At 44.8% G+C, this 144,179-nt stretch overlaps 2 protein-coding genes across 6 annotated transcripts; one reads left to right on the forward strand and one right to left on the reverse strand.

Moving 5' to 3' along the window:
- Positions 1-30,305: 30,305 nt before the first annotated feature.
- LOC141100135 (gastrula zinc finger protein XlCGF66.1-like) lies at positions 30,306-92,923 on the reverse strand. Its single transcript, XM_073588398.1, has 5 exons — positions 92,777-92,923; positions 57,720-57,818; positions 53,355-53,534; positions 42,279-42,405; positions 30,306-32,273 (listed from the first exon to the last, which is right to left on the reverse strand). The coding sequence occupies exons 2-5, from the start codon at positions 57,789-57,791 to the stop codon at positions 31,264-31,266; spliced, it is 1,389 nt and encodes a 462-aa protein (XP_073444499.1). The 5' UTR covers positions 57,792-57,818; positions 92,777-92,923; the 3' UTR covers positions 30,306-31,263.
- Positions 92,924-92,998: 75 nt separating this feature from the next.
- Positions 92,999-98,862, forward strand: LOC141100129 (uncharacterized). Of its 5 annotated transcripts, XM_073588390.1 has the most exons (5): positions 92,999-93,133; positions 96,094-96,193; positions 96,289-96,363; positions 96,557-96,637; positions 97,415-98,862. In XM_073588390.1, the coding sequence occupies exons 3-5, from the start codon at positions 96,330-96,332 to the stop codon at positions 98,587-98,589; spliced, it is 1,290 nt and encodes a 429-aa protein (XP_073444491.1). In that variant the 5' UTR covers positions 92,999-93,133; positions 96,094-96,193; positions 96,289-96,329; the 3' UTR covers positions 98,590-98,862. The 5 variants fall into 5 exon arrangements, with proteins under 5 accessions (XP_073444491.1, XP_073444489.1, XP_073444487.1 ...); XM_073588388.1 differs by having other exon boundaries at positions 93,001-93,133; positions 96,264-96,363; positions 96,557-98,862; XM_073588386.1 differs by having other exon boundaries at positions 93,001-93,133; positions 96,557-98,862.
- The last annotated feature ends 45,317 nt before the right edge of the window (positions 98,863-144,179 follow it).

Raw genomic sequence — 144,179 nt, forward strand, 5'->3', positions numbered from 1 at the left:
TACATTTTTGGATCTGGTGGTCTGGCGATGTGGGTGGATAGTATTGAACATGGAAGTAGAGGGGTTTCAGACCATAGCCCAATCATTCTTAGGCTCAGGTTTGGCCCACCGGGTAGTAGGATAACATGGAAATTAAACCCTTTCTGGCTGAAATTGATCAAGTCACCCGATAGAACAATTGACCAATTACATGTTTTCGTGTCCTCCCACACCGAACCCCGGAATGTTAATTTATTTTGGGACACCCTTAAGGTGTACTTGAGGGGCTGCCTATCTTCTACAATCTCCAACATCAAACGGGTAAAGTCGGGGGAGGATGACGAAATAGAGCAACGATTGAAGGATTCAGTGGCTGCTTACGTATCTAACCAAACTAGTGGTAATAGAGTGGAGTGGTTAACTGCCCAAAGATTATATACTCAGCATATAGACTCCAAGTCCAAACGTAAATTATTTTTTACTTGCCAGTCCTACTTTGAACTAGGGAACCAGTCTAGTAAATTTCTGGCCTATTTGGTGCGGCAGCACAATACAACTAACACAATATTACAGATCTGCAGCTCAGATGGTACAGTGGTGTCCTCAACGGAAGAAATAGTGGGATTTTTCCATGATTATTATAGCTCACTGTACAGTTCAAAAAATGACATTGGTAACCAGGGGTGTCTAGACTATCTATCAGATATAACGTTTCCCACACTAAGTGCCTCTCAGCGGGCCTTTGTGGACGCTGAGTTCACTCTGGAAGAGATAGAAGATGCCATGAGGGATATGGCCTCTGGGAAAGCCCCTGGGCCAGATGGGTTCCCTATTGAGCTGTACAGGAAATACCGGGAGATTTTAGCGCCACTTTTGTTGTCGGTGTTCCAGGGGATTGCGGGGGGGTCATGCCGGAGTCCTTCTATGAAGCTAATATAATAGTGCTTAAGAAAGAAGGGAAGGACCCTCTGGACTGTGGATCTTATCGCCCCATATCTTTAATAAATGTGGATTACAAAATTTTTACGAAGATCTTGGCAACTAGGCTAAATTCAATTATTTTGGAACTTGTACATCCTGACCAGACTGGCTTTATGCCTGGGAAGAGCACCTCCATTAATATTAGACGGGCTCAATCGGTGGTTCAATATAGCTCCCTGATGCCAGACAATAGATGGGCATTGGCGTCGTTGGATGCGGCCAAGGCCTTTGACTCCCTTGAGTGGCCTTTCCTCCACGCATGCTTGCAGAAATACGGTTTTGGAAATAGATTTTTAAAATGGGTTAATACATTATATATGAAATCTAAAGCCCGCGTCATTGTAAATGGTTCTGCTTCCAAGTCCTTTTCTTTGCACAGGGGGACTCGTCAGGGGTGTCCCCTTTCCCCGGCCCTCTTTGCTCTTGCAATAGAGGCTTTGGCAATCCGCATGAGAACTTCTCCTAATATTATGGGTATAGAGATAGCAGATCGGGTAGACACCATAGGCCTGTATGCTGATGATATGATAATATTTATGGATAGAGCGGAAGAGACGTTGACGGGAGTAATTGCCACTATAAATGAATTCAGTAGATATTCCGGCCTGTATATAAATTGGGAGAAGTCTGCTCTGATGCCGCGACTTGGGACTCTCTCCTTGTTGCCTATTGTACCACATTTTAAATATTTGGGTGTTCATATTTCTCAATCTAGCACACTTGATCTACAACTTAATATATGTCCATTATTAGAGATGGTTAAAGTCAAATTTGTGATTTGGAGTAAACTCCCGCTTTCTGTAGCTGGACGCATTAATCTAATTAAAATGATACTACTCCCTAAGATCAGCTATTTTCTCCAACATAGTGCTGTGGTGGTGCCTTAAGGGCATGTCACACTAAGAGATATCGCTAGCAATATCGCTATAACTAGTGACGTTATAGCGATATTGCTAGCGATATCGCTGTGTGATACTTACCTACAACCCGCTCCCCCGCTGGTTATCGCTGATCGCGCGAGAACAGGCTGGACTGTTTTTCGACGTCAGCTTCCTGCGGCGCTTCCTGCTGTGATGACGAGCGACGAGTGTGGAGCCGGGCGGGAGGACGCAGAATCGCCTGGTGTGACAGGTAAGTAGCGACCCCCGTCCCCTGCGATGTCGCTGGTGAGATCTGCCTGTGTGGCAGCTCACTAGCGACCACTTAGCGATGTACCAGCAATCCTGACCGCGTCATATCGCTGGTCGGGATCGCTGGTACATCGCTAAGTGTGACAGTACCCTAAGTCTTTTTTCACCAACTTAAATTCCCAAATTACGTCTTTCATATGGGGGAAAACTAGGCCAAAACTTAAGCTATCCACCCTACAAAGGCCAAAAAAAGGGGGGGTGGCGCTACCGGATTTTTATTTCTATATTATCTGGCGGGACAGGCAAGGGCTATAAATAAGTGGATGCCTAGTAATCATCTTCCTACTTCTGAGAGCCATTTGCTTCATACTGCACATGCTGATTGCCCGCTAGGGTTCTTGGAGATGGAAAAAGTAAAAGTCCCACGTCTGCTACCCATGCTTCGTCTGGCAAGACTAGTTTGGAGACAGATTAAGAGGGTGGTTGGATTTAGTGATATCATAGCTGAAATGCCCTTATGGAATAACAGTTATTTTCCGACACTGCTTGCCCACCCATCTGCTGAATTCTGGCCTCAGAGCAATGTCTCTACGATAGGGGATATATAAGAATGCGGTACACTATTATCTTTTGAACAATTACAGACTAAGTGCAATGTCCCGAGGTCACAATTCTTCCGATATTTGCAATTAAGATCAGCCTTTCAGTCGCACGAGACATGTCGGTATGAATAATGCTATTTCGTCTCTACCCTTGATAGGCATTCTTAAATCACAGGGTCCCCAGGGTCTCATCTCCTCTCTGTACACACACGCTATCGGTGGGGACGGAATCTGCCGTATGCTTGGTTAGGGGGAAATGGGAAAGGCTCATCCCTGATACACAGGGAGAGGAGAGGGAGGAAATTCTGGAGTCACCAATTAAGGTGTCTCCGTCAATTAACAATAGAATGATACAACTTTATATCATAAACCAATCATATTTGACTCCGACTCGACTTTTTAAGATGGGCCGTTTCCAATCTTCGGAGTGTCTGAGATGCCATACATCCAATGCAGATTTTATCCACATGATTTGGCAATGTCCGATTATAGTACACTACTGGAAAGAAGTAACATCATTATTAACCTCCCTGGCACAGATTCCTGTTCCCCTTGAGCCATTGGTTTGTCTGTTTGGGGTGTGGGATGATGAGACATGGGGACATTATACGGGGATTTTCTTACGGGAGACATTGTTCATGGCACGGAAGGTGTTGGCACTGCGGTGGATGGGTGTTCGGATCCCTCCCTTAGGGCCTGGATAGAATTGTGAACTCGATTATCCCATATGAGCGTACGCTTTACCAAAACAGAGGGTGCCCGGGTAAATTTGAGAAGATATGGGAGAGGTGGAACTCCTCTCACCTCACGTTGTAGGACGGAGCTATCGCATGATAAAGAGCTAAATATATAGACATAGGCTGCAAATAGTTGTTTTGTAGTAGTAGTAGTAGTAGTAGTAGTAGTAATGTTTTAGAAGTAGGCAGGCTTTATTATTTGAATAATAATACACAGACTAATGTAAGGCAATTGACAGTATGTTTTATTCAATGCACAGTTGGTATACACACGCTGTTTGACATTGATGCTGTGATATGTATGTGTGTTACATGATATTTTAATTGCTGTCAGTTTGCGTACTATATACCCTGCCTTTGATTCAATAAATAAATTAAAAAAAAAACAAACTTTGACACATGATAAGGTTATTAATACTAGACAGTGTAGGACCGCCCCGACCACAGAGTCACCTTGTCGATGGTGGGATGGCATTTATGCTATGTTTGATCAAATACAGTATTACTAAGAACTCTGTATGATTTAAATGCACTTTTGCTTTTTACTTAATTATAGCAGGGTTTTTTTCATTTTGTCTTTTGTAGGTTTTGTATGCTTTTTGGCCAAGTGAACATGCATTTATATGCTGCATGTGTACTAACTCAAACCAAGCTCAATTTTTGTGTTTTTTCCTCTCCAAATTTAGTTTTGGCTTGTTGTTAATCAAATGACTCAAATTTCTATTTTCATAACCAAGCTATCAAATTTTGAGCAATGAATAAATATTATCTGACTTTTAAGCTTTACTGTGGAAGCAGACAGGGGCATCACCCATTTTTATTTGCATTGGGCATCAAGACCCCTGAATAGCTGGCTCTGAACTATCCCCTATACAGTGGCTTGCGAAAGTATTCACCCCTTGCCTTTTTACCTATTACTACATTACAATTTGTGTTTAAATATCTGATTTGTATGTGATGCATCAGCACTAAATAGTCTAAGTTGGTGAAGTAAGAAAATATAGACACATTAAATTTATAGGTTAAAAAAGTAAAAATGGTCACGCACATATGTATTCACCTCTTTTGTGATTAAGCTCCTAAAATTTCTGATGCAAGCAATTACCTTCATAAGTCACATGATATGTCAATATATACACACCTTTTCTAAAAGGCCACAGAGGCTGCAACACCATTAAGCAAGAGGCACCACTAACCAAACAATACCATGAAGACCAAGGAGATCTCTAAACAAGTCAGGGTCAAAGTTGTTGAGAAGTACAAGTCAGGGTTGGGTTATAAAAAAATATCCCAATCTATCCCCCGGAGCTCAATCAAATCCATTATCATCAAGTGGAAAGAACATGGAAACACAACAAACCTGCAAAGAGAGGGTTGTCCACCAAAACTCTCAGCCCACGCAAAGAGGGCATTAATCAGAGAGGCAGCACAGGAACCAAAGGTAACTCTGAAGGAGATGCAGAGTTCCCAGAGACTGGAGTATCTGTCCATATGACCACAATAAGTTGTACATTCAATAAAGGTGGAAGAGTGAGTAGAAAAAAAGCCTTTACTTACACACAAAAAATGTAAGTCTTGTTTTGAGTTTGCCAAAAGACACGTTGGAGACTCCCCAAATGTATGGAGTAGGTGCTGTGGTTAGATAAAACCAAAATTGGACTTTTTGGCCCCCAAGATAAACGCCGTTTCTCACGTCAAACCAACACAGCTAACCCCAAGAACACCATCCCCACAGTAAAACATGGTGGGGGCAGCATCATGCTGTGGGGATGTTTTTCGGCAGCAGAGAAAGGGAAGATGGTCCAAATTGAGGTGAAGATTGATGGGGCAAAATGCAGGGATATTCTTGAGCAAAACCTGTTTCAGTCTGTCAGTGATTTGAGACTGGAATGGAGGTTCCCCATTCAACAAGACAATGATCCAAAGCATACTGCTAAAGCAACACTCAAGTGGTTTATTGGGAAACATGTAAATGTTTTGGAGTGGCCTAGTCAATGCCCAGATCTAAATCCAATTGAGAGTCTGTGGTAAGACTTAAAGATTGCTGTTCAATAGAGGAAACCATCTAACTTGAAGGAGATGGAGCAGTCTTGCCTTGAGGAATGGGCAATAAACCTAGTGGCAAGATGTTGTCTAACTTCTTGCATGATTAAAAAGCGCTGGGAGAGCACAGATGACTAACATGTTTCACATAAGGGCCTTGTCCGGGAAGGGGCAGCATATCTGAGTTTACCTGTGTCGAATTACAAACCCATCTATTAGCTCTTCTTTTTTCATAAAACCTCTACTGTACTAGAAGAAATGCTAGCACAGGCTTCCAGTATCCGTTGTTTCAGATGCTGCACATCTCGTATCTTCACAGCATAGACAATTGCCTTCAGATGACCCCAAAGATAAAAGTCTAAGGGGGTCAGATTGGGAGTCCTTGGTGGCCATTCAACTGGCCCACGACGATCAATCCACTTTCCAAGAAACTGTTCATGTAGAAATGCTCAGACATGACACCCATAATTGATGGTATGGTGTGGTATATGGGGGTACAAAGATAGTGGGGCCATTCTTCATCAATGGAAACCTCAATGCCACTGGGGATCTAAAATTGCTACATGATGATGTGTTTTCCTCTTTATGCACTGAGATTGACACGTTCCCTGAGTTTTTCCATCAAGATGGTGCAACACCACATTATGGGTGTCAGGTCCAAGCATTCCTACAAGGAATCTGACCCACTTAGACTAGCGTTTCTTCTGTAACTTTGCCCAAACCCCTCCTAGGCTACGTTCCCACAATGAGCTTTTGATGTTTAAGAATTTCTAGACCTATTACTTAAATTAGGTTACATGCATTTTTTCATTGCATTTTTGCGTATTTTTTTGTCTCTTTTTGGTGTGTCGTAAAAAAAGCTGCTTTGTTTTTGATACCTCGTTTGTTTGTGTTGACAAAACTTTATTGACATACTTTAGGTGCAGATTGTGTTTTTGAAGAGTTTCCACTGCGAAAAGGCACCAAAAACACATGTACTTTTTTTACCTGCGGATTTTGTGCACCTAATGCAAGTCTATGGGGAAATTTCGTACAAAAAACTCAGCGTACCGCAAGAGAAATTGACATACTGCGAATTTGACAAAACACACCACAGGCCAGTTTACCCAGCATTAAGAAACAGCAGAGTGGACATGAGATTTCTATAAATTTCATCCACATTTTTAGAACTGTAAGATGCTGCATTTTTGACACAGCAAAAACAAAGAGCACCAAACGCACAAAAAGCTCATCGTGGGAACGTGGCCTTACAGGGAATTAAAGTAATACATTAAGCACCAGCTCTGGCAATAACGATTATCTCTATTTCCCCTCACTGAGTAATGGATAAGGAGAGATATACAGTGGGTACGGAAAGTATTCCGACTCCTTTAAATTTTTCACTCTTTGTTTCATTGCAGCCATTTGGTAAAATCAAAAAAGTTCATTTTTCTCTCATTAACCCCTTTCTGCCATTAGACGTACTATCCCGTCCATGTGCCCTGGGACTTAATTCTCAAGGACAGGATAGCACGTCTAATGCGATCAGCGGCGCCCACGTGGTGAGCGCCGCTGATCGCGGCCGGGTGTCAGCTGATTATCACAGCTGACACCCGACACAATGTGTCAGGGGCGGTCACGGACCGCCCCCGACACGTTAACCCCTTGTACACCGCGATCAAACATGATTGCGGTGTACCGGGAGTTAAAGGGAAGCATCGGCAGGGAGGGGGCTCCCTCCGTGCTTCCCTGAGCCCCCCACGGCAGCGCAATGGGCAGCGCTGCTGCGGGGGGCTCTTTCCCTACAGGCCCCCGGATCCAAGATTGCGACGGGGGCCTTCGGGGGCCTGTAGGGAGCTGACTTCCTCACTGCCTGCAAAGCGCAGGCATGAGGAAGTCTGCAGAACTGCCTGTGACAGATTGCTGATCTGTCACAGTGATCTGTGATGTGACAGATCAGCGATCTGTCACAGGACAGTGATGTCCCACCTGGGACTAGGTAATAAAGTAAAAAAAAAAAAAAAAAAGTGTAAAAATAATTTTAACCCCTTCACCCCCAAGGGTGGTTTGCACGTTCATGACCGGGCCAATTTTTACAATTCTGACCACTGTACCTTTATGAGGTCATAACTCTGGAACGCTTCTATGGATCCCGGTGATTCTGACACTGTTTTCTCGTGACATATTGTACTTCATGTTAGTGGTAAAATTTCATTCAAATAACTTGCGTTTATTTGTGAAAAAAACGGAAATTTGGAAAAAATTTTGAAAATTTTGCAATTTTCCAACTTTGAATTTTTATGCCTTTAAATCACAGAGATTCGGCACACAAAAAACTTGATAACTAACATTTCCCACATGTTTACTTTACATCAGCACAATTTTGGAACCAAAATTTTTTTTTGTTAGGAAGTTATAAGTGTTAAAATTTGACCAGCGATTTCTCATTTTTACAACACCATTTTATTTTTAGGACCACATCACATTTGAAGCCACTTTGAGGGGTCTATATGATAGAAAATACCCAAAAGTGACACCATTCTAAAAACTGCACCCCTTAAGGTGCTCAAAACCACATTCAAGAAGTTTATTAACCCTTTAGGTGCGTCACAGGAATTTTTTTGAATATTTAAAAAAAAAATGAACATCTAACTTTTTTTCACAAAAAAAAATACTTCAGGTTCAATTTTTTTTATTTTACCAAGGGTAACAGGAGAAATTGGACTGCAAAAGTTATTGTGCAATTTGTCCTGAGTACGCTGATACCTGATTTGTGGGGGGGGAACGACTGTTTCGGCGCATGGCAGAGCTCAGAATGGAAGGAGCGCCGTTTGATTTTTTTCAATGCAAAATTGGCTGGAATTCAGATCGGACGCCATGTCACGTTTGGAGAGTCCCTGATGTACCTAAACAGTGGAAACCCCCTACAAGTGACCCCATTTTGGAAACTAGACCCCCAAAGGAACTTATCTAGATATGTGGTGAGAACTTTGAACCCACAAGGGCTTTACAGAAGTTTATAACGTACAGCGGTACAATTAAAAAATCATATTTTTTCCACAAAAATGATCTTTTTACCCCAATTTTTATTTTCCCAAGGGTAATAGGACCCTAAAAGTTATTGTGCAATTTGTCCTGAGTATGCTGATACCCCACATGTGGGGGTAAACCACTATTTGGGTGCATGGCAGAGCTCGGAAGGGAAGCAGCGCCATTTGACGTTTTTGGCTGGAATTGAGAAAGAAATTCATGAAACGCTGGTTTTTGTTCATTCTGCGTCCCAAAAATCGGAATAAAAAGCGATCAAAAAATGTCACGTGCCCAAAAATGGTACCGATAAAAACGTCAACTTGTCCCGCAAAGAATAAGACCTCACATGACCCGGTGGGTCAAAATATGGAAAAATTATAGCTCTCAATATGTGGTGATGCAAAAACTATTTTTACAATAAAAAGCGTCTTTAAGCGTGCGACAGCCACCAAACATAAAAACCGCCATAAATAGTAAATCAAACCCCCCGTTATCACCCCCTTAGTTAGGGAAAAATAATAAAATTTAAAAAAGTATTTATTTCCATTTTCCCATTAGGGTTAGGGCTAGGGTTAGGGCTCAGATTAGGGTTAGGGGTGTGTTGGGGTTAGGGTTGGAGTTATAATTGGGGGGTTTCCACTGTTTGGGCACATCAGGTGCTCTCCAAATGCAACATGGTGTCTGATCTCAATTCCAGCCAATTCTGCATTGAAAAAGTCAAATGGTGCTCCTTCCCTTCCAAGCTCTGCCATGCGCCCAAACAGTGTTTTACCCCCACATATAGGGTATCAGCATACTCAGGACAAATTGCAAAACAACTTTTGGGGTTCAATTTCTCCTGTTACCCTTAGTAAAATAAAAAATTGGGGGCAAAAATATCAATTTTGTGGAAAAAAATGATTTTTTTATTTTCACGCCCAGGCGTTATAAACTTCTGTGAAGCACTTGGGGGTTCAAAGTGCTCACCACACATCTAGATAAGTTCCGTGGGGGGTCTAGTTTCCAAAATGGGGTCACTTGTGGGGAGTTTCAATAGTTTAGGTACATCAGGGGCTCTCCAAACGCACATGACACCCGCAGACCAATCCATCAAAGTCTGCATTCCAAAACATCACTACTTCCCTTCCGAGCCCCGACGTGTGCCCATACAGTAGTTTTCTCTCACATATGAGGTATCAGTGTACTCAGGACAAATTGGACAACAACTTTTGGGGTCCAATTTCTCCTGTTACCCTTGGAAAAATAAAAAAATTGGTGACTAAAAGATCATGTTTGCGGAAAAAATATGATTTTTTTATTTTCATGCCTGGGCATTATATACTTCTGTCAAGCCCTTGGGGGTTCAAAGTGCTCACCACACATCTAGATAAGTTCCTTAGGGGGTCTAGTTTCCAAAATGGGGTCATTTGTGGGGGGTTTCCACTGTTTAGGTACATTAGGGGCTCTCCAAAGGCAACATGACACCCGCAGACCATTCCATCAAAGTCTGCATTCCAAAACGTCAATACTTCCCTTCTGACCCCCGACGTGTGCCCATACAGTAGTTTTCTCCCACATATGGGGTGTCAGCGTACTCAGGACAAATTGGACAACAACTTTTGGGGTCCAATTTATCCTGTTACCCTTGGGAAAATAAAAAGTCTTAGTTACTCACCGGTTAACGGTATTTTTCGGAGTCCATGACAGCACCACCTGAGAGAGGGGATCCGCCCTTTAGGAACAGGAAACCTACAGATACAAAAAGGGTGGCACCTCTCCCACGCATCAGTTGGATTACAGAGCACAAGAGGACTTCCAAGGTTAATGCATGATTTATGTACAGTATTCTTTACAATTATAACTTTTATCACCAGTGAGCGTATACAAGAAAAAAGACGTGCACACCCCAATTAAACTAAAGGGAGGGAATATACGGGTGCTGTCATGGACTCCGAAAAATACCGTTAACCGGTGAGTAACTAAGACTTTATTCGGTCGTCCATGACAGCACCACCTGAGAGATTTACAGAGAGTAATATCAGCTTTAGGGAGGGACTACAGCCTGCAGCACCCTTATACCAAAAGAGAGGTCTGTGGAAGCACCCAGGTCTAGCCTATAATGACTATAAAAGGTGCTCGGAGAGGACCAAGTAGCCGCCTTACATATCTGGTCGATGGAGACTTCTGATCTTTCGGCCCAAGAGGTTGCCATTGCCCTAGTGGAATGCGCCCTCAGCTTTCCGGGTGGCGACCTGCCCTTTGATGTGTATGCTATTGCAATCGCCTCTCTAATCCATCTGGCTAGTGTATTTTTCGATGCTCTACAACCTTTTCTGGGGCCTTGATGAGAGATAAATAGGGCATTATCTTTCTTCCAGGGATCGGTGACTGACAGGTATTCTATGAGGCCTCTCCTGACATCCAGGGTGTGTAGTCTCCTTTCCTTCTCGTTAGTTGGATTAGGGAGGAAGGATGGCAGAACTATCTCCTGTGTCCTATGGAAACTAGAAACTACCTTTGGCAAGTACGCTGGATCAGGTCTAAGTATTACCCTATCCTCTTTAAACTGTAAATAAGGAGGACACCTAGATAAAGCCTGAATATCACTTATTCTGCGAGCTGATGTTAGAGCTACCAGGAAGGCTACCTTGAGGGACAGGTTTTTTAGGGAAGCCGACGAGATAGGTTCGAATGGAGTCTCTGTCATAGCAGTGAGGACTAGGTTCAAGTCCCACGGCATAAACCTATCCTTCATTATTGGCCTGGATCTACCTGCTGCCCTAATGAATCTGCTTATCCAATAGTTACCAGCAATGTTACAGCTAAACAGGGCCCCCAAGGCTGACACTTGTACTTTAAGGGTACTGGTAGAGAGTCCCATGTCTAGACCTTTTTGTAGGAACTCTAATATCTGCATTATAGGTGCTGAATCCCCAGCGATCACTTCTGAGTTTTGAAGGAATTTTTTCCAAATCCTAACGTAAATTTTCGTGGTAATGATTTTTCTACTTTTAAGTAGGGTGTTAGTTAGGTCTGCGGAGAAACCTTTCCCTTCTAATAATGACCGTTCAAACTCCACGCCGTCAGATGAAGGCCAGCCACCTGAGGATGGAAGACTGGGCCCTGGGACAGGAGATCCGGGATGTCCGGCAGAACCCAAGGATCGGACACCGACATGGTCCTGAGGCATGAGAACCATGCTCTCCTGGGCCAAAACGGAGCGATAACTATCACCCTTGCTCTGTCTTTCCTGATTTTTCTCATCACTAGGGGTAGAAGAGATAGGGGAGGGAAGGCATAGGCTAGTTTGAAGTCCCAGTTTATCAGGAAGGCATCTACCGCCAGAGGATTTTCTCTGGGATTCAGGGAGCAGAATTGTTTCAATTGCGTGTTGTCTCTGGTGGCGAATAGGTCTACCTCTGGATATCCCCACTTTTGAACAATCAGATTGAATATGGAGGTGTTTAAAGACCATTCCCCTTGCTTTAGTCGATTGCGGCTTAAAAAGTCTGCCGTGATGTTGTCTTTTCCTTTTATATGCAATGCTGTTAAAGATAGGAAGTATTGTTCTGCTAGATGGAACAACCGCTCTGCTACCAACATCAGGGGTCTGGAACGAGTCCCGCCTTGGTGATTGATGTATGCCACGGTGACCTGATTGTCGGAGAACACTCGCACGTGATGGCCCTGTAGGTACACAAGGAGCTTTTTAGCCGCCTGTTCTACTGCCGTCAATTCTTTTAGGTTAGATGACATTCCTAATTGATGATGTTGCCATTGGTCCTGGACTAAAATTTCACCCATATGAGCTCCCCAACCGTAAGGACTAGCATCCGTGGTGACTATGCGGGTTACGTTATACTCCCAGGGCACCCCTTTTGATAAGTTATCCTTGTCTAACCACCACTCTAGGGACTCCCTTGTGTTACGGGATAAGGTTAGCTGACCCTCCAAGTAACCTCCAAGGACTTTTTGATGTAATAAGACCTCGCTCTGTAGTTTCCTTGCATGAAACTGGGCCCACTGGACTGCCGGGATACAGGCCGAAAGAGAGCCTAGAAGGGACATGGCTTTTCTGAGGGACATGGTGGGGTTATTGGAGGCGTTCAGGATCTGATAATGGAGGCGAACAAGCTTGTCCGGAGGCAGACGGCATTCCTGTTTTTCAGAATCCAGGGTTAGGCCCAAAAATTGTTGGACTTTCATTGGTTGCAACCGGGACTTTTTGACGTTCAGCAACCATCCTAACCGTTCTAGGGCAGACATTGCCTTTTGTAGCTGTTGTAAACAATGGTTCGCCGTTTTACCTACAATAAGAAAATCGTCCAGGTAGGGGATCACCAGAATGTTCGATTCACGTAGATGGGCCATGACCTCCGCTATCACCTTAGTAAACACTCGGGGAGCGACTGCCACTCCAAAAGGGAGGGCCGCATATTGGAAATGTCGAATTGACCCATCCAACTGAACCGCCACTCTGAGGAACCGCTGATGGCCTGCATGGATGGGTATATGGTAGTATGCGTCTTTTAAATCTAACACCACCATGAAGCAGTTTTGGAACAGCAATTTTATTGCAGATTTAACCGTTTCCATCTTAAAGGGACGTATGACCAAAAACTTGTTGAGGGCCTTAAGGTTAATTATTGTCCTAAAGGAGCTGTCCGGTTTGCGGACCAGGAACAGAGGGGAGTAGAATCCCTTCCCCCATTCTTCCTCTGGAACCTCTATCAGGACTTTCTTAGCGCACAGGTTATGAACCTCGGCTTCCAGGGCAGCTTGTTCTGCCGCAGACGACCTGAGTGGGGTGATTTTAAATTGATCAAGGGGAACCCTAGAAAACTCTAGTCGTAGTCCCACGGCTATTATCCCCAATATCCAGCTGCTATTGGAGATTAGAGACCAGGATGGGTAGAAGGCAGCTAGTCTCCCTCCTACTGGGGCAACTAGTCATTGGGGCGGCTTTTTCGTATCCCGAGCTGGACCTTCCTGGCGCCCTCCCCCAAACATGAATCCTGTACCTTTCCTTTTTTTATCATCCCATCTGCCCTGATCTCTGGACGGCCTTCTCCGGAAAAACCCTTTCCTGGCAAAGGGACGTCTGTAAGAGGGGTTCGGGAGACTGGGAAATTTCTTTTTGTCATCTCCAGCTTTCTCCAACAATTCGTCCAAGACGGGGCCGAATAGGTACTCCCCCTCGCAGGGAATGGAACAGAGACGGGACCGGGCTTGAATATCTCCTGGCCAGCATTTTAACCAGAGCGCTCTTCGCGCTGCATTAGACAGACCTGCGGCTTTAGCCGCCATTCTTGCAGAGTCTGCAGAAGCATCGGCTAAAAACGCCGCGGCATTCTGAATGATGGGCAAATTTTTCCGAATAGATGATCTTGAAGCTCCATCTCTTAGCTCAGAATCTAACTGATCTAACCAGACCATCATAGATCTGGCTGTACAGGTGGCAGCTACCGCTGGTCTTAACGCGCCTGCTGACATCTCCCATGTCCCTTTAAGGAAAGAATCCGCTTTTTTATCTAACGGATCTTTCAGGGAGGCCATATCGTCAAATGGTATGGCGGATTTTTTAGATGCTTTGGCTACTGCTGCATCTAGTTTCGGGGCTTTATCCCATCTGTTTACTACCGGGTTATCGAAGGGGTATCTCCGCTTAAAGGCTGGTGGCATGGAGCCCCTTTTCTCCGGTCTCTTCCATTCTCTATCAACTAGGCTCTGAACCTTTTCGTTCAATGGAAAAGCTTTACGTTTTTTGGGGTCCAACCCCCCGAACATTATGTCCTGTGCTGAGAGTTCCCGTTTTTTGTCCGCTACCCCCATGGTGGACCGTATAGCTTTCACTAATTTGTCCATCTGGTCTAAGGGGAAGCAGAACCGGCTAGAGTCTTCATCCGAGGAAGACGACGAGGAGGCCGAGGAGTCCGAGGAATTGTCACCCTTCCCAGGGGCGACTGAGGCCTCCGAGCCTGAACCACTAGCCTCTCTTCTCCTAGAAGGTTCTCTTTGAGGTAAAGCTTTCATTTCTGCCCTGATCATGTCTCTCAGGTTTGAAGTGAAGTCAGGTGTCTCTTCTGCTACCTGCATAAACGGGGGAGAGTATAAGGGCCTGACAATCTACCCCTGGACTCCCTGTCCTTAATAACTCCTACCGTCTGCCGTATGTATGGCTGGCATAACTTTTTAGGGTGGCCATCTGGTAGGGGGGAACTACAGAGGGCACATTCCCTGTGTTTCTGTTTTCCCGTAACCTTCTTCCCCTGAAAAAAAACATAAGGGAACACTGCATCAGGGTACATTCACGGAGATCTCTTACCCATGCAGATGAGGCAGGTACCGGATCACGGAGGGAGGCAGGGGGGGTCCTTTCTGGAGGAACTTTCGCGGCTCTGGTCGCTAGTTCGTCTCTGTTTCTTCTGCTGGCCACTCGCCTGTTTCTGCGGGTGCTCCTGCGCCTCGTCCTGCTGGACTAAGGGGGCTTCCGACGTATCCATTGCTGGGGCCTTCAGAAGCACCCCAGCGGCGTCCCCATCTGCCTTATATGGCCTCCTGTCCGGGTCAGCAGGCATCCTCTCTAGCACCACCCACCCGGCTTTTGCGTTCCCTCCCCCAAGCTCCGGCCCCCCTTGCCTTCGCCGGGTCGCCGCGCGACCCCCGGACCGGCATGCACCCGCAGCGCGCGCCGGAGGCCGCCGGCACCCGACTTCCGGTATCGGCGCTATCGCTCCGCCCCTTCCGCCGCGTCACTTCTGCCGCTCACAGAGCCCTGCGGGAGCGCGCGTGAAGGAGCCGCGCAGCCCTGCCCGGAGTGCCAGCACCCCCCGCGCCCGCCGCTATGAGCCCGGCCAGGGGACAGCACCGACCTGGAGGACCGGGCCTGGGAAAGTGCACCGGGGCATACATACCAGGTGCTGACTTTGGAGACGGCATCCACCGGACCCCTGCTCCACCTGCTTCGTCCACTGCCGTGGTGACCTACCCGGCCCCACCGTGGCGCTTCCAGGGACCCCGCACTGACCGAGGTAGGAGACCCCCTCGCTACCTGGGTTGGTCAGCCGGCCTGGGTATTCAATGATGATTCCATGACGGACGATCTGTAGAGAGTCCTGTCCTCTAGGAACAGGAAACCAACTGATGCGTGGGAGAGGTGCCACCCTTTTTGTATCTGTAGGTTTCCTGTTCCTAAAGGGAGGACCCCCTCTCTCAGGTGGTGCTGTCATGGACGACCGAATAAAAAATGGGTACTAAAAGATGATGTTTGCTGAAAAAATACGATATTTTTATTTTCACGCACAGTCGTTATAAGCTTCTGTGAAGCACTGGGGGTTCAAAGTGCTCACCACACATCTAGATAAGTTCCTTGGGGGGTCTAGTTTCCAAAATGGTGTCATTTATGGGGGGTTTCTACTGTTTTGGTACATCAGGGGCTCTCCAAACGCGACATGGTGTCCGATTTCAATTCCAGCCAAAAACGTCAAATGGCACTGCTTCCCTTCCGAGCTCTGCCATGCGCCCAAATAGTGGTTTACACCCACATATGGGGTATCAGTGTACTCAGGACAAATTGCACAATAACTTTTAGGGACCTATTACCCTTGGAAAAATAAAAATTGGGGGTGAAAAGATCATTTTTGTGGAAAAAATATGATTTTTTAATTGTACCGCGGTACATTATAAACTTCTTTGAAGCCCTTGGGGGTTCAAAGTTCTCACCACATATCTAGATAAGTTCCTTGGGGGGGGTCTAGTTTCCAAAATGGGGTCACTTGGGGGGGTTTCCACTGTTTAGGTACATCAGGGGCTCTCCAAACGTGACATGGTGTCCGATCTGAATTCCAGCCAATTTTGCATTGAAAAAGTCAAATGGCGCTCTTTCCCTGCTGAGGTCTGCCATGCGCCGAAACAGTGGTTCCCCCCCCACATATCAGGTATCGGCGTACTCAGGACAAATTGCACAATAACTTTTGCAGTCCAATTTCTCCTGTTACCCTTGGTAAATTAAAAAAAATTGAACCTGAAGTATTTTTTTAGTGAAAAAAAGTTAAATGTTCATTTTTTTTTTAAATATTCAAAAAATTCCTGTGACGCACCTAAAGGGTTAATAAACTTCTTGAATGTGGTTTTGAGCACCTTAAGGGGTGCAGTTTTTAGAATGGTGTCACTTTTGGGTATTTTCTATCATATAGACCCCTCAAAGTGGCTTCAAATGTGATGTGGTCCGTAAAAATAAAATGGTGTTGCAAAAATGAGAAATCGCTGGTCAACTTTTAACCCTTATAACTTCCTAACAAAAAAAAATTTTGGTTTCAAAATTGTGCTGATGTAAAGTAAACATGTGGGAAATGTTACTTATTCAGTTTTTTGTGTGCTATATCTCTGTGATTTAAGGGCATAAAAATTCAAAGTTGGAAAATTGCAAAATTTTCAAAATTTTCGCCAAATTTCCGTTTTTTTCACAAATAAACGCAAGTTATTTGAATGAAATTTTACCACTAATATGAAGTACAATATGTCATGAGAAAACAATGTCAGAATCACCGGTATCCATGGAAGCGTTTTAGAGTTATTACCTCATAAAGGGACAGTGGTCAGAATTGTAAAAATTGGCCTGGTCATTAACGTGCAAACCACCCTTGGGGCTTAAGGGGTTAATGTACACTCTGCACTGCATCTTGACTGAATATAATCAGAAATGTAATAATTTTTGCACATTTATTAAAAAAGAAAAACTGAAATATCACATGGTCATAAGTATTCAGACCCTTTGCTCAGTATAGAGTAGGAGCACCCTTTTAAGCTAGTAGAGCCACGAGTCTTCTTAGGAATGATGCAACAAATTTTTCACACCTGGATTTGGGGATCCTCTGCTGTTCTTCCTTGCAGATCTTCTCCAGTTCCGTCAGGTTGGATGGTGAATGTTGGTGGACAGCCATTTTCAGGTCTCTCTAGAGATGCTCAATTGTTTTTAGGTCAGGGTTTTGGCTGGGCCAGTCAAGAATGGTCACAGTTGTTCTGAAGCCACTCCTTTGTTATTTTAGCTGTGTGCTTAGGGTCATTGTCTTGTTGGAAGGTGAACCTTTGGCCAAGTCGGAGGTCCAGAGCACTCTGGAAGAGGTTTTTATCCAGGATATCCTGTCCCTGCAGCTGAAAAACACACCCCTCAACACATGGTGCTGCCACCACGTTTCACTGTTGGGACTGTATTGGGCAGGTGATGAGCAGTGCTTGGTTTTCTCTACACATACCGCTTAGAATTATAACCAAAAAGTTCTCTGTCTCATCAGACCAGAGAATTTTATTTCTCATAGTCTGGGAGTTCTTCATGTGTTTTTTTAGCAAACTCTATGTGGGCTTTCATGTCTTGCACTGAGGAGAGGCTTCCGTCGGGCCACTCTGCCATAAAGGCCCGACTGGTGGAGGGCTGCAGTGATAGTTGACTTTGTGGAACTTTCTCCCATCTCCCTACTGCTTCTCTGGAGCTCAGCCACAGTGATCTTGGGGTTCTTCTTTACCTCTCTTACCAAGGCTCTTCTCCCATGATTGCTCAGTTTGGCTGAACGGCCAAGTCTAGGAAGACTTTTGGTGGTCCAAAACTTCTTCCATTCAAGGATTATGGAGGTCACTGTACTCCTAGTGAACCTTGAGTACTGCAGAAATTGTAACCTTTGTCAGTTCGGTGTCGTACTACAATTCTGTCTCTGAGCTCCTTGACCAGTTCCTTTGACCTCATGATTCTCATTTGGTCTGACATGCACTGTGAGGTCTTATATAGACAGGTGTGTGCCTGTACAAATCAAGCCCTATCAGTTTAATTAAACACAACTGGACTCCAGTGAAGGAGTGGAACCATCTCAAGGAGGATCACAAGGAAATGGACAGCATGTGACTTAAATATGTGTGTCTGAGCAAAGGGTCTGAATACTTACGACCATGTGATATTTCAGTTTTTCCTTTTTAAAAAATTTCTACATTTCTGTTTTTTTTTCCAGTGAAGATAGGGTGCAGAGTGTACATTAATGAGAAAAAATAGGGATTTTTGTATTCTCACTGTAAAATCCTTTTCTCCGAGCCAATCATTAGGGGACACAGACAGTGGGTGTTATAATGCTTGCCACTAGGAGGACACTAAGTAAACCAGAAAAAAGTTAACTCCTCCCCTGCAGTACACACCCTCTTGCTGAATGAGATTTCTCCAGTTCGGTGAAAAAAGCAGTAGGAGCATAAACAGTCAACAATACCCATAACTATGTCAAAACCTAAGAATGCTACAGTGAGCCAATAAGCTAAACAGGGTGGGTGCTGTGTCCCCCAATGATTGGCTCGGAGAAGAGGATTTTAAGGTGAGTACACAAAAATCCCTATTTCTCCTATGCCTCATTGGGGGACACAAACAGTGGGACGTCCTAAAACAGTCCCTGGGTGGGGAGCATACATCTGCTAATACCCCGTATACCACTGACTTAACACTGTGGTACTGCCGATTGCAGGATGCGTCTGCCGAGAGCTGCATCTGCAGAGGCCTGAGAATGAATTTGGTAATGTTTTGTAAAAGTATGCAGACTGAACCAAGTCGCAGCCTTGCAGACCTGTTCTGCCAAGGCCTGGTGCCGAATGGCCCAAGAGGCACCCACTGAGTGGATAGAGTGCGCCTTAGTCCCTACTGGGACGGCACGTTCCTGACACGGTAGGATTCCTGAATCGCCAAGCGAATCCACCTGGCTAGCGTTGCTTTTGAAGCAGCTAGACCCTTCCTATGCCCCTTTGAAAGTATAAACAGGGCATCTGGCATGCGGAAGGGAGCCGTCCGTGAGATGTACAGTCTCAAAACCCTAACCACATCCAGGGTGTGGAGGGCCTTCTCAATGCGATGGACTGGTGCCGGACAAAAGGAAGGCAAAACAATTTCCTCATTGAGCTGGTAAAAAAGATATGACTTTGGGCAGGAAGGACGTCCTGAGAGCTGCCATGTCCTGATGAAAGTTCAGAAACGGAGGGTGGCAGGACAGGATCGCCAATTCCGAAACTCGTCTGATTGACGTAATTGCCACTAGAAAGACCACCTTCCAAGAGAGGACGGTCAGTGGCACGTCCTGCAGCGGTTTGAAAGTAGCCCCATGTAAGGCCCCGATAACCAGGTTAAGGTCCCATGACTCCAATGTTCTTCTATAAGGAGGCGTCACATGGGAGACTCCCTGAATGAACGTCTTGACCTGAAGTTTGGTGGCAATTTTGCGTTGGAATAGCACTGACAAGGCCGAAATCTGGCCCTTGAGCGAGCTAAGCGCGAGGCCTGACTTTAATCCAGATTGAAGGAATTCCAATATGGCCGGAATGGAAAACACCAGAGGGGATCGACCATGATCATTGCACCATGAAAAGGTTTTCCAGGTGTGGTGATAGATGTGCATGGACACAGGCTTCCTAGCACTAATCACGGTGGAAATCACGTTGCGAGAGAACCCAGCCTGTGCTAAAATCCAAGATTCAACGGCCACGACGTCAAAGACAGGTCCCCGGAGTTCTGGTGGTAAATCGGTCCCTGAGAGAGTAGATCCATGCGATCTGGAAGTCACCAGGGGACGTCGGCGACCAGTTGTATCAATTCTGCATACCATGCCCGGCGCGGCCAATCTGGCGCGACTAGGATCACTGGTACTCCCTCTGTTCTGATCTTCTTGATGACCCTTAGAAGCAAGGGAAGAGGGGGGAAGATGTACGGAAGCCAGAACCGGTGCCACGACAGAACTAGGGCATCCGCTCCGATGGTGCATGGATCGGGCAATGAATCGAGGAACCTTGTTGTTTAATCTTGAGGCCATGAGATCCACATCCGGAGTCTCCCAACGATGACAAATCTGCTGAAAGACTTCCGGATGAAGAGATCACTCTCCCGAGGCAAGGCCCTGGCGACTGAGAAATATCTGCCGCCCAATTCTCTACGCCTGGGATGTGGATTGCTGAGATGGGCGAATGGTTGGTCTCGGCCCAATGGAGGATCTGACTCACTTCGTGCATGGCCATCCTGCTCAGAGTACCTCCCCGGCGGTTGATATACGCTACAGCCGTAGCGTTGTCGGATTGGATCTTGATGGGTTGACCTGTGAGATGGTGGAAACTCTGTAGAGCTAGTCTGATCGCACATATCTCCAAAATATTGATGGGGAAACGTGACTCTCGAGTTCACCAACGACCCTGTGCCATGTGGTGACAAAAGACCGCACCCCAGCCCAGAAGACTTGCATCGGTGGTTCCTACCAGCCATCTTACTGGGAGAAAAGACCTCCCTTGACTCAGGGAGGACTTCAGTGTCCACCAGTTGAGGGCTTGTCTGACCCGAAGGGACAGAAGAAACTGACGGTCCAGGGAGAACGGGTTCTTGTCCCAAGCTAACAGCAACGCGTGTTGTAAGGGACGGAGATGGAACTGTGCGAATGGAACTGCTTCCATCGCTGCCACCATCTTTCCGAGAACTCTCATGCTGAAACAAATGGAGTGAGAAACAGGTCAGGAAAGAGTCCGCGCTGCCTGTTGTAAGGCTTGGGTCCTTTCTGGAGGGAGAATGACCAACCCGCGGGAAGTGTCCAAGATCATTCCTAAAAAGGAAATCTGCTGGGCCGGTTTTGGGAAAGACTTTTCAAAGTTTATCTTCCATTCCAGCCCAGGCGAGAAAGTGTATTTATTGTTATATCCACGGATTCTTCGCAGGCTGGAAGGGACGGACCCTTGATGAGCAGGTCGTTCAGATACAGTAACACCACCACTCCCTGAGAGTGGAGAATGGCCATGACAGCCGTCATGACCTTGGTAAAAGACCCTGGGGGTGGTGGCGAGTGACTTCTGTCCAAGCGGCCATTGCCTTAGTGACCCAAGTCGCTGCGAAAGATGGAAAAAGAGCCGCTCCTGAAGCTTCAGAAACTGAACGGGCAAGGTAGTCAATTTGACGATCGGAGGGGTTTCTGACTGAGGAGCCCTCAGAGACGTATAGGAGCATTTTAGAAGCAAGACATGATACAGGAGGGTCCACCGAAGGGGACTGTAACCAATCCTTCATTAGGTCTGGAGCAAAAGGGTATTTAGTCTCAGTAGACTTTAGCCCTGTGAACCGCTTATGTGGCCGATCGCTGTTTCTGGACAATGTCCTTAATCTCAGGATGGCTGGCAAATAACATGTGTACATGTTTGGTCCTCTTAAATGAGATGGCGTGCGCTGGAGCGGGAATATTTTCCTCATCCAACTCCAGAATTCTATAAGAGAATCAAGCGACTCTTGGTCAGTTGGAGGATTCTGAGGGGCTGACGTGTCAGATACGAATTCAGAGTCGTGCTCGCTGTGAACAATAGGAGGGAGAGCGAGAGACAGACCTCGCCGGTGCTGAAGTGCAAGCGTGACTAGGGGACCCGTCATGGGTCCGCTTTCTAGCCTGACCATCCCTTGAGCGAGTACGGCCCCTTGTTGGTGGACGGTTCCCCGCCATCGCCAGAGCCCTGCTCGGGCGGTAAAGACGCTTTCTGACTTAAAGAGGCTTCCTGGAGGGAGTCGATGGCCTGGGTCAGTGACTCCACCGACCGCGACAGGGACGCAGCCCACTCAGGGGGACTAAATGTAGGAAGCCCCGCAGCAGTGGCGGCGAGGGGCGTTGGAGCGCAAGCCGGGGTGCAGTCCGTGCATAACGGATTAGTCTGGGCACTGGGCAAGGCAGTCTTGCAAGTGGTACACACGGTAAAAAACGCAGTGTGCTTAGCAGCCCGTTTAGGCTCCTTAGATTGAGACATAGCGCTCCTGAAAGGGTTAAAGGCAGAGTCTGGACTGCAGCTGCAGGGAATGTGCCGGGAAGGGGTTAAGCTTTGTTCTGAGGGCAGATGCAGCTTACCCCGGTCCTGTGCTGTGTCCCCGGGAGGATTAGTGGTGGCCCTGTGATGTCACCTGGTATCCGGCAGAGTGCAAGCCTCACAGCCTATTTCCAGAGCAGGCTGAGGTATATTTCATGGCCCCCCGAGACTAGGATTGCGTCTCTTGAAAGAGACGGGGCGCCAAGGAGGGGGGGGCGGCGGTGCTAGCGTGGGCGGCACTATTCAAATTGCGGCCTAGTAGACCGGAAGAGTCGGGGACTAAATTTTTGGCCTACCCGCGGTAAGCGCCGTGGGGGGGGGCCGCGATGGAGCGCTGGAGCACCGCTGCTGAGACAAAGCACCGCTGCCTCTCCCGGGGACTAGGACCTGACCCCATACCTCTATTCCAGTGCTCAGGCCTGCCGTCGCTGTTCGTGCCATCCATGCCGGTCTTCTCATCCTCCTGGGCTGATGTAGCAGAACTGGAGTTCTTAAAGGGGTATGCTCAATCGATCCACCCTATAGGTAGGGGGATGGAGAGCTATGGGGCTTATTCAGGGCATTCGGGAGCACTGTAGGTAAGGTCCTCCGCCGGTCTCCATGCACTCCATGCTGCGCTTGCCCTCATATTCGTCCACCGTAAGAAATCATCGTCAGAGGAATCAGCCCCATTCGTCGCAGGAAAGTGTACAGGGAGGTATACTCCGCGTGCTTGCCTGTTGTTGGTTCGGGGGAGAGCGGGCCGTAGAAAAGAACCATCGCCCCTTCACTCCGTTAGTTAAAAACTAAAAATTTACAGAAAATTCAAAAAGAAAATAAAAACGGTGGGGTCTGAACAAAGACCCAAGTGCCTCCTACAGACACTTAGCAAGAACTGGAGAAATCTCTTCCAGTGAGAGGGTGTATACTGCAGGGGAGGAGTTAACTTTTTTCTGGTTTACTTAGTGTCCTCCTAGTGGCAAGCAGCATAACGCCCACTGTCTGTGTCCCCCAATGAGGCATAGGAGGAAAGAACTTTGTTTCATTGCAGCCATTTGGTAAATTTAAAAGAGTTAAAAATGTAAAGGGGTCTGAATACTTTACATACTCACTGCATCAATGTATTCATAACAGAGTGTATATAGCAGCGTTCATATGAATTAAACAGGGTGCAGAGCAAAATTATATACATACTTGGGTCCCAAACCTTTATGACAACTGTGAGAAATTACAAGCCCTGACCCACCAAAGTATTCTATAAAATGACACAGTCTGATATATACTCTACCATAAAGCCTCATATCCCTTAATATTGACCCATAATATAATAACATAGTTGTGCCATATCATAATTTATTGTAGATCTTTAAAGTCCCCATGACTCAGCTCTGATAATATAAATTGTTCCATAATAACACTGCAATATGTGTGGTATCATATAGACCCATTGAGATCTCTGTATATTCATGACCATGCGACATCCATATGAAATCATATAATTATCCAATTACGGCATCATATATCAAGCAATGCCATCCCTTGTCAAATATAAGAAATACACAGAAGGAAGAACTTTATTAAACTGCCGTAGTGAATATTCTTATTAACAGATATATAGTAAGTCAAAAGTTTGGACACACCTTTTCATGCAATGGTTTTCCTTTCCACATTGTAGTTTCAGGCTGAAGGCAAGAAAACCTCAAAGAAACACATATGGAAAAAAAAAGTTAAGAAATATATGTGAAATAAAAATATGGGGTCGATTCATCAAGCTGCACAAAAAGTTCAACTCAGCGTCGTCGAAATGGCCACACCAGCCCAGCAAATGAGCCGGCGTTGTGTGCCTAACACGAGTAGCGTGGCAGAGAGGACAGACGCATGCCACTCAAAAGAGGAGCCGAATTCAGTAAGCTGCATGCGCCTTCTACTCCAGCAAGACTGGCATACAGCGAGCATGTGCTACATCAGTCTTGATAAATCAGCTCCTATGTGTACTTCGCAATCTCGGAGTACCCCCTTTTACTTTGATAACAGCATTAAACCCCCTTGGCATTCTCTCAAGCAGCTTCCTCAGGTGGTCACCTGGACTGGCCTCCAGTGAACCTATATACCTTTTCAGTTCATTTATGAAATCAACGGCCTTAAGAATGTGTCTGTGACAATCAGTTGTATTTTGCAGTCAGAGTTGATACAATGCAATACTATGGTCTATTCCACAACATGGCAAGAACCACTCAATAAAGAGAAATGACAATCCATCATCTCTTTAAGACATGAAGGTCAGTCAGTCAAGAAATTTGCTAGAACCTTGATTGCATCCTCAAGTTCAGTCATGAAAATTAGCATCAATTGCCATGATGAAAATGGCTCTATTGAGGACTCAAAAATAAGAGAAATTCAGCTCAATGAACTTGTGAACAAAAACTTATTTCTTTGTTCACCAAAAGTGCTCAGAAGAGGGTAAAACAGCATCAACACTGTTACATGATATGCGACATTGGCGGGTTTCAATTGGCTACACACACTTGATCATGATTAAGGGTGCATAGCCACCTGAAACGTGTCGATGTCGCATATCATGCAACTGTCAATGCTGATGCTGCTTTACTCTCTGCTGAGCACTTTTGGTGAATAAAAAAAGAAGTTTGTGCACAAGTTCTTTGAGCTGGATTTCTCATTTTTGATTGCTCCACGTCTTGACATAGTGTTTTCTGTGCTCAGAACACCTAAAGATGTCTATTACGGTGAGCTGGATTTTTTTCTATTTCTTTTGAGGACTAACTAAGAAAGACATCTGCTGCAGCAGGTAAGTTCAAAGTTACCTGCCTCAAAAACCTGAAACTCATAGCAGCTCAGATAACAGCCTTCATATAAGGTGCACAGATACCAAGTAGCTGAGAAATCTCAACATCAACTACCCAGAGTAGACTGCGAGAAGCAGGCCTTTATGATCAAATTGTTGCAAGAAACCCACTAATGAGGATCACAAACAAAAAGAGACTTGTTTGGGCTGGACAATACAAAGACTAGACATTAGATCACTGGGAATCGGTAATGTGATCTGAGGAGGCAAAATTTGAAATTTTTGGTACCAAATGACATAGAATGGTAGAGTTGGAAGGGACCTCCTGGGTCATCTGGTCCAACCCCCTGCTCAAAGCAGGATTCACTAAATCATCCCAGACAGATGTCTGTCCAGCCTCTGTTTTAAAGACTTCCATGGAAGGAGAACTTACCACCTCTCGTGGCAGCCTGTTCAACTCATTGATCACCATAACTGTCAAAAAGTTTTTTCTAATATCTAATCTGTCTCCTCCCATTCAGTTTCATCCCATTGCTTCTAGTTTTTCCTTGTGCAAATGAGAATAAAGATGACCCTTCTACAATGTGACAGCCCTTGAGATATTTGTAGACAGCTATTAAGTCTCCTCTCAGTCTTCTTTTTTGCAAGGTAAACATTCCCAAATCCTGTAACTGTTCCTCATAGGACATTGTTTGCAGACCGGTCACCATTCTGGTCGCTCTTCTCTGAACTTGCTCCAGTTTGTTGAAGTCTTTTTTTAAAATGTGGTGCCCAAAACTGGACACAGTATTCTAGATGCGGTCTGAGCAAAGAGGAGGGCAATGATGACTTCACGTGATCTAGACTGTATGCTTCTGTAAATACATCCCAAAATTGCATTTGCCTTTTTTGCTGCTGCATCACACTGTTGACTCATGTTCAGTTTATGATCTATAAGCATACCCAAGTCTTTTTCACATGTACTTTTGCTTAGCCCTATTCGTCCCATTATGTATATGTTTGTTTCGTTTTTAATGCCTAGATGCAGTACTTGGCATTTTTCCCTGTTAAAAACCATTCTGTTAGTTGCTGCCCACTGCTCCAATTTATATCTTTTTGAATCCTTTCTCTTCTCTAGTATTAGCTATCCCTCCTAGCTTTGTCATCAGCAAATTTAATCAGTGTAGCCTCAATTCCTTCATCTAAGTCATTGATAAAGATGTTGAACAATACAGGGCCCAGGAAAGAGTGCTGTTGTACCCCACTTGAGACATTCTTCCAACTGGATGTACAGCCATTTACAACCACTCTTTAGGTCTGATCACCAAGCCAGTTATGAATCCACCTAACAGTTGCCTTGTCCATTCCATACTTAGTCATTTTTTCAATAAGCATGGTGTGAGATACTTTGTCAAATGCTTTGCTGAAATCAAGAAATACTATATCTACAGCATTTCCCTGATCCACCCAGTCAGCGATTCTGTAATAGAAGGAAATTAAGTTAGTCTGTCATGACTTATTAGTTACAAAACCATGCTGGCTCTGGTTAATCACTTCATTCTTTTCCAGGTACTTACATACATGTTGTTTAATAATTTGTTCAAAGATCTTTCCTGGTATAGAAGTCAGACTCACCGGCCTATAGTTCCCCGGGTCCACCTTCTTCCTTTTTGAAAATTAGGAACAACATTTGCTCTTCTCCAGTCTGTTGAGACTTTTGTTCTCCAAGAATTGTCAAAGATTATGAAGAGTGGTTCAAAAATTTCTTCTACTATCTCCTTCAGTACTCTGGGGTGTAATTCATCTGGACCTGGAGACTTGAATTAATTTAGGTTAGCTAAGTGTTTCCGCACTATCTTTCTGTTGATAGATATCCTGGATTCTTCTATTCCTTTACTAGGACAGTGAAGATCAGTTGATGTTACATTTCCTTTCTGAGAAAACGGATGCAAAATAGGAATTTAAAAGTTCGGCCTTCTCAACATCCCTTTCTTACCAATTTATCATTTTCATCCTGTAAAAATCCTGACTTTTCCTTTACTTTTGACATATCCCCAAAATCCTTTTTTATTGCTTTTGATGTCTCTAGCAAGCCTTAAAATATATTGTCAGCTTTACTAATCTGATGTGTGCCCTGCAGGTTCTGCAGACAGCACTTAAATGCTTCGTATTCTTCCCTCTTTTTGGAATGGTTAATGATTGTGCTTTGAGAATCTCATTTTTCAGGATTTCCCATCCTTCCTGGACATTTTTTTCCTTAAGGATATCCAGCCATTGGACCCCTCCGATTCTTTTTCTGAGTTCCTTAAAATCTGCCTTTCTGAAATCTAACCCTGAAGTTGAGTCTTCACAGGTCTTGCTCCTCTGGTTATCCAAAATTCTAAAATAGCATGGTCGCTACCTCCTAGAGTCCCAGCCACTCTTACCTCCTCAACCATTTCCTCCCTGTTTATAAGTATTAGAACCAAGGTAGAAGATCCCCTTGTTTTATCCCCTACCCTTTGAAAGATAAATTTGTCAGCAAGAGAGGATAAGAATTTGCTTGACCTGTCAGTTTTGCCTGAGAGAGATTCCCAACAAATGTCTGGATAGTTGAAATCTCCCATGACCACTATGTCATGTTTTTGAGAAAATAGAAAAGGTGAGCAGATGGTTTCTTGATATGTGGTACTGTGATACATAGAGGAGGAGGTGTGAATTTTTCTTCTGCAGCACTTTACATTTTAGAGGGGATTAGTACAGACAAAAACATTACAGAATAACACATCTGGTGATGAGCGAGCATGCTCGAGTGTGTTCGAGTAATATGTTTGAGTCTCCCAGCTGCACGTTTTGGGGCGATTTGACACCCGCAACACATACAAAGATTGCCTAACAGCCTCAACATATACGGGGATTGCCTAGCAGCTGCAAATCATGCAGCCACAGGGACTCAAACATATTATTCGAGCACGCCGAGATACTCAGATAACACCCGAGCACGCTCGCTCATCACTACACAACTTAACAGATACTAAAAGGAGCTAGGGCCCTGCTCGCAAGCTAATAATCTGTGAGTATGGTGTGATGGTGCTTTGCTGGTGACACCATTGGTGATTTATTCCAAATTCATGGCCCACTTACCCAGCATGGCTGCCATAGCATTCTGCAATGATTAGCCATCAAGTCTTGCTTACATACACTACCGAGAGAAATTGCCAAGAAACTGAAGATTTCATACAACTGTCTGTACTACTCCCTTCTGAGGAGAGCACAAACAGGCTCTAACCAGAGTAGAATAGAAGTGGGAGGCCCCGCTGCACAACAAGACGAGTACACTAGAGTCTGTAGTTTGAGAAATTGACGCCTCACAGGTCCTCAACTGGCAGCTTCATTAAATAGTACACGCAAAACGCCAGTGTCAACGTCTACAGTGAAGAGGCGACTCCGGGATGCTGGCCTTTAGGGCAGAGTGGCAAAGAAAAAACCACATCTGAGATTGGCTAATAAAGGAAAAGATTAATATGGGCAAAGGAACACAGACATTGGACAGAGGAAGATTGGAAAAAAGTGTTATGGACAGACGAATCCAAGTTTGAGGTGTTTGGATCACACAGAAGAACATTTGTGATATGCAGAACTGAAAAGATGCAGGAAGAGTGCCTGATGCCATCTGTCAAGCATGGTGGAGGTAATGTGATGGTCTGGGGTTGCTTTGGTGCTGGTAAAATGCGAGATTTGTACAAGGTAAAAGGGATTTTGAATAAGGAAGGCTATCACTCCCTTTTGCAACGCCATGCCATATCCTGTGGACAGCGCTTGATTGGAGCCAATTTCATCCTACAACAGGATAATGACCCAAAGCACACCTCCAAATTATGCAAGAACTATTTAGGGAAGAAGCATGCAGCTGGTATTCTATCTGTAATGGAGTGGCCAGCGCAGTCACCAGAGCTCAAGCCCATTGAGCTGTTGTGGGAGCAGCTTGACCGTATGGTACGCAAAAAGTGCCCATCAAGTCAAACCAACTTGTGGGAGGGGCTTCTGGAAGCATTGGGTGAAATTTCTTCAGATTACCGCAGCAAATTAACTGCTAGAATGCCAAAGGTCTGCAATGCTGTAATTGCTGCAAAGGGAGCATTCTTTGATGAAAGCAAAGTTTGAAGGAGAAAATTATTATTTCAAATATAAATCTTTTTTTCGAACCTTGTCAATGTCTGGACTAGATTTTAAATTCATTTGGCAACTCATTTGATTAATAAAAGTATAAGTTTTCATGGAAAACACAAAATTGTCTGGGTGACCCCAAAATTTAGAATGGCAGAGTATAGTGGGACCATCATTTGTATTGCAACAGGATAATAACGCAAATGTCCTTAATGGTAGTTCCCTTTGCACCACTCCACAGGATCAGTGCTTCCTTGGGGCAATTTACCGCCAAGTTACAAGCAAATTCAGAGATAAATTGTTTCCAAGGCACCAAAGGATTCTATTCCTTTATTCATCCAAAATGCATCATAACAGCAACATTTCGGCCAGCTAGCCACCTTTTTCAAGCATAAACAAAATGGCTAACATCATTGCCATTTTGAAACAAAAAATAAAAAATATAGGTGGCACTCACCAATCCATAAAAATCCAGCATTTATTTCAAATGTTATAACATCTTCAACGGGAGAATGGGAAGTGGAATGTGAGAGAGGCGACGGCTGTTTCGCGCGATTGCGCTTCTACTAGTCAATCACGTGAAACGGCCGTCGTCTCTCTCACTCCACTTCCCATTCTTCCGTTGAAGATGTTTTAACATTTGAAATAAACACTGGATTTTTATTGACTGGTGAGTGTCACCTATTTTTTTTCTTCTTGTTTGAACTTAAAAAGTGTTGTTGAATTCCTGGTGGGCACCCAAAGAGCCTGGGTATATATGCCTGCAGTTCATGTTGCACAGAAAAAGGATGCCTTGGTTGACCAGTGGTGCGGATCGCTAGATTGTTTGCGTGGTCATCTGCCATTTTGTTTGTTTGAAAAAGGCCACTTGCAGTCCAAAATGTTGCTTTTATGATGCATTTTCGATGAATAAAGGAATAGAATCCTCTCTCTGGTGTCTTGGAAACAATTTGTCTCAAGATAATGACCTAAAACAACATTGATTCTGCAAAACACAACTGGTTGTCGGCCAGTGATTTCACAAGTGAACTCTTGACAAGGCATAGCTCTTCATCGGAAGCCAGTCCATTTGATGGCTTGAGGAACCTTTAGAAAATGGTAAAGGTGTGTAAAACTATCATCAGAGTAAAAGGGGGGAACTTTGACAAATCTAAGGTTTAACACATTCTTGTTTGTTTTACACTTGCTACTCCTGTTTCCATATTTGTACTTCTGTAGGCTGCCGCCTTCAGGCTGAATCGACAAGGTGAACATTTCAGAGAAAACCATTACATGAGCAGGTGTGTCCCAATTGTTGACAGGTGCTGTGCTTATGTTCTAAGCATATGCAACATTAAAATTAAACTTTAAAAAGGTTGGGACAATATTGTGCAGCTTTCCATCACATGCTGGTATCCCAGCAATTCTTGCAAGTCTGTGTGATAAGTGCAATCTTCATCAACAGAAAAAAAGTCTTTTTGGCAATAGTGTTCTTCTAATGTCTAAGAGAATATAGGCAGGAAAAGAGTACACATTGGATGTACTGTAACAGACTGGCAGTATTATTTTGGCAAAACGAGGGCCCTTCTGACTGTCAATATACTTACTCTGTCTGTTGCAGGATCTCTTACCATTTGCGGCCTACTTTAAAATGTCATCATCACTATGAATCTTCTTGCTCAGCATAATTTAATAAGTGTCCTGCTGCTTTGGGTGCAGAATGGTAGACTGGACACCTGCAGGCAACACTTTTGTCTTTTACATGAAGTAAGGTTTTTATTTACCAAGACCATGTAAAGTCTTCCTTCTGTAGCTTTGGAGACTGGGGTCTGTCCCTCAGACCTAGTGAATATGATGGACTAAAGAAACAAAACTATATTGGCGAACAAAACCAGACAGTCGGAAAAAGTACATTTTCCTAACAGCAAGACAAGGTGGCAGTCAGATTTCTAGAGCAAAGATAATCGGTTATCTTTGTTGAAACAGAGAGTCAACAGGAAGAAGGGAAGACATTATAGTCCCTTGTCACACAATGTTGTCTGATGATATTCCCACCTTCTGTACGGGTTGGTAAAACATTATTCAGCTTTGACGGCAAATCGCTTCAACCCATAGTGAGTTCTTTGATGTTTTGCAACATTGGACTGATTAGAGAAGCACTTGCCACATTCAGGACAGGGGTACGGCTTCTCACCAGTGTGGACAACCTGATGCTTGATGAGATTAGACTTGATGGCAAAGCCCTTACCACATTCGGCGCACAGAAAAGGTCTTTCACCCGTGTGAATTCGTTGGTGTTTAACAAGGTTGGATTTGCTGGTAAAACCTTTTCCGCAGTCATGACAACAAAAAGGTTTCTCTCCGGTGTGGATTATCTGATGCTTTACAAGATCTGAACTGCTAGTAAAACACTTTCCACATTCTGTGCAAGAATACGGCCTCTCCCCTGTGTGGATCCTTTGGTGCGCTACCAAGTTTGTATTGGTGGAAAAGCATTTCCCACAGGAAGGGCAAGGAAATGGTTTCTCTCCTGTGTGTGTCCTCTGGTGGGCCACAAGCTCAGAGTTACAGGTGAAGTCCTTGCCACAGTCTGGACAGGAGACTACTCTTCCAGAGTGCATTCTGTGGTGCTTAACAATGCCTGACTTGCTGGTAAAAGTTTTGCCACACAAAGCACAGTCATAAAGTTTCTTAGTAGTTTCTGGAGACAAAGCTTGGTTGGCCATAAAGACGGAATCAAAGTCAATGCGAACAAAGTCCGAGTTTGAATTTTTCCCCCTCTCCTTGGGTTCATCTTTATCATGAGTTAGAGTGAAATCTGTTTGAGTGTGTTCTGAGCGCATGTATATTTTAGTATCGTTCTCCTTTTTGATAATTATGGACACTTGTTCATCTTGTGCTGGTTCTGGGCTGGCGTCAGAGTTTATGAAGGTGTCGTCTTCACAGGAAGCAGAGTTATTTGCTACATATCGAACTGGCTGCCCTTTCCTCTTCCGGGGCTTGTACATGCTTGGATAGTGTCTCATTTGATTGATGTTCACCATGCTTTTAGTTTCAGAAACCATCTTGTCAATGGACTCACTCACATCTGTGGAAGAGAAATAATTGATCAGATCTGGCAATAGATACAAAGTTTAACTGTAATCCAACATTAAAATATACCAAAAAAGGCTTATTGAGCACCATGAACTGGAGGACGAACATGTCGAATCGGCGTCTGACCGCCGTATGCATGTCGCATACTTACGGTCATGTGAATGCCTACTGGTGATTCCTAACAGCATACACACCACTTGCCACCAGGATTCAGAAGTCTGCAGCCACATAGAGTACAGGACAACCCCTTTAATGTCTGCAGCATCTGGAGATGAATACAGACCAACCAAGGCCCAAAATTATAAAGGACACCCACTCGATCCACAACCATATTTGGTCATGAGGGGCCCCACAGAGGACACTCCAAACTAACACTTGAAAACCATTGAATCACAGGGAGTATAAAGTCCAATATCATAAAATAAATAGTTTATTAACATATATGCCAAATATAGATAGCACATACAATGTTACAACAGGATCAGGTAATGAAAGCTAGGTCACTGATTACATATCTATATAAAGTGCTCAAGTGCCATACATAAACAGCATACCGCCATAGGGATAAAGTATATAAATATTTGCCCGAGAAATAGCAATTCCCCAAAGTTGGAACGGGTCAAGACAAGATTAAATATCAAACATAGTATATGCCAAGTGCTTACCCATTAAAGGTATGTCAGGACCAAAGCCGCCCACCCCCGACGCGCGTTTCGCTGCTCTTTTTCAAGGTTGTGCAACCTTGAAAAAGAGCAGCGAAACGCGCGTCGGGGGCGGGCGGCTTTGGTCCTGACATATATACTGTTAATGGGTAAGCACTTGGCATATACTAGGTTTGATATTTAATCTTGTCTTGACCCATTCCAACTTTGGGGAATTGCTATTTAACAGGCAAATATTTATATACTTTATCCCTATGGTGGTATGCTGTTTATGTATGGCACTTGAGCACTTTATATAGATATGTAATCACCAGTAACCTAGCTTTCATTACCTTATCCTGTAGTAACATTGTATGTACTATCTATATTTGGCATATATGTTAATAAACTATTTATTTTAAGATATTGGACTTTATACTCCCTGTGATTCAATGGTTTTCAAGCATCTGTAGATGGGTTTCTTTCTTTCTAAAAACTGCTCCTTTAAACCTATCCACCCACCCCCCTACCTCATCCTCCCTTCTTTCGAAGTTCACTCTGTCCGTATCTACTCTCCCTCTAATCTCCAAATGGTTGTCATGTACTGACCACCGGGCTCAGACACTGCCTTCATCGACCAATTTGCCACCTGGCTCCTCCACTTTCTCTCTGCTAACATCCCCACCATCATCATGGGGTTCTTCAACATCCCCATTGACACCCACCACCCAGCAGCCTCCAAACTCCTGTCACTTACCTCATCCTTTGGACTTACTCAGTGGTCCTCCACAGCCACCCACACAGATGGACATACATTAGACCTCATCTTCTCCCGCCTTTGTTCCCTACCTAATCTCACAACCTCTCCCTTCCCCCTATATGACCACCATCTACTCACCTTCTCATCCTTGTCCTTCTCACCTGCCCCCCCCATGTCCAGCCACTAGCACATCCTTGCAGAAACCTTGCACACCTACACACTCACAGACTATTCTACCTCTGTCCTCCATATCTTCACTCCACGATACGGACACCGATACCGCTTTCTACAACGCCACCCTCATATCAGTCATAGACTCAGTCGTCCCTCTCACACATGGCAAAGTATGATGAATCAATAGGCAACCCTGGCACAACAACCTCACCAAAAAACTTCGACAAGCATCCAGGGTCGCGGAGCACCGCACCTCAGATCAACTCCAGGCCTTTTATCTGCTTAACTGAGAATGACATAACAAAGGGATTGCCCACACCTGTCCATGAAATAGCCTTGGAGTCAATTGTCCAATTACTTTTGGTCCCTTTAAAAACAGGGTGGCACATGTTAAGGAGCTGAAACTCCTAAATTCTTCATTCAATTTTAATGTGGATACCCTCAAATGAAAGCTGAAAGTCTGAACTTCAACTGCATCTGAATTGTTTTGTTTAAAATTCATTGTGGTAATGTCTAGAACCAAAATTAGAAAAATGTTGTCTCTGTCCAAATATATATGGATCTAACTGTATGCTCACCACAGATAGGCACAACACATACAATCAGCTGAGGCCACATACAAAACAAACCTCTGAGTCCATCACTAGTCTTTTTGGCTCCTTTGATGACCAGATAGATAAGGTCATGAGCATTTTGAGGAAACACCAAGGCATTTTGAGAGCCAAAAATCTGAAGTTTTATTCCCCCACGCAGTTACCCATAGGCGGGGAAAATCCATACGTGACCATTAGGTACACAGTTTTTTTTGCTCTCTCCCTCCCCCAAACCATCAGTGACATGGCTTGACCATGACTTGACAGACGTGGCTTATAGCTTTGTAGCATTGTTTATCCATCCAAAAAATTCAGTAATTATAGAAGGATATACTTCAAAGGAGACATTAGGGTTGTATTACATCACAGGAGACATTGGACCAGGCAGGAACACATTTCAGGAGACATTTGAGCCAGAGGCTGGAACACTTCACTGGAGACATTTGGGCCGGAGGCTGGAGCAATTCCCCTGGAGACATTAGGGCTGTAATACATCACAGAAGACATTGGGGCCGAAGACTGGAGCACTTCATAGGAGTCATTAGGGCTGTATTACATCACAGCAGACATTAGGGCCGGAGGCTGGAGCACGTCGCAGGAGACATTGGGGCCGGAGGTTGGAACACACCGCAGGAGACATTGGGGCTGCTTCTGTCTTCATCTGCTGAAAGGAAGCACATTAAGTGCCAACGCTGCCCACAAAGTAGATTCTGACACTGGCACGTGTCAGTACCTAATGCATAAATGGAAGCACAAGCAGCGTTCAGTAGTGAACACTGCACGTGCAACCTCAAGGTGCAGGAGGGATTTAAAGCGCCGATAGCTGGCAAAGCGAGACTGCTCGGCCATTAACTGTGGTCTCAGGAATCTGCCCGGGGGCCACGAAAAAGGTAATCAGGAGGTTCCCCACCACTGCCCTAAGGAATATTTATATGCGGAGTTTATGACATTAGGTGGATAAATCAGCACCTAGGTGTGCTGTGGGAGGCATTATGCGCTCCATGGTCAGCTTCCCCATTGGAGCATACTGTGCATTCCAACATTCATTGTCTTCCAGTAGATACACAAGTTAGTGACCTCAATCGCTCACTGGAATGCATCTTGCGTTTCAACACGCAATGATGTGGTAATTGGGAATTTCCCGTACTCTCTTATCAGTAAAAGAATCGAGCGCACCCATGGTGAAAAGCATGCTAAGTTCCACACCATCATTGCAGCTTGGAGCGTATGAGTGCTCATTGATAGCAACGCACTTTTTCCCTGTTTATTGAAAACATTTTCCCGTTGAACCCATGAATGCAGATGAGGGGGGAAACACGACTGGATGTGGGATAATGGACATTTATGGAAATCATCAAGCTAAGTTCTCCCCTAGTGGGATTTGGTTTGATGTTTGCCATTATGAGCAATGTATTCATGTTTACACAATAACTGTTGTCATCAGACACTGTGATCTTCCTGTGGAAAGAGCTGAAAACTGCTGCTCACAAACGATCTCCATCAAACCTCACTGAGCCGAGCTGTTTGCCAAGGAAGAATGGGCAAGAATTTCAGTCTCTCGATGTACAAAACTGATAGAGACATACCCCAAGTGACTTGCAGCTGTAATCGCAGCAAAAGGTGGCGCATCAAAGTATTAAGTTAACCCCTTAAGCCCCAAGGGTGGTTTGAGCGTTCATGACCGGGCCAATTTTTACAATTCTGACCACTGTCCCTTTATGAGGTTATAACTCTGAAACGCTTCCATGGATCCTGGTGATTCTGACATTGTTTTCTCGTGACATATTGTACTTCATGTTAGTGGTAAAATTTAATTCATATAACTTGCGTTTATTTGTGAAAAAAATGGAAACTTGGCGAAAATTTTGAAAATTTCACAAATTTTCCAAATTTGAATTTTTATGCCCTTAAATCACAGAGATACGGCACACAAAAAACTTAATAAGTAACATTTCCCACATGTTTACTTTACATCAGCACAATTTTGGAACCAAAATTTTTTTTGTTAGGAAGTTATAAGGGTTAAAAATTTACCAGCGATTTCTCATTTTTGCAGCACCATTTTATTTTTACGGACCACATCACATTTGAAGCCACTTTGAGGGGTCTATATGATAGAAAATACCCAAAAGTGACACCATTCTAAAAACTGCACCCCTTAAGGTGCTCAAAACCACATTCAAGAAGTTTATTAACCCTTTAGGTGCGTCACAGGGATTTTTTGAATATTTAAAAAAAAATAAACATTTAACTTTTTTTCACAAAAAAAAAAAACCTTCAGATTCAATTTTTTTTATTTTATCAAGGGTAACAGGAGAAATTGGACTGCAAAAGTTATTGTGCAATTTGTCCTGAGTATGCTGATACCTGATATGTGGGGGGAACCACTGTTTCGGCGCATGGCAGACCTCAGAAGGGAAGGAGCGCCGTTTGACTTTTTCAATGCAAAATTGGCTGGAATTCAGATCGGACGCCATGTCGCGTTTGGAGAGCCCCTGATGTACCTAAACAGTGGAAACCCCCCACAAGTGATCCCATTTTGGAAACTAGACCCCCCAAGGAACTTATTTAGATATGTGGTGAGAACTTTGAACCCACAAGGGTTTCACAGAAGTTTATAACGTACAGCGGTACAATTAAAAAATCATATTTTTTCCACAAAAATGATCTTTTCACCCCCAATTTTTATTTTTCCAAGGGTAACAGGACCCTAAAAGTTATTGTGCAATTTGTCCTGAGTACGCTGATACCCCATATGTGGGTGTAAATGACTATTTGGGCGCATGGCAAAGCTCGGAAGGGAAGCAGCGCCATTTGACGTTTTTGGCTGGAATTGAGATCGGACACCATGTCGCGTTTGGAAAGCCCCTGATGTACCAAAACAGTAGAAACCCCCCACAAATGACACCATTTTGGAAACTAGACCCCCCAAGGAACTTATCTAGATTTGTGGTGAGCACTTTGAACCCCCCAGTGCTTCACAGAAGTTTATAACGACCGGGCGTGAAAATAAAAATATCGTTTTTTTTTCAACAATCATCATCTTTTAGTCGCCATTTTTTTTATTTTCCCAAGGGTAACAGCAGAAATTGGACCCCAAAAGTTGTTGACCAATTTTTCCTGAGTACGCTGACACCCCATATGTGGGAGAAAACTACTGTATGGGCACACGTCGGAGCTCGGAAGGGAAGTAGTGATGTTCTGGAATGCAGACTTTGATGGAATGGTCTGCAGGTGTCATGTTGCCTTTGGAGAGCCCCTAATGTACCTAAACAGTGGAAACCCCCCACAAATGACCCCATTTTGGAAACTAGACCCCCTAAGGAACTTATCTAGATGTATGGTGAGCACTTTGAACCCCCAGGGGCTTCACAGAAGTTTATAATGCCTGGGCGTGAAAATAAAAAAATCATTTTTTTCCACAAAAATGATATTTTTGCCCCCCAATTTTTTATTTTCCTAAGGGTAACAGGAGAAATTGGACCCTAAAAGTTGTTTTGCAATTTGTCCTGAGTACGCTGATACCCTATATGTGGGGGTAAAACACTGTTTGGGCGCATGGCAGAGCTTGGAAGGGAAGGAACACCATTTGACTTTTTCAACGCAGAATTGGCTGGAATTGAGATCAGACGCCATGTTGCATTTGGAGAGCACCTGATGTGCCCAAACAGTGGAAACCCCCAATTCTAACTCCAACCCTAACCCCAACACACCCCTAACCCTAATCTCAGCCCTAACCCTAGCCCTAACCTTAATGGGAAAATGGAAATAAATACATTTTCTTTTAATTTTATTATTTTTCCCTAAGGGGGTGATAACGGGGGGGGGGGGGGGGGGGGGTTTGATTTACTATTTATGGCTGTTTTTAGGTTTGGCAGCTGTCATACGCTAAAATACGCTTTTTATTGTAAAAATAGTTTTTGCATCACCACATATTGAGAGCTATAATTTTTCCGTATTTTGACCCACCAAGTCATGTGAGGTCTTATTCTTTGCGGGACGAGTTGACGTTTTTATTGTTACCATTTTCGGGCACGTGACATTTTTTGATCACTTTTTATTAATTTACTAATTTATTGGGGAATATTTTTTTTTTACTAATTTATTTAGCGATTTTATTTATTTTTACACTATTTATTTATTTTTTTAACTTTATTACATTGTCCCAGGGGGGACATCACTGTCATGTGACAGATCGCTGATCTGTCACATCACAGATCACTGTGACAGATCAGCGATCTGTCACAGGCACTGCTGCAGACTTCCTCATGCCTGCGCTTTGCAGGCAGTGAGGAAGTCAGCTCCCTACAGGTCCCCGAAGGTCACCGTCGCCATCTTGGATCCGGAGGCCTGTAGGGAAAGAGCCCCCGCAGCAGCGCTGCACATTGCGCTGCTGTAGGGGGCTCAGGGAAGCACGGAGGGAGCCCCCTCCCTGCCGATGCTTCCCTTTAACCCCCGGTACACCGCGATCGTGTTTGATTGCGGTGTACAAGGGGTTAACGTGTCGGGGGCGGTCCGTGACCGCCTCTGACACATTGTGCTGGGTGTCAGCTGTGATAATCAGTCCCAGGGCACATGGACGGGATAGTACGTCTCATGGCAGAACGGAGTTAAAGGGGCCGAATAATACTGCACGCCCCACTTTTCAGTTTTTGAATTTCCACAAAAATTTAAAATGACCAATAAATTTCGTTCAACTTCACAATTGTGTCCCACTTGTTGTTGATTCTTCACCAAAAATTTACATTTGGTATCTTTATGTTTGAAGCATGATATGTGGGAAAAGGTTGAAAAGTTCTAGGGGACCGAATACTTTCGCAAGGCACTGTAACTTCATAGCAAAAAAAGATTTTGGTTGCAAAATTGTACTGATGTAAAGTAGACATGTGTGAAATGTTACTTATTACATTTTTTGTGTGCCATATCTCTCGGATTTAAGGGCATGAAAATTCAAAGTTGAAAAACTGCGAAATGTTTAAAATTTTCCCCAAATTTCCTTTTAATCACAAATAAACGCAAGTTATATCAAAGAAAGTTTACCACTAACATGAAGTACAATATGTCACGAGAAAACAATGTCAGAATCAGCGGGATGCGTTAAAGCGTTTCAGAGTTATTGCCTCATAAAGGGATAGTGGTCAGAATTGTAAAAATTGGCCGGGTCATTAAATATGGAAACCACCCTTGGGGGTAAAGGGATTAAGGGTGTGTGCACACGTAAGCGTTTTTTCCGCGGAGAAAAACACATCACGTAAAAAACGCAGCATGCTCAATAATTTTGCGGAAAAATCCGCATTTCTAGCTTTTTTCTATGAGACTGGGGACGTGGGGAAAAAACGTGCGTTTTATGGGAAGGAGTCCGGTTTTCTATCAGGAATTTTCTGCATACGTGGGCACATAGCCTAAAGGTGGAAAATGTTCTGAATTGATTATTCTTGGTATGATTTTTTTTTTGACGTGACAAAAACTTAGCATTTTATCAGTGGTGTGTAGACTTTTTTTGTCCACTGTATTTTTCATTTTTATTTCATGATTGCATGTAAGTTGACAGGTCATCTTTTCTGTATTTGGATATGCAATTAAAATATTCTAATGATACACAATTGGCACACAGACACTTTCTTAGTTTTCTTTCCCTACATTATTTCCAATGATGAACAAAAATGTTGACGGAAAGTGTACATGGCTGGTAACACATGAAGCCATGTGCCAATTGTAAGTAGACAGTCGTTATATTCTGTGATACACTTTCTAAAATCTAAACATACTGATCCCTACAGTTATCAGCTTCATCAGGATCAAGAAGTGTATGTGACGAAAGAAGTTATTTAGAAAAAATATTGCTTTATTATAACCAACGTTAAAAAACAAATATATATAAAATTAGGGTACCTCAAACGCGATATAACACCAGAAGGTCAGCTACAGCAATTCAAAGATATACAGGTATATATATATATATATATATATATATATGTCATCAATTTATTATTTACAATTTCTATATACACCTAACATACTATACAGTGCAATTGATTTGGTATTAAAGTGACATAGTGCATTCAATTTGGCGCTATATATATGCCCATGTTAGCAGCAAACAATCAGCATGGTGGCTATATAGCCTAATAGCCAAGCATATAAATGACCAACGCCTTAAATGCCCACAGACATAACCTTGCAAATAGCCGTCCACCCCTAATTGTCAAAAAGCACCAAAATCCCTTGCCCCATACATATGACCACCCTGGTGGGAGGAAATGGGCTTGGGTAGTGTGCTTACACTTTCTAAAATGTAGATTTTCTTGCTATTTGAGCTAATAGTACAAAACGCCTGTCCCTACATCATGCTGCCATTGAATAATGTACATATTCTCGTGAAAATCAGGTTTAGGGTATGTGAACACGTTGCGTTTTAAAAGGCACACTGAAAACCGGACTCCTTCCCAGAAATCGTGCGTTTTTTTCCGCGCGATTTTACCCCGATTCTGTTCGCGATTTTGCCGCGATTTTCTCAAGCACTTTACAAGCGATTTGAAGCATCGCTTGGAAAGTGATTGACAGGTTGGTCACACTCGTCAAACATAGTGTTTGACAAGTGTGACCAGGTTTTTACTATTGAGGCCGCCTATGCGGCCTCAATAGTAAAAGATAGAATGTGAAAAATTATAAAAAAAATAAAAAAAAAATCGGGGTATATTTACCTTCCGACGTCTCGCGCTGCCATCCCGGGCCTCAGCGTTCCCAGTAATGCCTTGCGAGACCTGTGATGACGTTGGTCTCGCGTTACTATAGTGATCTCGCGAGACCGCTAGAGTCACGCGAGACTACGTCATCACAGGACCTTGCCGCAAGGCATTACTGGGAACGCTGTGGCCCGGGAATGCAGCGCGGGACGCCGGAAGGTAAATATACCCCGATTTTTTATTTTTTATTCTTTTTTTTACAGGGGTATGGTACCCAGGGCCTGGAGGACAGTCTCCTCTCCTCCACACCGTGGGTACCAACCGCACATGAGACGCTTAACTTCCCGCATGGTGGGCATAGCCACATGCGGGAAGTAAGCGATTCTCATGCATTCCTATGGGTGCGGAATCGCGGCAATTCTTTGCGATTCCGCACAAAAGAATGAGCATGCTGCGATTTTTTCCGCGATGCGATTCCGCCGCGGAAAAAAGCGCAGCATTAGCACAGCATGTGCGGAATACCATAGGAATGCATGGGGGGCGTTCTGTACACGATTTTTAAACGTTTTCGCAGCGTTTTCGCGCCGAAAATCGCGGCAAAAACGCTTAAAAATCGCATCGTGGGCACACAGCCTTAAAGAGAATCTGTCACTAGGTTTTTGCTACCTCATCTTACAGCAGCAGGATGAAGGGGCAGACACCTTGATTCCTGCAATGCAGGCCGTTTGCTGCAGTTTTGATAACATCACTGTTTCCTCTGCAACAGATCTAGCAGTTTTCTGAAGCGGATATCTGTATAACTGCCCCCACCACTGATTGGCAAGCTTTATGTCAGCTCATGGTGTACACAGAAAGCTGACAATCAGTGGTGGGGGCAGGGTCAAACAGAGCTCATGAATATGGAGGACTACATGGCAGCAAATTTACTAGTCCTCTAGTTATAATCTCCTACGGATAAGGCGTTTATTTTATCAGTAGGACCAAGTAGCCCAGCAAGTGACATTGTTGGAATAAAGGTCTCTGCCCCTACATTATGCTGTCCCAGAATAGGAAGCAAAAACCTGGTGACAGATTCTCTTCAAGCATAACTTCATCAACTACATATTACTACACACATGTATTGAGTCTAACAGATTATCTTACCCACTGAATTTAGTGCTTGATGGTTCTCCATAATCATCATGTCCATGTTACTAACTGAGTCACGCCCAAATCGTTCCCACTCCTCCACTGTGAAGTTTAGTGTGACATCTTCATCTTCTCTTGTAACCTGACACAACAAAAAAAGAAATGGTCATCACTAGTTATGCAGAAACCTTACTAATAATGCTGCAGTTGCAATCAGGATTATTAGGCTATGTGCACACGTCGAGAATTTGATTGCAGAAATTTCTGCAACATTTCTGCATCTCTAGGAATTTGTTGGCAGCAAAAACGCAATGGAAAATACATGTGTTTTTGATGCATTTTTGCATGCGTCTTTGTACAGCAATGAATGCTTCTTGGAGCTAAATAAAGATATTCTCTGGCACTGGAGGGCAAGATGGATTCAATCAAGCGTCAGAAAATTCCTGGAGAATACATCATGACTTCTGTGAAAAAGCTGTAGCTTGAGAGCTTGGACAAGGACTCCAAGAATGAAAGTCCACCAAAGCTTGGTTTCAGAAAAAGTCCTAGAAGATTGTAGAAAGGCTGTAGCAGTTGCCTGACTACAGTCCCTTAGAAGATCTTTAGTGTAATGAGATTTGAGGAAGGTATTTGTGGCACACAAACCAAAGAATATTAGCGACCTACATGGCATTGGCCATTAGGGATGGGCTAAGATTCTACAGCCTAAAGCTGGTGTCAAGCTATAAATCACATTTGAGCAGGTCATAACAACTAAAGGGGCTCCACTAGGTACTAAAGACACTTCTCATGAAGAGGGTGGATAACGGTGAGACTGCAGTAGACATTAAAGGGAACCTGTCAGGTGATTCATGCTGCCCAAACCACGGACATCATGAATTGCAGTCAGGTATATTACACTGTGAATTGCTCTGGTGTTTCAGAAAAAATGTACTTTGGCGATACCCTGGTCGGTTCTTCCCAGCACTGCACCAGGTGATTAACAGGTCTCTCGCTATGTACACGGGGAAAACGGACTGGTCAATCGCCCGGCGCTGGAAAGATCTGGCCAGGACAGGTACCAGATTAGTCTGGTCTCACCCATAGTCCCCAGCCAGATCTTCAAACTATATTCTCTCTGAACCACTAGAGCATTTCAGATAATATATATATTGTGCAGCCAGGCTCTGATTCATGCTGCCGGCGGATTGGGCAGCATGAAACAGCTGACAAGTTGCCTTTAAAAATAGCATTTTGTGTTAAATTTTGGGAAAAACTGGGGATTAGACCTACTGGTAATATATGGTTTCCAGGAGCCCATCCTGACAGCACCATGGAGTTTGTCCTTCCATCCTTATAGGGACAGGAAATACACGAGAGGTTAAAAAGACCCTCCCACCCACACACCCCAGTAATTTTCCAAGTACCACACAGGGATGGATGCAATCTTATTTAAATTCTGTACAAGTTTATCATCACAAATACAAAATTTAAGGGAGGGAATTACTAGTGCTGTTAGGATGGTCTCCTGGAAACAATATTACCAGTAGGTCTAATCCCCGTTTTCCAGGACATCCCTCCTGACATCACCATGATGGAGAATACCAAAGTAAGATCTCTCTCGGGTGGGACTGCTGCATGCCAATGTATCCAGCTTGTAGTGTTTACAGAAACTGTTTAAAGTAGACCATGTAGCTGCTCTACAAATTTGCTCTACTGAAGCCCCGTCCTTTAGGCCCACGATGACGCTATCGCTCTTTTTCGGCCTTGTATGCTAGGGAGAGGATGGTCGTTATCCATCCAGCCAAAGAATGATTGACTACCAGTCTAACATCCAACGAGTGGAAAAATTTTTCTTTTGCGTTTTTTGGACACTGGCAAAATGAGGGATGGCAGAAAAACGGGGTTAAGCTTTAGGACTATATGGTCATCAAAGATTTGAATATAGGGGTTCTGCACTGAAAGAGCCTGAATTTCTCCCAGTCTTATCTGAGGTGATGGCCACTAATAATAATAATAATCTTTATTTTATATAGCGCTAACATATTCCGCAGCGCTTTATAGATGACACACATCATCATCACTGTCCCCGATGGGGCTCACAATCTAAATTCCCTATCAGTATGTCTTTGGAATGTGGGAGGAAACCGGAGTACCTGGAGGAACCCACGCAAACACGGGGAGAACATACAAACTCCTTGTACCCTCCACAAGCGATGCTTGTACCCTCCACAGATTCATATAGGGCCCTGTACAAAGCATTGAAGACCAAATTTATATCCCAAGGAGTAGCCAATTTTCTTATTGTGGGTCTTAATCTCTGGCTGGCTTAAGAAAATAGTGCTACCCACGGATGAGATGCCAAGGGGAAATCAAAGAAAATACTTAGGGCCGCTATCTGTATTTTAGCGTGCTTGGTCTCAACCCTTTTTTAAAACCTGCGTGGAGGAAATCGAGGATTCTAGGGATGTCAGGCTGGGATGAGGATATAGAAAAGCTACCACATTCCAAACAAAACCTCTTGTAGATCTTATTGTAGATCGCACAAATAACAGGTTTACGGCTGGCCTGGATCGTGGAGATCACCTGGTCGGAGAGACCTTTAGCTCCTAAGATCTTCCTATCAGGATTCATGCTGATAGCTGTAGACTTTTTGGATCCGGATGCAGAACTGGCCCCTGAGAGAGCAGATCTTCCATCTCTTTTACCTGGAGTGGACCTTCCCAGGCCATCTTCCTTAGCAAAGGAAACCAACTACATCTTGGCCAAAATGGAACCACCAGCATAACCAATGCACCTTCCTCCTGAATCTTTCTGAGGACTCTTGGAATCATGGCAATGGGAGGGAAGGCGTATAGAAGACATCATTCCCATACTTGGTTCAGGGCATCGATTCCTTCCGGGTGGTTTGCTGGATTGAGGGACTAGACTCTTCGCACCTTGTTGTTCTTCCTGGTTGCGAAGAAGTCCAGCTCAAGGGTCAGATATTCCATTGATGATGCTTATATTGTATGGCATCCAAGCAACTTACAAATTTCCATAACTTTCCTTTAGGTGACATGAGTGAGCAATAGGGATTGATGGTTTCAGATTTCTATTGTGAAGCAACACTGCTTCCAAACTTTTCTGGGATGAGTCAATAAACAATCGCCAATCAGCAACAAAATACTCTTGATTCAGTTCTTCAAAGAGGCCATTCACATTGTTACAGTGCACCATTGGTCCGGTCCATCAACTGTGAAAAATTGTGGTAAAGTGTTACTTCTGTTTCGGTAATAACACACTTTGACATCATCATGAAGACGATTCTTCTGTTTCAATCTAGATGCAAGAAGGTCAGCTTTATCTTTTGACAATGAAAGGTCTCTAATGAGATCATTTAATTCATGTTGAGTAAAGTGTTCTGGCTGCTCAGCTGCTCCATAAAGTGCATACTCATCTTGACATGAGGTCTCCATGTCTTCGCCAGTAGCTTTTGCTCCATAGTCTTCATATTCTACTTCATTTTCTTCCAATCCAGACAGCGGTGGTACAGGAACTGGCTAGGTACCATCATGTGGAACTGGCCTAATCGCAGATTCAAGTTGAGGATAATTAATTTTATGTTTGTTCTTTGTAGAAAAGCCCTTTAGTTTGACAAAACAAAAGTAGCAGTCATCACTATGATTTTTGGGTTCTCTCCAAATCATGGGAACAGCAAATGGCATAGCCACTTTCCTCATATTCAACCAGTCATGAAGACCATTTGAACAACTTCAGCATTTGTCTTGATCACCAAGTTGACACTTAAAGTACATCTGGTACATCTTTTTAATATCATGAACGATTGAACATACTTGGCCTTTTGGTGTAAAAGAACCACACACATATCAGAATCTGTTTGGATAATTGATACACTGTTGGGGCATTTTTCTCCTTTAAATCAGATCAAACAGTAGAGTAAGTTACGTTCAATAGTGGTGACAAACAAAAAAAAAAAAAAAAAAAAGAGATGAGCCAACCAACTTTTTTCTAGATATTTCTCCAGAGATGACAGAGGCAGCTTGTATTTAGAACTGATTTTACTGGAGGTAATTTGATCGATAAGTATATACAGTTGTGAGGTATATGGGTCAGCCTTTTCCTTACAGATGAACATTTGCAGACAGGCAGTTTCTCGTTGTGATATCGGCTGTTTTCAGGTTCTCTCTCTGTGGAGACCCTCACTCAGTTACACCTCAGTGGCAGAGCTGCTTTCTTCCCTGAGGCGACTTGCCCTCCCAGAAATGCAGTGAAAATCCTCTCACAATGGCGGCTGTTCGCTGTCTTCCCTTCTATCTCCCTGTGGTAGGGCTCAGATCCCTGTAGACACCTTTCTGCTGTCAGAGTCTCACATACCAGTCCTTGGTGCCATCACCATCCTTTTCTGATTGACTCAAATCTTACCGCCTCATAACAGTTAGCTCCTCCCCATAACATATGACTTTCCGAAAAGCAGTCATTGGTTGACTGCACTGTCAATACTCCTCCTTCCCACAAAACTCACTAAAACCTTTACTGACGTTGTTACTGTTAGGCTAGTTTCACACTAGTGTTAGGAGGCGCAGCGCAGGGCCGCCGCTAAGCTCCGCCCCTCCTCCGGTCAGCTCCTCCTCTGGGCGCATGACGCTGTATGCGACCAGCATACCCTATATTTAGCGTTGGGTACGCTGGTATGTTTTTGCCAGCGCATGCGCCATTTTTGCGCTGCGCCGACGTGCGCCAAAAGCACTGTGTTGCATTTTTGTGCGCTCGGCGCAGCGCAAAAAGGGCGCATACGCCGGCAAAAACATACCAGCTCACGGCCAGCGTACCCAACGCTAAATATAGGATACGCTGGTCGCATGCAGAGCCATGCGCCAGAGGAGGAGCTGACCGGAGGAGTCGCGGCAGGGGGCGGAGCTTAGCGGCGGCCCTGCGCCTAACCTTTGTGTGAAACTAGCCTAAGAAAAATAACAATTAAGTAAAACAAGCAAAGAAATGGGAATAACATAGGAAAAGCCATATGCATTGAAAATGTAGAAATAACGTAATAAAAATACTTCTCTCTCAGAAACTTTATGTGATAGATCAAAACTAATCAGCACATCAAACTCCATAAAATAGACATATTACTTTGCTGATGATTTTTTTGTGTTGACCAGTGATATTATCTAGAACCAGTCCAAATACTCTTAACCCTGAAAAAGGTATGGCACACAGCTTATTTTTTCATTGGTAATTGCCCGATCAGGTCTTCATCCATATGGCTCTATGAGCTGCACTGGACAAAAAGTTTTCCGCACAGATTCCGCAGAAGCTGTTAGGCGTCGGGTTCCGGGCGCTGAACAGCGGGAATCCCGAGCCTTGCCATCGACGGTCTCCCATTCCTCTCCGGCCGCAGTGGAGCCTGCTCAGCAGGACACTGGAACTTTCTCCTCCAAACTGTCCTTCTGAGGGACGTTAGAAAGCGGTGCTTCCACCTGGGAGGTAGAGTACTGCGTGGACTCCGGGGCAGAGGGAAACTATGTCCTCGGCCTTCGCCCAACTGCACGCAGTTCCCTTGGTGCCACTTCCTCACCCAGTGACCATCAGGGTGGTCAACGGTTCGACCTTACCATCCCAAATTACACACCAGACAGCACCCCTTGGGCTCTCAATCTAGCCGTCCCACCACGAGACGTTGTCTCAGCTCATTATGCCGGAGGGCATCGACCAGGTTCTCCTAGGAGTTCCCTGGCTCCGTTACCATTCTCCTCATATAGAGTGGTCCACGGGGAGAATACTGGGTTGGCGCAAGTCCTGTGAGGGTAGATGCATGAGGGACTGCTTTCAGGTAGCCTCCACAGAGGTGCCCGCGGATCTCTCCGCACTCCCAAGACACTACCAGCAGTACGCGGACGTGTTTTCTAAAAAATCTGCAGACTCTTCCGCCTCATCGTCCCTACGACTGTCCTGTAGACCTTTTGCCAGGCACGGAGCCTCCTCGAGGCCGCGTATATCCTCTGTCCCTCCCGGAGACGGAGGCCATGTCACAATACATCCGGGAAAACCTGGCAAGAGGGTTTATTAGGAAGTCGGCGTCACCAGCGGGGGCAGGGTTCTTCTTCGTACAGAAGAAGAGTGGTGTGCTGCGCCCTTGCATTGATTACAGAGGTCTCAATGCCATAACGGTCAAAAACAAGTATCCTCTTCCCCTGACCTCTGAGCTGTTTGACAGGTTACGAGGGGCCCGGATCTTCACTAAGCTAGATCTACGGGGAGCTTACAACTTGATCCACATACATGAAGGGGACGAGTGGAAGACAGCCTTTAATACCAGGGATGGCCACTATGAGTATCTAGTCAGGCCCTTAGGCCTCTTTAACGCACCAGCTGTCTTCCAGTACTTTGTGAATGATGTCTTTAGCGATATGCTCTCCACCTCGGTGGTGGTCTATCTGGATGACATCCTCATCTTTTCTCCAGATTTGGCCTCTCACCGGAGAGACGTCTGCAAGGTCTTCGACCGTTTGCGGGCGAATTCTCTCTTCGCCAAGTTGGAGAAGTGTCAATTTGAGCAGGAGTCCTTGCCATTCTTGGGCTATATCATCTCGGCGCAGTGGTTGGGTATGGAGCCTGCCAAGTTGCAGGCGGTAATGGACTGGCAGGAGCCCCACCCTCTTAAAGCGGTGCGTTTTTTGGGGTTCGTTAATTACTTCCGCCAGTTCATCCCTTACTTCTCCACACTGGTGGCTCCTTTGGTCGCCCTCACCAAAAAGGGAGCCAATCCTAAGGTTTGGTCGGAACAGGTCTCCGCGGCCTTCTCGTCTCTTAAGACCCATTTTGCTGGCGCTCCTAGAGGTTAATGCCTCGTCCGTCGGTGCAGGAGCTGTCCTTTTCCAGAAGGATGCAGAAGGTCGGAAGCATCCCTGCTTCTTTTTCTCCAAGACCTTCTCACCGGCGAAGAGAAACTACTCCATCGGGGACAGGGAGCTGCTGGCAATGAAGTTGGCCTTTTCAGAGTGGAGACGTCTTCTGGAGGGAGCCCGGTTCCCATTTCAGGTGTACACTTACCATAAAAACCTGGTGTACTTACAAACGGCCCAGCGGTTGAACTCTCGCCAAGTCAGGTGGTCGCTTTTCTTCTCCCGCTTCACCTTGCACTATCTGTCCGGTGAGAAGAACGCCCGGGTTGATGCTCTTTCTCGCTCGGTGGTGTCAGCGGAGGAGGAGGCTGAGCCTCGGCTAATCGTCCCCTCTGAGAGTCTGAGGACCGTGGCCCCGGTCGCTCGAGTCAGTGCCGCAGGGCAAGACCTTTGTTCCTCCCCGTCTGCGGCCAGAGGTTCTCGCGTGGGCTCATACCTGCGACATTTTGTCTCGGCCAGACAGGATGACTGGGCATCCTTACTATCATGGGCAGAATTTGCTCTGAACAACGCAGTAGCTGACTCCACCGGTCAGACCCCATTCCTCCTTAATTACGGCCAGCATCCGCACGTCCCCGTCACGATGCCAGTGTCTTCCACTGATTCCAGGGTGGCAGACTGGGCAGTAGAGGCTCGTGACATTTGGGACCGCACTCAGGATGCCATCTGAGCCTCTAAGGAGAGAATGAGGGCGTCCGCCGACACACATCGGCGTCCTGCTCCAACTTTTGCCCCTGGCGACTTGGTGTGGCTCTATGCCCGAAATATCAGGCTGCGGGCCGAGTCCACCAAGTTTGCAACACGATACATTGGTCCCTTCAAGGTCCTGGAGCAAGTCAACCCTGTGGTCTATCGCCTGGCTCTTCCTCCCCACTTGGTCATTTCTGACACCTTTCACCTGTCCCTCCTTAAGCCTGCTCACTTGTCCCGGTTTTCCAAGTCATCTGCCGGGACATTCGACCTGTCTTCGGACGAGTTCGATGTCAATGCCATCATGGGATTCAGGGTGGTGCGAGGCAAAAAAATTTATTTGGTGGACTGGAAGGGTCATGGTCCTGAGGCTCGGACCTGGGAGCCAGTGGAAAATATCCACGCTCTGCTCCTTATTGCGGCATTTGAGCGCAGCGAGGCTCAGAGGGGAGGGGGCCCTAGGAGGGGGGTAATGTTAGGCGTCGGGTTCCGGGCGCTGCACAGCGGTAATCCCAAGCCTTGCCATCGACGGTCTCCAATTCCCCTCCAGCCGCAGTGCAGCCTGCTCAGCAGACTCTACGATCCCGGCGTTCTGTCCACACCAGCATTGTGGGTTCGGTTGTTGATGTCACCTCTGGTCCAGTTATGGCAATGCAGCCTGGCCAGCAGCAAAAGACTCCAGAGTCTAAGTCCTTCCTTCGGTCCACTGAGCATGCTCATGAGACGATCTCCCATTGGGGATCGGGAGTCACATGCTCAGGCCCTTCTCCAGTTCTGATTGGTCCATCAGGAGGATCAGAAATGTCCCGGAAGGGCACGGCTATAAAAGGTTCGCATGGCCGCCCCGCCATGCGCTATGATAGACTCTGAGGCTATAGTACTTAGTGTATGCATGATGATGGATGAATGAGCCTGGTGACTGATGCATTATAATTCCCCCCTCCTTGGATATTACGCATGAGTTAGGGCTAGGAATTAGAGTCAGCTCAATAGCTCGGACACTGCACAGCACCGCAGTGTTATCCTCATCTACCTTCAGCACCTAGGGCGTCGGCCAGTACTGGCCTCCTCGACACTGCTACCGCAGCGTCCGCCACAGTAACGCCGTGCGCCGTGTGTGCGCTTTCCAGCACCGTTGTTAGGATGGTTAGTGGCATCCGTCAGGGCGGACATTGCACCCGTCATAAGCAGTGGTTCACACTACCGTGACCTGTTGCGGTTGTTCGCCAGCTGGCACGTGCTACGTGAAGCAACAGAGTTCGTGCCTGCTAGCACCGGGTCAGGGGTTACCTACCGGTGTCCGGCTTTTCTCCTACATGCCTTTCCCTCATTGTTTAGCAGCAGTTGGTCACCTCTGCACGGGAGGCCTGGGCTGCGAACGCACCTCTTATATTATTTCATCTTTATTTATTTGGTGCGTTCCGCCAGCCCGTAACAGAAGCATCTGCTAAGAACCCAGTTGCGAGTCTCAAAAGGGGAAGACCCTCTAGCATGTCACCCCTAGAAGTTAACATAGTAACATAGTTTTGAAGGCTGAAGGAAGACCTTATGTCCATCTAGTTCAGCCTATTTTTAGTGCAGCTGTTCTGCATTGTTGATCCTGGGGAAGGCAAAAAACCCACAGAGTAGAAGCCAATTTTCTCCATAGGGAAAAAAATTCCTTCCCCTAAGCTGGGTCAACCATCTACCTATAATATTATGTGATTCGTAACCTTCTATACTGTTACTCACAAGAAAAGCATCCATTCCTTTCTTAAATTCATTCAGTGAGTTGGCCATCACCACTTCCTCAGTTTCCCTCTTATCTGGTCCTCCAGCTGATAAATCCACAAGTAAATGGATCTAGCAACTGATGTGGCAGCCATATTAGCCTTCATAACTGCCACTGAGGCCTCCCAAGCCCTCTTAAGGAGTCCGTCCGCTTTTCTGTCCATGGGCTCTCTGAGGCTAGAAGAATCTTCGAAGGGAATTGAAGTCTTCTTCAATACCCCAGCCACCGGACCGTCGATTTTAGGAACTTCATCCCAAGTCTTTATATCCTCCGGTTCAAACGGTAAACGGAGTCTGAAATCTCAAGGGATGACGAGCCGTTTTTCCCACTCTTCCAGAATCATGGTCCGGATGTGGTCGTTCACCGGGAAAACCTGACGTATCTGTGACCTCAGACCCCCGAACATCTCGTCCTGAACCGACTGAGGCTTTGGGGATACCTCAATCTGCATTGGGTTCCTTACAGCCCGCAGAAGCTTGTCCGTGTCCTCTGAAGAGAAAAGGTACCTCTTCCCCATTTCCGGAAGTTCCGAAGTAATTTCTCCCTCTTCCTCAAGGTCCGAACTTATTGACTGGACCTCTTCGTCCGAGGACTGTTCCATCTCCCACCTCGGTCTTTTGGGTACGGGGCCCCTGTTGGGGTATCTGGGCTGGTAGGAAGCCTGAGATGGAAACCTGGACCTCCTCTCTAACCATGGTTCACATCTCTGATAATAAGAAAGCCTGTTCTCCCTTGATGACCTTAAGGTTGCATCCTTCGCTTAGCTGTTTAGCCCATACTTCTGGTAACTTAATGGAACAGATGGCGCACCTCCTGGATTTCCACAAGATCTTGCTGGTTCTCTTAGGTGCAGGTGCCATAGTAACTGATCGCGCATCCTCCTAAAATAAAGCACAGGAAAGTTTAACTAATTCTTGTCTTTACTGTTATAATCAAGCTGTACCCTTAAGCCCACTTACAATCATTGGTGGTTCAGGGTGAATATCAGTCCTTCCGGATTCCTCCATGTTGATCAAGAGGTTCTCTCTCTTACAGCTTGTCCCGATCAAGGTAATCTTATATGTCCTACCTTGTCTTGCCTGAGCCGACTGGAGTCCTCAATACCTTCGGCGGCATTTCAGCTCCGCCGCATCTGACGTCACCTGACCTCTGGCCCATTGCGTTCCAGCATGGAACGCACCCGGTAGTCGTCACTTGTGGCGCCCGGAAGTGACGCGTGCGGTCTTATGCCGGGGTGGAAGCCGAGATCCCACACTGGGAGGGAAGCAGCCCCAAGTCCCGGAGCCTCCACTCGACAGGATTTATGGCTGAGGAACCCCCCTTCAGGGGGTGTCTGCCCTGGACCTCTTGACAGAGGGAAGGCAGAGTTGGACCCCCGATATCCCTGAGCCCGCAAGATAACCCTGGAAGCGCCGAAGCTCCACTCTGACCTTCCACATCTTCTCTCATGCCTGTCCTTACAGGGACAGGAAAACCACTGGGGTGTGTGGGTGGGAGGGGGTCTTTTTAACCTCTAGTGTGTTTCCGGTCCCTATAAGGATGGAAGGACAACCTCCATGGTGCAGTCAGGAGGTATGTCTTGGAAAAAAAAACACTTTTATTATTAATTTTGTTGAGTTAAATTGTTATTGTTTCATTAGTTCATTATTATTTGTGAATTCCCTTCATAAACTTAATTTGTAAAGTGGGTTGCAAAATGTTGATCGCAACTGAATAAAATGGCAGTATTAGCCCAGCAGCGCTCACCTCTCCGGTCAGCAGCTCAATGATCCTGTTGGTGAGTTCTAGGATCTTCTGCTCATTGTTCCGCTCACAGATCAGAGAATGAGGATATACTGCAATCGAGCTTTGCATTCTGCCACTGATTTCATTAAAAACCATGTTGTCCTCCATGTGGTCAGAGGTCTTCTTCACAACAATATAGTCCTAAGAAAAGAACAATAAAAACATAAAACATAATATGCTTTCCACCATACAATGCTTATAAAATATAGAAAAGAATACTTTTCTGTGTACATATCAACTTTCCATACATTATGAAGTTCCTTATTAGCCGATCAATCCTTACCTTTTTTCTCTCTCTAATTGTTTTTACTTCACACGCTGCCTATTCATTCAGAATCTAAATACTAATGTTCATGATACACAACTCTTTCCATGTTTGGAGACTTTCATCTGCCTAACATCTCACATATGTGATCAATTACAGTGCGTATCTATAACCGGATAGCATAGATAGCCATCTTTTAACCTACATCTACATACATTAGATAACTTTATACTCTTGATACTTTAGACCCTTTACAACCTTGTGATTTTCCGTTTTCATTTTTTGGCTCCCATTCTTCCCAGAGCCATAACTTTATTTTTTCAATATGGCCATGCGAGGGCTTATTTTTTGCAGGACGAGTTGTACTTTTATATGACACCATTGATTTTACCATCTAGTGTATTGGAAAATGATTAACAAAAATTCCAAGTGCAGTGAAATTGCAAAAGAAGTGCAATTCCACAATTGTCTTTTTGAGTCACCATGTTCACCAAATGCTAAAACGGACCTGCCATTATGATTCTCCAGGTCATTACAAGTTCATAGACACCAAACATGTCTAGGTTCTTGTTATTTAAGTGGTGAAAAAAAATCCAAAGTTTGTAAAAAAAATAAATAAATAGAATGTTGTCATTTTCCGAGTCGTTTAGTGTGTCCATTTTTCGTGATCTGAGGCCAGTTTTGGTTTATTTTTTGCACAATGAGCAGATGTTTTTATTGATACCATTTTAGGATAGATAAAATGTTTTGATCGCCTGTTATTGCATTTTATTGTAATGTAGCGACCAAACAAACGTAATTCTGTCGTTTCGATTTTTTTTTCGTTACCCAGTTTACAGATTGGCTTAATTTAGTTTATATTCTGATACACTGGGTGTTTTTTTTTGTGTTTAATTTTGAATAGGGCAAAAGGAGGGGTGATTTGATCATATATATATATATATATATACAGTGCCTACAAGTAGTATTCAACCCCCTGCAGATTTAGCAGGTTTACACATTCGGAATTAACTTGGCATTGTGACATTTGGACTGTAGATCAGCCTGGAAGTGTGAAATGTACTGCAGCAAAAAAGAATGTTATTTCTTTGTTTAATTTTTTTTTAAATTGTGAAAAGTTTATTCAGAGGGTCATTTATTATTCAACCCCTCAAACCACCAGAATTCTGTTTGGTTCCCCTAAAGTATTAAGAAGTATTTCAGGCACAAAGAACAATGAGCTTCACATGTTTGGATTAATTATCTCTTTTTCCAGCCTTTTCTGACTATTTAAGACCCTCCCCAAACTTGTGAACAGCACTCATACATGGTCAACATGGGAAAGACAAAGGAGCATTCCAAGGCCATCAGAGACAAGATCGTGGAGGGTCACAAGGCTGGCAAGGGGTACAAAACCCTTTCCAAGGAGTTGGGCCTACCTGTCTCCACTGTTGGGAGCATCATCCGGAAGTGGAAGGCTTATGGAACTACTGTTAGCCTTCCACAGCCTGGACAGCCTTTGAAAGTTTCCTCCCGTGCCGAGGCCAGGCTTGTCCGAAGAGTCAAGGCTAACCCAAGGACAACAAGGAAGGAGCTCCGGGAAGATCTCATGGCAGTGGGGACATTGGTTTCAGTCAATACCATAAGTAACGTACTCCACCGCAATGGTCTCCATTCCAGACGAGCCCGTAAGGTACCTTTACTTTCAAAGCGTCATGTCAAGGCTCATCTACAGTTTGCTCATGATCACTTGGAGGACTCTGAGACAGACTGGTTCAAGGTTCTCTGGTCTGATGAGACCAAGATCGAGATCTTTGGTGCCAACCACACACGTGACGTTTGGAGACTGGATGGTACTGCATACGACCCCAAGAATACCATCCCTACAGTCAAGCATGGTGGTGGCAGCATCATGCTGTGGGGCTGTTTCTCAGCCAAGGGGCCTGGCCATCTGGTCCGCATCCATGGGAAGATGGAGAGCACGGCCTACCTGGAGATTTTGGCCAAGAACCTCCGCTCCTCCATCAAGGATCTTAAGATGGGTCGTCATTTCATCTTCCAACAAGACAACGACCCAAAGCACACAGCCAAGAAAACCAAGGCCTGGTTCAAGAGGCAAAAAATCAAGGTGTTGGAGTGGCCTAGTCAGTCTCCTGACCTTAACCTAATTGAAAACTTGTGGAAGGAGCTCAAGATTAAAGTCCACATGAGACACCCAAAGAACCTAGATAACTTGGAGAAGATCTGCATGGAGGAGTGGGCCAAGATAACTCCAGAGACCTGTGCCGGCCTGATCAGGTCTTATTAAAGAAGATTATTAGCTGTAATTGCAAACAAGGGTTATTCCACAAAAAATTAAACCTAGGGGTTGAATAATAATTGACCCACACTTTTATGTTTAAAATTTATTAAAATTTAACTGAGCAACATAACTTTTTGGTTTGTAAGATTTATGCATCTGTTAATAAATCCTGCTCTTGTGTGAAGTTTGAAGGCTCTAACTTATTTGCATCTTATCAAACCTGCTAAATCTGTAGGGGGTTGAATACTACTTGTAGGCACTGTATATATATATATATATATTTTTATTTTTTTTTTGAAAGGGGAGCCGATGGGCATGTCTTGTGACGCGCTTCTGCCAGGCGAGAGTTAAATACCGCTGTCAGAGATTTACAGCGGCATTTAACATGTTAACAGCTGTGGGTGATGAAACCAGCTACCATGTGCTGGGAAAGATGCAGGCTCAGTGCTAGATCACGCATCAAATACAGGGTCACAAACTATGACTTACCTACAAGTCATAGGTCGTGAAGGGGTTAAAGTCATTAATTTTAGCAGCCAGTTGATGACTATTGGTATTTGTTCCATTGGCATCTGTGCCGGCCTGATCAGGTCTTATTAAAGAAGATTATTAGCTGTAATTGCAAACAAGGGTTATTCCACAAAAAATTAAACCTAGGGGTTGAATAATAATTGACCCACACTTTTATGTTTAAAATTTATTAAAATTTAACTGAGCAACATAACTTTTTGGTTTGTAAGATTTATGCATCTGTTAATAAATCCTGCTCTTGTGTGAAGTTTGAAGGCTCTAACTTATTTGCATCTTATCAAACCTGCTAAATCTGTAGGGGGTTGAATACTACTTGTAGGCACTGTATATATATATATATATATTTTTATTTTTTTTTTGAAAGGGGAGCCGATGGGCATGTCTTGTGACGCGCTTCTGCCAGGCGAGAGTTAAATACCGCTGTCAGAGATTTACAGCGGCATTTAACATGTTAACAGCTGTGGGTGATGAAACCAGCTACCATGTGCTGGGAAAGATGCAGGCTCAGTGCTAGATCACGCATCAAATACAGGGTCACAAACTATGACTTACCTACAAGTCATAGGTCGTGAAGGGGTTAAAGTCATTAATTTTAGCAGCCAGTTGATGACTATTGGTATTTGTTCCATTGGCATCTGATCTCCAGGACCTCCATGTCTCCTTTATTGATTACATAGACACAGAAGTGCGTCTGTACTAGCTGTGCCTTGTAATGAACCTTATAGCTCCTTACTCTGTTGAGGTTCCCAAAGATCAGATCCCCACTGTTCAGGCCATCTAGTTAATGTCTCAGAGAATCTCTTTAAAGGAAAGCTTTGGGTAGGATTTCACTCCCCAAACTATTTGTATGTGCATGAAGCTGTTTCAAAATAATGTTCAGCAATACCTTTACAAGGCCAGTCTATTCTTCTGTTACTGAGAAATCAGCATTTGAATGGATATGCAAATGAGACTGAAGAACTATGGTAGATCTGAAGCCTGTATTAGTACAGCTCAATTCCTCACCCAGCCAGCGCCACTTCCTCCTGTTTGACTGATTTCACCGTAACAGAGGACAAGACTGGAAAGCTACATGCACATATAAATAGTTAGGGGGGTGACTTGCTTTCCCTTTACATCTTCACACAACCTTCCCTTTTTTAATTAATTGTTTAGCCTGTGAAAATCAGTTTATTTTCTCCCAAATCTCAGCAGTCACCGTTCTAGAGAAAACAGTCAGGCAGTGTATCATAGCCCCCACAATAATCACCTCTCCAGTCAGCACGTAGATGATCTCTAGCGTGAGGTTTAAGATCCTTTCAGGGATCTGACCTCTGTCCATCTTCTATGAGTTGACTAGACGTCTCACCTGTAAGAACATAACAAATGCAAAAAAAAAAAAAGTCAGTACACTATATACACTTGTTCTTAAAGAGGCTATTCAGTACTGTAGATTGATGGCATAACCATACTTTAGGCTGTCAATATCAGATCAGTGGGTGTGCAACACCCGACTCCTCCACCGATCAGCTGTTCTCAGTACCGCCAGATGTGCTCAATTGTGGAACTACATAGCTCAGTTGTCAACTATATCAATTGGATGGGAGTTAATCAGCAGTACCCCGCTTGTGCCACTATACAGCCGACAGAGCTGTGCAGTTTCACTCCTTAAATGAGGACATAAGACAGCCCCTGGCACTGAGAATAGGTGATTGGAGGGGGGATGATGGGTGTTACAACCCCATCAATATGATATTGATGATCGATCCTAAGGATATGCCATCAATATAAATTAATCCCTTTAGGGCGCATTTTCGATGGCCGATAATCCCTCAGAATCTAATATTAACGATCCATCTTTCATGATATATAAAGTGCTCTCAGTGAGAGAAACAAAATAAGAATCTTGTGGGTATGATACCTTTTAATGGCCAACAAATAATAGTGAATGTTGTTACAAAGCAAGCTTTCGGGACTGCTTATGTCCCTTCATCAGGCTGATGGTCATATCAGCCTAATGAAGGGACATAAGCAGTCCCGAAAGCTTGCTTTGTAACAACATTCACTATTATTTGCTAGCCATTAAAAGGTATCATACCCACAAGATTCCTATTTTGTTTCTCTCACTGAGAGCACTTTATATATTTTTTTCTACTGGCTAACACGGTACCAAACCACTTTTTTCGTTTTATCTTTCATGATAAAACGCTTGTTCATCATGCATGAAATCTTTTATGAAAGCAAAAAAAAATTCTTGTTAATCTTTCGAAAATTGTGTAAATGGAGATTGTTTGTTCGTTCAACGATTGGATCGGGTAGAGAGGACTGGGAATTCAGGCTTTCTTTCAGAGATTGGTTCATCATGTTCTTGGACCATTGTTCAGTTGGAGCATTAAAAAGAGAACATGTGTGTGTCATATTGTTCATGCGATTGATGCAAATGCTTCTCTCCATATAAAACTGGGAAACGGATTACATTTTCTTTCTACATTATTAACAGGAGTGTTTGTACAATACTTTCTTGTATACAATACTAATGCATGTATTTGGAATAAATAGTATCACTTATGGCATGTGAGTGTGAAACACATAACCACACTCCAGATTACCTGAGTGAACAGGGTGACAATTCTTGGCCTGTATAAACACTTGTCTGACATCACTTGTTGGTTGACAGTTCAGATCGCATCATCCATACTACCATCTGCCCACAAACGATCCTTTAGGCTATGTGCCCATGTAGCGTTTTAAAACGGACAATGAAAACCGGACTCCTTCCCAGAAATTGCGCGTTTTTTTCCGCGCGATTTCACAGCGATTTTCTCAAGCACTTTCCAAGCGATTTGAAGCATCGCTTGGAAAGTGATTGACAGGTTTGTCACACTCGTCAAACATAGTGTTTGACAAGTGTGACCAGCTTTTTACTATGCGGCATCAATAGTAAAAGATAAAATGTTAAAAATGATAAAAAAAAAATAAAAATTTGGGTATATTTACCTTCCGACGTCCCGCGCTGCCATCCCGGGCCTCAGCGTTCCCAGCGATGCCTTGCGAGACCTGTGATGACGTTGGTCTCGCGTTATTATAGCGATCTCGCGAGACCGCTAGAGTCACACGAGACTACGTCATCACAGGACCTTGCCGCAAGGCATTACTGGGAACGCTTAGGCCAGGAATGCAGAGCGGGACACCGGAAGGTAAATATACCCCGATTTTTTATTTTTTATTCTTTTTTTTACAGGGGTATGGTGCCCAGGGCCTGGAGGACAGTCTCCTCTCCTCCACACCGTGGGTACCAACCGCACATGAGACGCTTAACTTCCCGCATGGTGGGCATAGCCACATGCGGGAAGTAAGCGATTCTCATGCATTCCTATGGGTGCGGAATCGTGGCAATTCTTTGCGATTCCGCACAAAAGAATGATCATGCTGCAATTTTTTCCACGGTGCGATTCCGCTGCGGAAAAAAGCGCAGCATTAGCACAGCATGTGCAGAATGCCATAGGAATGCATGGGGTGCGTCATGTACAAGATTTTTAAACGTTTTCGCGACGAAAATCGTGGCAAAAACGCTTAAAAATCGCATTGTGGCCACACAGCCTAACACTCGTTTCTCCACGGATCTCCAGACCATTCCAGCTCATACTCTGCTGTAGCAGACCCTGCCAGACCGTCTCAATAAAAGTTCTCATGAATATACAAAGCCTTCTCCCTAAGGCCTCTTTCACACTTCAGTTTTTTTGCATCAGTTCAAATCCGCCAAAAAGTCATTCAAGCGGATCCGTTGTTAACTGATGTGAACGGATGGCACAGGATCCGTTTTTAGACGGATCCTGAAAATGCGGAAATTTAAAGGAAATGCTGGCCGGGAAGAGAGGAGAGAGAGAGAAGAGAGAGAGAAGAGAGAATTTATTTTTTTTTGTCCGGCACCCAGAAAGAATTTCGGGTTAAATGAGTGTCTGGAGGATCCGCCACAGAAAAAAACGTTACAAGCTCCGTTTTCAAATCTTTGAGGATGGTGACGGACAGCAATTTTTGGCGGATCCTCAAAAAAAACGGATGCAACGGACAGCAATCCGTCACAATCCGCCATTAATGCAAGTCAATGGGGAAAAAAACGGATCCTCAAAAAAAATTTGAGGATCCGTTTTTTTCAAAACCTGGCGGATTGTGACTGATTGTTAAAAACGGAAGTGTGAAAGAGGCCTAAACCACTATACCGCGTTTACTCTTAGTCTACCATCTGGCATAAAGATACATTTTATCTCATAATTTTTCCATCCAGACAATTTATTTGTTGACTAAATTCAGATGAATTTGGAGACTATAGATCTCATAATGCTCTACTCGCCTCATCCAAGATTATAGAAGAAAGTGTATCAAAACCACTAACAGTTGAGCCACATATTGGCCGATACATCTTACTACTCTGTAGAGGTCACTTTTCAGGGATTAAAAGTGTGGTCCAGTACCTATAATGCCCTTTATAAATATCTTTAACCCCTAACCACTTTTGCAATTTGATTTATTATAAGATTCCCTACCATTCTCGCTATACAGCTGATCCATATATTTGTTTTTTTACTTTCCCTAATCTGATGTTTCATTTGATGGGAGACTCAAGCAGAACATCACACAAGGAAAACCCTGCAATTCCTTCCCCGCGGCGTCTATCACTCTGCCTGAAACAGGACGTCATCAGGGGTCGGTGCTGAGATCACTTACCACAGCTTCGTCACTGCTCTACCTTGATGACGTCCTGTCTCGGCGGGGGGGGTGATAGAGAACTGACTACCGCCACACTTGATCTGTTTCCGCATCTTTAGTGGCCGCCACCACACTTTTGTCCCCACCGTCAACATCTTCACAGGCCACTGACGCAATCTCTGCTTCTATTACCACATTCTCTTTCCCTGAAATTAGACGTCATCAGTGGGCAGTGATAGAAGCAGTGTAAAGGCCCCTTTACATTTAGCGATGCACCAGCGATCCCGACAACGATACGACCCGGTCAGGATCGCTGGTGCATCGCTAAATGGTCACTAGTGAGCTGCCAAACAGGCAGATCTCACCAGCGATGCAGCAGCGGTCGGTGGTCGTTACCTTTCAGACGCGGCGATGAAGATGTCCTCCCGCCCGCGTCCATGGCTCGCTCGTCGGCGCCAGCAGGAAGCCCAGCAGGAAGCCGTCGATGAGAAACGGACCAGGCCGATCTCGTGCAATCAGCGATAGCCAGCCGGGGAGCCGGTCGGAGGTAAGTATCACATGTAGCGATATCGCTAGCAATATCGTTACTGCTTCACAAAATCGGTGACGCTTTAGCGATATTGCTAGCGATATCGCTATGTGTAAAGCCCCCTTAAGTGACAGCAGTGCTGCACCACAGCTTCTATCAACATGTTCAAAAGAATCTTCTGGGGGCGGTGAAAGAAGCTGAGTGACACCAGCATCGCACCCCTGATGATGATTTGTTTGAGGACGGTGATAGAAGCTTTGTGGTGGTGGTGCTATCACACACCCTATGTCTATTACTGCACCCTTATAACATCTAATTTCAAGGAAAGATGTGGTGGTGATCGAAGCAGAGATTATAGCGGTGGCCTCTGAAGATGTGGGTGGCAGGCAGAGATGAAGTGTAGCAATGGCCATTAAAATTGCAATCACTTCTCCATCATCCCCCTGAAACAGAACATCAGGGGACAACGGTGAGAAAAGCTGTGACAGCGCCGCTCCTGATGATGTCCTATTTTAGGGGGGGTGAAGGAGAAGTGACTGCATGGCAATCCTAAAATGATATGTTTCAGACTCCACTCAAATGAAAAGTCAAAACAGAAAAGTAAAAAAAAAAAACAAAAAAAAACCCACAGGTGTAGTGATTAGCTGTATATGGAGAATGGTAGGGAATCTTCTGATAAAACGTATTACAAAGGTGGTTAGGGTTTAAAGATAGATATTTATAAAGGGCATTATAGGTACTGGACAAACTCAATTACTATCACCACAGGCAAAATTACAATACTAAATAAAACTGCTCTTAACTGTAAACGGACTATTAATGTATAGGGACCGAAATAAACAATGATAGCAAGTACGAAATGACATATAAAACAAAGAATTAATGTACAGATAAAGGGAAGGTACACAAGAGTAAAAGCAATGTTGATAAAGATTTATAAAATATACAGCTCTGGCAAAAATTAAGAGACCACTGCACAATTTTATAAAAATCAGCTTCTTTACATGTCTGACCGCTATTCCAGTGTCAGTTGAATTCCAACCAGAGTACACCTCATTCTACTTAATGTGCTTCTGATTAGGTGATCACCTGAACCAAATCTTATTTAATGAAGGAAAAACCCTGCTGTGGTGTTTCACAATCCTCTTGCAATAGGATAAGGGGGGTGGCAAAACAAGTGCTAGTAATATCCCAAAAGTAATAGTAGTGAAAAAATAACTTTTAGCCATGCCAAAGGAGTTGAAAAGTCGTGAGTGAGGAAAAGAAGGTCTCAACTCTGGCTTTACTAGCGGAGGGATACAGTGAGCGTCATACTGCCCAAATCCTTAAAATTTCTAAGATGGCAGTCCATTACAACAAGGTCAAGCAGCAGACATTGGGGACAACAAAGCTATAGACAGGCAGAGGGCAAAAACGACTCTCCACTGACCGGGATGACCGTCATCTTATTCGAATGTCACTCAGCAACCGCAGGATGACATCAAGTGACCTACAAAAGGAATGGCAAATGGCAGCTGGGGTGAAATGCACGGCAAGAACAGTTCGTAACAGGCTTCTAGAGGCAGGGCTCAAGTCATATAAAATTAGAAAAAAGCCTTACATCAATGAGAAGCAAAGAAGAGCTAGGCTGAAGTTTGCCAAAGACCATAAGGACTGGACCATAGAGGACTGGAGTAAGGTAATATTCTCTAACGAGTCTAATTTTCAGCTTTGCCCAACACCTGGCCGTCTAATGGTTAGCTGGAGACCTGGAGAGGCATACAAGCCAGAGTGTCTTGCACCCACTGTGAAATTTGGTGGAGGATCGGTGATGATCTGGGGATGCTTCAGCAAAGCTGGAATTGGGCAGGCTCATCTTTGCGACGACGTATGAATCAAGCCACATACAAGTTTACCCTGAACAAACAGTTGATTCCTTCTGCTCAGGCAATGTTCCCCAACTCTGAGGACTGGTTTTCCCAGCAGGACAATGCGCCATGCCACACAGCTAGGTCAGTCAATGTGTGGATGAAGGACCACCACATCAAATCCCTGTCATGACCAGCCCAATCTCAAGACCTGAACCCTATTAAAAACCTCTGGAATATAATCAAGAGGAAGATGGATAGTCACAAGCCATCAAACAAAGAAGAACTGCTTAAATGTTTGTATCAGGAGTGGCATAAGGTCACCCAAAAGCAGCATGAAAGACTGGTAGAAAGCATGCCAAGACGCATGAAAGCTGTGATTAAAAATCATGGTTATTCCACAAAATATTGATTTCTGAACTCTTCCTGAGTTAAAACATTAGTATTCTTGTTTCTAAATGATTATGAACTTGTTTTCTTAGCATTATTTGAGGTCTGCAAGCACTGCATTTTTTTTGTTATTTTGAACATTTCTTATTTTCTGAAAATAAATACAAAATTTAGTGCTTGGAAATTCGAATACATATTATCAGTAGTTTATAGAATAAAAGAGCAATTTACATTGAAGTGTGTGTTTGGGGACATTGTCCTGCTGGAAGACTCATGACATAGAAAGCAAAGCTGGGTTTGCGTCCTGACACTAGACACTACATTGTGACCTTAAATCCTATGGTGATCTTCAGATTTCATGATGCCTGGCACACAGCCCAAAAAAAATATTTGAAACTTTCACCATATTCGACTGTAGGTACTGTGCTTTTTTGTAGGCCTCATTCTGTTTTTGGTAAATAGTAGAATGATGTGCTTTACCAAAAAGCTCTATCTTGGTCTCATCTGTCCACAAGATGCTTTCCCAGTCAAGCTTTTTTATGTCTCTGTGTCAGCAGCAGGGCTAAGGAGTCAGTAAGCCAAACATCCAACACAATAATTTCCCTCACTCCTGATTCAGACTCCATAGCACTGCCTCATTACTGAGCATATACCGTATATACTTGAGTATAAGCCAACCCGAGTATAAGCCGAGGCTCCTAATTTTGCCACAAAAGACTGGGAAAACTTATTGACTCGAGTATAAGCCGAGAGTGGGAAATGTAGCAACTACTGGTAAATTGAAAAAATAAAAATGATAATTACTTACCGGTAATTTGATTTTCCAGAGCCATAACAGCACCGCACATGAGAGAAGGTACCCGCCCCCAGGAAACAGGAGACATAAGAAGGGGGGCGGCACCTCTCCCCTCAGTTTGTTTCAGAGTATGCAAGGTAACCGCCTTATTAATTTACATACATGTTATATGACAGCGCTACTAATATTCCCTTTTCCTTTAAATCCATGTCTATATACATATATCTACACATCCAGATATAATTAAAAACCTCTGGTGCACCACACAACCATCACCAAGATAGGGCGGGAACAATGCGGTGCTGTCATGGCTCTGGAAAATCAAATTACCGGTAAGTAATTATCATTTTTTCCCTTCCCCATGACAGCACCGCACATGAGAGGAAAGATAGAATAGACTCCTAGGGTGGGACAACAGCAGACAACACTTTCCTCCCAAAGGCCAGATTTGAGGGCCCTAGGTCTAGTCTATAGTGTCGGAAGAAAGTGGATGGTGATGACCATACTGCTGCCTTACAGATCTGCTCAACTGAAGCATTTGCCCTTTCAGCCCAGGACGTGGCTATGGCTCTTGTAGAGTGAGCTGTTACACCCAGTGGGGGAGTCTGGTTTGAAGAAGAGTAAGCTAGTGCAATACCCATACGAAGCCATCGTGCAATCGTTGACTTTGAAGCTTTTTTACCCCTGTTTGTCCCCTGAAAGGAGACAAAAAGGGCTGAAGACTGTCGCCATGGTTTTGAGGCTTCTATATATTGAAGCAGGCAACGTCTGACATCTAAACAATGGAAGATTTCCTCTCCCTGGGATTTGGGTTTCGAACAAAACGAGGGCAAAATTATCTCCTGCTCCCTGTGGAATTTGGAATTTACCTTTGGTAGGAAGGCTGGATCAGTTTTTATGATCACTCTATCATCCAAAAAGGTGGTATATGGTGGATTTCCAGATATCGCCTGCAGCTCGCAAACACGACGAGCTGAGGTTAGGGCCACCAGGAGTACTGTTTTTAGTGTCAGCGCCTTTATTGGGATGGAAGCAATCGGTTCGAATGGAGATGCTGTCAGTGCCCTTAATACTAAATTTAGATCCCAGGGAGCTACCTTAGGTGTTAATTTTGTGGGCCTGGATGTGAAGGAGGCCCGAATGAATCTATAGATCCATGGGTGATCTGCCAGTTTTCGATCAAACAATGCACCCAGGGCCGATACCTGCACTTTTAAGGTGCTTGTGGATAGTCCTTTTTCCAGCCCTTTCTGGAGGAACTCTAGGATCTCCTTTATTGGTATTTTCTGGGCTGTTCTAGTCAATTGTCGGCCCGTGAACTGTAAGAATTTTTCCCAAATTTTTTGGTATTTTTGTGAAGTTACCTCTTTCCTGCTAGCGAGCAGGGTGGTTACTAACGGGACTGAGAACCCTTTTGCTAGAAGGAGTCCCCTCTCAAGTTCCACGCAGTGAGGTGCAGCCCGTGAACCCTGGGTTGTTCCACTGGGCCCTGGTATAGCGGATTCGGGGTATCTGGGAGGATCCATGGGTCCGAGATAGACATGCGTCTGAGCCATGTGAACCATGCCCTTTTCGGCCAGAAGGGCGCAATCAGGATTATTCGAGCTTTTTCCTGCCGGATCTTTTTTAAGACTACTGGAATCAATGCCAACGGGGGGAACGCATATGCCAGGTGAAATTTCCACCGGTGTAGTAGTGAATCCACCCCCTCTGGCCGCTCTCTTGGATTTAGGGAGTAGAACCTGTCCACCTTCCGATTTTCCCTGGTGGCAAACAAGTCTACTTCTGGTGTGCCCCAGGCAGCGCAGATTTCCCCAAATATTTTTTGACTTTGTGACCATTCTCCCTGGTGTAGTACGCGACGGCTTAAATAATCGGCCAGATAATTGTCTGCCCCCTTTAAATGTGCACCCGATAAGGATAGAATATTGTTTTCTGCCCAAGCGAATAATTCCCTGGCCTCTGCCATAAGGGTTGCCGACCTTGTACCCCCTTGTCTGTTTATGTATGCTATGACTGTGCTGTTGTCGGATAATATGGTGACATGTTTCCCTTGTACTTTTCGCTTTACCAGGGGAAGGGCTCGCCTTACGGCTGCCAGTTCTTTTAGATTTGAGGATGCCTCCCTCATTCCGGGTTCCCACTGGCCCTGTAGGGTTTGTTTCCCTATGTGTGCCCCCCAACCACTCAGACTTGCATCCGTGGTCAATACCACCAAGTTTTGAGTTGTCCAGGGCACTGCTCTGTTTAGATTTTCGGTGCTCAGCCACCATTTTAGGGATTCCTGCACTTGAGGGGAGAGGATAATCTCCCGATCTAGATTGGAAGGACTCTTCTCCTGCTCGGACAGGATCTGCCATTGTAGTTCCCTCGTATGGCTTTGTGCCCACCGGACCGCTGGAATTGTCGCTGTTAACGTGCCCAGGAGCGACATTGCCTCTCTTACTGGTATGGCTCGACCAGACTGTATCCGTTGTATTTTTTTGTGGATAGCTCCAATTTTCCTTCCTGGAAGGCTGCACTGTTGTTTTAATGAGTCCAACTGAATTCCCAGGAATTCTTGTGACTGTACTGGAGTTAATTTGGACTTTTTCAGATTGATCATCCAGCCTAACCTGGTTAATATCTCCAGGACCCTTGTAACCGCATTCTCGCAGTTTTCCCTGCTGTTTGCTATAACCAGGAAATCGTCCAGATAAGGTACTAACAGGATATTTTCCCTTCTTATAAAGGACGCTACTTCCCCGATGATTTTCGTAAATATACGCGGGGCTACTGATACCCCGAAGGGTAGGCACCGGTACTGTAGATGAGTGGGGATTTGAGCAATCTCTACTATCAGTCTCAGATATTGTTGGTGTTCTTCCCATATTGGGACATGGTAATAGGCATCGGTAAGATCTATTACTGCCATGTAGCAACCTGGGTCGAGTAGTTTTACTGCTGACCCCAAGGTCTCCATTTTGAATTTTTCTGTTCTGATGTATTGGTTCAGGGCTTTGAGATTGAATATTGTTCTTAGTGACCCATCTGATTTTGGAGTGAGGAACAGAGTACTGTAAAACCCTTTCCCTTTCTGATGAGATGGTACTTTTATAAGTACCTCTTTTTGAATGAGGAGCTGGATCTCCTTTTCTAATGTAGCCTGATTCTTCTTGGCTACCCGGGTCACTTTTAGTCTCTGAGGAGGAAGGGTTAGAAAACTGAGTCGTAGGCCCTCGGCCAACAGGTTGGTTACCCACTTTGAGGTGGGCAATGCTACCCACTGATGGACAAAGAATCGAAGCCTTCCCCCAACCGCCCTGGCGTCATTGCTTGGTATCGGGTCTCGGGGTGGTTCTACTAAAGAGGAAACCTCTCTCCTTCCTTCCCCTCCAGGGCCTACCCCGCGTGGATCTATCGTCTGGCCGCCCTCGACTCCCTCTATTCCCTGTTCCACGAAAGGACGAGTGAGCCTCAGTCCACCGACGCCTAGGGAAGGGGGTTGGAAACCGTTTTTTCTTATCTGATGCTTTTTCCAAAATTTCGTCCAGTGCTTTTCCAAATAAGTATTGGCCCTCACAGGGGACGGCACAGAGTTTAACCTTTGACTGGAAATCTGCAGACCAGTTTTTTAACCAAAGTTCTCTGCGGCCTGAATTAGAAAGGGCGCATGCACGGGCAGCACCTCGGACGGAATCTACTGCGGCGTCAGCCAGGAATCCTGCTGCTTTCTGTAGGAAAGGTATTGCCTCCAGCAGTGTCTCTCTTGGGCATTTATTCTTAATTTGGTCACTTAATTCATCTAACCACCTGACCATAGCACGTGCCGTACAAGTGGCAGCCACCCCTGGTTTAAACGACCAAGCTGATGCTTCCCAAGCAGCTTTTAGAAAAGCATCTGCTTTCTTGTCAAGGGGGTCTTTTAGGGCGCCCATATCTTCAAATGGCAATGCTATCCCTTTGGATGTACTAGCAATAGCGGCATCTAGTCTGGGCGCCTTTTACCATTTATCACATACCTCCTCATCAAACGGGTATTTTCGTTTGAGCGCCTGTGGTATGGACATTTTTTGTTGGTTTTTTTCCCACTCTCTCTTGATTAAATTTAGCAGGTTATCATGGAAGGGAAAAACTCTTCGCTTTTTCCCCTCAAGATTGCTAAACATAGCATCTTGAATTGATTTAGGCTCTTTTGGTGTCTCAAGTCCCATTGTGGACCTTACAAGTTTTAGCAACTTCCCAATGTCCTCAGATAGAAAATATGGACGCCCCTTTTCCTCGTTCGAGGAGTCTAGGTATGAATCCGAGGCCCCTATCTCCCCTTGCCCTTCCTCAGACTCAATATCAGTAGTTATCTCTGAGGGAGGCAGTGGGGGCGGGGGTGAGGCAGGCGTTATATCGGTGCTATGTGTGGCCTGCTCTTTTATTTCCTCTTTCACCGTCGACTTTACTTGATCCCGGATCATAGGTTTAATGCTTTGGAGCAGGGATGGTGACTCTTCGGCCACTGTCTTTTTAATGCACGAGCGACAGAGTCGCTTGTCATACGTTTTAGCTAGGGACTTTTTACATAACGCACATTCTTTGTTCTTTTGTTTGGATGTGGCCTTTCCCTACAGAAACATACACAGGGCCTTTGTTAATATATTGTGCTGCCTTACAAAGGCACTCACCCGGCCCTCTGGGTACCCCGGCAGCTGGTAGCTTTTCCTCCTGGACTTGCTCTCCCCAACTTCAGGATCCATTTCGTTCTGCTGCTGGCTATACGTGGAGCCTGTGTGCAGCCTCTCTGGGACAAGTGGCGTCTGCCGCGACTCCCTTCTTATGGAGGAGAGGTGCGCGCTTCTGGGACTGCTCCCGCCCGGAAGTGCCCAGTACACCGCTCCCCCGGCGTGCGACGTCACTTCCGGTGCGACTCCGGAAGCCGTCGCCACTCAATCGGCGCCAGCGTCATGGTGGCCACGCCTCCCCCGGCCCTGCCTCCCACTGGAGCGGCCGCTGGGGAGTCACAGGAGTAGGACGCCATTTGCAGCGCCCACAAGCTGGGCTGACAGGCGCGCGCGACCGCGCCCCCTGCCGCTCTCCCCCCCCAGACCTCGGCCTCCCGACCGGATCATCAGAGGGGGATCCCTCCAAGGTACCGCTCTGCCCCAGGCACCTGCCCGCAAGAAACAGGAAACCAAACTGAGGGGAGAGGTGCCGCCCCCCTTCTTATGTCTCTGCTACAGGTTTCCTGGGGGCAGGTACCTTCTCTCATGTGCGGTGCTGTCATGGGGAAGGGAAAAAATAGATACCAATAAAAGTAAAATTAATTGAGACATCAGTAGGTTAAATGTTTTGAATATCCATATTGAGTCAGAAGCCCCATATAATGTTCCATAAAGGTTGATGATGGGCCCCATAAGATGCTCTATACAAAATATGCCCCATATAATGCTCTATAAAGTTTGATGATGGCCCCATAAGATGCTCCATATTAAAATATGTCCAATATAATGCTGCACAAAGGATAATGTCGGCCCCATAAGATGCTCCACAGAAAAATATGCCCCATATAATGCTGCACAAAGGTTAATTGTGGCCCCATAACGTGCTCCATAATACAATATGCCCCATATAATGCTGCACAAAGGTTAATTGTGGCCCCATAACGTGCTCCATAATACAATATGTGTCATGCCGCGCTCACCGCATTCCCCCGGGGCTGGGGCTCAGCACCCGACGTCATCACTTCCAGTATCGCGGCCGGTTCGGGGCTCCTGTCGAGAGTGCACGCGCACCTTCCACGCTTGACTCTGTGGTTGGTCACTCGACTCCATGACTTTGACGAGCGCGCATGCGCTTCCCCATAGCCTGACTACAGCGGCGCCATCTCTGACGTCTCTATGGTCCAGGAGGACCTGACCTGGAAGTCCCTGTTCACATGCCCTATATCAGGCTGCCTCTTCCTGTAGGCGGTGCCAGATTATCATTCTGGCTTCCTTGCTAGACCTGCTTGGTCCCCGCTTGGCTGCTCTTGCTCTCTGTACTCAGGTCCCTTGCCTTGTGCCCTGGCATGCTTCCCAGCACGTGCTCTGCTTTGCCTTGTACCCGAGCATGCTTCCCTGCACGCGCTCTGCTTTGCCCTGTACCAAGGCGTGTTTCCCTGCACGCGCTCTGCTTTGCCCTGTACCAAGGCATGCTTCCCAGCATACGCTCTGTTTTGCCTCGTACATGAGCGTGCTTGTCAGTGCACGCTATACGCACTCCTGTACCCAGCGTGCCCCCGTGTACATGCCCTGTACTATCCCGTGCCCTGCATGTCCCCGCTGTACACACTCCTGTACCCTGCGTGCCCGTGTCCGCGCTTTACACACTCCTGGATCCTGGGTGTCCCCGCCTGCACCTTGTTAGACACATTCTCTCGTGTCTCCTGTGAGCCGGCCACCTGGTTCCAGCAGTCATGGTACTTTACCCCCCTAGGTCTGCCCCTGACGCTCCCTGTATAGGGGGTGGCCCTCACTAGGTCAGCTTGCTCAGGGTGGGTTGGTATCATGACCCAGAGGGTCTACTCCAAGAGTCGTCACAATATGCCCCATATAATGCTGCACAAAGGATAATGTTGGCCCCATAAGATGCTCTATAGAAAAATACGCCCCATATAATGCTGCACAAAGGTTAATAGTGGTCCCATAACGTGCTCTATAATACAATATGCCCCATATGCTGCTGCAATAAGAAAAAAAAAATTAATTACATATTCACCTCTCATCGCTGGGTGCCAGTGTCCTGAGCAGGCGGGGACACCAGCGTGCTATGGGGGCCAGGTGACGTTGTCGCAACTTGCTCAGGCCCCCAGCACTGGCTATATATTCACCTGTCCGCCCCGTTCCGTCTTACGAGTCCTCGGTCAGTGACTGTTCAGGCAGAGGGCGCGCACTAACCACGTCATTCTCTGACCTGAATGTCACAGCCAGAGGACCCAGAAGACGGAGCGGCGCGCAGCGGTGTAACGCGGACAGGCGAAATTAGCCATTGTCGGGGGGCCTGAGCAAGCGGTGACAGCGGCACCTGACCCCCATAGTGCGCCGGTGTGTACGTCATTTTTGTTTATCGCAGGGACCTTGACTCGTGTATAAGCCGAGGGGGTCTTTTTCAGCCAAAAAAGGGGGCTGAAAAACTCGGCTTATACACGATTATATATGGCACAAAGTGCAGCACAGATTAATCTCAACTAAAAGCCTACATACTTAGATCAGAAATAGAACAGACATTTATATGACATTTCAAAACTTTCCAAAATTCTTATGGAAACATTTACAGCACATCCTGTATTGTATTACTGTACCTAATTTATTATTTAGGAGTCGGTCCATTTTATACAGACTCAACCAAAATGGACACCGACTCCATAGCACTGTTCAGCAGTAGGGACTTCCAGAATCTCCTTCCATAATTCGAGCAGACACTGATGCACCTGAGCCTACAGGACAGCTTTGATTTCTTTGGAACTTGATTAAGGCAGCTTATCCACTATCTAGACTATTCTGCGTGGCAACCTTTCATCATTTTCCTCAGCATGTCCAGGGAGATTAGCTACAGTGCAATGGGTTGTAAACATCTTGACTATGCTGTGCACCATGCACAAAGGAACAGCAAGATCTAAGGAGATGCACTTGAAAAATATCAAGGCTAGAACAATTTTGGTTCTCAAGTCCTCAAACAGTTCTCTTCTCTTTCTGTTCTCCAAAGATTGAGTCAACCAACATATTCCCTTCTTATCTGGTTTCAGTTGTGATTTAAATATTGCCGACAGCTGTTACTTGCAAGAGGTGAGTTTGAATGAGCATCGCATGCATGATACAAAGTTGTTTACCCACATTTTTTGGAATGGTGCCAACAATTTTGTCCAGCCTATTTTGGGAGTTTTGTTTGAAATTATATCCAATTTGCCTTTTTTCCTCTCTTTTTTTGTGTGGTTCCAATAAACACAAAGGAAATAAAAATATGTATAACAAAATGTGTAATTCCAAGCAATAATTTTCTGGGAGAAACACTTCATTTTCTGGAACAATTATAAGGGTGGCAACACTTTTGGCCATGACTGTATAGTGGATGTAGATATACAGGAGATACAGTTGTGTGAAAAAGTGTTTGCCCCTTCCTGGTTCCCTATTCTTTTGTACGTTTATCACACTTAAATGTTTCAGATCACCTAACAAATTAAAATATTTGACAAAAATAACACAAGTAAACACAAAATGCAGTTTTTCAATGACGGTCTTTATTATTAAAGGAAAAAGAAATCCAAACCTACAGGACCCTGTGTGAAAAAGTGATTGTCCCCTAAACCTAATAACTGGTTGGGCCACCCTTAGCAGCAACAACTGCACTCAAGCGTTTGCAATAACTCAAAATGACTCTTTCACAATGCTCTGGAGGAATTTTGTCCCACTCATCTTTGCAGAATTGCTGTAATTCAGCCGCATTGGAGGGTTTCCGAGCATGAACCGCCTTTTTAAAAGGTCATGCCAGAGCATGTCATTCAGATTGAGGTCAGTCTTAATTTTGTTTTTCTTAAGCCATTCAGAGGTGGACTTGCTAGTGTGTTTTGGATCATTGTCCTGCTGCATAAACCAAGCGCGCTTCAGTTTGAGGTCACAGACATTCTCCTTCAGGATATTTTGATAGACTGGAGAACTCATGGTTCCATCTACCACAGCAAGTCTTCCTGGTCCTGACGCAGCCAAACAGCCCATGACCATCAGACTATCACCACCATATTTTACTGTTGGTATGATGTTCCTTTTGTGAAATGCGGTGTTACTTCTATACCAGATGTAATGGGACATTCACTTTACAAAAAAAAAAAAAAAATCAACTTTTGTCTCATCAGTCCACAGAGTATTCTCCCAAAAGTCCTGGGGATCATCAAGTTGTTTTCTGGCAAAACTGGGACGAGCCTTTATGGTCTTATTGCTCAGCAGAGGTTTTTCTCTTGGAACACTGCTATGCATGCCATTTTTGCCCAGTCTCTTTCTTACGGTGGAGTCATGAACACTGACCTTGCGGAATGATGTCTAGCTTTTGAGGATTTTATGGTCTACTCCATTTTTTCAGGCAGGTCCTATTAAGCGATTTCTTGATTGAGAACAGGTGTGGCAGTAATCAGCCCTTGGTGTAGCATGGGAATTTGACCTCAGCTTCCCAAACATGTGATAAACCACAGTTAATTTATATTTTAGGAGGGGTTGAGCAATCACTTTTTTACACAGGGCCCTGTAGGTTTGGACTTTTTTTTTCCCTTAATAATAAAGACCTTCATTAAATAAAAGCATTTTGTGGTTACCTGTGTTATTTTTGTTTAATATTTACATTTGTTTGGTGATCTGAAACATTTAAATGTGATAAAAATGCAAAAGAATAGGAAATCAGGAAGGGGCCAAACACTTTCACACAACTGTACATGAGAGCAGACATTATGAGTATAGCCAAAGATTTGAAGATAGGGAAATGAGTGGCACATCCGAATGTGTAAAAATTAGTCCATGCTTTTTAAAAGCTTAGTTGAAAACATGGAATCCAAAAACTATATAATTGACGCATTTTTGGCATTTAAACGCCCTTAGTCATGGTTATGTCTAAGGGCTCTTGATGCCAGAAATGCATCAGATTTCTATATACTTTATGAATTCCATGTTTTTAATGAATCTTTAATAAAGCATTAACTAATTTTTACACATTGTGGACGGATGTGCAGTTCATTTCCCTATCCTCTAATCTTTGGCTTAACTTAACCTTCGGGATCGGCACCCGAAACAGATTTCAACCTCCAACATCAGGCGACATGGTGTGGTGAGATAAAAAAATCCCCCTCTCTTCATGATGAGTATACTCATATATTGGATGTTGAAGTACAGGAGCTAAATGAGGGCAGACATGAGGAGTGTACACACACACAGTGAATGTAGATATATGAGGCAGACATGAGGAGTATAAACACACAGTGGATGTAGATATATGAGGGCAGACACGAGTAGTGAACACATACACAGTGGATGTAGATATATGAGGCAGACATGAGCAGTGTACACACAGTGGATGTAGATATGAGGGCAGACATGAGCAGTGTACACACAGTGGATGTAGATATGAGGGCAGACATGAGGAGTGTACACACAGTGGATGTAGATATATGAGGGCAGACGAGCAGTGTACACACAGTGGATGTAGATATATGAGGGCAGACATGAGCATTGTACACACAGTGGATGTAGATATGAGGGCAGACATAAGCAGTGTACACACAGTGGATGTAGATATGAGGGCAGACATGAGCAGTGTACACAGTGGATGTAGATATATGAGGGCAGACGAGCAGTGTACACACAGTGGATGTAGATATGTGGGCAGACATGAGCAGTGTACACACAGTGGATGTAGATATGAGGGCAGACATGAGGAGTGTACACACAGTGGATGTAGATATGAGGGCAGACATGAGGAGTGTACACACAGTGGATGTAGATATATGAGGGCAGACATGAGGAGTATACACACAGTGGATGTAGATATAAGAGATGCATTTCAAGAAATTAATACCCAAAGAGACTTGTGCAAAAATGTTTGTCGAAGCGTAAGAGGCAGACTTCAAAGCTGTGCAAATTGTGATTGAAAACAGTTTGAGTACCTGCGTTGATAAAATTTAAGGGCTTTTGTATTATTGTTCAGAATAAAATGTAATTGTCAATGTTATGCTTGTGTTAGTAAATGTAATTTTATATATAGATCAAAATAAATATTATTTTCTGTCCACCTGCTTTTGGACCACCCTGTATATTTAATGTCGGATGTTATGTACCCCTTCCCTTTAATGTTATTTGTATTTATTGTACATGTCATGTAAATGTCTATTTATTGTATCTGTTATATGTATTTAACATTGGACACTGCTATATAGATAGGGAAAGTGTGGTACCCTAGTTTGCCCACTAGATGAGGTTAGATGCTCAGCTTGCAAATAGTTAAAGTAGAAAGGGCTAACAGCTGTTCAACCAGAGAGCATCTGGAATTTAAATCAGTTGGGCAGGAGCGCCCTGACAGGGCTGTTGGCTCCGTAACGTTAAAGTCAAGAGCCCAGTCATACAGAATTCAGGCCAGTATTTCATCGGGGAGTAACACCAGGAAAAGTGTTGACAGTGCAGAATTAGTGGGTCTGCAGTTGCCAGAAGAAGACTAAACAGTACGGGCAGGTCACTCAGAATGTGGCGGCTTATTTCATCTGTGGATATTCTTCAGACCGGGGCTAAACGGTTAAGAGGGTCCCCCTACTGGAGTAAGACTGAGCAGAGTTGATGCTGATAGACTGGAGAGCACGGTCCGCCCCAGAAGCGAGCTTAGAGAGAGGGAAAGGCAGGGACAGAGGAGAAAATGTCCATTGCCAACCCAGATGCTGATGCTGGAGTGAATATGTCTCAAAACCAGGGGAAGAGTCCTGAGGAGATCATTTGCATATTCCCAGTGCCTTCTGGGATAAGTGAAGAGTCTCCGCGAGCTCAACGATCACTGGGTTTTGGCCGTTGCAGCTGAAAAGAGGAAATCGGAATACCGAATTTTGGCTCATCTTTCATCGTTTAAGAAATCTCAAGATGGAAGAGGCCAGGAGCCATTTGGTGAGCTGCATTTCTTGCTACATGTTCACAGATTTACCAGTGGAAAAGCCAAACTTCACATGCCACAAATGCAAGCTTGTGTCCCTGTTGGAGGAAAAGTTGCAAAATCTCGGAGAGGTTAGCTACGTTGAAGATCATTAAGGAAGGTGAAGAGTTCTTAGACAGAGCAGAATTATCTCTTCATGTTACAGAAAGAGAAGAAATTTGAGGTGCACCTGAAGAAACAGAGGAATGGAAACATGTGACCCAGAGAAGCAGGAGGATCAGGAGGCAGTCAGCACCCATACTGCTCAGAAACCAGTACCAGGCTCTCACGCAGGAAAACGATGAAGAAATACATCAGGATAAGACTTTGCCAACAAACAGCAACCTTGTACGCCTTCAGAATCCTCCTGGATGGAGAAAGAAAAATGTTGTGAAGAAGAAACGGAGAGTGGTGGTCATGGGGGATTCCCTGTTGAGAGGAACAGAGGCCGCTATCTGCAGACCGGATATAACTTCAAGAGAAATGTGCTGTCTTCCAGGTGAAAAAATTAAAGATGTGTCTGACAGGATATCAGGACTCTTCAGACCTACAGATGACTACCCATTCCTGCTACTACATGTGGGGACAAATGACACCACAAGAAACGACCTGGAAACCACCTGCAGAGACTTTGAAGACTTAGGCAAGAAAGTGAAAGAACTGGGAGCGCAGGTGGTCTTCTCTTCCATCCTCCCAGTGGATGGCCATGGAACAAGGAGGTGGAATAAGATTCTGCAGGTGAACAACTGGCTACGTCGATGGTGCCGTCAGCAACGATTTGGATTTCTGGATCACGGAGTGAACTACTTATACGATGGACTACTTGCTAGAGATGGGGTGCACCTTACGAAGACTGGAAAACATGTATTTGGAAGTCACCTTGCTACACTTGTAAGGAGAGCTTTAAACTAGAACAACATGGGAAGGGAAGCAAAAGACCAGAAAAAGCCATACACCTGACAAATGCTATTGAGAAATCTGCTATTAGAAGTAGAAAGGAAGAACAAAGACAAAAGGATCTAATCAATAAAAATATTGGAGAAAGAGAAACCAATCACAAACTAAAATGTTTCTATACTAATGCACAAAGCATGGGCAACAAACAAGGAGAATTGGAACTACTAACACAGGAAAAAAATTATAATGTCATTGGAATCACTGAAACTTGGTGGGACGATACACATGATTGGAATACAAGACTAGAAGGATACAACTTATTTGCAGAAACAGACTTGATAAACGAGGAGGAGGTGTCGCATTATATGTTAGAAATGTGTTTATCTGCACAGAGATTGAAGCTTCAGAGACTGGGAGTTCTGTGGAAACTGTTTGGGTAAGAATACAAGGACAGAACAATGGAAAGGACACCATTGTAGGCATTTACTACAGGCCGCCTGTGCAAGCTGAAGATATGGATGAACTCTTTATGCATCAAATGGCCAAGTTCTCCAAAAAATATGACATAGTTGTCATGGGAAATTTCAACTATCCAGACATTTGTTGGGAATCTCTCTCAGGCAAAACTAACAGGTCAAGGAAATTCTTATCCTCTCTTGCTGACAATTTTATCTTCCAAAAGGTAGGGGAGAAAACAAGGGGAACTGCTACCTTGGATCTAATCCTTATAAACAGGGAGGAAATAGTTGAGGAGGTAAAAGTGGCTGGGACCCTAGGAGGTAGCGACCATGCTATTTTAGAATTTTGGATAACTAGAGGATGAAGACCTGTGAAGACTCAGACGTCAAGGTTAGATTTCAGAAAGGCAGATTTTAAGGGATTCAGAAAGAGAATTGGAGGGATCCAATGGCTGGATATCCTTAAAGACAAAAATGTCCAGGGAGGATGGGAAATCTTGAAAAATGAAATTCTCAAAGCACAATTGTTAACAATTCCGAAAAGAGGGAAGAATAGGAAGCATTTAAGGAAACCAGGATGGATGAACACAGAACTTAAGCACATGCTAAAAAAGGAAGAAAAAAAGTTTATAAAATGGAAAGAGGGAGTCATACCTAAAGAAGAATATAATGCTGTCTGCAGAACCTGCAGGGCACAAATCAGATTATCTAAAACTGAGAATGAATTGAAGCTTGCAAGAGATGTCAAAAGCAATAATAAAGGATTTTGGGGATATGTCAAAAGTAAAAGAAAAGTCAAAGATGCTATAGGATTTTTACAGGATGAAAATGATGAAATGGTAAGACAGGATGATGAGAAGGCCGAACTTTTAAATTCCTATTTTGCATCTGTTTTCTCTCAGAAAGGAAAAATAACATCAACTGTTCTTCACTGTCCTATTAAGGGAATAGAAGAATCCAGGATATCTATAAACAGAAAGATAGTGAGGAAACACTTAGCTAACCTAAATGAATTCAAGTCTCCAGGTCCAGATGAATTACACCCCAGAGTACTGAAGGAGATAGCAGAAGAAATTTTTGAACCCCTCTCCATGATCTTTGAAAATTCTTGGAGAACAGGAGAAGTCCCAGAAGACTGGAGAAGAGCAAATGTTATTCCTATTTTCAAAAAAGGGGAAGAAGATGGACCCAGGCAACTATAGGACGGTGAGTCTGACTTCTATACCAGGAAAGATCTTTGAACAAATTATTAAACAACATGTATGTCAGTACCTGGATAAGAATGAAGTGATTAAACAGAGTCAGCATGGGTTTGTAACTAATAAATCAAGTCAGACTAACTTAATTTCCTTCTATAACGGAATCACTGATTGGGTGGATCAAGGAAATGCTGTAGATATAGTATATCTTGACTTCAGCAAAGCATTTAACAAAGTATCTCATACAATCCTTATTGAAAAAATGACTAAGTATGGAATGGACAAGGCAACTGTTAGGTGGATTCATAACTGGCTTAGTGATCGGACCCAAAGAGTGGTCGTAAATGGCTGCACATCCAGTTGGAAGAATGTCTCAAGTGGGGTACCACAGGGCTCTGTCCTTTGCCATGTATTGTTCAACATCTTTATCAACGATTTAAATGAAGGAATTGAGGGTAAAATGATTACATTTGCTGATGACACAAAGCTAGGAGGTGTAGCTAATACTAGAGAAGAGAGAGAGGATTCAATAAGATATAAATAAACTGGAGCAGTGGGCAGCAACTAACAGAATGATTTTTAACAGGGAAAAATGCAAAGTACTACATCTGGGCAATAAAAATGAAAAAAGCATATACAGAATGGGAGGAATAGGGCTAAGCAACAGCACATGTGAAAAAGACTTGGGTATACTAATAGATCACAGACTGAATATGAGTCAACAGTGTGATGCAGCAGCAAAAAAGGCAAATACAATTCTAGGATGTATTAACAGAAGCATACAGTCTAGATCACGTGAAGTCATTATTTCCCTCTACTCCTCTTTGGTCAGACCTCATCTGGAATATTGTGTCCAGTTTTGGGCGCCACATTTTAAAAAGGACATCAACAAACTGGAGTAAGTTCAGAAAAGAGCGACCAGAATGGTGACCGGTCTGCAAACCCTGTCTTATGAGGAAAGGTTGCAGGATTTGGGAATGTTTAGTTTGCAAAAGAGAAGACTGAGTGGAGACTTAATAGCTGTCTACAAATATCTAAAGGGCTGTCAAATTGTAGAAGGATCAACTTTATTCTCATTTGCACAAGGAAAGACTAGAAGCAATGGGATGAAACTGAATGGGAGGAGACACAGATTAGATATTAGAAAAAACTTTTTAACAGTTAGAGTGATCACTGAGTGGAACAGGCTGCCACGAGAAGTGGTGAGTTCTCCTTCAATGGAAGTGTTCAAACAGAGGCTGGACAGACATCTGACTGGGATGATTTAGCGAATCCTGCTTTGAGCAGGGGGTTGGACCAGATGGCCCTACGATTCTATGATTCTATGTATGCGCTGTGCAAAGGAAACAGTAAAGTTGATTGTTGAAGTATTGAACAGGACTGTGACTCTGTTTGTACCACATCGTCTGAGAAGAACGTACAGCGCATAACAGAAAGTTCTGAGGGGGAGATAGAGAAAGCAACAGGTATGCTGACAGAAAACGGTCATGTCTATGTGAGGGGAGGCAAGGACTCCGTTGCCCCGGATGCCTCGGCCACGACTACGGTCCTGGCTGAACCTTACATGTACACACACAGTGGAAGTAGATATAATGGCAGACATGAGGAGTGTACACACAGTGGATGTAGATATGAGGAGTGTACACACAGTGGATGTAAATATATGAGGGCAGACATGAGCACTGTACACACAGTGGATGTAGATATAAGGGCAGACATGAGCACTGTACACAGTGGATGTAGATTTAAGGGCAGACATGAGCACTGTACACAGTGGATGTAGATATAAGGGAAGACATGAGGAGTGTACTGTACACACAGTGGATAAGATATAAGAGGGCAGACATGAGGAGTGTACACACAGTGGATGTAGATATAAGGGCAGACATGAGCACTGTATATACAGTGGATGTAGATATATGAGGGCAGACATCAGGAGTGTACAGACAGTGGATGTATATATATGAGGGCAGATATGAGCACTGTACACACAGTGGATGTAAATATATGAGGGCAGACATGAGCACTGTACACACAGTGAATGTAGATATATATGAGGGCATACATGAGGAGTGTACACACAGTGGATATAGATATAAGAGGGCAGACATGGGCACTGTACACACAGTGGATGTAGATATGAGGGAAGACATGAGCACTGTACACACAGTGGATGTAGAGAATAGGGATGACATGGGTACTGTACACATAGTGGATGTAGATATATATAAGGGCAGACATGAGCACTGTACACACAGTGGATGTAGATATATATGAGGGCAGACATGAGTGTACACACAGTGGATGTAGATATAATGGAAGACATGAGGAGTGTACACAGTGGATGTAGATATATGAGGGCAGACATGAGCACTGTACACACAGTGGATATAGATATATGAGGGCAGACATGAGCACTGTACACACACAGTGGATATAGATATATGAGGGCAGACATGAGCACTGTACACACAGTGGATGGAGATATGACGGAAGACATGAGCACTGTACACAGTGGATGTAGATATATATGAGGTCATACATAAGCACTGTACACACAGTGGATGTAGATATATATGAGGGCAGACATGAGCACTGTACACACAGTGGATGTAGATATATGAGGGCAGACACACAGTGGATGTAGATATATATGAGGGCATACATAAGCACTGTACACACAGTGGATGTAGATATATATGAGGGCAGACATGAGCACTGTACACACAGTGGATGGAGATACAGTGGGGATTGTGACACCTATACTATCTGGGGGAAAACAAAAAAAATGCATGCGCAGGTTAAGAGAATCGCTTGCCAATAGATGATACTGTGCATGAGCCGCTGCCATTTTGCTGGAGTAAAAAAAAATGTTGCTGCAGGAAAATGGCACCTGCACTTGCGCAGTGGTATCTAGCAGAACGTGATGGATGCTACTGCGCCATTTTGATGAACATAATTTTATTCCCCCAGGACTAAATCATAAATGAATATATGCATATTAGGCATATGAATCATGCTACAGCGCAGGCGCCGCTGCTGCCATTTTGATGAATGTAAATTACTATTTTTAAACCCACAATATGATATGCAGTATGTAAAATAGGGGGCAGGCTGTTGAAAGATATACAGATGAATATGAGAACAGAGCACCACATAGATACCCCCCCAACAGACCACCCAGGGGCACAAGCATACCAACTGAAAATAAAGATTAATCAACCAAGCTATCATTTTAATCAGTGTAACGGCGCCGACCTGACACTGTCTGTAGCTTACTGTGCACAAGCCTGCTGACAGCTTTGCTTTAACTCTTATTAAAAATCCTCTCAATTTTGCTCATTACCTAGGTTACCAGCCATTGCTGCAGTCTATAAAAGGTGGCTGGTTTTCTAAGCAAAGAATGAAGTACTTATTTTTCATTATTATATCATCATTTATTCCATGGCACGCTAAATGTGAAAAGGGGTATACATAATAAAAATGAGTACAGTAGTCTTAAGCTAATAAAAGCCAAGACTGGTACAGGAGGAGAGAAGACCCTGCCTGCAAGGGCTCACAATCTAGTTACAGTGGGGAAAAAAAGTATTTAGTCAGTCAGCAATAGTGCAAGTTCCACCACTTAAAAAGATGAGAGGCGTCTGTAATTTACATCATAGGTAGACCTCAACTATGGGAGACAAACTGAGAAAAAAAAATCCAGAAAATCACATTGTCTGTTTTTTTTTCATTTTATTTGCATATTATGGTGGAAAATAAGTATTTGGTCAGAAACAAAATTTCATCTCAATACTTTGTGATATATCCTTTGTTGGCAATGACAGAGGTCAAACGTTTTCTGTAAGTCTTCACAAGGTTGCCACACACTGTTGTTGGTATGTTGGCCCATTCCTCCATGCAGATCTCCTCTAGAGCAGTGATGTTTTTGGCTTTTCGCTTGGCAACACGGACTTTCAACTCCCTCCAAAGGTTTTCTATAGGGTTGAGATCTGGAGACTGGCTAGGCCACTCCAGGACCTTGAAATGCTTCTTACGAAGCCACTCCTTCGTTGCCCTGGCGGTGTGCTTTGGATCATTGTCATGTTGAAAGACCCAGCCACGTTTCATCTTCAATGCCCTTGCTGATGGAAAGAGGTTTGCACTCAAAATCTCACGATACATGGCCCCATTCATTCTTTCATGTACCCGGAGCAGTCGTCCTGGCCCCTTTGCAGAGAAACAGGCCCAAAGCATGATGTTTCCACCACCATGCTTTACAGTAGGTATGGTGTTTGATGGATGCAACTCAGTATTCTTTTTCCTCCAAACACGACAAGTTGTGTTTCTACCAAACAGTTCCAGTTTGGTTTCATCAGACCATAGGACATTCTCCCAAAACTCCTCTGGATCATCCAAATGCTCTCTAGCAAACTTCAGACGGGCCCGGACATGTACAGGCTTAAGCAGTGGGACACGTCTGGCACTGCAGGATCTGAGTCCATGGTGGCGTAGTGTGTTACTTATGGTAGGCCTTGTTACATGGGTCCCAGCTCTCTGCAGTTCATTCACTAGGTCCCCCCGCGTGGTTCTGGGATTTTTGCTCACCGTTCTTGTGATCATTCTGACCCCACGGGGTGGGATTTTGCGTGGAGCACCAGATCGAGGGAGATTATCAGTGGTCTTGTATGTCTTCCATTTTCTAATTATTGCTCCCACAGTTGATTTCTTCACTCCAAGCTGGTTGGCTATTGCAGATTCAGTCTTCCCAGCCTGGTGCAGGGCTACAATTTTGTTTCTGGTGTCCTTTGACAGCTCTTTGGTCTTCACCATAGTGGAGTTTGGAGTCAGACTGTTTGAGGGTGTGCACAGGTGTCTTTTTATACTGATAACAAGTTTAAACAGGTGCCATTACTACAGGTAATGAGTGGAGGAAAGAGGAGACTCTTAAAGAAGAAGTTACAGGTTTGTGAGAGCCAGAAATCTTGATTGCTTGTTTCTGACCAAATACTTATTTTCCACCATAATATGCAAATAAAATGAAAAAAAAACAGACAATGTGATTTTCTGGATTTTTTTTTCTCAGTTTGTCTCCCATAGTTGAGGTCTACCTATGATGTAAATTACAGACGCCTCTCATCTTTTTAAGTGGTGGAACTTGCACTATTGCTGACTGACTAAATACTTTTTTGCCCCACTGTATGAGGGAAGACATGAGCACTGTACACACAGTGGATGTAGATATGAGGGCATACATGAGCACTGTACACAGTGGATGTAGATATATGAGGGCAGACATGAGCACTGTACACACAGTGGATGCAGATATATGAGGGCAGACATGAGCACTGTACACACAGTGGATGTAGATATATGAGGGAAGACACACAGTGATGTAGATATGAGGGCAGACATGAGCACTGTACACACAGTGGATGTAGATATGAGGGCATACATGAGCACTGTACACAGTGGATGTAGATATATGAGGGCAGACATGAGCACTGTACACACAGTGGATGTAGATATATGAGGGCAGACATGAGCACTGTACACACAGTGGATGTAGATATAAGGGCAGACATGAGCACTGTACACACAGTGGATGTAGATATATGAGGGCAGACATGAGCACTGTACACACAGTGGATGTAGATATATGAGGGCAGACATGAGCACTGTACACACAGTGGATGTAGATATATGAGGGCAGACATAAGCACTTACACACAGTGGATGTAGATATAAGGGCAGACATGAGCACTGTACACACAGTGGATGTAGATATGAGGGCAGACATGAGCACTGTACACACAGTGGATGTAGATATATGAGGGCAGACATGAGCACTGTACACACAGTGGATGTAGATATATGAGGGCAGACATAAGCACTGTACACACAGTGGATGTAGATATATGAGGGCAGACATGAGCACTGTACACACAGTGGATGTAGATATATATGAGGGCAGACATGAGAACTGTACACACGGTGGATGTAGATATGAGGCAGACATGAGCACTGTACACACAGTGGATGTAGATATATATGAGGGCAGACATGAGCACTGTACACACAGTGGATGTAGATATGAGGCAGACATGAGCACTGTACACACAGTGGATGTAGATATATATGAGGGCAGACATGAAAACTGTACACACGGTGGATGTAGATATGAGGCAGACATGAGCACTGTACACACAGTGGATGTAGATATATATGAGGGCAGACATGAGCACTGTACACACAGTGGACGTAGATATGAGGGCAGACATGAGAACTGTACACACGGTGGACGTAGATATGAGGGCAGACATGAGAACTGTACACACGGTGGATGTAGATATGAGGGCAGACATGAGCACTGTACACACAGTGGATGTAGATATATATGAGAGCAGACATGTGAACTGTACACACGGTGGATGTAGATATGAGGCAGACATGAGCATTGTACACACAGTGGATGTAGATATATATGAGGGCAGACATGAGCACTGTACACACAGTGGATGTAGATATGAGGCAGACATGAGCACTGTACACACAGTGGATGTAGATATATATGAGGGCACACATGTGAACTGTACACACGGTGGATGTAGATATGAGGCAGACATGAGCACTGTACACACAGTGGATGTAGATATATATGAGGGCAGACATGAGCACTGTACACACAGTGGATGTAGATATGAGGCAGACATGAGCACTGTACACACAGTGGATGTAGATATATATGAGGGCAGACATGAGCACTGTACACACAGTGGATGTAGATATATATGAGGGCAGACATGAGCACTGTACACACAGTGGATGTAGATATATATGAGGGCAGACATGAGCACTGTACACACAGTGGATGTAGATATGAGGGCAGACATGAGCACTGTACACACAGTGGATGTAGATATATATGAGGGCAGACATGAGCACTGTACACACAGTGGATGTAGATATACTGTATATGAGGGCAGACATGAGCACTGTACACACAGTGGAAGTAGATATGAGGGCAGACATGAGCACTGTACACACAGTGGATGTAGATATATATGAGGGCAGACATGAGCACTGTACACACAGTGGATGTAGATATGAGGGCAGACATGAGAACTGTACACACGGTGGATATAGAAATGAGGCAGACATGCGCACTGTACCCACAGTGGATGTAGATATATATGAGGGCAGACATGAGAACTGTACACAGGGTGGATGTAGATATGAGGCAGACATGAGCACTGTACACACAGTGGATGTAGATATATATGAGGGCAGACATGAGCACTGTACACACAGTGGATGTAGATATGAGGCAGACATGAGCACTGTACACACAGTGGACATAGATATGAGGGCAGACATGAGAACTGTACACACGGTGGATGTAGATATGAGGGCAGACATGAGCACTGTACACACAGTGGATGTAGATATATATGAGGGCAGACATGAGAACTGTACACACGGTGGATGTAGATATGAGGCAGACATGAGCACTGTACACACAGTGGATGTAGATATATATGAGGGCAGACATGAGCACTGTACACACGGTGGATGTAGATATATATGAGGGCAGACATGAGCACTGTACACACAGTGGATGTAGATATGAGGGCAGACATGAGAACTGTACACACGGTGGATGTAAATATGAGGCAGACATGAGCACTGTACACACAGTGGATGTAGATATATATGAGGGCAGACATGAGAACTGTACACACGGTGGATGTAGATATGAGGCAGACATGAGCACTGTACACACAGTGGATGTAGATATATATGAGGGCAGACATGAGCACTGTACACACAGTGGATGTAGATATGAGGCAGACATGAGCACTGTACACACAGTGGATGTAGATATATATGAGGGCAGACATGAGAACTGTACACACGGTGGATGTAGATATGAGGCAGACATGAGCACTGTACACACGGTGGATGTAGATATATATGAGGGCACACATGAGCACTGTACACACAGTGGATGTAGATATGAGGCAGACATGAGCACTGTACACACAGTGGATGTAGATATATATGAGGGCAGACATGAGCACTGTACACACAGTGGATGTAGATATGAGGGCAGACATGAGCACTGTACACACAGTGGATGTAGATATGAGGGCAGACATGAGCACTGTACACACAGTGGATGTAGATAGATATGAGGCCAGACATGAGCACTGTACACACAGTGGATGTAGATATGAGAGCAGACATGAGCACTGTACACAGTGGATGTAGATATATATGAGGGCAGACATGAGCACTGTACACACAGTGGATGTAGATATGAGGGCAGACATGAGCACTGTACACACAGTGGATGTAGATATGAGGGCAGACATGAGCACTGTACACACAGTGGATGTAGATATGAGGGCAGACATGAGCACTGTACACACAGTGGATGTAGATATGAGGCAGACATGAGCACTGTACACACAGTGGATGTAGATATGAGGGCAGACATGAGCACTGTACACACAGTGGATGTAGATATGAGGGCAGACATGAGAACTGTACACACGGTGGATGTAAATATGAGGCAGACATGAGCACTGTACACACAGTGGATGTAGATATATATGAGGGCAGACATGAGAACTGTACACACGGTGGATGTAGATATGAGGCAGACATGAGCACTGTACACACAGTGGATGTAGATATATATGAGGGCAGACATGAGCACTGTACACACAGTGGATGTAGATATGAGGCAGACATGAGCACTGTACACACAGTGGATGTAGATATATATGAGGGCAGACATGAGAACTGTACACACGGTGGATGTAGATATGAGGCAGACATGAGCACTGTACACACGGTGGATGTAGATATATATGAGGGCAGACATGAGCACTGTACACACAGTGGATGTAGATATGAGGCAGACATGCGCACTGTACACACAGTGGATGTAGATATATATGAGGGCAGACATAAGCACTGTACACACAGTGGATGTAGATATGAGGGCAGACATGAGCACTGTACACACAGTGGATGTAGATATGAGGGCAGACATGAGCACTGTACACACAGTGGATGTAGATAGATATGAGGGCAGACATGAGCACTGTACACACAGTGGATGTAGATATGAGAGCAGACATGAGCACTGTACACAGTGGATGTAGATATATATGAGGGCAGACATGAGCACTGTACACACAGTGGATGTAGATATGAGAGCAGACATGAGCACTGTACACACAGTGGATGTAGATATGAGAGCAGACATGAGCACTGTACACAGTGGATGTAGATATATATGAGGGCAGACATGAGCACTGTACACACAGTGGATGTAGATATGAGAGCAGACATGAGCACTGTACACAGTGGATGTAGATATATATGAGGGCAGACATGAGCACTGTACACACAGTGGATGTAGATATGAGGGCAGACATGAGCACTGTACACACAGTGGATGTAGATATGAGGGCAGACATGAGCACTGTACACACAGTGGATGTAGATATGAGGGCAGACATGAGCACTGTACACAGTGGATGTAGATATGAGGGCAGACATGAGCACTGTACACACAGTGGATGTAGATATGAGGGCAGACATGAGCACTGTACACACAGTGGATGTAGATATGAGGGCAGACATGAGCACTGTACACACAGTGGATGTAGATATGAGAGCAGACATGAGCACTGTACACACAGTGGATGTAGATATATATGAGGGCAGACATGAGAACTGTACACACGGTGGATGTAGATATATGAGGGAAGACACACAGTGGATGTAGATATGAGGGCAGACATGAGCACTGTACACACAGTGGATGTAGATATGAGGGCAGACATGAGCACTGTACACACAGTGGATGTAGATATGAGAGCAGACATGAGCACTGTACACACAGTGGATGTAGATATATATGAGGGCAGACATGAGAACTGTACACACGGTGGATGTAGATATATGAGGGAAGACACACAGTGGATGTAGATATGAGGGCAGACATGAGCACTGTACACACAGTGGATGTAGATATATATGAGGGCAGACATGAGCACTGTACACACAGTGGATGTAGATATATGAGGGAAGACACACAGTGGATGTAGATATGAGGGCAGACATGAGCACTGTACACACAGTGGATGTAGATATATATGAGGGCAGACATGAGCACTGTACACACACAGTGGATGTAGATATATATGAGGGCAGACATGAGCACTGTACACACAGTGGATGTAGATATATATGAGGGCAGACATGAGCACTGTACACACACAGTGGATGTACATATATATGAGGGCAGACATGAGCACTGTACACACAGTGGATGTAGATATATGAGGGAAGACACACAGTGGATGTAGATATGAGGGCAGACATGAGCACTGTACACACAGTGGATGTAGATATATATGAGGGCAGACATGAGCACTGTACACACAGTGGATGTAGATATATGAGGGAAGACACACAGTGGATGTAGATATGAGGGCAGACATGAGCACTGTACACACAGTGGATGTAGATATATATGAGGGCAGACATGAGCACTGTACACACACAGTGGATGTAGATATATATGAGGGCAGACATGAGCACTGTACACACAGTGGATGTAGATATATGAGGGAAGACACACAGTGGATGTAGATATGAGGGCAGACATGAGCACTGTACACACGGTGGATGTAGATATGAGGCAGACATGAGCACTGTACACACAGTGGATGTAGATATATATGAGGGCAGACATGAGCACTGTACACACAGTGGATGTAGATATGAGGGCAGACATGAGCACTGTACACACAGTGGATGTAGATATGAGGGCAGACATGAGCACTGTACACACAGTGGATGTAGATATGAGGGCAGACATGAGCACTGTACACACAGTGGATGTAGATATGAGGGCAGACATGAGCACTGTACACCCAGTGAATGTAGATATGAGGGCAGACATGAGCACTGTACACACAGTGGATGTAGATATGAGAGCAGACATGAGCACTGTACACACAGTGGATGTAGATATATATGAGGGTAGACATGAGCACTGTACACACAGTGGATGTAGATATATATGAGGGCAGACATGAGAACTGTACACACGGTGGATGTAGATATATGAGGGAAGACACACAGTGGATGTAGATATGAGGGCAGACATGAGCACTGTACACACAGTGGATGTAGATATGAGGGCAGACATGAGCACTGTACACACAGTGGATGTAGATATGAGAGCAGACATGAGCACTGTACACACAGTGGATGTAGATATATATGAGGGCAGACATGAGAACTGTACACACGGTGGATGTAGATATATGAGGGAAGACACACAGTGGATGTAGATATGAGGGCAGACATGAGCACTGTACACACAGTGGATGTAGATATATATATATATATGGGCAGACATGAGTATTGTACACACAGTGGATGTAGATATATATATATGAGGGCAGACATGAGCACTGTACACACACAGTGGATGTAGATATATATGAGGGCAGACATGAGCACTGTACACACAGTGGATGTAGATATATGAGGGAAGACACACAGTGGATGTAGATATGAGGGCAGACATGAGCACTGTACACACGGTGGATGTAGCTATGAGGCAGACATGAGCACTGTACACACAGTGGATGTAGATATATATGAGGGCAGACATGAGCACTGTACACCCAGTGAATGTAGATATGAGGGCAGACATGAGCACTGTACACAGTGGATGTAGATATATATGAGGGCAGACATGAGCACTGTACACACACAGTGGATGTACATATATATGAGGGCAGACATGAGCACTGTACACACAGTGGATGTAGATATATGAGGGAAGACACACAGTGGATGTAGATATGAGGGCAGACATGAGCACTGTACACACAGTGGATGTAGATATATATGAGGGCAGACATGAGCACTGTACACACAGTGGATGTAGATATATGAGGGAAGACACACAGTGGATGTAGATATGAGGGCAGACATGAGCACTGTACACACAGTGGATGTAGATATATATGAGGGCAGACATGAGCACTGTACACACACAGTGGATGTAGATATATATGAGGGCAGACATGAGCACTGTACACACAGTGGATGTAGATATATGAGGGAAGACACACAGTGGATGTAGATATGAGGGCAGACATGAGCACTGTACACACGGTGGATGTAGATATGAGGCAGACATGAGCACTGTACACACAGTGGATGTAGATATATATGAGGGCAGACATGAGCACTGTACACACAGTGGATGTAGATATGAGGGCAGACATGAGCACTGTACACACAGTGGATGTAGATATATATGAGGGCAGACATGAGCACTGTACACCCAGTGAATGTAGATATGAGGGCAGACATGAGCACTGTACACACAGTGGATGTAGATATATATGAGGGCAGACATGAGCACTGTACACACAGTGGATGTAGATATGAGGGCAGACATGAGCACTGTACACACAGTGGATGTAGATATGAGAGCAGACATGAGCACTGTACACAGTGGATGTAGATATATATGAGGGCAGACATGAGCACTGTACACACAGTGGATGTAGATATGAGAGCAGACATGAGCACTGTACACACAGTGGATGTAGATATATATGAGGGCAGACATGAGCACTGTACACACAGTGGATGTAGATATGAGGGCAGACATGAGCACTGTACACACAGTGGATGTAGATATGAGGGCAGACATGAGCACTGTACACACAGTGGATGTAGATATGAGGGCAGACATGAGCACTGTACACACAGTGGATGTAGATATGAGGGCAGACATGAGCACTGTACACCCAGTGAATGTAGATATGAGGGCAGACATGAGCACTGTACACACAGTGGATGTAGATATGAGAGCAGACATGAGCACTGTACACACAGTGGATGTAGATATATATGAGGGTAGACATGAGCACTGTACACACAGTGGATGTAGATATATATGAGGGCAGACATGAGAACTGTACACACGGTGGATGTAGATATATGAGGGAAGACACACAGTGGATGTAGATATGAGGGCAGACATGAGCACTGTACACACAGTGGATGTAGATATGAGGGCAGACATGAGCACTGTACACACAGTGGATGTAGATATGAGAGCAGACATGAGCACTGTACACACAGTGGATGTAGATATATATGAGGGCAGACATGAGAACTGTACACACGGTGGATGTAGATATATGAGGGAAGACACACAGTGGATGTAGATATGAGGGCAGACATGAGCACTGTACACACAGTGGATGTAGATATATATATATATATGGGCAGACATGAGTATTGTACACACAGTGGATGTAGATATATATATATGAGGGCAGACATGAGCACTGTACACACACAGTGGATGTAGATATATATGAGGGCAGACATGAGCACTGTACACACAGTGGATGTAGATATATGAGGGAAGACACACAGTGGATGTAGATATGAGGGCAGACATGAGCACTGTACACACGGTGGATGTAGCTATGAGGCAGACATGAGCACTGTACACACAGTGGATGTAGATATATATGAGGGCAGACATGAGCACTGTACACCCAGTGAATGTAGATATGAGGGCAGACATGAGCACTGTACACAGTGGATGTAGATATATATGAGGGCAGACATGAGCACTGTACACAGTGGATGTAGATATATATGAGGGCAGACATGAGCACTGTACACCCAGTGAATGTAGATATGAGGGCAGACATGAGCACTGTACACACACACAGGCACTATATGAATACCGCACGCAGATAACAGACACTTGGCGCAGGCACACTATATGTCGCTTATGACTAACCTTCTCTCCCTGTTATCCGCAGACTAGGAGCGGAAGGTTACACCGGAAGCAGTCGGCGGTAGCGCTGCCCTATGACCTTGCTCACAGAGTCGGGGCAACAACATAATGGCGGAGGAGTGGCGGTGCTGCCGTGTGACTGCTGGGGTGCAGTCCCTCACACATTAGACTTTGTGCCGCCATTCTCTCCAGGTCTCGTATATAATGAAGCCGCCCTTTTTATTATTATCTTTTCCTTTAGGCTGCGACATTTTACTTCCTGTGTGTGGAACGCATCATCCGGAAGTGACGTGACACCCACCGTGGCCAGCAGCGAGACCGGATGTGGAGGAGATTGGGCTCTCGCTGGCGCTGCAGGAGGTGAGAGAGCAGTGTGGGGAGCCGCCATCAGGAGATCTCATGTGCCTGGTAATGCTCATGACGCCGCCATATGCCTGTGTGCTGCTTTCTCCCAATGCTCAGTAGCAGACGCACCCACCTGTGTACTGACACCATATTTGGGGTCTACTTTTGTAAAAGTGTAAAACCCCTTTAAGATCTGATTTCAAGCTGAAATATCTGGTTTAATCTGACACGAATTAGTAATATGGCGCCCACTTTTCCTGGCAGAGGAGTCCAGCAGTAATGGTCACCTGTGTATTGCCCAGATAAAACAGGGGACCGCGTACTTTGCTTCCCAGGGAGGCCCTATGTGGCCGCAGTAAGTGGCTCCTTTTCAGCAAGGTGCTAGATATATCCATTTGTGACATGGGCTAGGATGTTTAAAATTCTTTAATTCCCCCCCCCCCATTGCATGACACGTTAAGAGTTTGTACCTGAGTGGCCCCTGTCCTAGAGATAGGTAATGTATGAGTTAACGGGGGGGGGTCTGATAACCTCCCCCCCCCCCCCCCCCCGCCGCATACATTTAGGCTGTGTTCACACACAGCGTTTTTTTAGCGGTTTTTACCGCGGTTTTCACTATAAAACCGCTAAAAATAAGCTTCCCAGTCATTTCTATGCATTTTGCACTTTTTGTGCACATGCGTTTTTTACCGCGAAAAAAATGCATCGCGGTAAAAAACGCAGCATGCTCATTAATTTTGCGGATTTTTCTGCGGTTTTGGCTTCTTCCATGCGGTTTGAAACCGCTGCGTTAAAAACCGCATCAAAAACGCGCAATAACTGCCCCCTCCCTGCAAGATTCTTACCTATGCCCCCGGTACACTGCAATGATGTTTGATCGCAGTGTGCCGGGGGCAGTCCCTGGCCGCTCTTGGCACATAGTGCTGGGTGGTAATCAGCTGACACCCGGCCACGATCAGCAGTGCTCCCCCCCCCCCCATGAGCGCCGCTGATCACGTATGACGTACTATTCCGTCCATGGGACTTAAGTCCCAGGTCACATGGACGGAATAGTATGTCCAATGTAAGGAAGGGGTTAAAGGGATAGTCTGAAATTCAACTTATTTTTCATCTTAAATCTTTTTAATGCCAAAATCTAAGCTATTTTTCAGTATACTTTAATTGAAAATTCCTTATTCTTCCCTAACTACACTTACTGCTTTTTTTTTTTCTTCTTTATTGATGAGGCTCCGTTTGAGAATCCTAGTGCATGCTTGGATACTCAAAGCATCATCAGAGGCAGCGGTCACTGTTGCAGCCTCTGCCTTCTCCCTGAAACATATCGTCATCATTGACCTTCGTTTCAGGGACTCAGCTAGTCCTTGCAGGATGTGCAATGTGCACAATGATAGTGCACTTTCTCGCCAGCTAAGATCGGCAATAATGAGCCGGCAACAGAGCGCAGTCAATGCACGTTGTCAGAATTTCCGTTGTGTAGGGACTAGCTCTGCCAAAAACGTGACGTCACTTGTCGGGGCGACGCTTGTCTCGGTACGCCATGTATTTTGATGGGCACGGACTGCACTCTTTTGCCTTCTCATTACTTCTGTTCTGAGCCGGTGAAAAAGCGCTGTCATTGTGCACACTGCGCAGGGAATAGCCCAGCCCCTGAAATGAAGGCCACTGATGACACTTCATGTCAGGGAGGGGGTTAGAGGCTGTGACAGTGACTGCTGCCTCTGTCCCCCGATAATGCTTCTTTTGAGTATCACAAAATGCGCCAGGATTCTCAAATGAAGTGTGATCAGAAATGAAGTAGAGAAAAAAAAGAATCAGTTTGTTAGTGTAGTGAGTGAAGGATAGGGAATTTGTAATGAAAGTATATTAGACAATAGATTGGCTTATGGCATTAAATAGATAGGGATATAGGATGAATGTTAAGTTGTAGGATGAATGTTAAGTTGTAGTTCAGACCACCCCTTTAACCTAGGGAACTGTATTTGATCGTATGCCGTATTTTTCGGACTATAAGACGCACCCAGGTTGTAGAGGTGGAAAATAGGGGAAAAAAAATATTTAAAGCAAAAAATGTAAAATATTTAATAAAATAAATTACATACTCTTATGTGGTGTTATATATAATAGTATGTTATGTTGGAAGCTACGGGTAGAAGATGGTGCTGCGGGACCAGTGTGGTGTCTGTGAAGTACCATATGAAGACCCTGGAAGGTGAGTATGGGGGCACAGGGTTTATACTTAAAGCACCACTCCAGCATTGAAAAATAACACTGGAGTGCTGCTTTAAAATTCCATGAGAGAACTATAACTCCCAGCATGTCCTGCAGATCCTATGGCATGCTTGGAGTTATATGGTATCAAAAAATCTTTATTAAATAAAGTGAAATTCTACAGTTGAGTGTTTTTTGTTTTTTTTTTAAACCATGTTCACTAAATGGTAAAACTGACCTGCCCATTATGATTCTCCGGGTCATTACGAGTTCATAGACACCAAACGTGTCTGGGTTCTTTTTTAAGTGGTGAAAAAAAAAACAATGTTTGTTTAAAAAAAAAAAGGCACCATTTCCGAAACCTGTAACGTCTCCATTTTTCGTTATCTGGGGCTGGGTGAGGGCTTATTTTTTTGCACGTCGAGCTGCCATTTTTATTGATATCATTTTGGTGTAAATTCGAACTTTTGATACTTTTGATCACCTGTTATTGCATTTTACATCTCAACCCTGACGGATATATAATGCAAATGTCGGGAAAGGGTTAAACAAAACTCGAACAAACTTGATTTCAGCAAAACTGGCTAAATGTATATTGTGTATGATGGGCTACCTGACTCTCATGATAACAGGTGCCTCATCTCCTGTGAAATTTTTACAGCACCCACTGAAGATTCTTGGCTTATCCAAGCATCCATATTTATGGGATCAGAGATTTATAGTTGTACTTCAGGCAAACCTAATTTGTTATATTTCTTTGTACGTAGGAGCATCATAGAGTCTCTAACAAACTCAAAAAATGAGTGAGAACCTGAGCCAAAGTGCCCAGAACTGACTTAAAACAGCATTAAGTTGCTGACTGGAGAGGTGAGTGCTACTGGTTATACTTAAGAAGTTTAATTAGTCTGCATGGTTAATGCATCACTGTGTGTTTCAGAATCTTAAATGTTTTTTTTCTACAGGATCGAATGCATTGAAAAAGAGACACAAGAAAGAAGTCATCATGGTAGAAAGTGACCAGTCCCTCAAATCTCTATGTAAGATATTTTGCTATCCATCAATATGCAAATTTCACATATCTGTACCTTTTGTTATGTCCATGTCTATATTCTCTGCTACATGTAGATATCTGTGCAAATCTTTCCCTGTATAGTATATTATATATAAAAGTGATTGGCAAGATGATGCGTCATCCACTGTCTATACAATTTATTTATTTTTTCTCAACAGGTAAACTTAATGATTCTGTTCTTGAATATCAAGTCACTTATATCAAAGATGAACCTGTGTCATGTGGTGAAAGTCATCTTGGTGAAACTAACATTTTTGTTCCTCCACATAATATACAACAGTATGCATTAAGTCATATGAAGGAAGAACCATACTCCTATGAAGGAAAAAATCTCATTTCCTCACCTAAGTGTACATCCACAGTTCCTTTACAACATCATTATACATCTACTTATATAAAGAAAGAGCCAGCTTTTTGTGACGAACAGGTGATAAACAAAGTCAATTATCAATCCAAAGACAATATGCAACGCTTGTCTACTTGTATAGATGAGGGACGAAGCTCTTGTGATAGAGGAAACATCACAGACACCAACACTTCTATACTCTCTTGCCATACTCTACTGCGTTCATCTAGTCATGTTAAAGAAAACTCAGACTTCTTTCCGGGTGGGCCTATGCCATGCCCTGACAGTAATATATTTACAGACCACATTCAACAGTATCCACTTACACATATCAAAGTGGAACCAGAACCATCTGCTGGTGGAAACATTACTAACACGTATTCGATCATAGATTGTACACCACACCTTTCTGCTAATGTTAAGGAGGAACCACAGTGTCATGAAGAGGAACAATTAGCGGTGACTAACACATTTATACACACAGATCCTACACACCATCCATCTCTAAGTATTAAGGAGGAACCACACTTGTATGATCAAGGAAAACTTACAGACCTGCCTGTTTATACTATGTCGGATCATACTGTACACCATCTATCTACTGATGTTAAAGAGGAACACCTTTCCTGTGCCGTAACCATCAAACATTCTGAAATTTGTGCTCCCTTAGGTAATACACAGAACTATCCATTTACTGATTTCAAGGAAGAATCAGTCTCCCACAGTAGAAGACAGCTCATGGACGTGAAAAGTCACACAAATACAGGTCACTTACAGAATAAGTCTTCTAGTTTTGATGATGATAAAACTGATTCTTGTGAGAATGCAGAATTCTCAGGCCACTATAATACCAAAGACCAACACCCAGTGAAAGTTAGTTTCCAACTTCTGCACAAAGGAGTGGGGTTACAAGAAAAAAATGTTGAGTTTAGTCAAAATTCTAATAATTCTGTTTACACGAACCACCAAGAAGCTCAGGCAGCAGGCTTCTCTTTCAAGTGCCTGGAGTGTGAGGCATGTTTTACTAGCAAATTAAACTTTGAAGAACATATTACAATTCATAGAGGAAAGAAGGCCCATGTATGTTCTCATTGTGGCAAATGCTTTTCCTACCAGTCTCAGCTTCTTATACACGAAAGGACTCACACAGGCGAAAAACCTTTTACATGTTCTGAATGTGGCAAGTGCTTCAACCAATATGTCCACCTTGCCATCCACCTGATGAGCCATACCGGGGAGAAACCGTATGTTTGTTCCGAATGTGGAAAAAGTTTTAATAGGAAAACGACTCTTACAATCCACCAGAGAGTCCATACTGGTGAGAAGCCATTCCACTGTTCTCAGTGTGGGAAGTACTTTAGTACAAGCTCAAATCTTATTAAACACCAGAGAGTCCACACTGGAGAGAAACCATACTCTTGTTCTGAGTGTGCAGAGCTTTTTGTTCACTACACGCAACTTATCAGACATCAAGCCAATCATACATCTGAAAAAATATTTTCTTGTTCTGAATGTGGAAGGTCTTTTTCACAAAAGGCACAATTTCTAAAGCATGAAATGTTTCACAAATCAAGTAATACCTATTCATGTTCTGAGTGCAAACAAATTTTCAATCAGTGCAAAGATCTACTTCACCAGTCCACTCACACAGGACAGAACCCTGTTAAATGTCAGGAATGTGGGAAGCTATTTGATAAAAAATGTTCCATGGTCTCACATCAACGATTTCACTCTGGGGAAAAAACGTTCTGTTCAGAATGTTGTAAATCTTATGCTAAACATAATCAAGTTCACATCAAGAAGGCAGTCAAGTCTTTTCCAGAAAGTGGTGAGCTTTTTGATTAGGAGACACAGTTTGAGTGACAGCAAGCCACTTATTCTGAAGAACAGACACTGTCATGCTGTGTGTGCGTTTTTCTTATTCCCATGGTCCTAGTTTAGAAAGGCAAAGGACACTTCAAAATACATAATATACATAATCTATGGTGTCACATAGCAATAGACTACATTATTAAGAACTTGTGATACTTTTTAGAAATAGGTGTTTCATTAAACCATAACGGCAGTGTTGGCACCTATGTATATGGCAATTTATTTTGATAAACAATATACTGATTACTGGCACCCCTTGTTTTTTCCTCCCCTATATATGTGAACACCGATTTGCTTTTCTTTGCATCCTGGGCAGATATTTATATTGCCTTGCTAGAAATGTCAAATGATAACTAAGGGATCTTTGTAAACCTTTGCATACTTGTGTTTCACATTAGTCAGTTATAGGGGATTTTATTTGTCATTTCAGTTCGGTCTCTTTAGGTGCATGTTTCAGCTTACACCGTGCACATTTTTACCATCTTATATCTTCAGCTGGTCTCTCTCCCCACCTCCTTTTTGGACCCCTCCCCCTTTGTTTGTCTTTTTAACATATATTTTCAATTTTATCCCCTTTCTGCCATGAGACGTACTATCCCGTCCATGTGCCCTGAGACTTAATTCCCAGGGACGGGATAGTACGTCATAGCGATCAGCGGCGCCCATGTGGTGAGCGCCGCTGATCGCAGCCGGGTGTCAGCTGATTATCACAGCTGACACCCGGCAAATGTGTCAGGGACAGTCACGGACTGCCCCCGACACGTTAACCCCTTGTACACCGCGATCAAACACGATCTCTGTGTACCGGGGGTTAAAGGGAAGCATCGGCAGGGAGGGGGCTCCCTCTGTGCTTCCCTGAGCCCCCCACAGCAGCGCTGCTGCGGGGGTCTCCCTCCCTGCAGGCCCCCGAATCCAAGATGGTGCCGGGGGCCTGCAGGGAGCCGGCTTCCTCAGTGCCTGCAAAGCGCAGGCATGAGGAAGTCTGCAGCAGCGCCTGTGACAGATCGCTGATCTGTGATGTGACAGATCAGCGATCTGTCACAGGACAGTGATGTCCCACCTGGGACAATGTAAGGCTAGTTTCACACTAGCGCTTTTGAGCGCAGCGACGGCCTGCGCACGGCGCCGCTAAGCCCCGCCCCCTGCCACGCATCCGCCGGTAGCTCCGCCTACCGGCGCATGACGCTGCATGCGTCCTGCGTCCCCTATCTTTATCACTGGGGGCGCAGGCCGTGCGCAGTATGCGTTTGGTGGCGCATGCCCTTTTTTGACGGTGCGCCGAGCGCAACCAAACTGCAGCAGGTTGCGTTTGGCGCAGGTCGGCGCACCGTCAAAAGGACGCATGCGCCGCCAAACGCATACTGCGCACGACCTGCGCCCCCAGTGATAAAGATAGGGGACGCATGCAGCGTCATGTGCCGGTAGGCGGAGCTACCGGTGGAGGCGCGGCAGGGGGCGGGGCTTAGCGGCGGCCGTGCGCAGGCCGTCGCTGCGCTCAAAAGCACTAATGTGAAACTAGCCTAATAAAGTTAAAAAAAAAAGTGTTAAAATAATTTAAAAAAAATCGCCAAATAAATTAGATAAAAAAATTCCCCCAATAAATGCATTTTTTGTAAATAAAAACAATAAAAGTACACATATTTGGTATCGCCGTGTCCGTAACGACCTGCCCTATAAAACTGTCCCATTAGTTAACCCCTTTAGCGAACCCCTTAAAAAATGAAGCAAAAAATAATGATTTATTATCATACCGCAGAACAAAAAGTGCAATAAGGCGCGATCAAAAAGACGCATATAAACATGGTACCGCTGAAAACGTCATCTTGTCCCGCAAAAAACGAGCCGCCACAAAGTATCATCAGCAAAAAAAATAGTTATAGCTTGCAGAATAAAGCGATGCAAAAATAATTATTTTTTATATAAAATAGTTTCATTGCATAAAACCGACAAAACATAAAAAAACGACCTAAATGAGGTATCGCTGTAACCGTACTGACCCAAAGAATAAAGCCGCTTTATCAATTTTACCGCACGCGGAACGGTGTAAACGCACCCCCCCAAAAGAAATTCATGAAACGCTGGTTTTTGTTCATTCCGCGTCCCAAAAATCGGAATAAAAAGCGATCAAAAAATGTCACGTGCCCGAAAATGGTACCAATAAAAACGTCAACTCGTCCCGCAAAGAATAAGACCTCACATGACTCGGTGGGTCAAAATACGGAAAAATTATAGCTCTCAATATGTGGTGATGCAAAAACTATTTTTACAATAAAAGCGTCTTTTAGCGTGCGACCGCCATAAATAGTAAATCAAACCCCCCGTTATCACCCCCTTAGTTAGGGAAAAATAATAAAATTAAAAGAAAATGTATTTATTTCCATTCTCCAGTTAGGGCTGAGATTAGGGGTGTGTTGGGGTTAGGGTTGGAGTTAGAATTGGGGGTTTCCACTGTTTGGGCACATCAGGTGCTCTCCAAATGCAACATGGCGTCTGATCTCAATTCCAGTCAATTCTGAGTAGAAAAAGTCAAATGGTGCTCCTTCCCTTCCAAGCTCTGCCATGCGCCCAAACAGTGTTTTACCCCCACATATAGGGTATCAGCCTACTCAGGACAAATTGGAAAACAACTTTTGGGGTCCAATTTCTCCTGTTACCCTTAGGAAAATAAAAAATTGGGGGCAAAAATATCATTTTTGTGGAAAAAAAGATCTTATTTTCACGCCTGGGTGTTATAAACTTCTGTGAAGCCCTTGGGGGTTCAAAGTGCTCACCACACAACTAGATAAGTTCCTTAGGGGGTCTAGTTTTCAAAATGGGGTCACTTGTGGGGGGTTTCCATTGTTTAGGTACATTAGGGGCTCTCCAAAAGCAACATGACACCCGCAGACCATTCCATCAAAGTCTGCATTCCAAGACGTCACTACTTCCCTTCCGAGCCCCGACGTGTGCACATACAGTAGTTTTCTCCCACATATGGGGTGTCAACGTACTCAGGACAAATTGGACAACAACTTTTGGGGTCCAATTTGTCCTGTTACCCTTGGAAAAATAAAAAAATTGGTGACTAAAAGATCATGTTTTTGGAAAAAATATGATTTTTTTTTTTATTTTCACGCCCGGGCATTATTAACTTCTGTGAAGCACTGGAGGGGTCAAAGTGCTCACCACACATCTAGATAAGTTCCTTGGGGGGTCTAGTTTCCAAAATGGTGTCATTTGTGAGGGGTTTCCACTGTTTTGGTACATCAGGGGTTTTCCAATCGCGACATGGTGTCCGATCTCAATTCCAGCCAAAAACGTCAAATGGTGCTGCTTCCCTTCCGAGCTCTGCCATGCGCCCAAATAGTGGTCTACCCCCACATATGCGGTATCAGCGTACTCAGGACAAATTGCACAATAACTTTTAGGGTCCTGTTACCCTTGGAAAAATAAGAATTGAGGGTGAAAAGATCATTTTTGTGGAAAAAATATGATTTTTTAATTGTACGGCTGTATGTTATAAACTTCTGTGAAGCCCTTGGGGGTTCAAAGTTCTCACCACACATCTAGATAAGTTCCTTGGGGGGGGTTTCCAAAATGGGGTCACTTGTGGGGGGTTTCCACTGTTTGGAGAGCCCCTGATGTACCTAAACGTGACATGGCGTCCGATCAGAATTCCAGCCAATTTTGCATTGAAAAATTCAAACGGCTCTCCTTCCCTTCTGAGCTCAGCCATGCGCCGAAACAGTGGTTCCTCCCCCCCCACATATCAGGTATCAGCGTACTCAGGACAAATTGCACAATAAATTTTGCAGTCCAATTTCTCCTGTTACCCTTGGTAAAATAAAAAAAATTGAACCTGAAGTATTTTTTTTGTGAAAAAAAGTTAAATGTTCATTATTTTTTTTTTTTAAATATTCAAAAAATTCCTGTGACGCACCTAAAGGGTTAATAAACTTTTTGAATGTGGTTTTGAGCCCCTTAAGGGGTGCAGTTTTTAGAATGATGTCACTTTTGGGTATTTTCTATCATATAGACCCCTCAAAGTGGCTTCAAATGTGATGTGGTCCGTAAAAATAAAATGGTGTTGAAAAAATGAGAAGTCGCTGGTAAATTTTTAACCCTTATAACTTCCTAACAAAAAATAAAATTTGGGTTCCAAAATTGTGCTGATGTAAAGTAAACATGTGGGAAATGTTACTTATCAATTTTTTTGTGTGCCGTATCTCTGATTTAAGGGCATAAAAATGCAAAGTTGGAAAATTGCAAAATTTTCGCCAAATTTCGGTTTTTTTCACAAATAAACGTAAGTTATATGAATGAAATTTTACCACTAACATGAAGTAAAATATGTCATGAGAAAACAGTCTCAGAATCACCGGGATCCATGGAAGCGTTTCAGAGTTATTACCACAGAAAGGGACAGTGGTCAGAATTGTAAAAAATGGCCCGGTCATTAACGTGCAAACCACCCTTGGGACTTAAGGGGTTAATATTGTTATATAATCTAATTTTTTATTCACATCTGTTCGTTCTCACTTATCAATGTGGTACCATACCACCGTAGATTATGTATATTTTGATATACGTTTTTGTGGGAATAATTTGAATAAAAGCTGCACTGTATGCATTGAAATTTGTAAGTATTTGAGTCCAGTGGGTGCTCCTGTTCAATGTATGCAGTCATGCTCAGACTTAATCTGAGATACAGTGGGGAAAATAAGTATTTTACACTGCCAATTTTGCAAGTTTTCTTACCAACAAAAAAAATGGAGAGATCTGTAATTCTTATTGTAGGTACACTTCAACTGTGAGACAGAATCTAATAATAAAAACTAGAAAATCACATTGTATGATTTGTATATACCGTACATACTTGTGTATAAGCCGAGATTTTCAGCCCATTTTTTTGGGCTGAAAGTCCCCCTCTCGGCTTATACACGAGTCATATACCTGGGGCCTGCTTCTACAGTCTCCCTTCAGCGGTCACGTGGTACCGTTGATTAAACTCATGAATAAGCGCATATTCATGAGTTTAATGAGCGGTACCACATGACCGCTGAAGGAAGGAAGGGAGACCAGGAGAAGCGGGGGGGGGGCTGCAAAGACCGCACCAGGAGGGGGTAAGTATTTCCAATATTCACCTGTCCCCGGTCCATCGCTGCTGTCTGCTGCTTCCTTTGTCAGTGACGTTTAGGCAGCAGAGGGCGAGATGACTTAGTCAGTGCGCTCTCTGCTGCCTGAACAGTCACTGACAGGATGTGACAGACAGCAGCGATGGAACGGGGACAGGTGAATATCTCAGGTGCTGGGTCCTGAGCCAGCAGCGACACCGGCACCTGTCCCCCATAGTGCGCCGGTGTCTCAGCCTGCTCAGGACCTGACACCTGGCCCCCAGGGAGGAGAGGCGAGTATGTCATTTTTTTTTTTTCTTTTGTGGCTGCATATGGGGCATAATCTATGGAGCATTTTATGGGGGCTGTGATGCAGTGACCCCTGTGACAGCTAAGGGGCGCTGTATGGGTCATGCACACAGGCATATCCATTATGGTAATGGAGAAAGGAGGAACGGCGGGATGGTAAATAACCAATGTGTATCCCGGGGTGGCCCTGGGATGGAAGCTGAAATATGTGGTAAGCAGCAGTGGTACTGCTGAGTGTTTGTTAATGTGTCAGGGAAAGCTTTCAGGTGGCTTGGTGAGATGGGCGGGACCAGTCACCTACAAACCCACCCAGGGGCGTGTGTCTGAACGCCCATAGTAAAGCCTGTAAATGTGTGTATGGCTGGATGTCTGAAAAGGACCTGCGATGAGGTCATAGCCATGTGATCCGGTGGGTGTGGCTACGGACCATATGAGGTGACCATTGTTGTGAGTTCTTTTTCTGGTCTACCAGTCAGGCTCCCTCTGGTGGTAACAGGAGGTAGTGAGGCTGATTTAATCAGTAGAGATCTGCCACCTGATAATGAGAATAACAATTGGACCTCAGGAATCTCAGATTGGATTTAAGACAGTCGACGCCCTACACTGGTGCTGGTGACTCCTGCTTGTCAGGTCTTGGTTCTCAGCTCTGTTCCAGTCAGCTCAAGCTAAGTTTCTCTGCTAAAGTTCACACTTGATTTTGTTGTTCTATTCAGTTTTTTTGTGTGGTCAGCCAGCCCCGGCTGGGACTGTGCTGAATTTTCACTCTTATTTATCTGTATTTACCAATTTGCTTTTTGTCCCTTATTAGATTGGCCTCTTTTTTGCTCTGTCTCAGAACATTTCAGAATGCTGATATAGTGGGAGAAGTCTAGTGACTTCATGGTTAATTTTGTTATCAGAAGTGTTGGACATTATTTTGTAGGGTTTTGGGCAGATTGCAGACAGTGTCTTTCCTTTCCTCTCATTTCTAGTTAGTTTGGGCCCCATCGTTTGTTCAGCCTATTTTCCTACGTGTTTGTGTTTTCATCTTGTTTCACCGTCAATACATGTGTGGGGGCTGTCTATTCCTTTGGGGTCTGCTCTGGGGCAGTTAGTTTTCCCTTTTCTTGCTTTAGGCTTATTTAGTCCTCCGGCCGTGATGAGGCGTCTAGGTTCATCGTAGGCACGCTCCATGGCTGCTGCTAGTTGTGTGGTCAGGATCAGGGATCTGCAATATGCATAGTTACCAACCTCTCTGGTTTTTCTGGGCTTAGCATGTTTAGGTTTTTTCCTCCTCGGTGACCCATTCATAACAGACCAGGGATGGTCACATGGGAGAGTGCTTGGATCTGATTGGTCCGTGTGGAAGGTCCCACAAGGCCGACGTGCTGGAAGGGCTGCTGCCTTCCTGGAGAGCACGTGCGGAGGCTGCTGACCCGAGGAGGCCTGTGTATATTGGCCTGTGTGTGTGGGACAGTCCCCAGGAGGGAATGGACGTCCTGAATGCGAAGCAGCTAAGAGGTAACCCCGGACAGGGGGAAATAGCTGTGAGGCTATAGAGCCTGATTGCTGGACATTGCACAGCCTGTGTGACCACAGGTCTGAGAGAGGAGCTCTATCATGAACATTCTGCTGTGTGATATAAGCTTGTTGCCGTATATGGTTTATGCTAAATAATAAACCACATGGATCGTTTATGTGAAAAACCCGTGCCGGACCTGGTTTATCTGCAGCAGAGTGTCCCCCCAATACACTCAGTGAGCGCTACCTTACAATTTGTGGAGAATGCCAAGGGCACTGTTGTAGCCTTGTTGCTAGGGGTAACGGACGAGGTCTACAAATTCAGTTGCTAGGGGCAATGGTTCTAAGGAGCACATGTTGCATTGCTGGCAACTTTGAGCCAGGAGAGCAGACGGTCTTGAAAACTGGGTTATGCTGACCAGGGTCAGTGAGAGAAATGTGTACAGGATTCCTCTGCAGTAGAGGGATCTGAGAACCTGCGTGGCCGTCAGGTAATGGTCGTGAAAACCGTGTGATACTGACCGGGGGCAGAGAAAGAGACTGTTGATAAATTGTGAGATACCTCTGAGGAGAAGAGGCATCCGGGAACCTGTGTGGCCAACAGGTAACAGACAGGAGTCTGTGGTATGCTGACCGGGGTTAGGGAAAGACTTTGAGAAGTCGCTATAGGGTGCCTCTGTGGATAAGAGGTACCCGGGAACCTGTGTGGCTGACACCAGCAGGTAATGGACAGGAGTCCGTGTTGTACTGACCGGGGTCAGTGAGAGACACTGTATGTGGTTCCCCCCCCCCCCTCTCTTTCCTATAAAGCTGAAGGTGTTTGCTGTAACTCGGGGGGGGGTTACGAAGGTGACAAGCGGCTGGCTGTAACTCCACGGGGTTACGAAGGTTGCTGTGGATCGGGTCCACGAATATGGCGCGGCAGGAGCTGCAGTGACACCAGCAGCTGTTTTGTGAGCGGCAGCCAAAGGTGTCGGTGATTTGCGGCTACGGCAGGAGCTGTGGCAGTGCCAGCAGGAGCTGGTGTATTGTAAAAAGAGAAACTTTTCTGTGTGAACTCTTGCCTAAGAAGGCCTGTAGAGGGGACATGGGGAGATCCCGAAAGGGGGCGGTAAACCAAAAAGGGGTGGAGTCCCAGAGGGAGGCGGAGTCCAAAAGGGATAGTGGCCCAAAGGGGGAGGAGCATCCTGATGTAAAAGGGATGGTGCAGGCGAACTTGTCAGGGGCAAATGTACTTTGTGTCCAGTCTGCCTTGTGAACTACTCAACCGGCACGATGCTACGGGGGTGTGCCCTCCAGATAAATAACGAAGATGTGGTTTGTCTGGTCGACCCTGGGAGCCTAGTGACTCTAGTGAGGGTTGCTCCTGAGATACCCGGCAGAAAGGTTGGAGTCACTTACAATCACGGCGGCACTAAGGATTGTCCAGTGGCTAGGGTAGTCTTTGAGACAGGCTGGGACATTGCGGGACAGGATGTCGCGATAGTCCCGAATTTGTCCTGTTCAGTGGTTATAGGCCGGGACTCTAAACTGTTCTCTGGTTTGTGGGAGAGGGGAGTTCCTCTACAGCAGGAGGATGGAGACCTTTCTACTGTTGGGCTGGCAGACATTGCGACGGTGACGCCTCCTAAAGTGGACAGGTCAGATGTAGGAGTGACCGGAGGAAGGGGTGCGTCTGCCCAACTTACGGACCTGATGTCTCGTGACATGACTGATGGTGAGCTGGTAGATAAGATGACTGGAGCGGACACCCGGTTAGAGAGTAACTGGAGGGTTCACTTGGCTGATCGGGGTGACTCAGACTCCGGGGGCGACTGTGGCTCTAAGGTAGAAAGGGAGCACAGACTGAAGGAGCTGGAGAAGAAAGTCTTTGAGCTCAGAGGTCACCTGTCAATGTGGCAAAGTATGAATAAGACCCTCAGAGAAGATGTGGAAGTGCTCAAAGAAGCAGTAAGAGATCTGCGACAGAAGTTGGTGGTTGAAGACTTACAGCGGCTGAGCGCGAGTGTTAAGACGGAACTGCCAGTACCCATCTTGGCAAAGGGTCTCGAAAAGGGTAAATATCATGAAGATTTTGAGCGAAGAGCTGAACAAGACAGTCACCCGGTCGGGACAACTGTAAACCCGGAGCCATCTGTCCAGGAAGAGAGCAAGCCCAAGATCTTCAAGTGCGTGATCGAGGTACCCGAAGACGTGCAAGAAGCCTGTACCGATGAAGGTGTGCATGAGGCTTTTAAAAAGGTGGTCAAAGAGTGTAAGGTGCACGGGGCACCTGAGACTCGGCAGTTGGTGGTACTATCAACCAGGGAAGACACAGTAAAGCGGATGGCTGTCTTGACGGATATGCATCTGCAATGTCTACACGCTAAACAGATGATCAGGTGGAGTAATATGAAAGCTGCTCGACATCTAGAGCTTGCGAAGGAAGCTAAGAATCGGCTGGGCTTGGGGGAAGATGTAATTCCAGTACCCAAATATGTGGTGGGGAGAGTCGTTGGAAGGCTCGGGAAAATGATGCAAGACCTGGTGAATATCTCTGGTGTGGCGAGGGTGAGGCTCCCTCCTGATGATGAAGTCCAGGTATCTGGTGAAGATGGCATGATTCCCATCATTGTGGTTGGCTCCATGGAAAGCCTTAGGAGTTTCCATATGCTCCTAGAATATCGAGTAACGTACCTGCAGGAAATAGAGCAGTTGAGACTCGACCGACTGCAGATTAGTAAAGAGATACGGAACATCAGATGGCGGCAGCCTTCATCCCGGGGTATAAGGACCAGAAGGTACCCTCCGAATAATGAGATGGCGGGTAGCCAAAGACTTTCAGAAAAACGTGAACGTCGCAAATCTGCAAGTGGCAGTTCTTCTTACAGTATCAGACTGAGAGACCTAGACAGTAGCTCCTTTGGTGTCAGACCAGACAGTGAGCTCAACTCTAAGTAGGACTAATAACCGCACCACCCGGGAGAGCCGGTCATGGAGAGAAAAGTCAGGGGACGGAGCAGAGACAATGTGGAGACAAGTGTGGAGACAATAAGGGGTCTGGTGACACAGACGGACTTTGACTGGAAGGTCAAAGCCGTTATTCTGACCGTTGGGGGAGGCCTAACGTAAATCTGATGCTGTATGACGCCCAAAACAGACTGAGATGTCCTCTCGACTTGTAGGGCAGGGTGACAGTGGGTGCCCGGTCTCGAGACACCTAGTATGTGATAAGTGTTCAACCCCACAAGTTTGAACACGGGGGGATATGTGATGCAGTGACCCCTGTGACAGCTAGGGTGCGCTGTATGGGTCATGCACACAGGCACATCCATTATGGTAATGGAGAAAGGAGGAAAGGATGGATGGTAAATAACCGATGTGTATCCCGGGGGGTGGCCCTGGGATGGAAGCTGAAATATGTGGTAAGCAGCAGAGGTACTGCTGAGTGTTTACTATGTGTCAGGGAAAGCTTTCAGGTGGCTTGCTGAGATGGGCAGAACCAGTCACCTACAAACCCACCCAGGGGCGTGTGTCTGAATGCCCATAGTATAGCCATGTGATCGGTGGGTGTGGCTATGAACCATATAAGGTGACCAGGGTAGGTTACATGGGAGAGTGCCTGCATCTGATTGGTCCGTGTGGAAGGTCCCACAAGGCCGACGTGCTGGAAGGGCTGCTGCCTTCCTGGAGAGCACGTGCGGAGGCCGCTGACCCGGGGAGGCCTGTGTATATTGGCCTGTGTGTGTGGGACAGTCCCCAGGAGGGAATGGACGTCCTGAATGAGAAGCAGCTAAGAGGTAACCCCGGACAGGGGGAAATGGCTGTGAGGCTATAGAGCCTGATTGCTGGACATTGCACAGCCTGTGTGACCACAGGTCTTAGAGAGCGGAGCTCTATCATGAACATTCTGCTGTGTGATATAAGCCTGTTGCCGTATATGGTTTATGCTATACAGTATAATAAACCACATGGATTGTTTTTATGAAAAACCCATGCCAGACCTGGTTTATTTGCAGCCAAGTGAGTGTCCCCCAATACACTCAGTGAGCGCTACCTTACAGGGCATAATCTATGGGGCATCTTATGGGGGCATAATCTATGGATCATCTTATGGGGACATAATCTATGGTGCATTTTATGGGGCATAATCTATGGAGCATCTTATGGGGCCATAACCTTTGTGGAGCAGCATATGGGGCATATTCTATGGAGCATCTTATGGGGCCATTATTAACCTTTGTGCAACATTATATGGGGTGTATTTTGTATGGAGCATCTTATGGGGCCATCATGAACTGTATGGAGCATTATATGGGGCACCTGATTCAATATGGGTATTCAAAAACATTTAACCTACTGATGTCTCAATTTATTTTACTTTTATTGGAATCTATTTTTATTTTTGAAATTTACCAGTTGCTGCTGCATTTTCCACCCTAGGCTTATATGCGAGTCAATAAGTTTTCTGTGACGAAATTCGGGGGTAGGCGTATATACAGTAATTTATTCGGACTCCCATGACAGCACCACGAGAGAGGGGATCCGCCCTTTAGGAACAGGAAACCTACAGATACAAAAGGGCAGCACCTCTCCCATGCATCAGTTGGTTTCCTGTGCCTGAGGGGATGGGATCCTACAGAAAACCGGATCCCAGGGCCGGCCGATACAGGTAGCGAGGGGGTCTCCTACCTCGGCCTGGTGCGGAACTCCTGGAAGACGCCACAGTGGCCCAGGATGGGTGGCACGGCGGTGGCGGATGCAGCAGGGGGCGGCGTCTGGAGGAGGTCCGTCTCCAGGGTAAGACCGCCGCCGGTGAGTATGCCCCCCCGGGGGCTCCCGGCTCCTGCGGCGCAAGTGCGGTGGCAACGGGGGCCGGCGCGGCTGCGGGGTGCTGAGACCAGGGAGCGCTGCATTCCGGAGCGCCCGGGCATCCCGCGTGACTTCCGGTCACGTTGGGGTCACGGTGACGTCAGGGGGCGGGCGGAGGATGCGCTTCCGGGTCGGCGGCGCCACTGCGCAGGCGCGAGGATCCAAGATGGCAGCGCCCATCGTAAACGCCGATAAGCGTCGGCTCTCCGGCCAGGTGCGGCGCCAGCTGGGGAAGGGAGCCCTATTAAGGGGGGAGGGGCGCGGCAGGAATACTGCTGTCCAGAGGAGGGGTATATAGGCAGGACCCTGGCAGGGTGCCTTGTCTTGGCCACATTATTGCGAGCAATAATGGAGAGCGATCGGCAGCAGCAACAGCGGCAACGGCGGCAGCAGCGGCAAGCATCACTACCGCCCCTGGATGACCTTCGGCAGGGCAAGCAGAAAAACAAAGAGTCCCGTGACAGTAAGAACGTGCGGGACGAAGTGACCAATCCATTCATAAAAGCTCCTCTAGGCAGACAGGAGCATCGACTGAGAAAAATCCCCCTCATTCTCCGGTACTTGATTGTGGCACTGGTAAGTGATCTTCGTGAAAGTTCACTCAGTGACGGGACCCCCCTTCTGTGTTTTATTTTAGGGGAAGAAGGCTACAAGTAAAACTAAACACAGGGAATGCGCACTCTGCGCATGCCCATTACCAGACTCATGCCCAAAGAAATTGTGCCCCCCCCTGTATTCAGCAGACAGTGGCGGAAGAGTCGCCCGCGGTAGCGGCGAGTTTAAGGGACATAGGGCAGAAATGAAAGAAACCCTAAAGTCTTTGTCCCAGCGGGAAAGTCTAAGGGGCGGGGTCCCGGTGGAGTCCGATTCCTTGGCAGACTCCCAGGCTTCATCTCCCTCGTCCTCCTCCGGAGAAGAGGACTCTGGGCGGTTTTGTTTGCCACTTGACCGGGTAGACAAGCTGGTCAAAGCAGTCAGAGGGACAATGCAAGAGGAGGAGCCTAAGCCCCAGTTATCCATGCAGGATGTCATGTTCGGGGGGCTGGAGCAGAGGAAGCGTAGAGTCTTCCCATTAAATCAGAAAATCCAGGATCTGATCCACAGAGAGTGGAAAAAAAACGGATAAAAGAGGGTCGCCACCACCAGCCCTCAAACGCAGATATCCCTTCCACGATCCGGCAGTGAATACTTGGGACACAGCCCTCAAATTAGATGCAGCCATTGCAAAGGCATTGAAAAGATCCTCGCTACCCTTTGAGGACATGGGATCCCTTAAAGATCCCCTAGACAGGAAGGCAGATACCTTCCTTAAGAATACCTGGGAAATGGCTGCCGGGTCCTTAAGACCAGCAGTGGCATCAACATGCACGGCCAGGTCCATGATGGTCTGGTTGGACCAGTTGGAGTCACAATTAAAACGGTACGTCGAGGCAAACAATTCTTGGGGCCCTACCAACAATCCAAGAGGGAGCAGCATTCCTAGCAGATGCCTCAGCGGATGCAGTAAGAATGGCCGCCAGGGCGGCAGGTCTCTAATGCGGCTCGTAGAGCCCTGTGGCTAAAGTGCTGGCAGGGAGACATTCAGTCCAGGGCGAAGCTCTGTGCTATTCCGTGTGAAGGTGAATATTTGTTCGGCGCAGTCCTGGATAAACTGCTTGAGAAGGCTGGGGACGACAAGAAAAAATTCCCAAATCTCTGGTCTGCGTCCTACCGACGTCCATTTGGTAGAAGGAGATTCGGTCAGGGGAGAAGGCGCAATTCTTCGCCTATTAGAGACCGTCCCAGATGGGAAGATAGAAGGAGAAGAGGTACGGGCTACATGTTCAGACGCTCGTCGAGAGATCAAAAGAGACAGAATCAATGACTAGTAATTCCCGTGGGGGGTAGACTGTCATCCTTCCTCCCGGCATGGTTACAGATTACAAATAGTGACTGGGTGCGCAAGGTAATATCCACCGGGCTTAGATTGGAGTTTACCCAGGTCCCGCTTGAAACCTTTAAACCAACTCCTTTAAGATCTTCACCCCTCGAACAAGCAGCTTTAGAAGCGGAGGTCTTGAGCCTTTGCCAGAAAAACGTCCTGATAGAGGTTCCAGAATCTGAGAGAGGAAGAGGGTTCTACTCTCCCTTATTCCTAATCCAAAAACCTGATAAAACATTTAGGACGATTATTAATTTACGTTTCCTTAATGAGTTTTTGGTTAATCGTACTTTTAAGATGGAGTCCATCAATACAACAATAAAAATATTGTTTAAAGGGTGTTTTATGGCAGTCATAGATTTGAAAGATGTGTACTATCATGTACCTATCCATGCAGATTTCCAGCAGTACCTGAGAGTGGCGGTTTCAGTAGACGGCACAGTCCGTCATTATCAGTATAGAGCCCTTCCCTTTGGTCTCTCAGCAGCGCCCCGGGTATTTACAAAAATAGTGGCCGAGGTTATGGCTCATTTACGGGAAGTGGACATCTTAATTGTTCCATATTTAGATGATTTTTTGATTGTGGGAAAATCGGTGGGTCATTGTATATCCCAGATGGAAAGAGCTAAATCCAGGTTAGAAAACCTTGGATGGATATTAAACTACGAGAAATCCCGACTCCAGCCCTTAAAGATACAGAAGTTTCTAGGCTTACTATTAAATTCAGAATCTCAGCAGTGTCTATTGCCATTGGATAAATTGCAAAAGATACAGCAGCAGGTTCTTCGGGCGATTGATAATCCTTCTATGACCCTCAGACAGGCCATGTCCCTGTTAGGCTCTCTAACCTCATGCATCCCAGCAGTCAGGTGGGCACAGTTCCATACTAGAGCCCTTCAGAAGGATGTCCTGGTTAATAGCAGGGCCTTGGAAGGCTCCTTACAGGGTCGAGTGTTGCTAAGCCCCTCAGCTGTTACATCGCTTAGATGGTGGCTCGATGACGAGAACCTAGCCACAGGGGTGCCCTGGATAACGCAGATAACCCGTATTATAACCACAGACGCTAGTCCCTTCGATTGGGGGGCCCATATGGGGGACATAGTGGTACAGGGACATTGGGATTCTGATGCTGAAATCTCATCCAACCAGAGAGAGCTATTGGCGATAGAGCGGGCAGTCAAAAAACTCATTATCTACCTACAGGGCCATCACGTGAGGATACTCTCGGACAACCAGGTAGCGGTAGCATATGTCAACCCCCCAAGGTGGAACCCGCTCCGACGCCCTGATGCGGATAACAGAACGTCTCCTTCAGATAGCAGAGGAAAGTTTTCTATCTTTAACGGCCCTCCACATCAGAGGAAAGGACAACGTGAAGGCAGACTTTCTAAGCCGCAAGGCTCTAAAGCAAGGAGAATGGGCTTTGAACAGGGATATTTACCACCAGATTGTCCGCAGATGGGGTCAGCCAGAGGTAGACCTCTTTGCCACCAGAGAAAACATTAAAGAAGAATCGTTCTGCTCTCTGAATCCCAGGGAAAATCCACTGGCAGTGGATGCCCTCCTGATAAGATGGAACTTTTCTCTGGCATACGCCTTCCCACCATTAAATCTTCTACCTCTGGTAGTAAGGAAGATCAGGGAAGATCGGGCGAGAGTCATATTAATTGCCCCCTTTTGGCCCTGGAGAACCTGGTTGGCATGGTTGAGGACCATGTCGGTATGCGATCCCTGGGTACTGCCAAACCTTCCGGATCTCCTCTACCAGGGGCCAGTCAGCCACCCGCAAGTAGCGGGACTCCATTTGATGGCGTGGTGTTTGAGAGGACACTATTAAAGGATAGAGGGTTCTCCAAGAATTTAATTGATACCCTCCTAAAAAGCAGAAAACTAACTACCACTAACATCTATGCTAGGACCTGGAAGCGATTCCTGTCCACCTTTCAGTTTGATGTCAGAGACGGAATTCCCACGAAACATATTCTGGAGTTTCTCCAGAAGGGTCTCGAATTGGGTCTCTCCACAAGTACATTAAAAGTACAGGTTTCAGCCTTAGGAGCCTTGTTTGCATGTGATATTGCCAATAACTATTGGGTAGCAAGGTTCATCAAACCGGCGGCTAGATCGAGACCCATACACAAAGACAGATGTGTGCCTTGGGACTTAAACTTAGTCCTTACAGCCATGACAGAAAGTCCGTTTGAACCTTTGGATTCTGCCTCATTAAAAATTATCTCTCTTAAGGCAGCATTTCTGGTAGCGATAACATCCGCACGTAGAGTGAGCGACATACAGGCACTTTCCAGATTGCCCCCTTACACAGAGTTCTTACAGGATAGAGTAATCCTAAGGCCAGATCCAGCATACCTTCCCAAGGTAACATCACAATTTCACAGGACACAAGAGATAGTTCTGCCTTCCTTCCTCCCTAATCCGACCAACCTTAAGGAGCAAAAACTTCAGGCATTAGATATTAGGAGATGCTTACTTAAATATTTAGCAGCCACGGATCCTTGGAGGAAGGAGAATGCATTATTCCTATCCTTCCAAGGTCTCAGGAAAGGTTGTAGAGTATCAAAACGCACATTAGCAAGGTGGATTAGGGAGGCTATCTCTCTTGCCTACACAGCAGGTGGAGGTCCGGCTCCACAGAACCTGAGGGCGCATTCCACTCGTGCCATGGCATCATCTTGGGCAGAAAGATCTGGAGTGTCAATTGATCAGATATGTAAGGCGGCCACCTGGTCATCTCCTTCCACCTTTTTTAACCACTATCGGTTAGACATGGGTGCCTCCTCAGATCTCACCTTTGGGCTAAGGGTGCTGCAGGCTGTAGACCCTCCTTAAATTAATTTTACATCTCTGTAATTCTCTCGTGGTGCTGTCATGGGAGTCCGAATAAAGTATTAAGTTACGTACCGGTAACGGTATTTTTCGGAGGCCCATGACAGCACCCTTAGTTCCCTCCCTTGTTCACATATAGGGGTGCACTCCTTTAGAAGATTGTCCACAATTTACGGTATTAGGGAGATAGTATAAAAATATTTCTGGTAAATGGGGTAGATAGGTTGTATATATTATATGTTGTGTACTAACCATGGTAGCCTCTCAAGCTCTGTAATCCAACTGATGCGTGGGAGAGGTGCCACCCTTTTGTATCTGTAGGTTTCCTGTTCCTAAAGGGTGGATCCCCTCTCTCGTGGTGCTGTCATGGGCCTCCGAAAAATACCGTTACCGGTACGTAACTTAATACTTTTCATTTTCTTGCATGAATTAAGTATTTGATCACCTACCAACCAGCAGGAATAATGGCTTTCACAGGCCTGTCAGTTTTTCTTTAATCCCTTTACCCCCAAGGGTGGTTTGTACGTTAATGACAGGACCAGTTTTTACAATTCTGACCTTTGTCCATTTATGAGGTAATAACTCTGGAACGCTTCCATGGATCCCAGTGATTATGAAATCATTTTCTCATGACATATTATACTTCATGATAGTGGTAAAATTTCTTTGATAGGTCTTGTTTATTTGTGAAAAAAATGGAAATTTTGAATGTCGCAGTTTTCCAGCTTTGAATTTTCATGCCCATAAATCAGAAATCACACAAACTACTTAATAAGTAACATTTCCCACATGTCTACTTTACATCAGCACAATTTTGGAACCAAAATTTTTTTTGTTAGGAAGTTATGAGAGTTAAAAGTTGACCACTGATTTCTCATGTTTACAAAACCATTTTTTTAGGGACCACATCACATTTGAAGTCACTCTAAGGGGTCTATATAATATAAGATACCGGAAAGTGACACCATACTAAAAACTGCACCTCTCAAAGTGCTCAAAACCACATTCAAGAAGTTTAACCCTTCAGGTGCTTCACAGGAATTTTTGGAATGTTTAAAAAAATGAACATTTACCTTTTTTTCACAAAAAAATACTTCAGATCCAATTTTTGTTTATTTTCCCAAGGGTAACGGGAGAAATTGCACCCCAAAAGTCATTGTGCAATTTGTCCTGAGTACGTTGATACCCTATATGTGGGCGTAAACCACTGGTTTGGCGCATGAGGGAAGGAGTGCCGTTTGACTTTTTCAACGCAAAATTAGCTGGAATTGAGATTTGATGCCATGTCGCGTTTGGAGAGCCCCTGATGTACCTAAACAGTAGAAACCCCCCACAAAGTGACACCATTTTGGAAACTAGACCCCCCCGGGGAACTTATCTAGATATGTGATGAGTACTTTGAACCCCTAAGTATTTAAAGTTTATAACGCCCTGGCGTGAAAATAGAAAATCATATTTTTTTTTTCTACAAACATGATATTTTAGTCCCCAATTTTTTATTTTCCCAAGGGTAACAGGAGAAATTGGACCTCAAAGTTGTCCAAATTGTCCTGAATACACTGATACCCCATATGTTGTGGGAACCGCTGTTTGGGCACACGGCAGAGCTCGGAGGGGAAGGAGCGTGCTTGACTTTTTCAAACCAAAATTGACTGGAATTGAGATCGGATGCCATGTCGCGTTTGTAACGCACCAGGACGGACTGTGCACATCATGGCTTTGAACTGTCACTGCGTGTAAACAGCATGGTGTCAGCAGCTTTCAGCATACGTATAATGCATTTCAATGCTGGAGCATTGTAATGTACTATACCTAAAGTGATTGTCCCATAAAGGGACATGGTCAAAAAAATTTTTAAAAAAATGAAAAAAAATAATAAAAAAAATCCCCTAAAAATTCCCATAAAAATACATTTATGTAAAAAAAAATTAAACAAAAAAATACACGTTTCATATCGCAGCATCTGTAAAAATCCCATCTATAAAAGCGTCACCCTAGTTAACCCCTTCAGTGAACGCCGTAAAAAAAAGTAGCAAATTATACTTTTTCTAAGCGGTATCATGCCGCTTGGAAAAAGTGCAATAAATCGATCAAAAATACGGATATATTGTAAGTAAACATGGTACTGCTTTAAACCTCATCTTGTCCTGCAAGTAAATGAGCCACCATACAGCTCCATCAGTGGAAAAATAAAAAAGTTATAGCTCGCAGAATAAAGTGATGCAAAAACAATTTTTTCTATAAAAGTTTTTATTGTGTAAAAAAAAACAAAACACCAAAACATAAAAAAAAGCTATAAATGAGGTATCGCTGTAATCGTAATGACCCGAAGAATAAAGCTGCCATACTAATTTTACCACACGTGGAACGATGAAAAAAGAAAAACAATTCTTGAATTGCCAGTTTTTGTTCATTCTGCCACCACAAAAACCGGAATAGAAAGATCAAAAAACGTTATGTGCCCGAAAATGGTACCAATAAAAACGTCAGCTCGTCCCACAAAAAACAAGCCCCACACATGACTTTGTCAGCCGGAATTTGGAAAAATTATAGCTTTCAAAATACGGCGATGCAAACATTTCTTACAAAAAATTCTTCCAAAAAAAGCGTCTTTTAGTGTGTGACAGAAGCTAAACATGAAAAAAGGATATAAATCTGGTATCGCTGTAATCGTACCGACTCAAGGATTAAAGTCGCCATATCACTAATACCGCATGAGGAATGGCATAAAATATAAAACCAATTCTTCACCTTTTGTGGATTTGTGCATTCTGCCTCCCAAGGATCGCAGTAAGGCGATCACAGTGGTTACCATGCCATCAAAGTCTGCATTCCAAAATGGCGCTCCTTCCCTTCTGAGCTCTGCCATGCGCCCAAACAGTGTTTTACCCCCACATATGGGGTATCGGCGTACTCGGGACAAATTGCACAACAACTTTTGGGGTCCTATTTCTCCTGTTACCCTTGTGAAAATAAAAATTTGTTGGCAAAAAGATCATTTTTGTGGAAAAAAATGATTATTTTATTTTCATAGCTCTACGTTATAAACTTCTGTGAAGCACTTGGGGGTTCAAAGTGCTCAACACACATCTAGATAAGCTCCTGGGGGAGTCTAGTTTCCAAAATGGTGTCACTTGTGGGGGTTTCCACTGTTTAGGCACATCAGGATCTCTCCAAACATGACATGGCGTCCGATCTCAATTCCAGCCAATTTTGCGATAAAGTCAAACGGCGCTTCTTTCCTTCTGAGCTCTGCCATGTACCCACACAGTGGTTTACCCCCACATATGGGGTATCTGCGTACTCAGGACAAATTGCACAACAACTTTTGGGACCCTTTTACCCTTGGTAAAATAAAAATTGGGGATGAAAAGATCATTTTTGTGGAAAAATGATTTTTTCAATTTTACAACTCTGTTATAAACTTCTGTGAAGCCTTTGAGGGTTCAGAGCTCTCACCACACATCTAGATAAGTTCCTTGAGGGGTCTAGTTTCTGAAATGGGGTCACTTGGCTTTTTCCACTGTTTAGGTACATCAGGGACTCTCCAAATGCGACATGGCATCCGATCTCAATTCCAGCCAAAAAGTCAAATGGTGCTGCTTCCCTTCCGAGCTCTGCCATGCGCCCAAATAGTGGTTTATCCCCACGTATGGGTGTCAGCGTACTCAGGACAAATTGCACAATTACTTTTGGTGTCCTGTTACCCTTTTGAAAATAAAAATTGGGGGTGAAAAGATCATTTCTGTGGAAAGAATATGAATTTTTAATTGTACGGCTTTACGTTATACCCTTCTGTGAAGCCCTTGGGGTTTCAAAGTGCTCACCCCACATTTAGATAAGTTCCTTTGGGGGTCTAGTTTCCAAAATGGGGTCACTTGTGAGTGGTTTCCAATGTTTAGGTACATCAGGGACTCTTCAAATGGGACATGGCGTCCGCTCTCAATTCCAGCCAATTTGACATTCAAAATCTCAAATGATGCTCCTTCCCTTCTGAGCACTGCCATGCACCTAAAGATTGGTCTTCCTCAACACATGGGGTATCAGTGTACTCCGGAGAAATTGCACAACAAATATTGTGGTTCATTTTCTCCTGAAACCCTTGACAAAATAAAAAAAATTGTGTCCAAAGATAAAATTTTGGGGAAAAAAGTAAAATGTTCATTTTTTCCTTCTACATTGCTTCAGTTCTTGTGAAGTACCTAAAGGGTTAATAAACCTCTTGAATGTGGTGTTGAACACCTTGAGGGGTGCAGTTTTTAGAATGGTGTCACTTTTGGGTATTTTCTAGAGATGAGCGACTTTGCCTTTTTTCGAGTCTAGTCGGGTTTCATGAAACCCAACTTTCTTAAAAGTCGGGTCGAACTAAATCGGCCGACAATAGGGAAAAGTTGGGTTCCGACTGAAACACAAAACCCAATGCAAATCAATGGGGAAGCAAAGTCGGCAGGGAATGGAAGACAGTAAACACACAGTGCCCATTTCAATGCCAACAACATCAATTCTTATTACTTAAGCTTGTCAACCTTAATTTACTTTATAATAATAGTTACGCATTGAAAACTGGGGGTCATTTTGCTAAAGTTGTGGGGGGGGGGTAGGGCTGGCGCCAGGTTTTCGTGTGCCCTGGGCCAAAGAGTGTCAGTGCGCCCTTTTAACACATACCACAATTCATAATGCTCCAATACGGCACAGAAATATAGGTATAGTCCAATGAAAAATACTTCACTGCTTACATGACTGATAACTATTTTAAATTCTACAATAGCTCAAAAAATGGACAGTATATTACTCCATACAGTATTATGGCCACCACCTAGTGTGCCATACAGAATAATGAGCCCCATATCTTTCTCCATACAGAATAATTGGTCCCATATTATGTTTCCTACAGTATATGATGAGCTCCACATAATGCTACAGTATATGTTGGTCCCTATGGATGATGCTCCACTGTCTTATGGGCCCAAATAATGCTCCATAGAGTCCATATATAATGGGCCCCATTTCTAATGCTCCAGTGTATAATGGGCCCTGTAAATGCTGCTCCAGTGTCTGATGTCCCCCATTTGGAATGCTCCAGTATTGGTCCCCATGGACGATGCTCTAGTGTGTTATGGGCCCAAATTATGCTCCATATATAATGAGCCCCATTTCTAATGCTCCTGTGCATAATGGGCCCCGTAATTGCTGCTCCAGTGTCTGATGTCCCCCATTTTGAATGCTCCAGTATATGATGGGCCAAATGGATGATGCGCCAATGTATGATGGGCCCCACATATTCTCCAGTGTATATTGATCCTCAAAAAATCCTCCCAACATTTAAAAAATTTAAATAGCTCTCCTCGCTGGGCACTGCTCTACTCTGGACTCCTCAGCATTGCCATCTTCAAGCTCTCTGAACTTGTACTGTTTCAGTAGAGGGCATACAGACGTGATGTCATCGCGCTCTCTAACCTGAATTGTACTGTCAGGAAAGGTGGAAGACGTCACGGCGGTGGAGCAGGGAGAGGTAAGTATTGCTAGTGCTGTGGCCCTGAGCAAGCATGGGGGGCCCACTCGTGGGCGACGGCACTGGCACAGGGCCCCTCATAGTACGACGGTATGTCTGACGGTGAGTGGGCCCTCCCACCAGCAGACACACTTGCGTACTATGAGGGGCCCTGTGCCACTGCTGTCACCCACGAGTAGGACCCCCCACCTGCTCAGGGAACCGGCACTTTCATTTGCACCTTCCTCTGTCACCGTGTAAGGTGATATAGTATGCGGGAAGGGGCACCTGAGTTTCATCAATGTCACATTCTGGCTCTTTAGAGTGTGAGGGGAATGTAGTGCTGTGGGTCAATGTACCAGCAGAATCATCTAGCAGTGGCTGTGCATCAGCTCACTCCATCTCCGATTCATGTTGGACTGGGGAATTCAGAATTTCACTTGATAACACAGGCATGGCATGTGAAAAGAGCTCCATGGAGTAATCTGAAGTGTGGGCTGCCACATCCTTCACTTTTAGTGGGGGTGAAGGAGACAAGGAAAGGGGTGATTCCTGACCAGAAGCCTGCACTGACGACTCAGTGCTTGCATTTTTTTTTAAACTTCAGAAGAGGAGGCGATAGAGCTGGAGGCTGTTTTGGCAATGTAAGGCAAAACCAGTTCCTGATGCACCAGCTTTAAAAGCAGTTTACCTACTCCCAGAAAAGGGAGCCTTAAAGGCCTTCTTGTGCCAGACGATGATGCAGGCTCAACACCTACTGCCTTAGCTGCTATTGTGCTTTTGGCACTACCAGCAGATTCACCACCATCAGTACCAGCTGTCACCCCTACGTCCACGGCCTCTTCCACCATACTTAATATTTTTGTGAAAATGGACTCAAAATACCAGCAGATATATGGTACTGTTTCAGAAGCGGACATCTCTATACAGTCTAGGGATAATTGTAAATCGCCGTATCTATTTCATGAGTCAGACACAGATGGTCACAGGCTCAGTATGGATTAGACAATAATCTAAAAATTTGCAAAAGGGTACAGTATCACTAGATACAGGGTATAAATAGTATAGTTTTAACATACTGAATCTCCATATACATTTCAGGAGGCAAACACAGACGCTCTCAGGCCCAGTATGTATCCGACAACAATATAAAAAATTGAGAAAGGGTACTATAGCACCCCTGAGGGTACGGTCGCCACAGAGGTACTGCACCTCATCCAAAGGTGTGGCATCCCACCCTCAGGTAAGGAGGGATCACCACTCAGGACTCAACCCTGCACTCAACACACACACTAGTTAGTGCTTTCTGGGTGTACCCGGCGGTAGGATGGCCTCATCCCATACTGACTAGGAAAGGGTGTTGGGGATTAGTGTGGAAGGTAGGTACAGTGGGAGGAGCTTAGGTAGTGGAGTGATTGTGGGCATCCAATCAGAGAGCAAGGTGACAGTTGGTGGGTGGAGCTAGTCTGAGGTAAATGGATCTTTTAGAGAGTTGTCAGTCGGTGACAGGACAGAGTAAGAGCAGGATTGAGGTGAGAGGGCTGAGGGTCAGAGAAGAGAGAAAAATCTTGTCCAAGCTGCTAGACTGGAAGGAAGGGGTCCTTGGGGCACGGGAAGTGCAATAAGCCACCTGTGAAAACTGTTTCTGGAGAAGGAAGGACCAGGCCTCGGGGAAGGTGGCTCCTGAAGGTAGCTGAGGTAACTTTAAGCGTCTCAGTCGCAGCCGCAATCAATACTCAAAAAGGCAGCAGTTGGAATAAAGGACCCCGGAGCATGACCCACGTCGCCCGGTGTGATCCGTGGCTGCTGGCTTGGGACACTGTTTCCGAAGGCGCACAGCAGGAAGGAAGGGAGAGATCAGCGCAGAGACACAGCCTAGAAAGGATACACAAGGAGGAATCTTGAGCAGGTGTTTCTGATCTACCTTGGAGTTCGCCGGACCCCTCCCTCGGATGACACAGTACCAAGCGGGTCATCTTGTGCACAAAACTTTTGAGGAAAATCTCAGAAACTGCACCCAACTGTGTCCTTAGTGTATTTTACAGCTCGCCCGCTACACTCACCATCCCCGTCAACGGCTCACAAACGCCATCTCAACTGCCCTGGGATACAGCTCTGCCCGTGGAGAGCTTCATCTTCTTGTCTGCTTTAACACCGGCCCAGAGGATCTGCATTGCAGCGTCGACTACCCTAGCCGAGTACCACGGGTGGCGTCACGCTCCCCCTTTTCCAAATTAATTCTCATACCATCTTCCCCCTCATCTCAACTGTCATCTTTATTGGACACCCAGGGCCATGGACCGGGTCCCAATCACCACCGTGACATACTTCCTCCTTAAAAGAGCCTGAAAGGCCCGGTACTGAGTAACCCCCGGACCCACGTGGCGTTTCATTTTAACACCAGATAACAGGGATATATTGTATAGTTTCAACATTAAAAATCTACGTATATATTTGAGGAGGCAGACTCAGACGCTGTTATGGCCAGTATGGATTTGACAGCAATCTAAAAAGTAGAAAAAGGGTACAGTGTCACCAGATACAAGGTGTATATATAGTATAGTTTAAACATTCAAAATCTCCGTATTTATTTCAGGAGGCAGACACAGACGCTCTGAGGCCCAGTATGGAGTACACAACAATATAAAAAGTAAAAAGGGACTGGATCCCAAGCGTACTGATGTATACAGTGTTGGGGTCATTTGGCGATCTACATATATACTTTATTTCAAGAGTAACACAGTCTCTCACAGGCTCAGCATGGATCACACCATAATATAAAAAGAAGATCCGCAAGAAATAATAACACGTGTGGGCCAATGTTCCAGGTGTTAATGATGCACTTTGAATGGTGGTTGGAGGAGGAATTTCGGGCACAAAGGGTACTGGATCAACAGATACAAGGTATATATAGTATGCTTAAATTACAAAAATCCGTATTTCAGGAGGCAGAAACATATGCTCACAGGCTTAGTATGGATTACACAATCTAAAAAGTTGAAAAATGGTACAGTATCACCAGATACAAGGTGTATATAGTATAGTTTACACATTCTAAATCTCCATAGACATTTCAGGAGGCAGACACAGATGCTCTCAGTCCCAATATGCATTAGCCAAGAATATAAAAAGTATAAAAAGGTTACTGTATCACCAGATACAAGGTGTATATATAGTATTGTTTAGACATTATAAATCTCCTTATTTGTTTCAGGAGGCAGACACTCTCAGGGTCAGTATGGATTACACAATATAAAAAGCAGTAAAAGGGTAATGGATCAGAAGCGTACAGCTGTATACAGTGTAGGGGTCATTGTAAATCTCAGTATATATTTCCAGAGTCATAAACAGACTCTCACTGGCTCAGTATGGATTAGACCACTATATAAAAAACAGTAAATGGATAAGGTATCACAAGCATACTTCATAGAATCGTAGAGTTGGAAGGGACCTCCTGGGCCATCTGGTCCAACCCCCTGCTCAAAGCAGGATTCGCTAAATCATCCCAGTCAGATGTCTGTCCAGCCTCTGTTTGAAGACTTCCATTGAAGGAGAACTCACCACTTCTCGTGGCAGCCTGTTCCACTCATTGATCACTCTGTCAAAAAGTTTTTTCTAATATCTAATCTGTGTCTCTTCCCATTCAGTTTCATCCCATTGCTTCTAGTCTTTCCTTGTGCAAATGAGAATAAAGTTGATCCTTCTACAATGTGACAGCCCTTTAGATATTTGTAGACAGCTATTAAGTCTCCTCTCAGTCTTCTCTTTTGCAAACTAAACATTCCCAAATCCTGCAACCTTTCCTCATAAGACAGGGTTTGCAGACCGGTCACCATTGTGGTCGCTCTTTTCTGAACTTGCTCCAGTTTGTTGATGTCTTTTTTAAAATGTGGTGCCCAAAACTGGACACAATATTCCAGATGAGGTCTGACCAAAGAGGAGTAGAGGGAAATAATGACTTCACGTGATCTAGACTGTATGCTTCTGTTAATACATCCTAGAATTGCATTTGCCTTTTTTGCTGCTGCATCACACTGTTGACTCATATTCAATCTGTGATCTATTAGTATACCCAAGTCTTTTTCACATGTGCTGTCACTTAGCCCTATTCCTCCCATTCTATATATGCTTTTTTCATTTTTATTGCCCAGATGTAGTACTTTGCATTTCTCCCTGTTAAAAACCATTCTGTTAGTTGCTGCCCACTTCTCCAGTTTATTTAAATCTTTTTGAATCCTCTCTCTCTCTTCTCTAGTATTAGCTATCCCTCCTAGCTTTGTGTCATCAGCAAATTTAATCAGTTTACCCTCAATTCCTTCATCTAAATCGTTGATAAAGATGTTGAACAATACAGGGCCCAGGACAGAGCCCTGTGGTACCCCACTTGAGACATTCTTCCAACTGGATGTGCAGCCATTTACGACCACTCTTTGGGTCCGATCACTAAGCCAGTTATGAATCCACCTAACAGTTGCCTTGTCCATTCCATACTTAGTCATTTTTTCAATAAGGATTGTATGAGAGACTTTGTCAAATGCTTTGCTGAAGTCAAGATATACTATATCTACAGCATTTCCTTGATCCACCCAATCAGTGATACCGTCATAGAAGGAAATTAAGTTAGTCTGACATGACTTATTAGTTAGAAACCCATGCTGACTCTGTTTAATCACTTCATTCTTATCCAGGTATTGACATACAGCTGTATACAGTGTGGGAAATAATGAATGTTCGTTTACTGTGCAGAAAAAAAGAATAAAAGTATTAGTGCTGTGTAAAAAGCTGTCTGCACAGCACTGTACACACTCAGCAATACTGCTATAAGGCAGGCTAATACTCGGCGCTACTGCACACAAGAAAATCCTCCCCTGTGACTGCACCCTAACTGTACCCAACAATTGCGTTCAGCACAAGCACATCAGGACTTCTGTTTACAGGCCTGTCTCCCGAAAGACGGGCCAGAGCGAGTCAAACCCCCCCTCCCCAGAGGCGTAAGTGGAGAACCACATAACAGTGGGTTGGAGGGAGGGGGTTAACTGTCCCTGGGGGTTGGAGTATGGAAATAATGGGGGGTATTTGAATTCAGCTTAAGGGGCGGTCACCTCAGTTCCTGCTACGGAGCTGCAGAGACTCCCACGCCCAGACGGCATGGAGTCCATATCAGCTGGATTGGAGAGGCTGCGCGCTGCAGCGGAGTTGCAGCCTGCTGGCATGGATCGAGGAGCAGGTTGTGGGGATCATCGGTGGAAGCAGCGGGTGGCCCGCTGGTGTCTCTTCCCGTCCGAGGTGGCGGTCAAGGGCCACGGAGCGTTAATCCCCCGACGCAGGTCCTAGGACCCAGCGCTGGCGACGGAGCCCCATCCAGGGGTGCCTGCTGGTAAGCGTGCGGGCAGTCCCCGGGCTGGGAGGAATCCACGAGCCGGGTTGGGTCCAGTGGCGGTTGCAAGTCCTCCCCAAGCAGAGCGGGAGGCAGGGCCTGCACTCGCCGGATCAGCGATGAACAATTACATCATGGAGCCGGGCTGTCTGCCTCCTCTTCTTGGGGCGGCGGTGGGAGTTACCCGGAGGGGGGTCGTTTGGTAGCAGCCCCCATCGCCTGAGGATGTCAGCTATGCCCAGTACCTTGGGCACCCTGACCAGAACAGCGGTGGTGGATCAGCATGGATGGTGCGTCAGGCAGTCGGTGGGGGTGGGTGTCCGCAGGCGAAAGCCCCCGTGGCTATGCAGCCCGCTTGCCTCAGCGGGGATCGGAGAAGCAAACAGCCCTGAATGGAGTTCCCCGTGAGGGCACCGAGAAAGCCTGTTTCACAAGTTGGCGGGCCTCTGGGGACAGAGTCTGAGGGGAAGCTCCGTAGTCGATGCACACGATACGGGATTGGCGGCTGGAGGAGTCACAGCGTCATCGTAGCCCGGTGAGTATGGCTCCATGTCTTGTTTGTCCTCATCTCTAGTGAGGTCCCCTGCGGTTGGGAGTGGGTTGGGGGGCCGGCCGGTGGCGTTAGGTCAGGGAGTTGTGGACCAAGTTCCTTCATAGATTGGGGGGCTGGGGGAGATATTGACTTCCATGCGGGATTTGTTGGCACGGATGGAGGGATTTGGAGCGCCTCCGACGCATTTAGCCGCTTTGGTGGGGTTGCAGGAGCGAGGGACCAGTTTGTCGGGGCAGTTACCGGTTTGTCAGTTGGCCGAGCTGACCCTGTGTCTGTTTCGGTTCAGACTGAGAAGGAAAAGGAATGTCGGATATAAGTAGATGACAGGACACATGGGGAGGTATATATATGCTTTGAGGGCCCACTAGGTGCTCATCGTAAGAAGGAGATGCAGGAAAAGATATAGAAGACTGAATATGTCGCGATTTTGTCACTGCTTCCTTTGGAAAAGTCTAACTTTGACAAAGGGAAGAAGGATGATAGCCAAATAGAGGAGGAGGAAAAACGGAGATGGCGATTGATTCCGCACAGATTATCTAATTGGCTACAGGCATCTGATATTTTGGCTAGCGTGTTTGGAGAGAAGGCGCCTGACAATTCTTCTCTTTTTTGTTTTTTAGATTAGATTGGGGAGGCTTATAGGGTGTAGGGGGTTCAGGCTTGGCTCCGTTACGACAAACAGTTTAGGCATAGCAAGGCAGTTCGTCCGGCAATTCGGTGGGAAAAGAAAGACATCCGTCTGTGGTTGAAGGTTATGACGCCGACTAAGTTCGGCCATTCCTTTCCTGGGGGTGCCGGGGGTGACAGTTCATGAAATGCACAAAGCAGTGGACAAGGGGGAAGGGGGCCAGTCAGGGCAATCGGTCAGTCAGAAGCAGGGTCTCTGCTGGCAATTCATTGATGGCCACTATAAATTTGGGGCTACATTGCTGCAAATTCAAGCACCTTTGATCCCATTGCAAAGGAACCTCGCATGGTGCTTCCAGAAGCTTTAGGAAGGAGAAAGGAGAAGCAGAGTGAGAGTGCTAATTCAAAAGGGGTAGACGCCAGTGAAACTGGCCACGATGGTCCGTTATGTAAGTAGGTTTCCGGATGGGGTTAAGTAGGAACTGTTCTTGTCTGTTTTCAGTGACGTGTTTAAAATTCCCGCCCCTCCTTTTTAGATACCACGGGTAATTAGCAATCTGAGGCCAGCTGACCAATATGCTGAGGTGGTGTCGTAACAGTTGGGGAAGGAGGTTAAGTTGTGAAGGATGTCTGTGCCGTTTAGGGATCCTCCGTTTGAGGATTTGGTAGTCTCGCCCCTGGGTTTAGTGCCTAAGAAACAGCAGCATAAGTTCAGGCTCATTCATCATCTGTCTCCCTCGTGGTAGGTCAGTGGCTGATGGAATTGACCCGGAGCTGTGCTCTTTGTTTTATAAGTCATTTGAGGATGCGGCAAAGTTTGTCCGGAAATGTTGGAAGGGGGCACTTTTGCCTAAAACGGATATTGAGTCGGCGTTTATGTTGATCCATGTTCATCCGGATAGTGTTAAGTTGTTGGTGTGTTACTGGGGTGGTGCTTTTTGGGTTGATAGGTGTTTCACAATGGGTTGATCGGTGTCTTGTGCGTTTTTTGAGGCATTCAGTTCTTTTTTCTAATGGGTTATCCGTGAAGTATCGGCTTTTGATTCCTTGATTCATTACCTGGATGATTGTTTGTGTATCGGTCGGGCTAATTCTGGTTGTTGGGAGAGGTTATTTAGAGCGATGGAATGGGTGGTGGAGCGTTTCGTAGTACCTCTTGGTCCCGGTAAAACAGAGGGGCCTTGTACGTGCCTATCGTTTCTGTGAATCGTGATTGATTTGTTAAAATGTGAGTTCCGTTTGACAGAGGATAAGGTAAAGGTGTTGTGGGATGAGGTGTCTTGGGCAAGACAGTTGAAGAAATTGTCGTTGACATAGGTGCAGTCACTACTTGTGAATTTGACTTTAGCTTGTCGCATTATTACAATGGGTCGGGTCTTTTTCTCGACAGTTGTCGAGCGCTACGGCAGGAGTGTGGGCTCCGCATCATTTTGTTCGGCATTACAGTGAACTTAAAGCTGATTTTTAATTGTGGGACTATTTTTTGGAACAATACAATGGACGTTTTTGGCTCATGGAGGAGGCAGTTGTAAATGATGACTTGGAGTTGTTCACAGATGCGTGTGATGGAGTGTGTTTTGGGTCATATTTTAGGGGCCTGTGGTGCGTGGCTGCGTGGCCTGAGGAGTGGCTTCAGCTGGGCCTTGTTAGGAATATTGATTGGTTGGATATTTTGCCTATACTGGTGGCTGTGAACCTATGGAAGGAGGAGTTTCGGGACAGAAGAATCTGCTAATTGTGACAACCTGGGAGTTGTGTGTTCCATTAACAGCTAGACGGCGTCCTCTCCTCCATTGATTCGAGTCCTCCGGCACTTAATTTTGACTTGTTTAACGCTTAATGCTCATGTGACGGCTTCTCAGGTGGCAGGTATTAGGAATTCCATTGCTGATTCTTGATCTCGTTAACAGTGGTTACGTTCTTGGTAATTGTCCCCGGATGTGGAAGAAGCGGGTTTCTTTGAGTCCTGCCGGGCTTTGTAAGGCTATGTGCACACACTGCGGAATTGGTCTGCGGATTTGTATCTGTGGAACCGCAGGTAAAATGACCTGCGGTTTTACCTGCGGATTGGCCTGCGGTTTTCTCCTGTGGTTTATCACCTCTACAATGGAGGAGATGGTAAACCGCAGCAGAATCCGCAGAAAAGAAGTGACATATCATTTCTTTCTGTGGATTCAAAACCGCAGCTTTTCCGCAGTTAAAAATCCACTGCATGTGCACAGCAGATTGTAAATCACATAGATTTACATGCTACTGTACACTGTCTGCAGAACTGCTGCAGATCCGGAGCGGCCAAAACCGAAGCGGATCCGCAGCAAAAACCGCAGCGTGTGCACATAGCCTAAGGTGGTCTCAGGGCTGAAGAACCTTTCATACGGGCATCTCTGTCTTCTATTACTTGGTCGATCTATCAGTCAGTATGGATTTAACCGTAATACAAAATGTTGGAAAAAGGTACTGCATCAGCAGATCCCAGGTGTTTCCAGTCTAGGGGTAATTGTAAATCTCCATCTATACTTCAGGCTTCAGACAAAGACAATCACAGGTGCAGTATGGATTACGCAAGAATATAAAAACTTTAAAAAGGGGTAATGTTTTACAAGCGTTCTGCTGCATACAGTGTTGGTGTCATTTTAAATCTCCTTATATTTTACCAGAGTAAGACACAAACTCTCACAGGCTCAGTACACCAAAATATAAACATGAGAAAAAGGGAAATGTATTTGAAACGTACACCAGTATACAGTGTTGGAGTACTCTCCGCTAGAGGAAGCTAGATGGATAAAAGTACAGACGTAAAGTCGAGTGATTTCAGAAGTGTTGGAATTACTAGTCATGGGAAAACCTCCCGGGAGAATTCGCAGAGGCGATGCTGACCCTCAATAACTTTTACTGTGGATACAGCTAAAACGCAAATTAATGAAGAAAGGGTTGCTGTATCGCAGTGGCGTCGATACCATCACCGTTACTCGTCTCTATCAAATTGTGATCACAGGGAGAGCTGTAGACATAGTCCTCACTGCCTATCATGATCTGTCTTGTCGCTTTGGAGTGCAAAACACAGAAGCCATAGGCCGTAGGTGATTCTATTGGATTGCCATGAGATGTGACATTGAAAAATGGTGCCAGGAATGTCACACGTCTGTGACTATGAAAAATGTGGAAGGTGATCATAAAGCACCACTGCATCCGATTGGGAGTTGACGTCCATTACAAATGGGAGCCATTGGTAATCTGAAGGTAGAGGGACAGGACATAGCTACATCTTAACCATCATCGATCAGTACACCAAATTTGTAGTGGCCGTCCCAGTGAAGGATTTAACTGGCCAGACTACACAGCGGTGTAGCAGGGAGAGGTAAGTATTGCAAGTGCTGTGTCCCTGAGCAAGCAGGGAGACCCACTCATGGGCACCGGTACTGGCACAGGGCCCCTCATAGTACGCCAGTGTGTCTGACGGCGAGTGGGCCCCCCACCGTCAGAGACACTTAATTATACTATGAGAGGCCCTGTGCAAGTGCCGTCGCAGAAGGGTGGGGCCACACACCTGTTCAGGGCAACAGCACTTGCCCAGGTGGGGCAGGTGGTGACCTCGGTCCTGGGGTGGGGGGGGCAGCCCATTTAGGGAGGTTAAAAAAATGGCATATGTGGATGTGTAGTGTGGACTTTCAGCTGCTGCAAATGGAGGAATTGGAGAAGTCAGAGGAAGAGGAGGACAAAAGTGAGCCTTTTTTCTGCCAACCTATGTATTATCAGGGGATGGTGGGACAAAATCTTTGGAAACCCGTGCATGGTTCATTTTAATGAAGGTTAGATCATCAACATTTTGGGTCGACAGACGGGTCCTTTTTTCTGTCAGGATTGATCCAGCAGCACTGGAGAATCTTTCAGATAGCACACTACCAGCAGGGCAAGCGAACTCCTGGAAGGCATATTGTGCCAATTCAGGCCATGTGTCCAGTTTTGAGGCCCAATAATCAAAGGGGAATGACCTGTGAGGGAGAACATCGATATGGGAGGAAAAGTAGTTTGTAACCATAGTTGACAACAGCTGTCTCCTGTCACTTGCAATCGATTCTGTATTAGCTGTTGTGTGCGCGGGACTTGAGAAATCAGACCACAACATGGTCAGGAAACCCCTGTCTCCAATGCCAGTTCAGCTGTGTGTACCATGAACACCTCTTCCATTTTGCCCACTACGGCTCGTGGGAGAACCAGCTCCGCTGCTGTGTGCTGGGAATGCCTCAAACAACCGGTTTACCAGAGTTGCTTGTTTGTTAGCCAATATTAGCTCTAGGTTCTCCTGTGGCATGATATTGTGTAATTTGCCTTTATAGAGTGAATCAAGGATGCTGACCAACCAGTAGTCGTCATCCCTCATCATTTTGGCAATGCGGGGGGTCCCTTTTTTGGATCCGCAAGGCATAGTCACACATGTGGGCCAATGTTCCAGGTGTCAATGTTGCACTGCCAGTGGTGGGTGGAGGAGCACTTTCTGGCAAATCCACATCCCTTCAGTCATGCACAAACCCTGTACCTGACCATGACACGCCCATGTTTTCTCTTGCCCCTGAGAAGCATCCTCCTCCCCAAAATAATCATCACCCTCATCTTCCTCTTCCTTCACCTCGTCCACGCCAGTTCCCTGACCAGACAATGGCTGACTGTCATCAAGGCTTCCCTCCTCCTCCTCCTGTTGCTCCTCAGCTGCATACGCCTGATCCTTAATGTGCGTCAAAGTTTGCATGAGCAGACGCATAAGTGGTATGCTCATGCTTATGATGGCATCGTCTGAGCTTACCAGCCGTGTGCATTCCTCAAAACACTGAAGGACTTTACAGAGGTCTTTCAGCTTTGACCACTGCACACCCGACAATTCCATGTCTGCCCTCAAACTGCTTGCCTGTGTATCCTCCCACAAATGCCTTACAGCCTGCCTCTGTTCACACAGCCTATCAACCATGTGCATGGTAGAGTTCCATCTTGTAGCAATGTCTAGGATTAGGTGGTGCTTGGGGAGATTGAGTGATCGCTGCAGCTTCTGCATATGACTGGAGTGGACGGTTGAGCGACGGATGTGGGAGCACAGTCTTCACATCTTATGGAGCAGGGCTGTTAACTCTGGATAATAATTTAGGAAGCACTGCACCACCAGGTTCAAGGTGTGAGCCAGGCAAGGTATGTGTGTGAGTTTTGAAAGGGCTATGGCTGCCACAAAATTCCACCCATTATCACTGACTACCTTGCCTGACTCAAGATGTAGACTGCCCAGCAATGACTCAGTTTGTCGATGCAAGTAGTCGGCCAGTACCTCCGCGGTGTGTCTGCTGTCGCCCAAAGACATCATTTTTAAAACAGCCTGCTGCCACTTACCACTAGCTGGTTGATAGTGGGACACCTCGTGTGCCACACTGACAGATGTGGATGGAGTGCTCGTGCGACTGCACTCTGTCGACGAGCTTTCACTTCTGGATGAGGAGGAGGAGGGTCGAACGTCTACAGCCAACTGTTTCCTATACAGTGGGCTAGGCAGCACTGTTCCGCCGCCGCTGTCCCCTGTGGAGCCTGCATCCACCACCCAGTGTGCAGTGATGGACACGTAACGGCCCTGGTCATGCCTACTGGCCCATGCATCTGTTGTGAGGTGCACCTTTCCACTGAATGATTGTTTTAGTGCATGGACAATGCGGTCTTTCACATGCAGGTGGAGGGCAGGGATGGCTTTTTGAGAAAAGAAGTGCCAACTGGGTAGGTCATAGCGTGGGACAGCGTAGGCCATGAGCTCTCGGAAAGCTTCGCTTTCTACCAAACGGAAGGGCATCATCTCTAATGAGATCAGTTTGGCAATGTAGGCGTTCAAAGCCAGTGTACGTGGATGAGAGGATGAGTACTTTCTTGTCCTACTCAGAGTGTCTGGTAGGGTGAGCTGGACTTGAGAGCTGCATGCATATGGGGGAACTAGCATTGGACATGACGGACTGAGGAGGGGTTGGTGATGGTGAGGGTGTTGATGGCCTAGATTCAGTGTTTCCTCGCAAAAATATTATTATGATTGCCTGACTGCTTTGGCCTAGCGACGACACCTCAACATTTCTTGATGGTGGTGTGCTTAGCGTTGGCCTTACAGTGGGGGAAGCAATTAAGTGTTGCCGGCTAACTTCAGTCGGAGCAGGTGCACATGTGCAACCTGAGGTTTTGTAGTCCTTCCACGCTTGCAAGTGCATGTTGGTTAAATGTCTAAGCATGCAACTGGTATTCAAATTTCGTAGATTTTTCCCTCTGCTAAAGGTCCTTTGGCACTTCTTATGGATAACCTTTGCGTCATCAGTAGGATTTTGTTCAAAAAAGCGCCACACTGCACTCTTCCTACTATGGTACAAATTTTCAGGGCTTGCACACTGTGCTAATTTGACCGTCTGGCCAAGCTGTCCTGCAACTCTTTTAGTTTTCTTACCAAGTTTTTTGACAGCTACGGGCCTGCCGGATAACCGCTGCGGCGATGACGATGCATGCTGCAGCTCATTGTCCTGTTCTGACCTATTGTCACCGGCACCCTCTTCCCCCAATGGATGCCAATCTGGGTCAACAACTGGGTCATCCATGACCTCATCTTCAATGTCATCTGCACCTTCCTCTGTACCTTCCTCTGTGTCACCGTGTAAGGTCGTATAGTATACGGGAAGGAGCACCTGAGTTTCATCAGGGTCTGATTCGGGCTCAGTAGACTGCGAGGGCAATTTAGTGCTGTGGGTGAATGTACTGAAATAGCACAGAAAGAGGACTTAAAAATCCTCCAATAATGGATAATAATAATAGCCTGACTCTGTGTAGATGTGACCGTAATAACAACAGCAGATATCCGATACTGTTTGAGAATCGGACAGCTCAATACGGTGTATGGAGAAATGGAAATGTTTGTATATGAATTTACGGAATGTCACACACACACACACACGCTGACTCTGTGTAGATGTGACCGTAATAAGAACAACAGATATCCGATACTGTGTGAGAATTCGGTCACCTCTATACGGTGTATGTATGGAAAAAATGTTAATCTCCGTGTATTTTTTTACTGAGCCACACACACATAGCATGTATTTGTCCGTGATGCCAGCCGGTACACAGTAGTGTGTGAGGAGCGTACACCTCTATACGGTGTGTGCAAAAATTTACGCTCAGTAACTACTGTGCAGAGAAAAGGAATAATAGTTTTTTTACTTTTAAAAAATCACACTGCACAGCAGTGTGCAAACAGCAATGCAGCTATCAGGGAGCCTTATAAGGAAGCCTAATCACCAACAGAGCTGCTGCACACAAAAATATCCTCCCCTGTCACTGCATACTATACAGTTATGTTGTACAGTGAAAATCTCTATCAGCAGAAGCAATTTTTTTTGTTTTCCTGCCTAAACTCTGTCCCTATTGAGAACGAGCAACAGCAACCTCTCCCTATGCTAAGATCGGCAGAAGTAAGATGGCGGTCAGCAGTCACGGCCTTTTGTAGCCACTGTGACGCCACACAAAGCCAGCCAATCACTTGGATGCCCTTTTCTAAGATGGTGGTGGCCGCTGCCTATGTAATCGCGTTGCCCACAGTGTGCATCCTTGATGATTGGCTAAGAAAAGGCGCAGGAAGCATTGTGGGAAGCGTGACTTTGGCGCTCAAGTCGGTGACCTCATGGCCGACCTCACGCTATGGTCGGGTTTCGATCAGCGAAACCCGACTTTAGCAAAAGTCGTCTAATTCTGAATTTGGCTGACCCGTTTCGCTCAACTCTAGTATTTTCTTTCATATTGACCCCTCAAAGTGACTTCAAATGTGAGGTGGTCCCTAAAAAAAGGTTTTGTAAATGTTGTTGTAAAAATGAGAAATCGTTGCTCAACTTTTAACCCTTATAACTACCTAACGAAAAAAAATTTGTTTCCAAATTTGTGCTGATGTAAAGTAGACATGTGGGAAATGTTATTTATTAACCATTTTTTATGACACATTTCTCTGAGTTAAGGGCATAAAAATTAACTTTGAAAATTGCAAAATTTTAGAATTTTTTTGCCATATTTCCTTTTTTTCCATAAATAAACGCAAGTCATATCGAAGAAATTTTACCACTAACATGAAGTAAAATATGTCACGAAAAAACATTCTTAGAATCAGCGGGATCCATTGAAGAGTTCTAGAGTTATAAGCACATAAAGTGACAGTGGTCTGATTTCAAAATTAAGGCCTGGTCTTTAACCTACAAAATGGCTTGGTCGTTAAGGGGTTAAAGGGAACCTGTCACCAGGATTATTGCTGCCTCAACAAAGAGGCGCATCATCGTAGCGACAGAGTCTGATTCCAGTGATGTATCACTTACTGAGATGCTTGCTGTAGTTTTAATTAAATCATTAACAAGCCGGAGATTATCTGACTGACAGCCGCAGCTCACTGTGTGCTAAGTGGTGACTGAAGCCGTGGTCAGCTGCGTCTCTAACACTGAAGGCCGGAGACTGCCGGGAGGAATAAATTTCATTTTGAGTGGTTGGACTTTAAGTGCAGTGGCCCTTGCAGCTTTAGAATGCTATTAAACTGCAGATTAACCCCATATCTACAGGTTAATAGAGTTTATCACATGACAGATTCCCTTTAGGATCAGCACTTCCTAAAGAACAAGATTTCTGGGATCATGACATAATGGAATCAAATTTAAAGGGAATCTATCACCAAGTCTTGGCTACCCGATCTGAGAGCATCAAATACAAAGTTTGCAGAATAGTACATACATTAGAATATTCTTATCTGTCAGCAATCCTTATCTACGTTACCAGAGAAGAAAAAGGGATGACACCTTTATTTGTACGTTAGACTAGGAAAGCCAGCTAAGCACTCACAAAAGTTTCACCCATGTCTTCACAATACGTCGGCCGAATAGAGTTTGTCTAGAAACATAAATGTCATATATGCAATCATATCATATATATATATATATATATATATATATATATATATATATATCTCAAATTGAAATGACTTTATTACAATTACATTCCCTCATCTTGTAATAAAATCATTTATCTGTACATATTGGGGGCAGATTTCACAGAAGATCTTCATATAACCTTGAGTGAGAACATTATGCTTACAATATTTATCATTGAGTCCCAAACTTTCAATCTTTCATTTGATTCCAAAGTCTCCATTCCTTGATACATAGTTTTTGTTATGGCAAAGTCAATCAGTCTTTGAACAAGTCCTCCAATGCATGGAATAGTATAGCATCCACAAACGATCAGCACACTAGCCACGATGGTGAGATATCAATGTAGAAGTGAATAATCTGGCCCATTTCCCAAACCATCCTCCATCCAGGAAGTAAATATGTCATCATATTCAGCGTTTTCAGCTAATTCATTAGACCGGACACTCAGTCCATCAAGAGCTTTGGAGATACTTCCATCAGGAGCTGCATTATTAGGGATAAAAGTGCAACAAAATCCTCCAAACATTTTATATACATCTCCCTTTTCTTCTAACAGCTTGTCTAATGCCATCCTATTCTGCCAAACCATGAGAGGAGTTGGTCCTAATTGCTCAGCTATCACTTTAACGGCATCTCAGGTATAATTAAAAAACTATTTATAATTGAGAGTCCTCAGTGGGTGATACCTGTTAATGGCTAACTGATGGCTCTCAACCACTGAGGACTCTCAATTCTAAATATTTTTCTATCTACTGGCTAACACGGTACAAAAAGATATATATCTTTCCTGTGTCAGGTATAATTAATAAATCTCTGCTGCTTATAGTATAAGTAGTTTATCCAATCTACATTCTTATTTACAGTCACCCACCAAATTATGGATTCCTACATGGCTGCTATCTGGTTCCTAGCCTTGTACTTGTTGGGGACTCCCCTAGGAACACCAATGTCATCTATGTACAGTACAGACCAAAAGTTTGGACACACCTTCTCATTCAAAGAGTTTTTTCTTTATTTTCATGACTGATAATTGTAGATTCACTCTGAAGGCATCAAAACTATGAATTAACAAATGTGGAATTATATAATTAACAAAAAAGTGTGAAACAACTGAAAATATGTCTTATATTCTAAGTTCTTCAAAGTAGCCACCTTTTGCTTTTATTACTGCTTTGCACACTCTTAGCATTCTCTTGATGAGCTTCAAGAGGTAGTCACCGGAAATGGTCTTCCAACAGTCTTGAAGAAGTTCCCGGAGATGCTTAGCACTTGTTGGCCCTTTTGAATTCACTCTGCGGTCCAGCTCACCCCAAACCATCTCAATTGGGTTCACGTCTGGTGACTGTGGAGGCCAGGTCATCTGGCGTAGCACCCCATCACTCTCCTTCTTGGTCAAATAGCCCTTACACAGCCTGGAGGTGTGTTTGGGGTCATTGTCCTGCTGAAAAATAAATGATGGTCCAACTAAACGCAAACCGGATGGAATAGCATGCCGCTGCAAGATGCTGTGGTAGCCATGCTGGTTCAGTATGCCTTCAATTTTGAATAAATCCCCAACAGTGTCACCAGCAAAGCACCCCCACACCATCACACCTCCTCCTCCATGCTTCACGGTGGGAACCAGGCATGTAGAGTCCATCCGTTCACCTTTTCTGCGACGCACAAAGACACGGTGGTTGGAACCAAAGATCTCAAATTTGAACTCATCAGACCAAAGCACAGATTTCCACTGGTCTTATGTCCATTCCTTGTGTTCTTTAGCCCAAACAATTCTCTTCTGCTTGTTGCCTGTCCATAGCAGTGGTTTCCTAGAAGCTATTTTACTATGAAGGCCTAATGCACAAAGCCACCTCTTAACAGTTGTTGTAGAGATGTGTCTGATGCCAGAACTCTGTGTGGCATTGACCTGGTCTCTAATCTGAGCTGCTGTTAACCTGCAATTTCTAAGGCTGGTGACTCGGATGAACTTGTGCTCCGCAGCAGAGGTGACTCTTGGTCTTCCTTGGTCCCCATTTATAAGGCAAGCAATCCCACTTATTAAACCTGACAGGGCACACCTGTGAAGTGAAAACCATTTCCGGTGACTAGCTCTTGAAGCTCATCAAGAGAATGCCAAGAGTGTGCAAAGCAGTAATTCAAGCAAAAGGTGGCTACTTTGAAGAACCTAGACTATAAGACATATTTTCAGTTGTTTCACACTTTTTTGTTAATTATATAATTCCACATGTGTTAATTCATAGTTTTGATGCCTTCAGAGTGAACCTACAATTTTCATAGTCATTAAAATAAAGAAAACTCTTTAAATGAGAAGGTGTGTCCAAACTTTTGGTCAGTACGTAGATACTAGAATCAAAGGCTCCTTGTGGGGTTTCATGCTTCTGTCTCTTCCCACTATGTACCTTTGGCCATATACCTGTTGACAACAGGTGGAACTGCATGATTAGCTGGACCACTGCACAATCCCCTTGGAAACCATGTAGTAATCTGGCTCTTATCCTTTTATCACCGCATAACCACCATATATCCGCTCTCAGGGTAGTGTGGTTTGACCATATGGCTGAGTAGTTGGCTCTGTGGGAGACAATGATCCGTTCTCCACAGAAGTCGTCTTGGAGTGCTCACAAATCATGCCCATGCCCTAGAAGACTAAAACAAGTATAGTTACGAGGATTAGCAATCACCTGTGGTGGGATATCCGGTTTCTTAAGTGGGGGAAATAAAAGAGATAACGTTTTACATTTTCCTTCCCTTTCTGAGGTAACATAAAGTCTTACTATATAACTTAATTTTTTTAAGCTTTTTGCAATATATTAAAGTAATTCTAACCATTTATTCTTCTCCTCATAGCCAGTCTCTAGAGTTTATCTTCGTAAGTTAGGTTAGAAAATCTAACTATGGGCCCTATGGACTCTGTTAGGGTTTTTTCTGGCATACCTTCCTTGGGTTTTGGTATGGTATTATTCTGAACTTCTATATAGAAATGTTCTATTGGGTCTACTCCTGATTCATCAATTCCTATGACATATAACCTTTGATCCCTCATCTTAAGGTTTCTTAAAGTTCCCAGTAGCTGATTACAATTATCTTTATTTGTACAAGGGGAGGTTTCCTTTTTCCTAATAGAGAATTTGTCACACACATTCGTTACCCCCTACTATTAGACCTTATAACACAAACATATTAATAGGACTCTGCTAGTTTGATAGCTTGTTCCTTATCTCTGCATCCTTTATATATTAGGCAGAAGTCCACTAAAATGGTGGTCTCCTGCCCAATTTCAAAAGTAAAGGCCCTTTTACATTTAGCGATGCACCAGCGATCCGACCAGCGATCCGACCCGGTCAGGACCGCTGGTGCATCGCTAAATGATCGCTAGTGAGCTTTCACACAGAAAGATCTCACAGCGATGCAGCAGCGACGCAGCGCACGATACTCACCTTTCACACACAGCGATCCTGCGTCCTCCCGCCCGCCTCCACGCGTCGCTCGTCGTCACAGCAGGAAGTCTCAGCAGGAAGCGCCCGACGAGAAATGGAGCCGGACATTCTCGCGCGATCAGCGATGGACAGCGGGGGAGCCGGTCGCTGGTAAGTATCACACATAGCGATATCGCTAGCAATATCGCTATAACGTCACAAAACCAGTGACGTTTTAGCGATATTGCTAGCGATATCGCTTAGTGTAAAACCCCCTTAAGACTCAAGGTCTTAAATCCAAAACCATCCTACTGTCCTTGACTTTCCTCTCCTGCTGGGTCTATTACTCTCTAATCTCCCATCACCATGGTTATGAAGAATATACATGTGACTAACCCTGATGTTTATATCCTAGGTCTGATCATTCTGCCATGTAGAAAACCTTCTTTTGTAGCTGGACTTTGACAGTCAAGTCAGATCCTACTCTGTCCCAACCTGTCTGACAAGTTTACAGTGTGAGAGATGGATCCAGGGGACATGCTCAGCAATCTTGACCATAATAGGAGTAGTCAAAAGGACTCGGCAAGGACCCTCCCACTTAGGATGGTGCCAGTGTTTCTTCTTTATCAACTTCTCAAGGGCCCAGTCTGCAGGTTTCACAATCTCAGGTTTTGCCCCCCTGTGATCTGCGGCTTATCACATCCACCTTATAGACTACAATAAGGATTCCCACCCCCTCCTGTGAGTTCTTGCCTATATGTGATGTGGATCTATGCATGTGGAATAGAGGTGGGAGAAAAACTTTTTTCCAGTGTTCCCAATTTATTGTTTGATCAACTGCTATTACTTGTTACAATAAGCTTCATTGCATCAAGTATTGTCAGGTTATGTTGGCACAACTGTAATATTTGTCCAAGTGCTGTCTATGAAAAAAAATAAACTCGACCTCAGACAGAGCGCTAGGAGCAATGTTATGGAATTGAGCTATTTAGATTACAGCTTGAAAACGTCTGTGTTAGAAATGTCACAGCACCCATCGGTCTCTTCTGTTTTTCAGATCAGACTTCGCCTCTTGGAGTCTATGTGTGTGCAAAAATAAAAAAATTGGATGCCATATGAATCATCCATATAGCATCCGATTTTTACGAATACATTTCCATTACTAACACAGGACACTGTATTTCTTTAAAATTTAATTCACTTCTGATGTGTAAAAATGGATGCCATACGGATGACAATATAGATGGAAAATCATCTTTTTCTGGATGAAAATAATGATTTTGTTTATACACTCATGTAAACTTCATCACATAAGCAACTGCTTTTTATAAAGTGACAAAATTAATATTATGCAGAACTAAAGGGTGATCCGAAACCAAAGGTGACTTTCATACTAAATTTAGTTCAATAATCTAATCACTTTTCTAATATATTTCAATTACAAAATTTCTAATATTCCCTCTCTACTCTAACTTCCTGTCTGCTTGTGTTTTTTTTTTTTGTTTTTTGTTTTTTTTTTACTTTCAATGACATTTGTTTGAGAATCCCAGTGCATTTTGGGGTACTCACACGGGACATCATCAGGGGGCAGATGATGTGGTCACTGCCACAGCTGCTTACCCCACCATGAAATAAAGCGTCATCTGATTCAGAGACTGTACTGGTCCCTGCTGGGTCTTCTCGCCTCCTTAGAGTCAGCAAGGGAGCGCACTGTCACTGTGCATTCAAAGGAATATAGCATAAGAAGCTCATACTGAGTATACGACTACGACGCATTATCAGGTGAGCAGGACTAGCTGAGCGTCCAAAACAGACATCACTGATGGTGCCTAATTTCAGAGAGAGTGCAGAGGCTGTGGCAGTGTCCGCAACGTCTGCCCCCAGATGACAGCTCATTCGAGTATCCCAGCATGCACTGGTGAATCTCAAACAAAATGTCATGGGATGTTAAAAAAAAAAAAAAGACAGGAAGTCAGAATGTAAAGGGTATGTTAGGGAATTTTTCATTGAAGTATATTAGAAAACAAAACTAGATTACACTGAATAGATACACATTTAATATGAAATTCAGACCGCCCCTTTAAGTTCAGTCATATGGTTCGGCTCTCCACAGCAGTGCCAGTTTCCCACATGGCCCCTTGTGAAAATTAATTGCCCACCCCTGTTCTAAAGTGTTTTAGCTGAGGTAACAGAAAAGGTCTCCTGTATATGATTTCAAAGGGCGTCAGCCCTACAGATGTTGGTGTGACATGCATGTTTAGTACAACCAATTTTTCCCTGTTTCCTGCATGGTTTTTCTCAACTTATATTTCAAGATTCTCTAATGTGTCTCGACCAGTCCGGTGGACTGAGGATGATAGGCACAGTGTTTTTTTTTTTTTTAATTCAGTTGACAATGTTTTAGCTAATAATGATATTACTTGGTGTACAAAATATGGACCATTGTCACTATATATTTTTTCTTGGAACCCCAAATCTGGGTATGATTTCCTTTAGAAGGGCCTTCGCTACCGTTAATGCATCAGGGTGGACAGCTGGAAAAACTTCATTCCACCTGCTGAAAGCATCTATAATAACAAGGCAGTGCTTTTTTCCCCTCACACTTGTTCAGTTCAATAAAATCCATACAAATGTGTTCGAATAAGTATTTAGGGTGAGGAAATTAGGATGTTAGCCTGCTTAGTTAGTTCTCCCCTTGTTAGCTATTAGTGCAGATAATGTATTATGTATATATGAATCCCTGATGAATCCAGTATTGATTGTATGCATATATGTTCTTGTTTGTAGTTTCACCGCGCCAATATACCATCACGTTCAATAAAGCACAGATTCAACCTACAGTCTCCTTTTTGGACCCCGGTATAGCGGTTTAGCTGCCTGTATAAGCTACATGAATTCTGCTTCATTTAGTGAGGACAGAACAATAACAGTATCTGGCTACCTTCTGGTGGCTCACAGTGAGCTAGGTTAGCTGACATTACCTGGGAAACAATAGTAGGTAATTCACAGTACTCTTGTGGGATTCTGGTAAATGTATACCTTTTCCCCTTATATATGAATGCAGACCAAAACTGGCTATCTGGATGTACCAGGATGCTGAAGACATTACTGATATCTATCACTGTAAAGACCTTATTTTCCATCCTCCAGTCATTTAGCAGAGTATGGGGGACTGGCAGTATGGGAGCTCTTGGAATCACAGCCTTGTTTACAGCCTGAAGGTCCTGCACCAAGCACCATCCAACAGATGGGGGTGCCCTCCCGACTGGAAACAAGGTTGTGTTACAAGGTGAGCTGGGACAGGGCATAGTCACCCCTTTTATCAGTCCCACATTTGCAGGTAATGTGGACCACATAGATTCTGGGCATATGGTCAATTCTTCCTCTAATTCTAGGAGAAGATCAACATTTCTCTACTTGTTCCCCTGCCTTGCTGCAGGTGGACACTGGGTTTAGAAATTGTGTTCCAATTTAGTACTTTTGAATATGCCTGAAGTCTGGCATTGTAAAATGAGCCATCACCCAAATCATCCCATTGTTTACTTTCTTTACACTCTTCCACAGAATCACCAAGGAATTTCCATAATTTACCTTTACATCTGGAGATGGAAGCATATGGCACGATACCTCTAAAAAGGAAAAAAAAAATTAATTTGTTCTGACAGTTTACAGTTGATGGCATAGTTCCCATTCTGATCCCAGTATAGTGTGTCCAAGAGCAATCTAGAGCATGAATATTTTCATATTTTACATCAGGACCTCTAAAATACCTGTAGTCCTTGATTAAGGACTCAGTAACTGAGCATGGTCCTGCAGTTATTAGATCTAGACTGTGATAGTATCTGGGTTCCCCATACCCCTGGAGCACCATTGTCTCAGCCATGGATTTTACCTATAGTCCTGCTGCAGTAGGAATTATTCCCAGGCTGAGGGCTTGGATCATATCCCACCCACACAGATGATAATATAATTTGTGTAATTGCACTTTTACCTGTGTTGAGGTCCCGTATCTCCACTGGTGTAGACGATGGTTCTCCGTGCCTTACCATTTGGTCCTTTAAACACTATGCAGGCAGCAGACAGTCCAATAATGGGTATCTTTTCTGGATGTAGTAAGGTTCTAGTGGCTCCTGAACCAACAAGAAAAGTGACCTCATGGCTTCCCACGAGGATGGTTACTTCTGGAAGTGAAGTGTTTTATAAATGTATTTCTACTTTAGCCAAATCAAGTTTTTCTTCTCATTACACTTTTCCATTTTTTGTACCAAATTTTCACATTTTGTCAAAGTAAGTTTACCATCAAATACAACCCTGTTATGACATCTGTCAAGGTACATCATTCATACAGGGTCTATTTTACATATCACGGTGCAGGTGTGGGAAAACAGGGCGAGGAACCTGGGCCCCTGAACTGCCCCTCAGGCTATGGGGGTGCCCTGACTTTCCTTAACTTGGGGGTACTGTTATGAATGAGTCACCGTAGGAGGCAAAAGCAGAAATACAAGCTAAGTCCAGAGAAGTTGGCAACTATCAGATTGCAGACCCCAGAACCTATCAACACAACTAGCAGTAGCCGTGGGGGGTTCCTACGATGCCCTAGACCCCTCAATCACAGCCG

This window comes from Dendrobates tinctorius, unplaced genomic scaffold, assembly GCF_039654945.1.
Source record: "Dendrobates tinctorius isolate UK_male_01 unplaced genomic scaffold, ASM3965494v1 ptg000103l, whole genome shotgun sequence".
Lineage (NCBI taxonomy): Eukaryota > Metazoa > Chordata > Amphibia > Anura > Dendrobatidae > Dendrobates > Dendrobates tinctorius.

Coding starts and splice junctions, on each gene's coding strand:
- LOC141100135 (XM_073588398.1), bottom strand. CDS start 57,791: ATGGACAGAGGTCAGATCCCTGAAAGGATCTTAAACCTCACGCTAGAG. Junction 53,535..57,719: donor TCTACGTGCTGACTGGAGAG/GTGATTATTGTG, acceptor TTCTTTTCTTAG/GACTATATTGTTGTGAAGAA. Junction 42,406..53,354: donor TTGAGCTGCTGACCGGAGAG/GTGAGCGCTGCT, acceptor TTGTTGTGTCAG/GTTACAAGAGAAGATGAAGA.
- LOC141100129 (XM_073588388.1), top strand. CDS start 96,330: ATGGTAGAAAGTGACCAGTCCCTCAAATCTCTAT. Junction 96,364..96,556: donor CCAGTCCCTCAAATCTCTAT/GTAAGATATTTT, acceptor TTTTCTCAACAG/GTAAACTTAATGATTCTGTT.